Source organism: Rissa tridactyla, chromosome 2, assembly GCF_028500815.1.
Source record: "Rissa tridactyla isolate bRisTri1 chromosome 2, bRisTri1.patW.cur.20221130, whole genome shotgun sequence".
Taxonomy (NCBI): Eukaryota; Metazoa; Chordata; class Aves; order Charadriiformes; family Laridae; genus Rissa; species Rissa tridactyla.
The window spans coordinates 105,389,890-105,534,068 of record NC_071467.1 but is presented as its reverse complement, the minus strand read 5'-3'; the positions used below and the strand labels follow the sequence as shown (position 1 = coordinate 105,534,068).

The 144,179-nt window shown below is 40.2% G+C and overlaps 2 protein-coding genes and 1 long non-coding RNA gene across 3 annotated transcripts; 1 reads left to right on the top strand and 2 right to left on the bottom strand.

Annotated features, from left to right (window-relative positions):
- Positions 1 to 29,573: 29,573 nt before the first annotated feature.
- On the bottom strand, positions 29,574 to 96,468 carry TPPP (tubulin polymerization promoting protein). The gene is made up of 4 exons (XM_054191885.1): positions 96,355 to 96,468; positions 84,278 to 84,592; positions 52,170 to 52,323; positions 29,574 to 38,127 (listed from the first exon to the last, which is right to left on the bottom strand). Exons 2-4 carry the CDS (start codon positions 84,586 to 84,588, stop codon positions 37,933 to 37,935), a joined length of 660 nt encoding a protein of 219 aa, XP_054047860.1. The 5' UTR covers positions 84,589 to 84,592; positions 96,355 to 96,468; the 3' UTR covers positions 29,574 to 37,932.
- On the top strand, positions 52,395 to 64,786 carry LOC128905598 (uncharacterized). Its single transcript, XR_008464910.1, has 3 exons — positions 52,395 to 52,693; positions 64,434 to 64,536; positions 64,659 to 64,786. It is a non-coding gene; the product is annotated as an uncharacterized LOC128905598 (long non-coding RNA).
- Positions 96,469 to 131,894: 35,426 nt separating the features above from the next.
- On the bottom strand, positions 131,895 to 136,600 carry LOC128905093 (palmitoyltransferase ZDHHC1-like). Its single transcript, XM_054190576.1, is given in 4 exon segments — positions 131,895 to 131,995; positions 131,998 to 132,073; positions 135,938 to 136,117; positions 136,589 to 136,600. Coding segments are annotated over 4 exon segments (369 nt in total).
- Positions 136,601 to 144,179: the final 7,579 nt, after the last annotated feature.

The window sequence follows — 144,179 nt, the reverse complement described above, 5'->3', positions numbered from 1 at the left end:
ATGTAACGCTTCTAAGTTGAATACTATTTTACTTCAGAAGTTGAATCTAAATGTATCAATTAAGGGACCTGTAGGGAAATTAGAAAAGACTACAGACACACTGTTTTAACATTATCACCTGTAAATCAATGAGATTATCCTCAGACATTGGAAAAATACACTCAGAAGGTAAATTTATACACTGAAATGTTGCAGTACCTCAAATGTACACTATCCCAAGGAAAGCAAGTACTTGATTTACTACCTCTATGATACTCATAAATGGGTTGCTTTTTGTTTATGAGTGGAAAGTCTTCAGTTGTCAATCTTGCATATAAGAATCTGATTTTTTTTTTTTTTTTTAGAACACCGTTTCCATTTTCTGATCAGGTTTAACCAGGACCTTGGCTTTGTCTGAGGAAAAAACAAGTGTCCTGATGTGGCACTGAAAGAATATGAACTTAAAGAAAAGAACACCATCTGCTGAGTAACCATCACTCCTTGCTAGAACATTTAAGGATATTTGGAGATTTCCTCACAACTTCATTATTCTGATAAACACCAGAAACACCACAAAGTCAAATACAATGGTATGAAATTATTTCATGTCATTTCATTTGCAAAACAAAAGACATTGAACACAGCATGCCCCTTAGTGTTCAGATTACAGATTTAATGATAGTTTATCTATACTTGTTATGAGTGACAATTCAAATGACATTACCGTAAAAAGCAGATCAGTTACTACTTTCCCCCCTTTTTGTTCAGTAAGTATGAAAAAAGTGGAGTGCAGTTTCTTATGTTTTCAAACAAAGTTGAAAATTAGCATGTTCACAAGTAATTATTTTAGGGCAGAACTATTACATGATAAATATTAACAGGTAACATCAAGGAAAAGTTAATTGCTATACAAAAGTTAATAATGTAATAGCTCCAAGAGTTGAGTTATGCAATATTACATGAACAAGTTTTAAAATAAATTCTGTTTCTTGTATATACGTATATGCATAGCAGTGTACCACATCTATGCATAACTACTTTGCTTATCAGCACTTTCTATAAAGAATAAATAGTAGATAAAAAAAATCAAATTGAGGTATTTGAAAATCAGTTTCTATACTGACTTTCCCTGACTGTACCAAAATATCAAAATACTGCAACTGAACTTTGATTTTGAAAGTATACTAGAGAAGATGCTCTAAAAATATAAGTTGACATTTTTCTTTATTTATTTTAATAACTAATTCTGTGAACATGATCTTCAGTTCTCTCAGCAAAAAGATCAGAGTAAAGGCTTCTTTCTTTACACGTGGCATAAAGGACTGGCATTTCTAAATTTCTCTCTCCAGTGAACTCTTCTGTGTATTTTGTGAGGATAATCATATACTACAACTTAGCATGTATCTTACCTGCATGCTCGACTGAAAATATATTAATAAATATGGAGGATTTTGTCTCCATACAAAGCAGTCTCATATGCCTTAAAATCATTCTATACAACCAGTTGTAATCTGGGCACTGCAGAGCACGCTATTTTTTCCAGTAAGCATTCCACATAATGGAGGGATATATAGAATGCTGCCTGTTCCTTGCAGGAGTTCCATAAGAATACTCACAGCAAAATTTTAGCATGCACAAGGAATCTGTTCCAAAAGAAAAATGACAAAAGTCAGACCACAACATCCCTTGACAAGATTCGTAGCTGTCAGTATTCAGGGTCCCTTACCGGTATTCCGCAGCTTCACCTTTCGCAGCTTCACCTTTCACAGCTTCACCTTCACAGAGTATCTTGCAGCCACCTGCTATTTCAGGGACTTCCTTTTAGAGAAAACTGAACATATGCTGGAGAAGGAAATTCCAATGGAGGTCCTTTAGTGGATTGTGGACAATGAGGTCTGAAATTCTAAACCGATTCTTTGCCGTACTGACACAGGCAGCTGAAGACAGGTGTTAATCAGCTTCTTCCTTTCTGTAACATTTTGAAAATGAAAGAAAAAGTAGTCGTGATTCTTTGGAGTCCCAAACTCTCACCTGCGTTACAGCCACTTTGCTGTGTTGTATTAGAAAGAGCAGCCTTAGCAGCTAAAATTACAAGACGATCACTGGATCGTCCTAGCTTGAACAGTGCAGTCTGGAGCACTCTGTCTCACCATAAACTACTTTCTTTTCCTGCAGCACTGGACTAAAATGCATGAATATAAATGGACATGAATTAGAGATGACAGCACTGTAACTTCCCTGAATGTAGACAGTGTTATCATGGGGCAACTGCTCCCACCATACCTAAATGATTCAAAACCCTGAAGATTATCTTTTCTGCGGGTTGAGAAATGTATCATGTACCTGATGGAATTAGTTCCTAATCTGAGTTTCTGCTAAAAAATTATCATAATATCATTGACCTAGAAACTAAAAGTGTGTTGCAGCCAAAATCAACAGTAATACACTTGATTTGCATGCGCTATATTTGTTTTTCTAAAAAGTCTTAAGTAAAATACATATTTCTCTTCTAGTGCACATATATTTTAGACTCAATCATTCTTAGATTTATTTCATAACAACATACATGTGAAGAAGCATATCAGAGTCCATTAAAACATCCTTTTAAAAACCATGTTTTTAATTACTAATCGATAAAGAAACATACCCAAATCACAAAAAAAATAATTATGTCATACCCTGCTGTTTGCTGAGGATGCGTTCCTGAAAAGTACAATGGTTAACAGTTTGTCATTTTTCCCACTAGTTTGAATGTAAGGGGGATGTGTACATTTCTTAATTTTCTATACAATGTAAATACACAGGGACAGTGCATGACATGGAGGATGGACCACTAGGAGCATCAACTGGAGAAGATGCTGAATTTCAGCAGCTGGCTTTTTGGAACAGGCTGGTATTTGAAAAGAACTCACCCGCTTCATCTACAAAACTGAACACTTGTAAAACATTTAGTTCTTGCTGATTAATTAAAGCCAATCAAGTCAATAAAAGGTCAAGGACAGAAAAACATGGTAATGATGACAGTCGCTGGAGCATGGTATTAAATGATTGATGATGGAACTCTAAAATGATAACCAAAAAAACTATAGATAGCAAAGCTGTATATTTGTATTTCATTTTACTGTGACAATAATTTAAATAAATTTCATCTAGATAGCTGCTGGACACAAGAAAAGTTCTAATTGCTTACATTTCTGTAAAATTATAATGAAAATCAATGTATTTTCATTAATTCTTAGAGAAAAACTCTGCTGTTAACGGGAAATCTCTTTGCTGCAGAACAAAACCGGATTAATTCAAATGAGATACAGTAAACTTCATCTGGTGATTCTAATTCTCAGGAAATTGAGATTTTAACAGTGATCAGAACAAATTCATCAGTATCTTCAAGAGTCACACGCTGAATTTTGAAAAGTAAAAAAATGGAAAAACGGAAAAATATGTTATTTCAACAACCAGTTTAGGATCAATTTTCAATTCAGTTTCAAAGATGATTTCTGGTGCTGTAATAACAATAATTTTATTTTCTCGTTAGCCTGTAATGAAGCGTAACATCCTTAACACTAAAAGGCACACTTCTCAATCTCTGAACTGGCATGTCATTCAACACATTCAGCTCATCAGGTTAATTTTGCTGGCTGCTGTGCATCAGCAAACCACTTGCCACGTTCCAAACAAAAAATCCTCAGGAAAGCTTGTATCTCAGAATGGTATTTGAAGAAACAAGTCAGAACAGCCTACATGAAGCTCATTTTTGTATGGCAAACAGTTGGTTACTTCCCTTTTATTACATTATGCTTTAGAGAAGTTCAGGAACCAAGCACACCACGCTCATTATCACTCCAAAGAGGTCCATTATTATTATGCGTAGGCAAGAAACAGCAGATTACACAGATCTGTCACATGTAGATGTTTCCACTGGGTTTGTTTCTACACAGGCATTGTAACGGCATATAAAATCCAGTGTAGAGCACACTTCACCATGAAACACGCACAATGAGTCATGGAGAGAAAAGGAGTTGTTCACTGGCTACTCAAGTACAAGAGAGAACACCAGAACTAACAAAAAGATACTTGCTCATTTTGATTAGACAGTCATGTCGTGGAAACAGAGGAAAAGCAAGTTTTCAATTCAGGAGAAGATTAAATCTTGAACTCTAGGAGTATTTTAAAGAAAAAACTGAGTATAAGGGTTAACATGTTGCACTCAGAATCCGGACATCCCTTGACTAAGGTGCCACACGTTAATGTAGGGAAAACTGGACGTCAGGCAAGTGCAAAGACAGAAACCCGTGACAGTTCATGGATGAAAGAGAAAGAAAGAGACTCTTTCCATTTTAATCTTAGGCTTTGGCTTAGCTGGATGAAATACAGAGGTCTAATTCCTCATTCTCCTCCCACACAGTCACACACACATTTATGTACTACCTGTTGTCAGCACCGGGGCTCATCTGACTTCTTGGAGAGCCGATTCAGTTTACTACACTTGCAGAAATATGATACATTTCTGAGAAGATAGATTATTCTAAAATGCGTAAATTGATATCATGCCAAATATGCAACAACTGACTCAAACAATGTTTCACACAGACTACAAATGATCTTTCAATGTCATAAGAAAGTATATTTGAAATACCAAATAAGCACCTAATAGCTCGCTTACCCAGCCGAGATCCAAGAGCCACTAGGATCCAGAAAGAAATGAGATGGGGTACGTGAACATCGTATCAACTGAGAGCAAGTATGTTTAATTTGTGTTTAATATTACCTCTGTTACTTCTGTTTCATGCCTCTGGCAATTTAACCTTGTCTTGGAATGCTTCAAACCCCGTAACTGAAGTGCTGAGGGGAAAATGCCTTCATTTATTTCCCCAGACTGCACAAAAGTAAGGCCGACAGCACAGATGGCAGAGTTTAAACTTCCTTGCCTTTGTGGTCAACAATTCTGCTATAGATGTCTTTGACTTGATTTTGGACTTTACTTCCCAGTTATCCTTGTTCTGCCCAATAATAAGCTTTTGCTCAATATGACTAAACTTTACTTTCAGTTATCTTGATCCCGCCTTTAAAAAAAAAACAAACAAACATTCTGCTTTTAAAAATTAAATTTAGATATTTGATATTTAGAGTTATGGACTGTTTCTTTGGCTGAACTGGACTGTTTTTTTTTTTTTTTCTCTAAATTCCTTAACAGTCTAGCCCCAAGTTTTTGTTTCTTGATGCAGTGCTGGAAGTAAGAATTTTAACCCAGACTTATTCTACTCTTTTTTCTTACCACTGGGTTTTTACCTCCTTTGAGGAAAGAGAGATGCCTTTTTTTATATGTCAATTTATCAGAATGGGAGGGGTTTACTTACATCTATCACTATATCCCATTACAGTATCTTATCTGCAAATAGTTATGATTAAAATACTTCCTCTTACGCATAAACCTTTTGACACGAATTAAGTAGGAAAGATAAATTATAATAACCTATTGTTGTTCACAATAATTTTAATGCCATAACATTTCAGGGACTGATACAATCAGAAACTTGCTACAGAATTTGTCCACATTAGAATTATCCAATATTGAATTTTGTATTCTATGAAAAATATAAAAGTAAATAAGAATTATTCAATATACCCTATTCTCAGACCTATCCAAATGACATTATGGGTTCTTCTTCCTTATCTTCTATACATTAATAATTATTTACTACACTGGTAAAGCTAGGAGTCACCCATGAAACTATAACATTAAAGTTGTGTTTTGTCCCAGAACATCACTCAGTAGGGACCCTAGTGAGGAGCTGTGAGACAAAAAAAAGACATTTTGCATCATGACATAGTAAATGTGGCAGAACCGCACTGATCCACACACCACACCATCTATTCGTTTGCAAAATAATGTACTGAGAATGCAGTCCTTGTCCCAGGCGACTGAATCCAGGACAAAGATTTATGTGGCTACAGTACTGAAATGATCTCGTCATCTACCTTTGCACAGCCACAGTGGTCTAGAAAAAAAAATGTCCTCAGACTGAACTCACACAAGACAAACTCAGGAGACTGAGATCTAAAGGCTTACCACCGGTGAACAGCTGTCTTGCTCCTGCTGTACATTCAGCAGTACTTAGGTCACCCTAGCTCTAGACAGCCTTGTGCTACATTAGTAAGTTGAATCAATCACAGAAAGGTCCAGCAAACAATAAAGCTGGTACAAAGGAGTGCGTGGAAATGTGTAGATGGAAGCAGAACAAGGAGGAAGGAAACCCCTTTCCAGAAGTTACTGTTACTAGGTTGTCTTTTAACTTCTCCATAACAGATTGATCTGAATTTTAAAAAACAATATTTTTTTTCTCCATACTTATTCTGAAAATACATTAATGAAGCAGTCACTGACATTTATAGAAACAAGTAAACAATAAATGCAATTCCTTCCCCTCTGGTGTCTTTGGTTCTATGCCAATCAAGAATTTTATCAATTAAATATTTTTTTCTGGCCTTTGGATGATTTATTAGGAGCTCATTTTAGACAGGCAAATCAGTCACCAGCTGGTGACTGATCAGTCACCAACAGGATGACCATGAGGCAGCAATGTGCCCTTGTGGCCAAGAAGGCCAATGGCAACCTGGGATGCATGAAGTTCATAATTCAGTCTTGCTTCTGTTTTAACTTTATACTCATCTAAAGTAAAATATTATTCTTTTGTAAAGTATGTAAAGGTAGGCTTTGTTCACCAAATACCTTTATAAGGACAACAGATATCCAGTCAGGTCGGTTTCTCTTCTCACACTTCTCCTCACCTTCTAAAGAAACAGCACCCTCCCCAAGCCATTTTATATGAAGATCTAAACCTTATACAGTAGGAAAATTGAGCATGTTGGTTCTGTCTTTTAATATAGACTAATAGTTGTCAGAGATTTTGTTTATATGTTTTGCAGGAGGAGATTTAACTCAGTGTGTCCATCAGAACATGGACAATATTAGCATCCATTTTACCTAGAAGATGCTACTGACTCATGCCGTGTGGCAAAAACTTTCAGTTTCTAGCTTCCTGGTTTATTGAAGCCGTGTACAAGTGTTAACTTGGTTTGTTTTCTGTCTATTAAGATGGTATTCAGCATCTATGTTCTTTAGAAAACTCAGTCTCTACTACAACCACATTTCCTATCTATCAGAGGTGTTTAGACTTCATAGCTTACTGCACTCCAAGGTCTGGACCTGCATTTGAATTAACATGTAAAAAAAATCTGATTATTGCATTTTCATACTGCTCATGCTTCCAAGCCTTCGACAAGGCTGTTAAGGGCATTGTAATAGAATCATAGAATAGTTAGAGTTGGAAGGGACCTTAAAGATCATCTAGTTCCAGCCCCTCTGCCATGAGAAGGGACACCTCCTACTTAACCAGGCTGCTCAAAGCCCCGTCCAACCTGGTCCTGAACACTTCCAAGGATGGGCCATCCACAGCTTCTCTGGACAGCCTGTTCCAGTGTCTCACCACCCTCACAGTAAAGAATTTCCTCCTAATACCTAATCTGAATCTCCCCTCTTTTGGTTTAAAACCATTACCCCTCATCCTATCACTACATGTCCTTGGAAAAAGTCCCTCCCCATCTTTCCTGTACGCCCCGTCTAGGTGCTGGAAGACCACTATACTGTCTCCCTGTAGCCTTCTCTTCTCCAGGCTGAACAGCCCCAACTCTCTCAGCCTGTCTTCATAGCAGAGGTGTTCCAGCCCTCTGATCATCTTTGTGGCCCTCCTCTGGACTCACTCCGACAGGTCCATGTCCTTCTGGTGTTGGGGGCTCCAGACATGGATGCAGCACTCCAGGTGGGTCTCACAGGAGCGGAGTAGAGGGGTAGAATCACCTCCCTTGACCTGCTGGCCACACTTCTTTTGATGCAACCCAGGATGCAGTTGGCTTTCTGGGCTGCGAGCGCACATTGCTGGCTCACGTTAAGCTTCTCCTCCACCAACTCCCTCAAGTCCTTCTCCTCAGGGCTGCTCTCAATCCATTCTCCACCCAACCTGTATTTGTGTCTGGGGTTGCTGTGACCCAGATGCAGGACCTTGCACTTGGCCTTGCTGAACTGCATGAGGTTTGCATGGGCCCACCTCTCAGGACTGTCAGGGTCCCTCTGGATGTCATCCCTTTCCTCCAGCGTGTCAACTGCACCACACAGCTTGGTGTCATCATCAAACTTGCTGAGGGTGCACTCAATCCCACTGTCCATGTTGCCAACAGGGATGTTAAACAGCACTGGTCCCAGTACTGACCCCTGAGGAACACCACTCGTCACTGGTTTCCATGTGGACATTGAGCCATTGACTGCAACTCTTGAGTGCTACCATCCAGGCAATTCCTTATCCACTGAATTGTCCATCATTCAAATCCATGTCTCTCCAATTTTGAGAAAAGGATGTCGTGCGGGACAGTGTGAAATGCTTTGCACAAGTCCAGGTAGATGACATCAGTTGCTCTTCCCTTATTCACTAGTTCTGTAATGCTGTTGTAGGTCACCAAAATTTGTCAGGTGTGATTTGCCCTTAGTTTCCAGCCAGCAGGAACTTCACCAGACTGCCACAGCTTCTCAAATATGATGGATAGAGGCTTGGCAACTTCATCCGCTGGTTCCCTCAGGACCTGCAGATGAAACTCATCAGGTCCCATGGACTTGAGCACCTTCAGATTCCTTAGATGGTCTTGAAACTGGTCTTCTCCTACAGTGGGCGGTTCCTCATTCTCCTTATCCCTGCCTTTTCCTTCTGTGACTTGGGCAGTGTGACTAGAGCTCTTGCTAGTGAAGAATGAGGCAAAAAAATCATTGCGTACCTCAGCTTTGTCCATATCCCAGGTGACCAGGTCTCCCATTTCCTTCCAGAGAGGGCTGACATTTTCCCTAGTCTTTCTTTTATCACTGACATACCTATAGAAGATTTTCTTGTTGCCCTTTATGCCCCCAGACAGATTTAATCTTATCAGGGCTTTAGCTTTCCTAACCTGATCCCTGGCTGCTCAGACAATTTCTCTATATTCCTCCCAGGCTACCTGTCCTTGCTTCCATCCTTTTTAGGCTTCCTTTTTGAGTTTTGAGTTTCTTCTGGAGTTCCTTGTTCATCCATGCAGGCCATGCATTGTCCAAATGCCTCTCCAACACTGACAGGCTCTGAGCATCGACCACCTCTCTAGGAAGCCTGTTCCAGGGTGTGGCCACCCTGTCAGTAAAGAAATGTTGCCTCATGTCAAGTCCGAACCTCCCCTGATGGATGCAGCTTTGAGCCATTCCCATGCGTCCGGGCACTGGATCCCAGGGAAAAGAGATTGGCACCTCCCTCTCCACCTCACCTCCGCAGGAAGCCGAGAGCAATGAGGTCACCCCTCAGCCTTCTTCTCTCCAAACTAGACAAACCCAGAGTCCTCAGTTGCTATTCCATTTATAACATGACTTCAAAGTCACATCTTTACAGGGATGCCTTTCAAGCAAAATCACTAGCATGGTGTGTATAAAGGAGTATGTCAGTCAGCGTTGTGGCTTGTTAGCGTACTGTAGCAGAAATGTAAATAATGAAAGCTGAAGAAAGCAATCGACAAACTCCCTTAATCTAATTATTTCAAGTACTTGCTACCACTTCTAAGTAAAATGAGATTGTTCAAAAAAACCCATCAATGGGTGACCTTGAAGTTGCAAGGATGTATACTTTCAAGGTTAGATTATAAATGTGTTCAGCTTTGGTATAAATCCCGTTCTTGTTTTGGGGAGACTACACTGGCTTCTCTAAAACATCAGATTCCATTAATTCTGTCAGTTTGGACTGTATTTTGGAAATACAAAATTAGTTCAGAATAAAGTTGTTTTGAAACATGGGTCGAGGTAAAACCCAGGGAATACAAAACAATACTATATTTTGCGCTTAAGCTTTTATATTACTGTCCTATGAGGATATGACTTTATTAAATTCACGGGTGTGTACACACTTCATTTACAGATTTATTGTACCTACAAATGTTTTGATAAGATAGATTATTTCCTTTTTCTTTGCATTTGTCCCTTTGAAATGTCTTGATCTTGTGCTTATGGCTTATCTTGTGCTCACAGTAACACAAGGGAAGACAACCAGATTCTGTTTTCCTCTGGGAAGCTGTGCTGTTTTTTCTTTTCTGTGGAGCTACAAAACAAATTGCTATATTATTTCTTTGTGAATTTTGATCTTCCACCCATATTGTAGTTTATTGCTTTCTCATTGATATCAAAGGCCACAGAAAGTGAAGATAGCTACTTCTGTTAGTAGTTACTAGTACAACTAGTACTACTGACTCACTAAACACTATAGCAAATGTATATTTTTAAGTGGATGTTAACTGTGAGGCCTTCCTATGTTTTCTGTGACTTTCCTAGAGTTACTTCTGTACTATTTTTTGCATGTGAAGGCTGTTTGTTCAATTTTTCCTTCCTACCAAATTTCAAGAGCTCCACAGCAGACAGTTTGCATATTTACCTTTGTATGAATAAAATCACATTATTTCAGGTGTAAGACTAAGTTAAAGTATAATCATGCTCAAATGAAGCATTCAGAAGCTTTCCGATTTCCATATGAAGCCCCAATGCTACTGACATTAGTCATCACTTTTGGCCACTGATTCTATTGCCAAAAATTCTGATTGTACAGTGCCAGCCTAAATTTCCTGCATGCCTAACTCTCGCCAAAGTTCGATATTTGTCACATCCCCTTTGTATTCCTCAGTAACATAAAAGTATCATTAACATAAAGTCAGCAAGTTTGTTCCTGTTGCTTCCTTTATAGCTCTAACACGTGCTATCAATGGGAGATGAATTGCAGCAACTGCTGTAATATAATGGATTTTTTTGAAATGACAGTCAAGAAGTAACCTTTTCCTGACATCTGAATTTAAAAAATAAAAAAAAAAAAATCCCTTTTTCTCTGTCGAATGGTTTGTTTTACAAGATTTATCAAGATTTTGTCTACAGTTGCTACGTTAGTATGGATTTCATGTCCTATATGGTGGTCTTGAGTGTACTTTTTTTTTTTCTATTAACATTTTTTACTTACCTCAGTATTGACACATGACGTTAGATTGGTAAACTGTCTTTTAATTCAATAATCTCGAACATTTAGTGGTAATGCTCTAACAACCTGGCTTAAACACTTGTGAAAATCCTAACATAATCAATTCCTTTTTGGTAACTTTAGATGATTGTCCAGTGAGTGATAGTGAATGAGGTGCATCTTGCATTTTACTACAGATCATTCATTTAAATTAAGTCTTCCTCAGCAACAGAATGAAATAGATGAAAATAAATGTACAAAAGCACCAAAAGAGTGATATTGAAATGCAGTCTCATAAGTTAGAGCTTCATTCAAAAAAGTGAATAGTATAATTAGGTGAGGTCAGAAAAATCACAGTGAAGTCTGGAAACGCTTAGAAAATCTGCAAGACTTTACTCACCAATTGAATTTTTCTCAAGTATTTTGCAAAGAGAATTACATGTAACTATAGCACTACTGCCTCGGTGTGGTGAACTGGTTTACACACAGCTTCATGCGTCAGTGGCTGGAATGTTTCTGGTACATCACGTGTCTCATTTAAAAATAGCTGTCTGGTAGTACGCTCAGCAGCATAGATATGACCACAGATATATCTAATAAGTCTTGTCGGTTTCTTGTGCATTAATTTACTTTTGGTGGCACCTTTTCTGTTGGCATCATGTGTCTCCATGTGGTCTCTTGATATTTATTTACCATTTGTGAACTTATTAAAACATTAATTTTCAACACCAGCCCCCTACGTTCATGCTAGCTTGTTTCTAAACCTGGAATTGGTTTGTAAGCATTTTGGGAAACGAATACCACTGGTTAGCATAGGGGAGAAAGGATTTCTGATGTATTCAGAATGGTTTTGATGTTTTGAAATACCTGGTTTGAGTGTAGTTCAGTTGCATTTAAATTTCCATTGTGTTGGCTCTTCGTATTTACGTAACTGTATACTGTGCCTTCAGGCACCCCTCTGGCAATAAAAACAATTTTATATTATGTTTTGAATGTCGGCTTTGGTGCTATCATTTTGTTATATCAAGATACAGGACTAGACTATAGCAATTACAATTTTTATAACTATATGTATGCTCACATAAAAACAAGCTTAATGCAATTGTTAACTTGCCTGGTGTTTTTCAGTTTAGCAGTGTTTCATTGTCTCCTTCTTACCTAACATGTTGTTGCAGCTTTCAGAGCTGTTCTCAGGTGGACTATCCTGCCATTAATAGCCTAAATTAGTAGACTTATTTTAGCCATCTGATTTTAATTGTGGAGGTGGCTAACTTATCAGGTTTTTAGTCTTACATTTTTAAAGTTGTCTCACAATGAATTGTAAATAAAATAAAGGCTTTGTGTTTCCTTTCTACCAGTCCGGTGACTGTCTGAAAGACTTTCATCAGGCTCCATTTTTTAAAGCTACGGGGAGCATATAGAAAGTTTAGTAACATAACCCTTCCAAAAAGAAGTTCTGTTGTCTAGTTTCTGTTCAGCTGAAATTACTCTTCAGCATGTGTTCTATGTAGAACTCGCTCACGTAGAGAATCCATAGAGACCCTAATATGTCTGCTCTTCTTGCTCCTCTTAAGATCTTGTTTTTCTGGACAGGCAGTCAGAAAACTGTGGAAGAAGGAAAAATCATTTAAGATTACTGTCATTTAGTGTGCATTTACTTCAATTCCTCAGCATGTTCAAACTTAGGTATCTAAAGCAGACCTAAGTCTGTTTAGGGCTTTCACCTTCATTTGTAACTGCTTTTTCACTTGCTCATGTGATTCTATAGATATCTTTAAAAAGGTGAGTTAACGAAGCAAGTTATTCTGAATAAATGTATTCTGGGTAAACTTACATTACTTTTCCTATTCCCATCCCAAAGCAACAAAATAATTTCTAGATAACAAGTAATTGGTATTTACAACTGGATAGGAAAGAACAGACTGCACTTGGTTGGCTGACATCATTAAGTTATACGATCACAGAATCACAGAATGGTTTCGGTTGGAAGGGACCTCAGAAAGGGACCTCAAAGATCATCTAGTTCCAACCCCCCCCTGCCACAGGCAGGGACACCTCCCACTTGACCAGGTTGCTTCAAGCCCCATCCAACCTGGCCTTCAGTACTTCAAGCGATGGGGCCTCAACAGCTTCTCTGGGCAGCCTGTTCCAGTGTCTCACCACCCTCATAGTGAAAAATTTCCTCCTAATATCTAATCTAAATCAAGCCTCTTCCAGTTTGAAGCCATTATCCCTCATCCTATCACTACATGCCCTTGTAAAAAGTCCCTCTCCAGCTTTCTTGTAGGCCCTCATCAGATACTAGAAGGCTGCCGTAATGTCTCCCTGGAGCCTTCTCTTCTCCAGGCTGAACAGCCCCAACTCTCTCAGCCTGTCCTCATAGCAGAGGTGTTCCAGCCCTCTGATCATCTTCGTGGCCCTCCTCTGGACCTGCTCCAACAGGTCCATGTCCATCTCAGCAAAGACAAATGCAAAGTCCTGTACCTTGGGTAGAATAACCCCCTGCAACAAGTACTGAACCTGGCTGGTGAGGTACCAGCTCTGCAGATGTCCTAGCTTGGGGCAGAGCAGAGCCAACCTTCTGTTCAGTAAGAGAGACTCTACCTCTTACTTCTTGTTGTGGCAACCAGGGTCAGCTGACTTGGCTGTTTACCCTGTGGAGGGGTTGCGCCTGTGGGGAGGAGCGGACAGGTCAGGTGACCCAAACTGACCAATCGGGTATTCCATCCCATCTGCCACGCTCAGTATAAAAGCTGAGGGACCAAAGTGTCACCTGTTTCTCAATGGCTGGTTTCTTCAGTGACTCCTTTTCTGCAATGAGTGAGGTTTGAGGAAGACCCTGTCTGCTTTTGATCCCAATCAGTGTGTTCTGGAATCTAGTTCCTGTTTGTCACTGAGTCCAGACTGGAACTTCCCCGGTGCCTGCTGGTGACAACTCCCTGGGAGCTTGATACAGTTTTGTATACATTGTATCTGTTTCATTATTTCCTTTTTTTATTTTATTATTAATATTTCATGAAAGTAGTTTAGTTTTTTTAAACTCATAAATCTCTTTATCTCGGTTCCTCTCCTTGCAGCGAGAGGTGGGGAGAGCATCTGTTGTCTCGTCATGGGTCAACCCAGCCCAAACTGCGACAGCAGAAAATTTGGGCTCTTGTTGGATGATGAGCTGAATATGAGTGCAATACTTGTTTGGCTTCATTAACAAGAGCAGATTGAGGGAGGCAATTATTCCCCTCTACTCAGCAGTTACGAGACAACATCTGGAACGCTGTGTTCCGCTTTGGGATTCCCCAGTAAAAGGCAGGTTGTACAACTGGAAAGAGTCCAGAAGAGGGCCTCTACTTTGGTATGGGTCTGGAACATATGACATACAAGGAATAGGCTGAGGCATCTGAGTTTGTTTACCCTGGAGAAGAGTTGGGGGGAGGGAGAGGAGGGGAATCTAATTGCTGTATTCCACTACTTAACGGGGACATACAGAGAAGCTGAAGCCAGACTTTTCACAAATATATGCAGTAAAAGGGCAAGAGGCAGCTAGCGTTTCCGTGGCAATAAAAGACAGTTCCAGCTTGGTGTAAGGGAAGGATTTTTTCCACTGGTCAAGCACCCAGGGAGGACTTTCAAAATATGACTGAACAGAACACTGTGCAGCTTTGTCTGACGTTGAAGTTAGAGCTTGCTTGAGCAGAAGTTTGGAGAGTGGAGAACATGCAGAGGTCCCTTATAGCCTGAGTTATTTTATGATTATAATTAAGGTACAAGCTAGTTACATAAAACTTAGTATTCTAATATTGATTTTTCCTCTCAAAATGGTGTTGGAAAATTTTTGAATACGTTATTGCCTTTCATTTAAACCCTCTTCTAAAGTTGTAATGGGGATTAGTGGAGTCACATGCAGAACTGTGGTGAAAAATGACACAGACAATAAGTAGGAGAGGACAATTATTGACCTCCCCATTTTATAAAATGGGAGTTGGAACACGGGGAGGTAAATAGACCAAGAACACACAAAGAAATTTCTGACAGACCTCTAATTAAAACTAAATTGTTCCTGACATAAATGCAAGAATATCCTACTGCAATCCAGTGAACAAAGCTTGTGTGGTACACCCTTTGCTAGAAGCTTGGAAAAATCCTGTGAAGTAACCAAAACCATAAAGGCCCTGCAGCAAAAGTATGTATATAGATATTTTAATATTTTCCTCTAAACTTCTATTAGAATCTGAAGGATAGCCATAATGCAAACTTAGGCCTAGCCTTACATGTCAGACAGGAAACTGCTTTTCCTTTGAATTTTTTCCCTTGAATTTTTGTTTTGATACAAATTGGGTTTGGACCCAGTAGAAGTACAGGAATTTGCTGGTATTTCAGGTTCCAAGGATGCCACCGCTTTCTCATTGCTGCTGCAACTGCCTTCCCCCTTGTTGGTTACAGCAGGGTTCTTCTGTGCTTTAAGAGAGCAGTGTTCCGGCTGCTGCGTTCTAGCGAGAGACCCTTGCAGAGAAAAGGGGGAATGAGCTCTAGTGACGTGGTCATCAGGTTGCCAGCAAAAATCTTGTTGATCTGACGGAGATCAGCAGTCTTTCATGTTAATTCTGCCTTGTGTAACCTGATCTTTGCACTCGGGAAGGTGAAATATAATTAGCTGTGGTATAAATATTTTGTGAAATCTCCAGGAAGAAACCCAAAAGCTTGGTAAATAAAGTTGTGGATAAGGAGAAGATAGTGTCAGTTCTCTGGCTTTTGCGAGACTCAGATTCATGCAGATCTTAAAGTCCTGTATAGGGGTTAACATGTCAGTTAAGTTTGGGATTTGTATAGTTTTACTTTCAAGTGATGAAGGCAGCTGCTGATTATACAGTTGAGACATAATTTTAAGACATGCGTGTTTGGTTCTTGTCAATTTATTTTTATGTTTTTTAATTTTAAAATGGTATTTCCTTGGTATCTTTAAGTTGATGGCATAAACGTTAAAGAACAAGAAGTCTGAGACTCGACCCACCTCTCAAGTATGGAAGCAACATGGTAATAAATAAGTAAGCTTCTATTGCCATTAACTGTTTGGTACCCGTAGCTGTTGTGTTACCACAGATTTCATGAAAAACACCTGCACGTGTATAGGTATAGGCTTATAGAAATGGTTATAGATGAAATGACCTTAAATGTCTGAATTTCTTTCTGGGATGTTCACCTTTGTTCTGTTGTCAGCCTGGCATTTGCTCAAAAGTGGGAGCATTTCAGGTTACAACTGAGGTACATTGTGCTATTGTTGGAATAATCTTGCCTTGGGTTATTCATTTTGCTTTGTCCACACCTTTTTTATCTCTTTCCTTATTGCCTTGGTTTTATTTTTGGTGTCTGGGCATAAAGGTTATCCCACTGCTAATGGTAGCTACAATGGTATTGACAAATCTGGGCTCTGCTGAATTGATGACGTCTCTCCTGGCTTTTGTAAGTTTAGCTTGTAACTTAAGGCATAATTGAACTGAACAGCCTGACACTAACTGCTTTGCCAAAACTAAACCCCAAAATAGACACTTCTTTCAAATGCTTCTTTCGAGGTGAACCTTTCTTTTACTTGTCAAACCCGTATAGGATTTTTTTGGTATTGCTTGAAAGTCAGCAGCTTCATATTATTTGGGATCAAAGTGTTTCTACCACAAGTTCTTTCTGTAACATTTTAGATAGCAGGACTGACATTTCCATTGTTAATAAATGAAGTAGAATTGCATGGAAAAGGAGACTAGTGCAGGAAGTGCTTCACAGTTGGCATAACACGGTCTTCTTATATATCTGCTTTACCAGCTAACTGTGAGTTCAAGATGATGAAGTCCTGAATTTTTAGCAGTTCTCATGATTTTTTCCCAATAGAGTCGTCATATCTCTGTAAGGAGAGAGATCGAGGTTTCATTGCAAGAGGTGACGGACCTGAAGACTGTGCTGCTCTCTGTGCTTTTTTGGGTAGAGATAGAGTAAGTTTGTATACTGGCTTTGGAGAGCAAAAAGCAAAAGTCTGAGAGAAAAAAGTCTTTGAAAGCAAAAGTCTGAGAGAAGAGATTGCAAGAGCACTTAAAGGTTCTTATTAGTCTGTGATAAATATCAAAGATAGAGCGAAAATATCTGTGGTCTTGAGGAAACTTTCTTATAGAATTTATTTCCTAACATTTTGTATCACTTCATCAGCAAAAGGGTAGCCTGCTGAACACGTGTCCTGATAGTTACGGTATCTAAGATGGAGTACTGCAAAAATGCTGGCGTCTTCAGAATTTTATAATTTTCCTTTGAAAAAAAAAAAAAAAGGGGGAGAGGGGATGAGAGAAGAATCATTAGCAAGCATGTTTTTAACAAGCATGTTTTGAAATACAGTTTGCTAGATATACCTAGATACCTTTGTAATAGGAAGTTCAGGTAATGCTAGGAAAAGATCAATTCTCATAACGCTTCCTATGCAAGTGTAAATACTAGGATCTTGATTCCTTAAAGAATGTAAGTGTTTAGCTTCAGGCGAGTAAAATGATATACCTTATAAAAATAAAGATGGCATAAGCATTTGTGTTATATTTAATCACCTATATTTGGAACTTGTTTGAAATTTTGCATTAAATCCCTATGCCTAGAGTATGACATTTCAGTGTAGTGGAAATTGCTGAAGATGATATTCGGGTTTTGTGGGCAACCATGGGTTTGGTGCACTTACGCTTTGAATCAACAGAAAGCAGTAGTGCTTTAGTGCAGCAGTGCTAACACTACATCCTATAAGAAAATAGTGCAGCATACTGTGCCATCAATCTATGGACAAAGCAAAAATACAGTGTAGCATAAAATCAGAAAAATATCAATCTTTTATCACCTAGTTTTCTTATAATACCAAACAGTAAGTGTGGAGCACCTGGTCAGTGGCTCAATTTTGAAAAGCTGTATTTCAATTCTGTTCAAAAAAGCACCACATTGTATTTTGTCGTGCTTGGAAAATGAGGATTGTCTAGGGGATCCATTAGCACTCTTTTCTCTTGCATGTTCTAGTGTATATCCATATATTAAATTATCTGTAGTTATTTGATAGCAAACCTAAATTTCTTTTATTTCTTTGCTACAGTATAAATATTTGTCTAATGATTCACCAGCTAAACATGCCAACAGTACACAAGGACCTGAAAAAGAACTAGCAAAGTTACATTTTCAGAAAGTAACACTAAGGATTTGTCTAAAAAAGGCCCAAATCTAAACCTTCAAGATGAAGTTTATGATAAAATTATAGTCTGGGCTAACTTTACAACCCATCCAGGTATCAATTTTAGCACTTAAATTCTTTTTCTTGCTTTGTTCAAGGTATTGATTACCATGGTGCAAATTATTACTATATCTTCTCTATAAGAAGTATGTGTCTATGGCTGTTTGTGGTTGCTTTCTACTTGTTAAGATTGCTAAATCTCTTCTACCCCACAATCCTCAGAGACATAATGGACACATATCTTGGGGTAGAAATGACACAGAACCGATGCGCAAGTCCCTGTGCTTCCTTCCTCCTGTGTGATAGGAGAAATGGATGTGACCTTTGGATTTCAGCTCAATGTCATACATTAGATGTTTGGAAGTTCATGCTCTCCCTGTTCTTCTCTAGGAACAACATATAGTGTAGGCTTTAGGAGGAAAATCTTTGTCTATTTTGCAGATTCTTTTTTCCTACAGATGTAGTCAGTGAATGTGCATATAAGTGAACTTGCATTGCCAAAGTGAGGTGAAATTTGCTTGTACCCTGGACTTTTCACTGAAGTTTGCCATCAATAATTTTAACCTTAGATTACGGGGTTTCTTTTAGTTCTTTGTGATGACTGTTTTAAAAATTGAAAACAATTTCTAGGTGGGAGTCAAGTCTCCAGACTGTTGCCTGTCTCCTCTATGCCTTGTGCACCACCTAGTGGGTTCTTTTAATTTCCCTCCAAAGATCCATCCTTTTACAGGTCCATGAAATGCAGTATTTGCTTGTTTCCACAAAGATAACTCACACACCAGTTACTTCATCTAGTAACAAAATATGTCTTAATTCATACCTTTCTGTTTAACTTCCAGTTGTGTTTAGCAACATGATAAAGAGTTCTTAGTTTAACATATGGAATCAATAATTATTAGTGGCAATCTAGTTTAACTTTAGCCTTCACCAATTTAGAGTGCTTTCAAAAGTCCTAAGTCCAGTTTGCATGAAACCATGTGAAAAGAACCCACTAGGACTTGGCAGTGAAGGTGTTTTTCTTAGTTTCAACTAAGTCATGATGGCGGCAATGTGCTGGACCCCTGAGGCCTTCCCTTTCTCCCGAAGCCATAGTGCTGGCAGTGTCCTCCTTCTCCCCCCAACTTTATATGCTGAGCATGACATCACATGGCATGGAATATCCCTTTGGTATGTTGGGGTCAGCTGTCCTGGCTGTGTCTCCGCACTCCCAGCCTACTCGCTGGCAGGGTGGTGTGAGGAGAAGAAAAGGCCTTGATTGCTTAGCAACAACCAAATACACCAGTGTCCTGTCAACACCACTCCCATCCATCCCATCCATTATTAATGTATTAGAAACCATACCTCTGTCTTCCCTTGTTCCTTAATTAGTGAGCTGTAAAAGCAAGTCTTCTGGACTTCATAAACCGCTGGTAGTCAATTCCGTAAGTGAAAATAAGTCAGCATATAGACATGCTGACAAGAAGACCTTCTCTGCTGGGTAAGAAATAAAGAATTTGTATTATTAAAAGTAGTATTTTTTATCATTTTATAATTAATTGCTTCTATTTAATATACTTATTTGCATAAATAATATATAATTCAGGTAAGATTTTATTTATACCTATTATTTCTATATTGTTAATTAAAAATGAAATATTTAAATATTATAAATTAAATACGATTTTGAACAAACGTTTTTATAAAGTGAAAGTAGTTGGAAATACCACTTAGTATTTAATGAATGAAAATACATGCGATTCCCTGTAATGGCTGCTGCAGCTCACTGGGTTTACATCACTGCCGCAAAACATGAAACAACGAAGCAGCGGTCTTTAAGAGTGCGTGCCTGTGTGGGTTTTATACAAAATCATTCACACAGCTGCAGATGAAGAAGAAAATGATCACATTTACTTACATGGTATAGTTCTGTGATTCAGTGGGGATGCTGAACTCTGTTGGAAACACTCACTAACTTTAATTATTTTGCTTAATTTGTTTCTAAATATCCTCAGACCGCTTTAAAAATAGCAGCTGGATCAATTTCTGGAAGAGAATATCAGTTTGAAGTCTTTTAAATATGAAAGTGAGCACAGATATTTATAGCTTAACAGCGAGTTTTAAAGATCCTTCCTCAGTAGTATTATCTGAAGCAAATCTCAAACATGTTATGGTAGGTGTAATTCATATAGGGTGGCCCGACTGTGATGCTTTTATTCCCATCGTAACTGTAGACAGCAGTCAAAATGTATTTAACTGTTGACCGTGACCTCTCACCCAAGTAAGCATATTTAAATACGCTAGCTTTTACCTGATGCTTGCTTATTTAGTGAAGTTTTGTACATAACTAATTCAGATTTGCTCAGCACCGATGAGGGTATTAGAATGAGAAAACACAAATCCGCTGACTGTAAATTTAGGAATAAATTGTGTGGAGAAGTAAGCTGTGTATCATACTGTGCTTTTTTAAGCCTGGCGATCTAGGTAACTGAGTAAAACAAGCAATAAGTTTAGTTTACCTGACTGCATCTATCCACTTCCCTATTTGTCTTGTGTCATTGTATCATGAAAATGGGGAAAGCCTGGAATGCCTGCATAAATAGTACATTTTGCTATGATAGTTTCATCCCTGTCTGTATTCTGGAGTCAAGCTAGGATCACAGTAAATCCATACCAGCTGCTGAGGCATTATTCTATAATGGTAATGGCTAATACATCTCATCAGACATTGGAAACAAGAGATGCACTTGCTAATGAGTGTGTACAAGGGGAACTCTTGTGTAAACTCAAAGCGCCTGTTTAGTATCCAGTCAATCTGCTTTCATTCTTCTATTTTTCTCAGAAAAATCTGATTTCTCCTTCTCTTGTGGATATAAAAATAAAAAATTGTGAACAAATGTTGTTATAAAGTAAATTAAAGGACTTGGGAATACCACTTAATATTTAATTAAACATTGTTTGCTAACTCAATTATAACCTTGTGACATGAAAAATGCCTTAAGCAATTGTGTATGCTACTGCTAATGTCATTATAAACATCAGTGATGGGAATCACGCTCATTTTTTAATCTCCTAATTTTGGATATAGAAAAAATTTGAATTTGCTATCTTGTATAAGTATTTTCCAACAAAGGTAGTAACTGTTGTACTTTGGATACTTTTACTCTAGTTGGCTTTTGTATTAAAGAATAGGATACATGCCTTTGGTTTTTCCTATGAAATAGTGTTTAGATTGTTTTCACACAGCGGAAGGCTTCAGTGCAGTCCACCTAATAAAAATGTCTGAATGGAAATTCTAATGACACTTTTTCCTTCAGGAAGACTCCTTTTTTGGATTGTGGCTAATGGTTTTCAATGTTTGGAAAAACCAGTAGTGGAATATCAAGCGTTCTTCAAAAATCTAACTACTTTTTACCTCAGAAAAGACTGAGCTTTTGGGGAAGAAGTTGAAGAAATATAAACTTATCTTATATTCTAGCCTCCCCCTTGGACAAGACTTTGACTTTTTTGGAAAACAAAGTTGTGCAATAAATTATCATCCTCACATCTAGATGCAAGTGTGATGTGACACAGTTCTCTGTGTGTGTGATATATGGTCTGTGTATTGTTCTAGTCAAGCCTGTGCCTCCAAATCAGAAGACAGTTTATGAAACTGATTGGTTAAAAGAAATTATACAGATTCCAGTCTATAGGGCCTTGAAGTGTTTTACAAACTAAGCTAAGTACTTCTCAGATGCATCACTTCAGTAAATGGCAACTGCCCATTCTAGCAACAGAGCTGCGATAAGAAAATAGCTTTAAAATAGAAAAATGGAATTTGATTGACAATTAGTATTGCCAGGAGAAGACTGAAGATAAGAGTACGTTTAACTATATTGAAATTTAAGTTAAATACTCTATAGTTGTATAGTTGGTGGACATGTATGAAGTATTTGGTTATGATCAAGAAAAATGTTACAGAATCTTTTGGCATGAAATTCCAAGAATTTCTCTATGATTCATCCAGAAAATGGATGTTTGAATATCGTAGGAAATGATCTAGTTCTTTCAGAACTGCGAAATCACCAACAGATAACAAATGAAAATATTAGCTTGAAGGAATGGCTTCAACGCTGTGATAAACTTGAGGAGCCTTTAAAAACATGGCAGTCACAGGTACACTTTAAGTTTTAAGCATAAATGAAACAGACAAATAAGAAGCATACTTTTTCTTCTCAGCAGCCATGTTTGACTGTTTGAAAAATTTAAGTTTGTCCGGTGTTGTGACACAGCGGTGACTTACTTTCTCTTCCAGTTCTATTCAGTACTACGAAGCTGTGTGTCGCTCTGCATCTCTCCGTGTGTATTCACGTTGCTGACAAGACCCCTGCAGTGTTAGAATGACTTGGGGACAAAAGGCATACTTGTTTACTCTGGCTAAAGATGTGCCTAATGTTGTGAAAACCAATTTGTTCTATCTCTCAGTAGGTAGGTAAGTGGTAGAATGATTAGAGACAGCCAGGGCGGTCGTATGAAAAGTTGGAAATATTGAGGTGAGAGAGTGGGACAGAGAGGCTTTGGGGAGGAAGAGGACAGATTTTTAGCAAAGCTTTAGCAAAGCTGTTGGTTTTAAAAGGGACAAGAATGCACACTCAGCATTCAGAAAGATGTGCTATCAGTGTTGTTACCAACATTTTTCTCTGCTTTTTTCTGCAAATAAGTGACAAGGAAGCATGGGTGGGATTCTGGGGAAGAATAGCTCGCCCCAGAAGCTGGCACTGGAGCCTGGGGCAGGCATTTAGGCACGGCAGCTGTCAGAAGCGGGCAGCGGACTGTATTTTGGGACTGTGGCTGGAGACCCAGAGACGCACCAGCTCTTGGCATCTTTACAGAGGTTCTAAAAAGGATATCCAACAGGTGATTCATCCGTCAGATCTTTCAAAGTGTCGGCTTTGAAACAGAAGGTTTGCTTCCTCCATAACTTTCTTACATCCCTGCTACACCTTTGTTCACTGAGTTGATTACGGGGCTTTTCTTGGCTAGTTGGAATCTTACTCAACATCTGTCTCTGCAGATGTTCTGCTGTTGGTTTGTGCATGGTGAAACCGTCCTCTGCTCTGGTAGGATGAGGAGAGGGGACACGGGGGCAGAAACTTCCTGCTCTGCTTCATGGCCTCTCCTTAGGCCAGAAGGTGGGAATAAAGTAAGCTGTAACAACCAGAGGAGACCACAGCCTTGTTTACTGCAGCATTGTTTCTAGATTTAAACCTGTGTAAAGACAGTATTTTAAGGCCAAGTATAATCCCTGTAGTTCTGGGATAGATCGAATCTAAAGAAACAGGATTTTTCCATGGAAGGTAGGTACTTTCTAAACTCATGTGAAGTGATTCTTGGAGGGTTTTTCCCAATAGAGGCTTCTGTCAAGGAGATTGTAGATCAAGTGTTTTGCAAAACAAATCAGCACAAATTCTTACTGTGTTTCGTATTTCAGCTGGAAATAGGTTCTCCTTTTGTATCCGCCTGTTGACGATCAACAGGCCAACTAGAATTGGGCTGTGTGCTGCAGCAGTATAGCTAATCAGGTGCTGCGTATGCCTGTCAACAACATGAGATTGATGTCCTCATTGAGATGTGAATGATCCAGACCTATGCATTTATTTTGAAAGCAGTGGTTAGAGGGGACAGTGTTGTACTGCTCAGTAGAAACACATCCTGCAGTAGAGGATTTGCATAAACCTCTCCCCCTCCCCCATATTTTCGTTTAGCAGTAGCAGATAAGGACATGGGGGCTGCCGCTGGGTCCTGCGGCAGGGAGGGAGGCCAGGCCAGGCCGAGCAGGTGGGCTGCCAAGCAAAGTGCGCGGAGGAGGTGTCTGATGCTGCTGACTGACTTGTTGACGTTGTGAAGGAGTATGGATGTACTCCAAAATACTCAAATAAGTATAAAGTCAGTTTTTTCTCAGATTTTAAAAGAAAGCTGGTTCAATCAGAGCAAAATCTTTTCAGTACTCCGATTACCTACATAAAAAGTAGAGATAACCTGGTAGCGTGCGTAGGCAAAGCTTCCACTGACATTTTGTAACAGCTCTCACAGGACTGTGCAGCTCATTTGATAAAGTAAATACCATTCTCCCATGTGCCAGCACATCTGTCCTTGTGATTTAAAAAAAAACCAAACCCCTTAACTCTCTAATTGTTTGTACATTTCCATTCTCACTGGTGCATCCAGCAGTAGTTACAAATTATCCAATTCTTGTGTTGCAGGAGTTCTGTCTTTTCAGAAAAACTAGTTTGTTTTGTATGTTAGACAAGCTCTTAAGCCTCTTACGCTTTCTAGCCTTTCAGCAACTTTATGCTGATTCAAACCAGTAACAGACACTTTTTGTGACAAGTTTGTAAGTTCTTATTGAAACATCTCACTTTATTCCATCAAAAGGTTAACTTCAGGCACCTACAGATGGTCTTTCTCTGTTAAGTTCATAGTCCTCAGACTGCTTCTTCTCTAACTTCACTGTGAGTGTCTTTTTCTGCTCCCCTTTTCTCTGAAGTTTCCACTACTTGGCGTATTTTTGTTTTGGTTCTTGTCCTCCTACCCCTTATTTACTCCATTCAAACTAATCACAACTTTCTATAAGTACATCACATTTACCAATCCAGGAGTAAAGCACAATAGGAATATAGCATTTAGCTTTTGGCATCTGCCTTAGTCTCACCAGGAGTGAAAATGTGATGATTGAATGAATGGTCCGCTGCAGTCAATAAATATCACAGCTTTACATTGGAATAGCTTTGGATGAGGCTTTAGCAAAGCTCTACAGAACGCATCTAGCCTTCTCTCTCATTGATGGTAGTTACACAGAATCTGCTTTAAGTCAGGTCAATACTTACCTCTCAGCTTCTGGGATAAAAAAACCCCAAACACCCAAAACCTAAGCCAGTTAACCGATACAAGCATTAGGCCTCTTTCAACACTTCAGTAACTTGGCTTCTCCAAATGCCACAGGAATCTGCCCCTCAAAACTGTGGTTCTAGGACAGGGACCTTGCACAAAGCCAAGCAGTTCTTCTGCATCTGTGCAGTACTCGATACTGCAAAATACTGCTTATTATCTGACAACACAAACATTGCTTCCTATCTTGCCTCTTAAAGGCTGTTAGTCCCTGCTCATACCCTGCTCTAGCCACTTGTGAAACCAGAAGGAACTCCAGGCTTATCTTCACTGTAAAGGCTTGTAGTCAGCATCTCCTGCAGGAGTAATGACAATTTGTTCAACTTCTAATGGCAAGGCTGGTATACGATGAGCTTTGATAGGTACCTACCAAGATCTGTGATGCTCATCTAGCATTTAGAAGGGTGTAGCATTCTCGTAACTACTCTGCAGATCTGAGGCTAATTCACTACAAAGAGGTAGTGAAGCTATGTAGGGAAAAAATCAGGAGGGCCAAAGCCCAGCTAGAACTAAACCTGGCTTCTGTTGTCAAGGACAACAAAAAAAGTTTCTATAAATATATTAGCAATAAGAAGAGGACTAATCTCTGTCCTCTAGTAGATGGGGCCGGCAACATAGTGACCAAGGATGAGGAAAAGGCTGAGGTACTTAATGCCGTCTTTGCCTCAGTCTTCAGCAGTAGGACCAGTTGTTCCCTGAGCACCCAGACCCCTGAACTAGAAGACAGGGATGGGGAGCAGAATGAAGCCCCCGTAATCCAAAGGGAAACGGTGAGGGACCTGCTTCAGCACCTGGAGGTGCACAGATCTATGGGGCCGGATGGGATCCACCCAAGGGTATTGAAAGAGCTGGCGGAGGTGCTCGCCAGGCCACTTGGTATCATTTATGAGCAGTCCTGGACAACCGGGGAGGTCCCAGCTGACTGGAGGTTAGCAAATGTGACACCCATCCACAAGAAGGGCCAGAAGGGGGATCCAGGGAACTACAGGCCAGTCAGTCTGACCTCGGTGCCTGGGAAGGTCATGGAACAGATCCTCCTCAGTGCCATTACACGGCACATGCAGGAGAACCGGGTGATCAGGCCCAGTCAGCATGGGTTCGTGAAGGGCAGGTCATGCCTATCAAACCTAATATCCTTCTATGATAAGGTGACCCACTTAGTGGCTGAGGGAAAAGCTGTGGATGTTATCTACTTGGATTTTTGCAAAGCTTTCGACACTGTTTCCCACAGCATTCTCCTGGAGAAACTGGCTGCTCATGGCCTGGACAGGTGTACTCTTTGCTGGGTAAAAAACTGGCTGGATAGCCGTGCCCAGAGAGTGGTGGTGAATGGAGTTAAGTCTAGTTGGTGTCCGGTCACAAGTGGTGTCCCCCAGGGCTCAGTGCTAGGGCTGGTTCTCTTTAATATCTTTATCAATGATCTGGATGAAGGGATTGAATGCACCCTCAGTAAGTTCGCAGATGACACTAAACTGGGCGGGCGTGTTGATCTGCTTGAGGGTAGGTTGGCTCTGCAGAGGGATCTGGACAGGCTGGACCAATGGTATGAGGTTCAACAAGGCCAAGTGCCGGATCCTGCACTTGGGTCATAACAACCCCATGCAGCGCTACAGGATTGGGGCAGAGTGGCTGGAAAGCTGCCCGGCAGAAATGGACCTGGGGGTGCTGGTCGACAGCCGGCTGAATATGAGCCAGCAGTGTGCCCAGGTGGGCAAGAAGGCCAACAGCATCCTGGCCTGTGTCAGGAATAGTGTGGTGAGCCGGACTAGGGAAGTGATCGTCCCCCTGTACTCGGCACTGGTGAGGCCCCACCTCAAGTACTGCGTTCAGTTTTGGGCCCCTCGCTACAAGAGGGACATTGAGGTGTTGGAGCGTGTCCAGAGAAGGGCTACAAAGCTGGTGAGGGGTCTGGAGGACAAACCTTATGAAGAACGACTGAGGGAGCTGGGGTTGTTTAGCCTGGAGAAGAGGAGGCTGAGGGGAGACCTTATCACCCTCTACAACTACCTGAAAGGAGGTTGTAGAGAGATGGGGGCTGACCTCTTCTCCCTGGTGACAAGTGATAGGACGAGAGGGAACGGGTTCAAGTTACGTCAGGGAAGGTTTAGATTGGATATTAGGAAACATTTTTTCACTGAAAGGGTTATTAAACATTGGAATAGGCTGCCCAGGGAGGTGGTGGATTCACCATCCCTGGAGGTGTTTAAAAAAAGGGTAGATGGGGCACTTAGGGACATGGTTTAGAAGTGGCTTTTGTCAGGGTAGGTTAAAGGTTGGACTTGATGATCTTAAAGGTCCCTTCCAACCTCAGCAATTCTATGATTCTATGATTCTGTGTTCAAAGTTCAAGTTCCTTTGCTGTTTCTTCAATATTCCCTCTGTAGGGAGGAGCAAGACAAATAGCAAAAGATTCTGCAGGCAGCCATGTCACTAATCCATATGGCCTAACAATCTCCGCTGTGCCAGAAAAGAGACTGCACAGTTTAGTATGTTCAGTACTTAATACTTCTCTAATTCTACTGCTGCACATGAAATCCAACAGAGGGGATATTAACCTGCATTACAAAGATTCTTGGCAATGACTTGGGATATCTCCCTGAACTTCTTTGTACAATTCATTATGCAAGTAGTGGAAAAACAACCTTTATGTCTCATCTAATTTCTAAGGTAAATAAAAATAAAATCAATGTAAAATTCTCTGTGAAACCTGCTCCTAAAATAAGGAGCTGTGCCCATCTATGTACTTTAAGTGACGCATGGGTGGTTGTGTAATCTTTTGAATTCACAGCTTTGGAAATAAAGTGATGTAGACCTGGAATGAACTTCTGGTTGGAATATGAACCAGAGCAGCAATTTTCAATGAGCCTGGGCTAGTTTACATTATTAATAAGCAGTGGCAGTGAGTTAAATAGGAACTGAAAAAAGGCTAACTAGATGACCAGGGTTTATGAGTCCCCTGAAGATTAGATTTGGCAGAGGTAGCTTTTTTTTTGGAATTTCCCTCCACCCCACCTTTCTCCATGCAGTCCTTGGTGTGGTAGAACACCTGGTAGAACAGGGAGAGATCAGCATTTGGTATATGGACATGACGGCAGGAGACCTGACGCTGATGTGAGTGGTCAGTTCTGAAAGCTTGGAACAGAAAGCCGGCAAGGGTTAGGTGGCACTCTGTCAGTCCCATCTCAATAGGACTACCTCTACGAGTACAATCCGCGTGTAGTTATTGCAACAGTAGCTACACATAGAGAAAAGCTAGCTCAAATAATTATATTCATGGAATAAACAGAACACATTCTGGCAGATGTTTTTTTTATTTTTTATTTTATGCATAAGTGCAGTGTAGGGTTGAGTGGGCATTTCTAAGACTCTACAGGAAAACAATAAAAAATCCTCAACTCTTGAAAATACAGATCTTAGTGTCTTCTATTCTCATAGGGCAGAAGGGTACTATCTCCCCTTCCTTAAGGGCTTTTTGAATGGAAAAAAATGTTGATTTTTCCTTTAGTAATCCCTAAAGGTCTTGCTTCATTAGGTTTTTTTACAGTTTCGGTAACCATACATGCTCAGAGATAAAGGGAGCGTTATCTGGCAGTCACACTACAAACAGTATATGGTCCCTATGCAGGAAGAAAAGTTATCTTGGGATACAACTGTAGTAGATTTCACTTAAAAGGCATTTCTAAAGAAGGTTGTCCAGTGTGTGAACACAGAGACCACCATGTCCAGTTCGAGAGCATCTGGAGAAGACACAGTGTCGCTGTAAACTGTTTAGTTATGTTTCCTTGTAGCTGCTAATCCAGTACCTCTACATTTCTAGAGCAGCACTGTGCCCGGGTTATTGTCACATTATTCATTATGTTATTATGACGTTAGTTGGATTAAATAACTTCAGTCTTCTGTTTCTTGAATAATCGTGGTATTATTGCTACTGGAAACTGAAGAATATTGTTATTTATAAATAAAAGGTCCATATTTGCTTTTGAATGTAACGTCCTTCGAACAGTGTTCGGTGTAGCAAATGACTTTCCTTGCAAGTATAAAACATTTTCAACACCACTCAGAAAAGGTGAGAGAAGTAACGTAGGCTTTTGAGACTGAGGACCTATCCACGTTAAGTAGCTAGTTAGGAAGAAATCGTTTCATCCCTGACAGATCTCATTTGGTGGATCACACTAGAGTTCGCAAAATGTTAATTGTCAGGTTTAATTATTATTAAAACTAGGAAAATAAATGGTAAAGAAGAAATATATTCTGCCCAGAACCAGAGAGCTTGTTGTTTAGAGAGTATTTTGACATAATTTATACGTTCACTAGTAATTTGCTTAACATCTAAATGGTAAAATAACGGTTGGTAACAAAGTTTATCAGCAAATACCATTTACTTCAAGAAATCCAGGAACTGATGTAGTAACACATTTATTGATCACTTTACCAACTAAAGATACAATTTTATACAGTCAGTCAATAGCAGAAACGTACTTTATGAGAAGCTATCCTTTAAAAAATGGTGTTTACAATATGGATTTCACTACAACTTTTCAAGCCAAGCTTTTACAGTGCTAATCAAACAACTGCTGTACTTGAACTTTTTCCCTAAAACATCAACAATAATGTTGTAGACAAAGTAGCTTTTCCATTGTTACTGTGGGTTTAGAATTTAACAAGACAACTTTAAAAGGTTTAAAACATCCATAACATTGTCATTACTTTAACATTCACACTGATAAAGTGATACATTTAATACTTTCTAGCATTAATAAACAGTGTAAAAATATATTGCATATATATATATATATATATAAATTTGTTTCCTTTTCCTGAAAAAACCTAGTACAAACTAGTAGTATATGATCCCCCCTTCAAGTTTCTTTACTTATTTTAAAGATTGAATAGTAGTAGTTTTAAATTAACAGAAATAAAGATATGGAAATAGAGAATCACTGTTGTGCTCCCCCATAACCTCTTCACACGGTTACTAAGCATATTAACCCCTTAGTAATGGTGATTTCATTTTTGCGAACATCAGTTAGAATTTTGGCACTGACTGCAGTGGGGATAAGATTTTGCCAAGTGTGCTTTGCACTAGATGGTGCCTGTCCCCCTTCATCAAGTGGTTAAAAATCTTTGCTTAGGATATGTTTATCTATTATAGCTAAGATTAAGAAACGCTATGCTCAAGTTGTTCATTTGCAATAATGAAAAAAAATGTTCAGTGTTAAATTAGTGAGGAAAAAAAGTAAACTTGTAAGGTTAAATGATCATGTAAAATTTTTACCATGTTGAAAATTTCACAGTGAACACAGTAGGCTAGTACAGCTGAACGTTAAAGTTTGCAATGCCCGCAATTATAAATATTGCAGGTAATTATTAGCACACAGCAGCTTCCTGGTTTTCTGGACCAAGACGAAAGACAAATGAAAATAAGAACAAGAAACAGTAAGATTCACTGAAAGTTTTTATCATGCTGTACAGTGCTCCAAGGAAGACTATGTCAAGACCTATCTCCATGTCATAACTATTTAATGATTAAATTTTTATTAGTGCTCTAGGTAACCAAAGACAAAATAGTTTTGCCTCTACACTTTCCGATCAGGTCCTGACAGCGTGCACATCCAGATTTGTGCGAATAAAGAATCAAAGCATCTAAACCAAATTAGAAATGGATGTCGGAACAGCATGGACAGATAAACAAGCTAGCAAAGGAATAAAGCATAATGTGGATAAATAAATGGTTCATGACTGAAGAAAATCAACCTCAAACATTCAAAAATTATACTTCTGTATAAATATATATTTCTCCCGTAATATTTAAATATGCGAAACTCAAAACCTTGCTAAGAATAAACTTCAATATACTTATCCAATATTGACCATTTCTCTGCTTTACAGAATGTAAAGACAAATTACTTTGTATTATAAGCATTATACAAAACATTTTCCCTGCTGCAATAGTTTGCCAAAGCGGATATATTCTGAACCCAGCACAAAGATAAACACAAACACACTTTTGTTGCATCCTGTAACTTGTTTTGTCTATGGCCTTGCCCTTTCGTATACTACAGTGCTAATAAAAGCAGTTTTCCAACAGGATTTTATATGGGACATCAGAGTTTGTAGGGTAACTGACCTCATACAAAGCCTTTGTAAAGAGCTAGTATGTATTTAGCATGACTATTACAGACATACAGCATTTCCGTTGCGGTACTATAACCCTATTTAACAGAGCCCAGGCTGCATTATTTCACATTATTTGATTACTTTGTTTAAAAATAGCATTTGAGCAAATGCAAGCATACAGAAACTCATCTGATGTAAACTGGAGCTTAAAATAATCACCACTGTGGGGATACAGATGGCCATCTTTTTTCTAATTTTGTTGGCCGTCTATAATATAGCTCCTGATTAAAATGTAAAGATAGATGAAGTATGAATGTATTTTTAGGGCTATATTTTTAATGAATCTGAATGTAACTTTATTCACGTTTGTGATCTGTTCTGAAAAATGTGCAAATAATAGAAAAATCTTTAATAAGGTAGCTGAAGGTAAGGGCAAATTATTATGAGCATTATCTTTAAGACCTTTACAAATGTTTAAAACAAAACTTGCTTTGTACAGTTCCATAAGCTTTTCAGTAACTCACAAAAAGAGATGCTATATAACTGTATTTGAAAATTAATTTATTGGCTGTTTACCTGCAATGGAATATGGTAGGTGCTTAACATTTTTCCAAATCACATTAGCCAGTTGGGCATTTCAATGTCAATTTCCAAATGTAAGGTATTAAAAAAAAAAAAAAGGTCTCTTCTATAGTCTTGCCACTCATATATATATATCTGCTCCAAAGTAGTGGGCGTATATGCCCCAAGGTAATATACTGAAAAACATGAAAAAGTACCAAATATATTACAGTTATTTCTCCCTGCAAAAACAAATTACTTGGACAATTAAGATGCGGGGGTTCTATCTGCAATATTCTTTAGCTTCCTGAAGCACCATTCTTAGGTGGAACATCTTTCAAAGCATTGTGTTTGATTTTAATGAGCCAGCATGAATGCAATTAAAGGTCTCTCACTGGTTTTATGATTCTGAAGATTTAAAACAAACATCCCAGTCCACCATTTTCAGCTTATACTAGGTAAGCCAAATGGGCACTTGGGTGCACAAAATGCGTAACTGAATGTCTAAATGCTATTTTATGGGCAAATACTCCCAATACAGGACGTACACATGTATCAAGTTGAGGCACTCCAGACTGTGAGAATTTCACACAAGTTTGTCATTGTGCTGCAGGTATTTAATTTTATAAAGGTCTATGCACGACTCAAGTCCATGGGAACTGTACGACAGTCCTATTTCCTGTTCCCACCTCAATATATCATGACTTTGTACTTACTAACTGATGACGAAAACTGCATGTATACATAGTGAGTGTCAACTTGCTTCACAAAGTTGGGGCAAAGGAAAATGCAGAAATATAGAAAATTATGCCCATGCAGGGCATAATTTTAAATGGTCTCTTGAGAGCACTCAGAGGAAATCTTGCTTTCACCTTGACCCTCTCTCTGCTACTTCCTCGCTACAGAGAAACTCTTCTTGTCACACCAAGTCTACGTTAGAATCACTGAAGAGTGATTTCCCCCAGAAACAGGAAAAGGATAGTTGTGTAAAAACATAAAAGCCTCCTTAGATCTTTACCCTCATGCTATGGAGGGAGAATGGCAGTGTCACCAACTGGCCAAGCTGAACAGCATTGGCTGCAGGACTAGAGTTTGTCCCTAATAAGATTGAAGGTTTGGATTAACATTTATATGGTTTAATTACTTAGCTGGATCCAAAGAGTATGTATATGCACACACAAACCTGTACAAGTCTTGTGTATTACATTACTTATTACCAACTAATAGCCAAGAACATAATATTCACACTACAAACAATGTACACAAAGGTGTAGCTATTCTGGCACACACGCAAGGCTAACAGTCAGGAGGACACACACTAGTGCAACACATTACATTTGCTCTATCATGAAGGTAAAAGGTTTGTTTCTTGGCCAGTGCAAACAGAGAATTCTCATCATGGATGACAGGCACATGCCTCCAGAATACATGCATCACTGAACGGCAGGGTTATGTTTTGAATATCATACATGCAGGCACAAATAATTAAAATTTATTTTATAACTATGACAAGCCTTAAGGAAAAAACCTATCAATTACAAGTTTAAACTCTTGGTTTTGGAAAAAGGTACACAAGGATTTTCTCTACAGATGGCTGGGATACCTATCACTTGCAAGCCAAACCCAGAGCAGTCATTTGCCTTTTAATTCTGGCTATTTCCAGCTACCATAAAAAATATTAATTGAGCCAACCAAGGGAAAATATGGGAGACCGAAATGCTACTTCATGAGCAAAGTTTTCTATAATGCAAAAAGTTGTCAGAAGAATTTTTAATTTAGGGAAGGTCAGTAAAATACATGGAAAATATTGTACTTCAATCCAAAATATCTTTGAAGGACAATCTCTATGCTGATGAAGAACACAAGTTGTGACATGTGAGTAGTTCTGAAATCTCCCTTTCCCTTCCCTGAAGTGAAAAAGAGATAAGAAATATTGTAGGTTTAAAAAAAGGAGAAAGTGGCTAGATCTTGGCCATTTCCTTTGGGATTCCAAATATTTGATTACAATTACTGACAACTGTTCACATAGGACTGTTGAAAGAATGTATGTTTTTTAATGTCTGCTTCTCAGTAACACTATTGTGATAGCTTTGATAGCCGCAAAAAGCAGGACAATAATTTTTTGTTTCTGATATTTCCATATTGATAAGATTGTTGCAAAATTCTCAACAAGTAACTGAAGCACAGGGAGTGACTAGAGGGAATTAGTAAGCAATCAATAATAAGAAAACCCATTTGACTTCTGGGTATTTTATTTAAAAACTAGGTTACCTTTAGAAAATTAGTTGTAAAGACTACTCTTTTGCCTCAGTGAGGATTTTTATTTCTTGTCCTCAATCTTGCAAAGCCTTTGATGGTCAGGTTAAGCCTCAGTGGAGATACAGGTAAGACTGTGTACTGCCATAGTATTTAAGGATTTAATTGTAAATGAACAGTGTAATTTGCGTTTGTTCTTTAAGGTTTTTATTGCTAAAAGCTACCTAAACTTTCTGATCACATTTCTTTTGGTAGCATGTTCAGTAGTCATGAAAGCAAAGATAATTAGGAACAACAGGTTATTATAGAAGACATCACACAGGAAGAGTGCTGCATGGTATAAGATGCTGAAAATTAGACGGGAAAGTTAGATGGAATGAGTTGAGATGCCCCAAAAAAGGAGATGAGTGTAAACCCTATTAGGTACCCATGTACTTACTTCAGACGTGACATTTAGTTATAGTCAGGAGTATGGTACACAGGAAAAGCATATGTTCTACAACACTTCAAGAGCTGAAAATGGGTCACATCCTGCACCTCCTGAGCTACCTCTTCCCCTCATCTCTGAGGTATCAGCTGTACGTGCTGTCCTGAGAGTTGAGGGAATGACAGATGAATGAGAAAATGTACTTTGCCTCATTCCTAAGCAGGCCTGGAACTTATGGCTAACATTCAAGCTAGTATTTAGGCTTTTGACTTCCTACATATATTAGTGGAAAAGTAAGAGCTTAAGGAGGTGTCTGAACCCCTAATACAAAGCTGGATGTGGTGGTTTTATTCCTCTTATAGCTCTTATCTTCCACATTAAGTGCAGTAAAAGGGAAAAATCTTTCCAAAGTACTATCTTTCCAGCTACAACTTCCCTTTGTCACTGTGATATCAGAGTGACTTCTTTTCATGCATCTGTTTGATTGAATTTTAAAACTATCCAACTGTAGAAATGAAGAATAAACAAAGTGTGTTCCTCAAAATAAAATACTGCTATCTGAAGCATCTCCTCAGGTCCTGATCCAAAGCTTACCACGCAACCGAAAGTATTTAAAAAAACTTTCCATCAGGTCCATATAAAGTGGTTTGGTTCGTGATAAGGATTTTATAATGTACAAGTAATGCAAAGTAAACTCTGTCAGAATCCCAGCTATTTCCATCAGCCTCTTCTAAGCAAAGAGAGTAGCTCAATTTCTAGCCAGCGTCAGCTTGGATCTGTCACATTCTCCATTCCTTTGCATGCCTTCTATCTTATGAGCATGCTGGTCTCTCTCACACTGTAAACTAACAACTTAAAACCTAGTTATACCTTAAAATCTTCCTAACCAATCACTCCTCCTGTGTAGCAACAGCCTGGCATTACTGACAGTATTTGGGTACTTCAGAAAACCTGGCACTTACGCACCTCAGGTTAAGTACCACCTGATGTGCCAGACAAGGCAGCCAGCTAGTGACAAACAGCCACATCAATAGTGTGCTGAAAGGGTTCTGCAGTTGACTGGACTTCATCCTTCATTCCGGCTGATCCAGACCTTTTCAGTTACCAGTGAGTTATGAGTCAAGTCTTAAAGTCAATGGGAAGAAGAGGGACGCTGGTTTTGTCTGTAACTTAGCTGAAGGACTTACCAAGGGTTAGAGGCTTAACCTTTTTATTCATAAAAACCAGGACTATCTTGGAGCTTTCTTCAGGTGCACAGGTACCAGTGATGTAGAATAAGGTTCTCTACATTTAGTTCACTACTATGCTGGAATAATTTAGCCATTGTTGGTATCATAGTATGCTCTTTTCTGCCTCAGAGTGCGACAGGTCACCAGTGCAACACAGGAGTGGGTAATCCTTCATTCCATGGAAATTTTTCTTCAAGAACAATGGGTAACTCTTGGAAAGGCTTTACAAAGCTGGATGCTTCTCATCCTGAGCATTCTTACATACATCAAAAATCTTCCCAGGTAACCAGAGCCAACCATTTAAGTCTTTACAAGAACACGTGCTGAGTTTTGGCAAAATTCCCTCCCTCTTCAAAACAAAAGACAAAATAAATTATAAACAAAGAAAAAAACCTCTGAGTCCACAAGGAAGTCCTTGCCTTTGTTTGCTATTGTTGTTTGGGTTTCAGGCTGATGTATGGGCTCAAAGGGTCATTGGTGGCAAAGTTACAAGAAAGGCTTGTATTCAATGTTAGAAAGAGAAAACATCAACAGTTTAAGGGCTGAAAACTAGTGCTCTGTTACCGGACATTGGACTAATACAGACTGTTGACCTGCATGGCACATGACGGCACACACTGCTCATTAAATTTTGTGTACTCTGAGGGGGGTGCTGATATGGGTTGGGTGAGAGCAATACATTTATTAACCTTTATTCAGAGTTGAACGTGAAAATCAGTGCATGAGCTCTTTTTGAAAGCAAGCAAAGCAAAACTGCTAGGGGCTGGTTTTGAATCCTGAAAATCTTATTTTTCAAAATTTTAGAGAAGCAGAGTAATACATTAGGTTACTTCTTCAGTTCTTGCGGAAAATTGGACCAGCCTTTTCTCTGCCTTTTAACCAATATAAAAAAAGGGTTATTTTTATTCCTATTAAGCTGTTTTGGCACTCTGGGTCCCAGGCAGGTCACACTCAGCTGCCTGTACCTTAAGCCTGTGGAATTGGTTCTCCTTCTACAGCAAGGAAAGCCATGCCCAACAATACTATTGCTCCCAAGTTGGGCAGCAAAAGCGAACAGAGAATCAAATCCCTTGGCTTCAACCAAATCTAACATAAAATGTAGCCCAGCTATAATAGTATATTTTTGTGGGCAAATTGCACCTAATTACATGGATATTAATTGTAAATGTCCTTATTCCGAGGGGTCATAAACTTTCCTGACATATGTTATAGCTTAAAAAGAATATGTGCCAATGTACGTGCATAATAACATTCACTTCATAGCAATCTGATTGGCAGTGTTTAGTCGTAACATTTTAAAGCATTATTAGCTTAATGCCCCCTTCATTTCAAATGTGAGGCAGTGCAAACTTGAAAACAGACTGCAAAAAGCTTTAATAGACTTAGTAATGACTTGTTCCTCACCTCTCAGGTTAGTACAATAGCTCCATCCAAATCTAGCCAGTAAGAACCATGCTACAGTACACACAGTAACAAGCACAAAGTTTAGACAGGAGGAAAGTAAGGGCTGGTATTTTCCACCTCTTTCTGTTGGCGTAAAATAGTTTAGAACCTATATTGTCCTAGAAATAGCTTTTTTTCAGTTTTTCATGAGTGGTGCGTGACATTTACAGGCTAGCACCTTGTATATTACAACCACTTACTCCCCAATAGTATATTGTTGACTGTTTTGAGTGCCAGATCCTGTATAAGACATTTTAAAAAAGCCCCAAAATAGTAGTCCAATCAGGCTGTGTAAATAATGGGATATTCTTCAGAAAGACTGCTATGAAAGACCCTCTTTTAAAGAGGTTCTCTTCAACATCCTCAGGGCAACTGGACATTTAGGAATGTTTGAGACCTTTTGCTTGAATTGACAAAGTGTAGTATAACTGCTCTTGACTTTGTTGGTTTGGGTTTTTTTTGTCGAAAGCTCAACAAAATGATGTAATTTTTGTACCAATATATTTATTTTTGCCAATATACGCATGAGGAATGTAACGAAGTGGTGTTGTGCTGCAGGTAGCTCAGCAGATGTTGAAATCAGTTCCAGTTCCTGAAAACAACTTCTTGACAACATAGTCTTAGCGTTCACAATGACCAAAACCTGTGGGATTCATCTACATCATTCTGACAAAATATACTCTCTTTCCCCCTCTCTTTCTCCCTCTATGTTGTAAACTCTCAGCCTTACTTGCTTCCTTGTACTTTATGATCGTATGTGCCTGCATGCTTATAGCCAGATACATATCCTGAAGCATCCACCAGATCTTCTCGGCCAGCTTTGCCTTTTCCTTTCCCACTGGGATCAAACCTCTCTTTGTGAGAACCCGTGAATTTTGATGTATCTGTAAGGCGTGATACAGTTGGAGATGAAATGGCTTTCTATTGGAAGAGAGAAAAACAAAAAAAACACATCAGAAATAAATTACTCTTAATACAGATATTTGTACTTGCTGTCAACATCTAAATCTTTACTAATGATGGAGACTATGTAAATATCTACTCCCAGCAAAATGACGCAAAAAATGTTTGTTTCCTGCCATTACATACAATGACAACAATCATAGCCAAGAAGAAAATCGTGCAAGTTATGTCAAAAACTTCTGGAACAGTCTTTCAATATGAGGATACTTCTGAGTAATAATCAAGTTCTAAGCACCAAAGATATGAAGAAGTCATAGGGAACAGCCATGTTCAAAATCCATTACATCAAAATCCATGCATAAAAGTCTGGTTCCACCAATACAGAAAAAACAAACCAATACAGATAGAATTAACTGCTTCAAGAGACAAATTTATTCTAAACTCTAGGATTCATGACAAAAGTAACAAACTAGAAGGACTGAAAGTTATTTTCAGTGTTGGCAAATTAGCAGTCTATGAAATGGGATTGAGCAAAGACTTTCCTCTACATTGCTTCCACTGAGTCGTATCAGGCTATTTAACAATCAAAGTTTTGCTGTCAATGAGACTAAGAAAATTTGCCTACACTAACAGAAAGAAAAAGAGATTTCGCAGAACAATACAGGCACATGCTAACCTGTGTGCTTGGACTGGGAGCAGTCCCTTTGATCCTTAAGTTTACATTTTAAAACCAGAAGAGAAAGGGCACTAAAGGTGAAGGGAAAACATAAAAGATTTTTGCGGAGTAGTGGAAATGGAGCTAAGATAAACAAAGACTGATAAAATTTGTGTATCCTTCTTGTGTGCACTACCCTGTTAGGGTGCATTTTAGAGACAAAAGTGACATGGGCTTTACTGCAGTGAAGTAAATGCTCTGGGAAACTTAGATTTCATCAAAAACCTCATTCTCCCTCTACCCATCCTCAGCCCAAATAAATGCTCATTAATGAGAACTAACAAACAGGCTCTTCCATAGGATGACATATGTCGAGTATCTTTTAATGCTGAACATTAAAAGATCAGAGACTTGTAAAAGATGCTCGAATCTGTACCAATAGGAACAGGATACTTGGATTCAGTTAGACTGGGAATGAATGCTAATAACGTGTACAGCATGGAAGCCACACATCCTCCACACCATTTAAATAAAAACTGTTTTGAGGGAATTTGTCCGCATACATAACTACTTAATGAGAATCTCAGGTTGCAAACTTACTGCTTTTCTCCCTCCAAACATACCCGATACGTGAGACGCACAATACCGCACTGCTCTACAGTGTTACTTTCACATAAGACCCTGAGGGGAAAGATGGTGTGGAGGTGTGAGTTCTGTCACTATCTGAAAGAAAATGACAACTGGAGCATTCATTTCTCAACACAGTATTGCTGAATGACATCTAGGGACTTTTGCCTTGCAGTCTCAGAGTATTAATTGCAGAAGTGCTTATTTTTCTACATTGAAAAACGGAAATTAAGACATCGCTTAGGAAGAAGTATTGCTTCTTAATACATACAGTTTTCTTGTCCACATTGGCCTGCTAGCACCTTATAACCAGGAAACCTGCATTCACAGTAGAGCTAATTAAAAAAAACACACCCTGTGATCAGTAATTGTATTAGCAGCCCAGCTAGACAAAATGAAAATGCAATAGAAATGTATAAGCTGAGACATCAAAAGCAGCAAAGAAAAAACTCCTGGCCTGGTGTCCATTTGAGAATTTATTCTTTCTGTTCCTCAGGGTGTTTGTGTACAACCTGTTCGATTTACTGAATAACGCAACAGAACCAAAGGACTGTCTGCTCACCGGAAATTACTCTGACAACTCAGGGAAAACACAGAAACACACTTCTGTAAGATTGTACAACCTGCTAGCTTCACCCTGGGCAGAGGCACTAGGAATTCTGTGCTATTTTAAGCCTTATACTTGCGAACCACTGTTTTGTTTGGTAAGTGAAGGGAAACACGGGGGCTTGTACCTTGAACAAAAATCCTGGCACAAACCATCAGGAATAAGCTTTTATATGGTGCAGTGTTTCCTGTTATGCAGTGTTCACAAGTAAGGACCCAGCCACTACTTGAAGACAAACTGACGGACTGCTTGACTGAATAAAGTCTTCCACCAACCACCGTTTTGAACCGTGAAGCATCTAGATTAGGGGGCAGTACCTGTGTCTCGCCTAACTCGTATAAATACTTGGGGTCCCCATTTCATTTTAAACCCCTCACAGGTCATAACAGCTGCAGAAGCATACTAATTAAAGACTGACTGTAGGATAGAATACATGTGGGCAAGTTTCTTATGCACGTTTAAGTTATTACTAGATCATTCTCCCTCCAAAAGAACATATGATGCTTCTTACTAAAGTCATTTTCTTAACTATTAACACACTTCTTGTGTGCTCTTAACAAACTTACTAAAAAAATGAAGAAAAATCTAAGAAAAATCTGTGACTCTCCCCATGTAAGCCAGCAAGGAAAAAAGTTAGGGCACGATTCTTGCCAAAGGATCTTTCATCGTTCCTAACACCAGAAGAAGTTGTCGTAGAAGATGCAAGACAGTTTATCATATAATCAAAGGACTAAACTTTGCTCTATGTTTACTTATATAACACTATTGCTAAACGCCACAGGATGGTACCAGTGATAAACGTGTTTGTACTGTAAATATGGCAACACTCTAAATGCAAGACAGGGGCAATATTCAGTATAAAGTTAATCCAACTTAACATGTATTTACTTTCCTTGTATCTAATCACCACTGCTTTACAGAAAATCAGTGTTCTCTAAATGTGCATACACTCCACATTCTCACATGAAGTCTCAGAAACTTGAGGAACGTGTTGTTTACATCAAGACAGTATGCACTCTGATAAGACCACAACACAGATGACTTACCAGAAAAAAAATCAGGTGCATCCTAACAAGATGGTAGAAACAAGGTTGCAGTGTGATACATGAACCTTTCGTTTTCCTGTTAGTCTACTGGGAAAACAGCGACACATTTCACAGAATCACAGAATCGAAGTTGGAAGGGATCTTAAAGATCATCTAGTTCCAACCCCCTGCCACGGGCAGGGACACATCCCACATTTCAAACCAACAAAGAAAACAGAGGATGAGCAACATCTTGGCCTACAATTCATGGAGGCTGAAGTAAGATCCTGAAGCAAAGGACCAGTCTGTAATTACTATTGTCTCTTAAAGGTCATGAAACATCTATCCAAAACCTAGTTTGTCATTGTCAATCATGAAGAACCCAGGAGACATACTGATATCTCAGCAGTGAGCATCCCTTGTCCTCTGTGTCCCACACACACAGGGGACGCAACGTGTGTGCCAAAACGTGACTGATTTGGCGCATGCATCTTTGTGCTTGACTGTGAGAGTGTGAGTGAATGAAAACTATTAGAAAATAGGTATATATGAATGAGAACCAGCTTAGTAGAGACTTTGCAAATAAATTTTACTTTCACCTTCTGTAGGATTTTGCACTGAGTGGAGTTTTTGGGTTTTGTTTGTTTGTTTTCCCCCATTAATTTCCCTTGATACTTCTCTATTTGGAACTTACCAGTCATCTGTCTAGAGATTTCCCATCCCCTACTTCCAGCTGGTGTCTCTTTCATAACGCTGTTACGTCCTCTGGTGAAGATTTGTACTAGGACTAACATGAAAACTTTCTTTTATAACTCATTCTTCATCTGCTAGAGCCAAGTGTGTTCCAAGTGCAATGGCAATATAGCAAATGGTTGAAATACAAAAAATAGCTCTATGTTTTAGCACCCTTTTCACATTTCTCAAAAAAAAAATAAATATCACACTTATTTAGTAAATGACTTGGGACAGTGATTCAGACCTTTGGTTTTCCTATCTATTAATTGAAAGTTGATATGTGTATGTTCAGGGAGAAAGAAACATCAACATTCAAAGTAAAGGTAAGTTAACACCAGAGATTAAAAAAACAGTCTTTTTGTCCTGAAAAACAGTTCAGCCCAACCTAAAGCCCCAGCACAATGAACATCACAAATCCAGAGCAAGAACAACAGTGATCCAACATCCTGTGCTCTTTCAACCCAGGATGGATAAGAAAGCTTCCTGCATCGCAGGAGTCACAGTATGTAAAATGACCATAAAGGCAGTAGCTGCAAGGCAAACATTCTTTCTCCGAAGTTTTTTTAACTGAACAAGAACTGCAGTCTTATCCTAAGTTGCATGTGAAGTCACTGGTGCACCCCTTCCGACATGTGACAGAACATTACAATTGAAAGATGGCAACCCCTGTTAGTTTCCTGCTGGCACAATTTCTATGAAATGGGAGGCTCAACAGTACAAAATTCAAGCAATTTTAATTCCTTGTATATTATGCTCTCACTCCCTGAACTGATTCATCCACATAAAAGACCAGAGATAATGAGATGCCTGATAATGTTTGGTTATGCAGAACACCCCATTTCTCCTTTTATGTTTCTTATGACAAATGCATATCCATTAAAAAGAAAATACTACTTCCTCTTTAAGGTCACGTGAACATTACATAGAAGGGCTGGGGCAATTTAAGCATCCTGCTAAGATGCCTTCTTTTAAAAAAGCCTTTGTAAATACAGACTAGAATACACAAGGACTTCACATTTGTCTTGGACTCCTCCTCAACCAGAAGCCGCTAGTGGTACTATATATCATAGAATCATATAAAGGTTGAGGTTGGAAGAGACCTCTGGAGGTCAACTGCTCCAAACACCCACTCCTTCATCTACAGCCAGTTCCCCAGGATCATGTCCAGATGGTTTCTGAATATCTCCAAGGATGGAGCCACAACAACCTGCCTAGGCAACCATGACAGTGTTTGGTCACCCTCACAGTGAAAAAGTGTTTCCTGATGTTCAGAGGAAACCTCACACGTTTCATTTTGTGCCCGCTGCCTTTTGTCCTATCACTGGGCACCACTGAAAAGAGCCTGGCTCCATCTTCTTTCATCCTCCCTTCCGGTATGAGATTCCCCCTTGAGCCTTCTCTTCTCCAGAATAAACAGTCCCAGCTCTCTCAGCCTTTCTGCATAGGAGAGATGCTACAGTCCCTTAATCATCTTCATGGCTCTTCACTGGACTCTGTCCAGTAGCTCTGTATCAGTCTTCTACTGGGGAGCCCAGAGGTGAGCGCAGCACTCCAGATGTGACCTCACCAGTGCTGAGCAGAGGGGAAGGAGCACCTCCCTTGGTCCGCTTGGCAATACCTTGCCTAACGTGGCCCAGGATACCAGCAGCCTTCCATGTGGCAAGGGCATGTTGCATGCTCATGTTCAACTTGGTGTCCACCAGGATCCCCAGGTCCTTTTCTGACAAACTCCCTTCCAGCTGGGTGGCCCCCAACATAAACAGGTGCACGGGGCTGTTCCTAGCCAGGTGCAGGACTTTGCACTTCTCCTTTGCTGAACTTCCTGAGGTTCCTGTCAGCCCATTTCTCCAGTCTATGAAGGTCCCTCTGGATGGCAGCATCTGGATGATGTACCAGCCATTCCTCCCAACTTTGTGTCATGAGCAAAGTTGCTGACAGGACACTCTGCCCCACCGTGCAGATCACTAATGAAGATGTTAAACAGGACTAGACCAAGTACGCCCCCTCCGAGGTACACCACTAGTTACTGGTCTCCAACCAAGCATGTCCCTTCCGAGGTACACTGCTAGTTACTGGCCTCCAAATAGACTTTGTACCATGAATCACCACTCTCAGAGCCAGGCCATTCAGCCAGTTTTCCATCCACCTCGCTGAATTGAAACTCCACACCACTGTCTGCTCATCCAGCCCCTACAGCAACAGCTTGAGGGGCTACGAGACTCTTATGAAAGACCATGTCAAAGGCCTGACTGAAGACCAGGTAGACACTATCCACTGCTCTTCCCCCATCTACCAGGCCAGTCACTTCATCGTATAAGTTTATCAAGTTGGTCAAGCATGACTTCGCCTTGGTGAAGCCACGATGACTACTACTGATAACTTTCGTGTGTCTGGAAATGATTTCCAGGATTAGCTGTTCCATCACTTTCAGCGTCCTAAGGTGACAAGTTTATTCCTAAAAGATTCCTTTATGTGCTGAAGCCTTATTTTTAGTGAACTGCCTTTATGAACCAAATGTGCACCCAACTTGTTTACATCAAAATGCTGTTTCTGGTTATGAACAACAAAACCAATTATGGAGACTAAATTGCAATTGAGCAAAGGGCAAGAATAATTAACAGGGTAGTTGGGAGCTCATCCTTCCGTGCAACCCAGCTGTTCATTACTAATTGCATGTAAGCAGTGGGAGGCAAATAAAAAAAAGGGAGGGCTGGGGGAGCTGACCATCCCTCATCAGTGAGGGAAAATGTAGGAAGAAATATAGTGAACAGCACAAAGGGCTAGATGAGGACAATTTTCATCTTGGCAAGTCAACACTCTCCCTTCTTTTTCACAATGAATCACAGACAAATGATTCTGTCTTGTCATATAGCAATTCTGCTTGAATTGTTACTACCTACATTAAGTTATATAATTTCTCTAGTTCCATTTTTCTAAAGGCAATAAACTACTGGGGTTCAACCTCCTCGTTTCCTTTCTGTGAGCCCACAGAAGCCTCCATTTTCCTTCTCTTACTTGCATATACAGTTAAGCACATAGTTTGCATATCACAGAAGATACACATAACATTTTTGTTTTTTTAAAAAAAACTTTCTCTTTCAGAGAAAAGTTTTACTTAGCACAACAGAATCAAATATAATCCATGTATAAACTCATTTTGGAACACCAAAGGTACTTTCCAAAAATATCAAGACTTCTGCTCTCCAAGACTGACCATTCTTCCCTTCACTCACTTATTTCCATTAACGCACGCCAGCAGCTATAATTTCAGCGTCTTTGCCTCTATCAAAAGAAGAGATCACTGACAAAGACCTGTTCAAGCTTGTATTTTTGCTGATATTTTGCTGGACCATCGTGCTCCCCCTAATGATAAAAAAAATCTTTTAAGAATGGCTGTTGCTCCTTCACTGTCAGTTTCCAACCAAAGATGTGGTTACATGACCTCCAAGTTCAAGGGAACATCTCAGATGAGGCAGGAAAGGTATGTATGCCTCCCGCCTCTTTCAACTGAAACTCCTCTCACACCAAAACCTCACTGAGAAGACCAGAACAGGCCACAGTCTCAGAAGCAGTTAGGGGAAATAAAAAGAATTTTTATTTAGAACAGTAGATTTGCTAATTTAAAGCAATCGTGCATTTTTTGTTAGCAATTCAGTATTTTTCCCCACTTTGCACAGAAGCTTCTCCAGTCAAGTCCTGAACCCTCCAAACACGGAGGGCTCCACAGCGTCTTTGGGCAACTTGTTGCAGAGTTTGATCACACCCAGGGTAAAAAAAAAAACGTAACAAAAAAATCCAACATCTCATTCAAATTACAAATTACCCATGTTCCAACTTCTATCTGTCTGAAACAGCCCTCGTACCACAGACAGGAAAATGAAAGCTGTAGAGTCTTTTTAAACCCTGACACCCTTAACAACAGTGCCACATGCCTTCCTGCTCCTTTCTTATAAAAATACCTCTGCAAACTCGGGCAGATTTTGCCCTCTGTTTCAAGATAAATCAAAGAGCAGTTTGCAGAGCAACTGAAACATTCCATTTCATCAGTTTTGAGAATAAGTTTCAGAAATGTACTATCAATCTTTAGGGATCCTACAGTAAAAAGGAAATGCGAGCACAGAAATCTAGCTAGTACATTCTGTCAACACTACTGCAGAAGAATATAGCAGTTTGCTGAAGAAAAATACATCCACTGAAAGCTACGCTGTTGCACTGGCTTAGCCTGTTTGCAGCAGAGAAACTGCACCGATGCAGTTCGGTCAGCATAAATTTTATTAACTCAACAGGACTTCTATCGGAACTTTGGCATCAAAGGCTTAGAAGCATGCTATGAAGCTTGTGCCATAACCCTGAAAATAGGGCAACAGTGTAAGACTAAAAGATTACCCACGCTTTCAGGACGCTTCCTTCCAGAACAAAGCTGAGGCAAAGGAGGAGGAAGACAATTCAATGCTGCTAGGGCTGTGTTCTTCATTTTCTGCCAGCACTCATTACCATCCTCTTCACAAAGCGCTCAGGTTAAAACACCAAGCCAACGCCAGGAAAGCTGGCGCATTCGCCTGGCACGATGCGAGAGGCTGGACAACGCGGTGAGTGCAGCAGCACACAGCTGTGGCTGCACCGCTTCCACTTCTGCAGCGAGCACAGCCTGCGGCAAGCTCCCCTTAGCTGGGCGCCACGCGGCTTTGCACAGGACGTGGCACCATTCCCAAGAAGGATCTCCAGAGCCAATTAGCGGGAAGTCAACGCAGCAAGAAAAGCTGCTGGACTTCAGGAGTATCAGACATTCAAAACAGACGTGAAGCGCAGAGGTTTTCACCACGCACTCCTCTCTCCACTGAAACAGCTTGCCTGAAGATGTTGTCCGCTGCTTGCCATCACTGAGAAAGACTCACGTTTGATTTAAAGCTGTTCTACAGCTTAAGCAGAAACTTCCTGGCTTGACACAAAACACTGCAGTAAGGTTTTCTGGGTTGTTTTTGCCTGAATTACCAATGTCCAGATAGTGCAGAAACATTCCCTTCCTGCCTTAGGTACTGTGTCTTTTTAGTAACCGGTGGATCAAAGGAAGTCTTGGAGGCAAACACCACCTGACAAAATGGCAGGCTGCAAGCATTTCCCAACTCACACGCTACATCATTAAATCAACGATATTAACACTCTGATGGGAGCGCTGCAAAAATTGGTGCCGGCCGTTCAGGACACAACGCTGCTCTTCAAAATAAGCAGCAGCCCAGTAACAGTACTTGTGCGTAGCAAAGCAGCGGGGCGCTGGGAGCGCCTGCACTGCCGAAAATGCTGGCGACTGGCAGCAGGTGAGGTGTCAATATTACTCCTTACCAGAACGGTGCACGTTTTAGCCGTGCTCTTCCTGGCTACACTCTGTCAACTGCAATCATCCTTCTGAGTTCCTCACTGAAACTGGGTGGCTTTCTGTATTTGCTCCTTCAACCATAAAATTTCAGTATCTAATAGCATTTCTTCCTAGCAAAGGCTGCCACAGAGATCTGTTTATGTAATTAACATGTTCAGGGAGCCTTCAGAATCAGCACCAACATTAGCAATCTTATCAAGGTTTTCAAAATTATGTATTACCTGGTAACACCCAGACCCTTTGTAAAGGGCGAGAACCTAAAACTGTCTATGAAATGTGAAAAAAAAAAATTCTAAAGGAAAGTTTTTCAACTTTCAAGCGATCAAGTTTCAAAGAACAATTTGGAATTCATTTGTATACCCACTGCTTATGACACCTAGTACAGCAATGTTGCCAGGGCTTGTTGACACCCATTATGGAACAGGGAAGCATAACTGCATGTGAGATATTCTGGATGGCAAAAGCTGTGATCCCCTGGTGGTCAGGGATGCCTCCTGTGACTGTTCACTCAAGTCTTGCTCCTATTTTGGCTAACATGCAGCCCATGCCAACCGCGGCCTGATCTACGCTGGGTGTGGCACCATTATGTCAAAGCAAGGGCAAGACATCCGAGGAACACAATGGACAGGAGGAGATAAAGATCATTATGCAGCCATTATCACCTGCAGCTTGCGGTCTCCTGCAGCTAGAATCCCTGCATACTGATTGTCTGGTAGTCTCTTCATAATCCGCTAATTCATGGAAATTGTATAGGCCAAGCCCCCAAACTGAGAGGTATAAATAGATCAGTTTATGCGAAAGATTTTTAATCTGATCCAAGAGCAGAAAGACTTCAAGGCTTTCAGGCTTCCTGGTGTGATATAGGGGACACTTTCACCGTAACAGAAGAGAAAAGGAGGAGCACCCTCACTGTAGACTAGAGTACCGTGACACCCCCTCCATCGTTATTATTCTTCCGAGCATTCAGTGAATGATTCATGTACCTTTTAAAGTCAGAGTCCAGATTACGATTATTTTATTGCACGATGATTATTAAGAATTTGACCTGATCTGCAGAGGGTCCAGGTGACTGAAAAATATAGGTAACTGCAATTTCCGGTAATAGGAAAGCTATCCTAATTGATAGGAATTCAGTGTAACAGTAAGCTACACTAATTGCTAAAATCTTTCTATAATAATAAAGCTCTAATTATAACTACAAACCTGTGGCTTGTTCTCATTCTACCAAGGATCCTTAAAAGAACCTGCATGTCCCCATAGCATCAAGGTAGTGTTGGTGACATTATCAATGACTTTTTCCCTTTTGTGTGGACATTAAGTTCAGGTTTAGCTGATTCTGATGGGTCTTGTTGATCCTCACCAGCACCCAGAGTACGATATCTATTCTAAAATTGGAGATCTGTAGGTGGAACACATCTGTGACTTCTTGTTGCTAGAAGTCACAAGCTCCCAGCCTTCTCCATCTTCATAGTCTCCATCCACTTGGTCTCCAGCCGTTGCCCCTTCCTCACCTTGTGTATCTTGTGTTTTCCACAAATATCATGTCAGTCTCCTCTTCATCTTCCCCCTTAATCTGGAATCTCAGGGCCTTGAGCACAGCACATGTCCCACAGGAAAGGCCACCACTGCCCAGACCTCCAGGGAGAGACAGGAGCACTCTGCAGCATAGGACCTGGATAGAGGGCTCCTCCCTCTGGAGCCAAGGACTCTGATGTGCTAATGGTAGTCCTGTGGACTACTACTACTACTACGTCTTAATAGATGTCCATGTGCTGGACAGTATGTCTTCCAGCATGTTGAGACCACCACTGTACAGTCTTCAAGCAGACTCACATAGTCTTGAGTGGAATTTCTGGGTCTCTCCTCCCAAGTAACAGGCGACAGGACAAGAGGAAACAGCCTCAAGTTGCACCAGGGGAGGTTTAGACTGGGTATTAGGAAACATTTTTACACTGAAAGGGTTATTAAGCATCGGAACAGGATGCCCAGAGAAGCGGTTGAGGCACCATCCCTGGAGGTATTTAAAAGACGGGTAGACATAGGGCTTCGACATACGGCTAATGATGGCTTTTGTCAAGTTAGGTTGATGGTTGGAGTAGATGACCTGAAAGGTCCCTTCCAACCCAGGCAATTCCATGATTCTGCTATGCCTCATTTGCTGCGCTCTGTGGGCCGCACTCTGGCTTCCTTGCTCTTTCCCTCACAGGTCCCTTTTTGTGAGAATACAATCCTGTCCCACATCACCATCACCCTGAGCACCCATCATCCAGTTGTTAAAGTGTTGTTGCTGCTGTGCTGCCCCGCCACCCACACCACCCTCACAGCAAATTTGACTGGACTGGGCCCTGAGCCACCTGATCTAGCTTTGAAGTTAACCCTCCTGTGGGCAGAAGATTGAATGAGATCATCCCATTGGGAATTTCATTCCCAATTGAAATTATTCTACAGGGGCAGGTCAGGGACTCTCTTGAATATACACTGAGGTTGAACTGGTTTCATTTTAAGAGCCAGCAACGATCAAAACAAGTATCTGTTCCACAGGAGATGTAGAAATGCATTCAACATAAGCTACAGCACACAGCTTTTGGCACAAAAGAAAGAACCTCAGTCTTGCTCTTTTATAGGAGTGAGGGCAACTAAAAGGCCCTAGACTTCATTTACGTGTCTGATTGTAAACTGTCAAAGATATATGGTATGCACTGTATATTCTATTGCCGAATCACTACCAAGCGAGCTAATAAAGCTATGGCCTAATTAACCCCTATCACTTGCCTGTTGGTTTTCTTCCTGTGTGACCAAGCCAACCACACACCTTCCATTGCAGTTTAGAAAGCGGCCCAAAATTTCACTCAGTTTCACTGTCTGTCTGCTGAGCTTTCTCAAGCACAAGCAGGGATTTTCGTAATTCTACAACATTCTGAAGGAGAAGAAAAAATAAACAGAAAAAGAAAAAAAAATCTTCTATCACAACATACACCAAAATCCTTATTGTCTGATGTGAAAGTGAACTTCCCAGCCATCCTGTTGAAGCAGTGGTTTCCCCACGCTGCCATTCAGTACAGACATATTTGCCGTGCTGCCCACCCCCTCCAAACAGAGGGCACAAACCATGAGAAGTTAAGACACAAAAATCTCCTCCTGAAGTATATTTATCCACATGCCTCACTCAATCATGCTTTCAACTCCCTCCCTAATACGTTTAGACTAATGTGCCCACAGTCACACTAAAGTTTTCTGTCTGAAACCTGAAACAAATCTACGTGACCCACGGCAAAGCTGTACAGAGCAGGGCACACACTACATGGCATGACTGAGTTACGCTACAACAGTTTAAGAAAAGCTTCATACAACTCTGTCTAACCACACAGCAAGCAGTCCAACATAAAATTTCCAGAACATGGGCTTCCCAAAGTAAACAAAGCATTACAATGCTTGTATATAGATTTCAGACCTGCGTTCCCAGGTTGCTGGGTGGGAGAGTGGCTGTGTGTTTATTTATTTTAATACCTTTAATATCCAAGTGCCTGGGTCATTTTACCACCTGGGAACTAAATTTGCATGACACAACAAACGTAAAATTTGGGGGTTTTCCCCCCACACACACTCCCAGCCTGTAATGTCCCTCCCTCCCTTTAAACTCTGCTTCCCGTTCCTTACTTTGCCAGCAAGCGGGAGAGAATATTGTGATATCCCCGCTCTCCCGTTATTTCTTCACTTCTTCTGCAACCCTCCCCAGGACCGCAGATACAACAGCAGTACAGGCAAGCCTCACACTGCTGGCTCATGCTCCCCCTCCATTCCTGTCCCCCTGCTGCTGGCACATTCATACAGCTCTGCAGCACCTCCGTGACACTGCCCTGCATCTGCAAAGCTCTCTCGTCACCCTGTCGTCCACGGGGAAAGAGGCTGTCCCCTTATTAGCAGCCGCTGATCATTTTAATATCTGACTGCTGAAGTATTGAAAAAAGAATCAGGAGTGAGGCCTAGAAGAACATGCATAATTCCAAGGGAGAATCCCTGGATAGATGAACAGGTTATTCCAACTCACTAAAATGAGCGGAGGACGAAATAAAAGTTCATTATTTTAAGTCTGTATCAAAACTACCACTTGTTTCAAATGAGAGTACAAGAGTAATAAAATAAAATCTTGTAAAAATCTGATAAATTGTACAACTCAAAAGAGATCTCTCCACTTGACATTTCCACTGTTCATTTGTGCAGAACCATTTTCCAGAAAGATTATTTACAATTAGATTTTCATTCACAGCTCTACAGCCAAAATTCAGGAGGATCACGAATTTTAATCACATGAACTAAATTGACTGAATTTTCCTACTCAAGTTGATGGTAAACGCTCCAGTATCTCCGATACTCCAAGGTAAAAGCTTGCCTAAAAACTTGAACATTTAAAAGGACAGACAAACTTATGTAACACTAGGCTTTATAAGTTCCTTTATCATATTTAAAGCTTAACGCCAATATTTAAAAAAGAAAAAAAAAAAAAAAGAAAAAGAAAGAACATTATAGTTCTGACAGACTTGGAACAAACAAAAACCAAAGTCCAGATCACATGATAATTATTCCCAGATTCACGTGGTGTATTAAATGTATTTTAAGACGTCTTTGCTTTAGGTTTTTTGGTATTTCACACAGCGCCCAATAACTGTTTAATGAGGTTCTAAATTGATTCCCCTTCTACTCTCTTTGATTCGGATACACCACTCTTCATGAATGCCTCTACGTTCTAACCACACGCGGGAGCTCTTCCTGGATGTTCCTGACCACGCTGCTAGCTGGTACTGCAATTCCTAGCAGAAGCAATGACAGTGCCCCACAAGAACACACAGCAGTCAACTGCTGCCTCTCATCTGTCACAGGATCTTTGCTCCCACTCCGCTCAGCACAGTCGTCGCCTCCAGGCCCACAGAGGCATGCTTTTTGGATTTGGGGATTGTAAAGGGAAGCAGGTGAATATAACAAGACTGCAGCAGAACAAAGGACGGCTAGAGCAGTCCATCCATTAGATCAGTAACATACCGTTACTCCAGATATAATCGGGGCTTTTCCTTCAATTAGTTTATATATTTCTTGAACTGCTTCCTCATCACTCTTGTCTTTAAATCGCTTCTTGGAGAGTTCTTGAAGAGCTTCCTTAAACTGCTCAAAAGTGATAGTTCTGGAAGACTTTCCCCTGTTGAAACACACAAGAATTGGAAGAAATTACAAAAGAGTACAACAGGCATTCCAAGAATAGCAGGACGGTTTCAGTTTACCACAATGAACAACAGAAAACTGCAAGAACAGGAAGAGCCATGCAGCCCATCTATGGTGACAAATAAAATATATCCCAGGAACTTCACTTTCTTTTTTTTGTGTACATTGGTAAGATAGCACTTTAGAAACTTCCCTGGATGAATGTTCAGAAATTCAGAAATAAAGAGGAAACAAAGGGACCTGGCCTGCTGTCAGAACGCCTGCAGCTCATCAAATCAAATATAGTCTCTTTTGGTGATCACATGTAAAGCTTGCACGCACAAAAGACAAGAACTGAAGCATTTTAGGTGAGTTTTGCTTTCTAATATTTTTTATTCCTCTTTGAATAACTGGTTATGACATATTATTCATAGGTCACTATTCATATACTCACAAGTGAATTAAGAGTGATACTTTGTGTAACGCAAACTATTGAAAAGCATTTAAAAACTTGAAATTCCTCCTCTATTAAAGACTGACAAATGTTCAAGTGATGAATGTGAATTCAATACCTGTTTTCCTGCTTCATAAAACATTCACAAGTTCATGGAAAACACAATATAGTAGTCTGATGAACTCATAAACCCGCCAGAAATTCAGAGCTGAAGACTTGCTGTTGTTTTCACTAAGAGGAAGTTCATATTTCCACACTGGTAAGTTACTTGCTTAGGCTTACTTTAAGTAGAGACGACCTTGCTATCGCAGTGTACAGTGCAATATCTGACAAGTAGAGTGGAAAATTCATGCTTTACAAACATCTACTTATACAGTCACTCCTGCAGATCTTTTACAGGCCAAAGAGTTCAACTGATAAAACTCTCAGAAAGAAACACAGCATTCACTACAGAGCTGTGTTTAACCAAAAGGCGATTCATGCAAGTCTGTTTTCTAGCATTTTAAAACATTCGGTTTAGGCAGGAGATAATGTAGTGGAGTACGCGCTGTTCCTCTCTTTTCCCTAATATGAAACTATTTTTAGCGTTCCTCATTTTAAAATTCAGTAGCGTTCCTCATTTTAGAATTCCTCATTTTAAAAATGGTACGAGGCCACAGCATTAAAACACAAATAAAATTTTTCTCTGCTATGAATTCTACCACACAAAAAAGCACACCTTTTGCTGCATTAATAAATTACAGATTCCCTGATCTTTAGAACAAGAATTTACACACCACAGTTTAGCCATACGTTTTAAGCTAAAACATAACAGATCAAATAGAAATATTTTCAAAAAGATGTTATAATTCTGACGGTGATGTAACCTTAAATAGTACCATCTTTAATAGAAGACGATATTTTCAATTGCTTACAACATTATGAAACCCTCAAAGTCAAAGAAATATTTGAGAGTCCATGTTGCTGGGAAACATGCTACTACATGAGTTTTGCTTCCACTTAAGCCACTTCTTTTAATACTTCTTTTAGAGAGCACTTCAAGCAAATCAGAAAAGAAACAAAGCAAAAAACCCAACAAAAACCACACCACACAACCCAGACCAGTCCTTTCAACAGTGACAGCTGTTTATACAGGAATAAATGATCGATGCAAGGATAGAGAAAGGGTACACTGGCAATCGAAATCTCAGGCTAGAAAAACTATGCATAGAAATCTAATTTTAATTCAAATGCCACAAAGAGCCACTGCAAAGAGCAATTAATCTATCTCTCTATCATTGATTTGTCTTTGATATTCTCTCAGACACCTTCAGAGGTCAAATCCCCCTCAGTTGGAGGGTGCCTGCACTAATGAAAGGGAGAAGTGAGATTTCTCAGTTTTAGATACCAACAGTTAGGAATTGACTGCTACTTAAATTAAACACAAAATGAAATTTTACTCCAGGCTTTTAAAACAAGGAGAAACTCGTTATTCACAACAAAATTCAACTCTAATGCAACCCTTTAACATACCACTCATTACTAGTATCCTTTATTTTCTGTATTTATCCTTTATTTCCTTTAATCCCTACATCCTTCACACTCCCTATTTTAGCCAGAAATAAACTTTACATGTTTTTTGACCAGACTTTGCTGTTTGCAACTACTCGTCTGCTTTAGATGAAGCATATGCTTGAGTACCTCATGGAATTAGCTAGTAAAAGAACATCATGACAGTGGAAATGAAGACTATAATCCAGTATTTCATTAATCAGAAAGACACATTGAATAAACTGCAATTCACTACTTGGAATTTGTCCAGGATTCTCATTAATAGGATTAACAGCTCTCTTCTGACAAAACATGCCCGAGAACTTTTAACTACCTCAAGAGGTCAGGACTTCATTTTGGTTTGCCTCTCATTTAGAAAAACATGGCATTGGCAATCAGTGCACAGCTTCAGCATAACACCATACGAGAAGGCCTGTGTTTATTACAGATTCACAGCCAAGTCTAACATACAGACCTTTCAAATGCAATCTTCTGTAGCACATACATTACCTGGAAGTCTCCAATCAGGACTGCCACAGTTTAGCCAGGATCATCACAACGGGAATGACCACTTTCAGCAAAAGCTGTTGAAGTTCATGTTGACTTCTTTTATTTTTATTAACACATGCAAATTTTTGGTTCTGCACTTATCAAATAGGAGAGGAAGACTTTTCTTTTTTTGGTATTAAAAGGAAAAATACATAAATAAGAGTGCCGAGAGGAACAAGACATGGTCAAGTCAATGGTAGCCATTCCTACCTTTCACATTTGGTCTTTTCCCTGTCTCACTAACATGGGGAAAGGAAATGAGGTTTTTTTCCCCTCCAATTTAAGGTGTCACCAGTAATTGGATACGTACATGAGCAATGTAGTATTGCTGCTGGACCCAAAAGAAAAAGGAATGTGCATTATGACAGATATTCTTTACCAGCAAAAAAATATTAAATTGGAGTGACACTAAAAATGGGACTGGGAGTAAAGGAATTTTTGGAACTATATCCCAAGTAAAAGTTTCCTAAATAAAACAGCTTTCATTTTGAAATTCGTTATCTTTTCTACACTCCAAAAACATACTCTCTCCCTCTCACATCTATTACAGTATTATCAAATCAATTTGAAAAGCATCATAATTGACTGAAAAATTCTACAGTTGCAAGGTACGCCAAGTCTGGTGGAAAACCCTAAGAACATAACTCTTGATTAACTCACAATATGTGGCACTTTTGGTACGCTATGTACCATAGCATCTAAATTACCAAGTAGCAATGCTACAAGCCCTCCTGTCTCTAGACGCAGGTCTCAAAGAACTCTGAGCAGCTGCTGTCATCGTTACTCAGCAGAACAGCATGCTCCTACCCTCTCTTCTATCTGTACAGTCATGGGTTGAATGCAGAGGAGAAAACAAACTGAGCAGGTAGAAATGACAGAGGCAAAGTCTCTCAACAAACCTACGTAGCTCTTGACTTACAAAACTCTGAAGCCACAGGACCAGCCTGCTCCAGGTCCACAAAAATGCCCTGTGAAAAAGGACTTGGGGGTACTAGTGGATGAAAAATTGGACATGAGCCAACAATGTGCGCTCGCAGCCCAAAAAGCCAACTGCACCCTCCTGGGCTGCAGCAGCAGAAGTGTGTCTAGCAGGTCGAGAGAGGTGACTCTGCGAGACCTCACCTGGAGTCCAGCTCTGGGGCCCTTGGCACAACAAGGATGTGGACCTGTTGGAGCCAAGTCCAGAGGAGGGCCACGAAGATGATCAGAGGGCTGGAGCACCTCTGCTATGAAGACAGGCTGAGAGAGTTGGGGGTTGTTCAGCTTGGAGAAGAAAAGGCTCCAGGGAGAACTTATAGCAGCCTTCCAGTACTTAAAGGGGGCTTAAAAGAAAGATGGGGACAAACTTTTTAACAGGACCTGTAGCAATAGGACAAGGGGTAATGGTTGTAAACTAAAAGAGTGTAGATTTAGACTAGATATAAGGAAGAAATTTTTTTATGATGAGGGTGGTGAGACACTGGAACAGGTTGCCCAGAGAGGCAGGAGATGCTCCATCCCTGGAAACATTCCAGGTCAGGTTGGACGGGGGTCTCAGCAACCTGATCTAGTTGAAGATGTCCCTGCTCTTTGCCGGGGGGGAGTGGGGGGAGGCGGCGGGCAGGTTTGACCAGATGACCTTTAAAGGTCCCTTCCAACCCAAACCATTCTATGATTCTATGAAAAATGATAATACTATGATCACTGCATGACACACAAGGCACTCTTACCCTCAGTTTATTTCCACCATTTTTAGTGCTCTGTTCACATTCAGGAAGCTGCTTCCTGACACCAGCTTTCCAGAGGTCATGAAGTTGAACTGAAAAAAAACAACTAACAAACCACAAACAAACCAGTTTGTTTCTATTAAGCAATTGCTACAAAGAATCAGCTTCTTTGTGTATATTTGTAACTTGTTTTTAGAAGCTCATTATAAATATCTCGTTTCCATGGGAGTAGCAAAACAAATAGATTAACTTTCATTTTCCAAGTGTTACAAGTTCAAACAATTTGCCTACAATTAAGTATGCCAAGGGTGAGCTCTCAGCTATTAACACTCTTCTCTTAGGTTTAGCACTCTGTAGAGTTAATAGACACATAGAAAAACGACAAAATACTGTACATTAAAAAAGGGGAAAAAAAGATTAACGGAATAGAAGGAATGTGTGAATACCTACGGAAATATGATATAATCAGACACTAGAAATGCAAATTAAAATTATCGACCAGAAAATGAGACAAAATGGGAAATAGTAACGATAGAGGGAAGGTAGGGAAAAAAGGGCTTTTACGAAAACAGATGTCGTAAGTTTGGCCACATTCATGAAAAGAACAAAATATATATGAGAGACATTAATAATGTAAAATTTTTTAATCCCTGTACTTTATTATGGCACAAATAAACCTTTATATTTAGGAAGGACACATTCTTTCATGCTATTCTATTTTAAGCTCTGCTTCTTACAAAAAAACTTCTCCAATGTCCTTCAGTGGAGGAAACAGTGTATTTATGGTACACTCATGAAAGTTGCTTGTATCTATGCCCACAGACTGAACATAGTCAGAAGAAGTTTAGGAAGCTTCTCATCACTTCCCCTTCCTTGATGGGTCTCTTCACATGTAACTACTACAAACAGGGAGATTCCGAACTAAAGCTTGAATTCCTCCGTTTGCTCTTGGGAGCCTAAATTCATACACGTAAAAGCATCGGTTCTGAGCCTGGGTATCAGCGTAGTGAACATCAAGTGTAAAAGCCTAAACATTGGCTCAAAGTAGATTTCAAGAGCAAGTGTTGCAGTTTTCATTTGTAAATATTACTACTAAGTGTCCCGTGTTCATAAGATTAGAACAATACAGTGTGAAAACGTAATGTTGCAAATTAATACTTCTATGTTATTTGGATTTCAATACTCTTTGGATTAACAGTTGTCTACAATTTTAGCTGAAAAGACCCCACATATCCAATACACAAAATTCTTGACCGATATTAGAAATCTTTAACTTCATAGTACCATTATAGTTCAGCATTAATACAGCCAAGTCTTCAATTTAATAGCGCTCTGTCTTAATCTCTTGAGCTACTGAAAGTAATCCCATACCTCCATCCCAAAACGTCACTTTAACTTTCAATTTGCTTAGACTGAAGAGGGTAAAGAAGATGTAAAAATACTCAGAGAAGCTTCTATTCTTGCTAGACTGCCAGAGAGGATTACAGCAGGTTACACTAACCAGGGCTGCTTTGCTGTGGAAGTTGTCATCTACCCACAAAGGTCTAAGGAGCAAAGAAAGTCTGACAAGGGCCTGAAGACAGTATAACTAGAGGTGGGAGCCCAACAAATGTTTTTGCATAAACAAGGACTTTTGTCTGTAAGGTTTATTTAGCTTAAATTCACCATGGACTTGGGTGTCTCAGTCAACCAAGCGGTCAAGTAAAACTCAACAAGTTTAATCTCTTGTAAATCAGAACAAACAGGATTTTGGCCACTCCCTATATTTACTCCCTTCCCAAGGCAGTCTCATTCATTCAGAAGGCAGAATGAAGGATTGCACTGGCAACAGAATGCCCGAGTGGCTTACTTGTCACAGTTTCTGACTTTCTGGCACAATAGGTTTAATCAGGCAATTTCTGATTTGCCACGACTACTCCCACATCCACGTAGGTAACTGCTAACTAAGTAATAATAAACACTTCTCAATTATCAGAATCAATAATTTAAATTATTCAATTTAATCATATAAAGGTGCGATGATAACATTTAGATCAGAACATAAAACAGATTTTTAATCCCAAATCCTAACAAAGGCATATTTCCTAATGACATTCAGACCAGACTTTGAACTTTAAGCCATTTCTACTTTACCCGAACAAACAAACAAAAAAAGGGAAATGAGAAAGTGTTTCTTCTAAAAGATGTTTGATTTTTTCTTTTTTTTTTTTTTTTTTTTTTTTTAAGTTAGGAGAAATAATAGGTGGATCTTGCTCAACTTGTCCAGAATTTTTTACTTTTTTTTCAAGAGCAGTCTGCAATACTAAAAACTCAGTACAGCTGAAACTCCCTGATTTTCATACAAATAGATTTTTCTAATTTACCATTTTACAGCAGCAACTTTATGATTATTGCTGTGGTATTTCCCAAAGCATTCACTCCTGTTTGCTTAGCAGACCTGACATTTATTTTTTTTTTCTTGCTACTTGTGATAACACACCAACCTTTTTGATGTAGTCTGTAAACATAATGCACATTAATATCAATGGTTAGTAGTATTTGTACTGTATGCGTTGACAGTAAAAAGGTACCACAGACAAACTCCCTGAAGCAAAAAAAGATTTGTACTGGTCTCTGCAAAATACATCACTCATCTAAAAGATGTATTCGTTTTTCCAAGAATGTCACCAGCAAAAAGTCCAAAGCTAATCTGTTTAACCAAGAAGCAGATTATGCTATAGGGCTGGTAGTTTATTGTTTTCCTTTTGTAGTTTACGATGTTCACTTTCTGCTCTCTTTGGGCTATAAGGCTCATCATTTTTACTGACTATCAGCCCCACAATTCGCAGCCAAAAAACCCCAACCCAAACCAAAGATAGGTCCCTAGGCAGGCTAACCAGGCTGCTAGAACAGTACAATCTAATGGAGTATTTAACACACCCTGTGAAGATCTGTTTCTCGCTACATATCAGTCAAGAACAAAAATTACAAAATTTAGATATACAATGCAAAAAATTTACAAATGAAAAAGAGAACACAGTTTCTTGGATAAAACTGAACAGTGTGTATGACTAACCCAGGCTTGTGTAAAAACTTGACAAATATAGCTGAATGGAGAAGGAGGGGGGCAAGAAGGAAAGATACTGTAATACAATTCTATCAGGTTCTTTGAGCTGCACTACCTAATAGATCTAAAGAAAGGCAGTTGTAAAAGAGACAAATAAGAAAACAAAACTTGAGGTATCATCTTGCATCAGAGACTTCTGCCCAATTAATGGGTAAAACTGTGAGACTGAAATTAGACATCTGGATGTTGATGCAAGCAAGTGCAAATTGGCAAATTGTTAGGAAAGAAGATACCCTTCCAGAAAATATCCTCAGAAAAATGTTCCTAGGAAGAAGATAGAACAGAGATCTTCAGCTAAGGCAGTGGTCAATTCTGGAATGCAGGCATCTTTGAGTGCATGGCTATTTACCAGAAGTGGATTCTCTTGAGGAAAAGATTAGGACTGACAAAGAACACGTCCAGGTGACCTTCACAACTACTGTATAGATATAACTTCTAGCATCTTGGCAGATATAAGGAGTTTAACTGAATGACTTCGTATACCCCACAATCAAAAGGTGATCCCATCATCAGTCTTCTTCTCATCGTTCCAGTAGAGCAAAGCAACAAGACAGGCACAATGCAAAGTACAGTGCAAAATGCCCTCTCTATATCACAGCAATAGTCATGAACTGCAGAAACCTCTCTGGAGGCAGGGAGTGGACAGCAAGGGCAGAAGAACACACATCATTCGCTCAGGAAATGAACCTGGAAGCGCCACGTGCTTTTTGTCTCATCACTGAACAAGAGTAAAACAGAGCGCATCTAGTTCGTTCTAAGTATCTGAAACTGTGACAGCTTGTGAACTGCCATGAAGCTGCATCTGAAGCAAGAGGACGTCCGCAGCTCACTAAACCAGCAGTTGATACCTTTATCAGGCTTCATTTTAACCTAAACATTTAGGCTTCTCTCATGAAAACTCTCTTCTTCTATATTTGAAGTTAACCTTTTCCTCCTGTTAGCTTTATTTTTGTTGCACTTCCTTCCCATGCGCTATACTCACAGTGAAAATTTGTTTTCATTAAAATAAAATCTGAAGTTTAAAAAAAAAGGGGGGGGGACCCAAAAGCTATAAGCCTATCAGATAAACCAGTATTAGGAAGGGAATGAAGGGGGGAACTAGAGAAAGAAAATGACTTGGCAAAAACATGCAGTAGGTAAAAGCTTCCAAAGGAAAGCAAATCCCAGAGTTAAAGGGGTTAAAGAGATTAACAGGACTTAAGGAGGATGAGGAAAAGAAAAAGTCCAAGCAGAAAATAGGTCTGAGGGTTATATAGGGTTTAGAGGAATAGATCAAATGAGCTTAAAAGAATAGCAGAATCCACTTGTTTGGGGTTTGTTTGTTGGGTTTTTTTCAGTTTAAGGGAACAAAAATAATATTGTATCTGGACATTTAAGAATAAAGATCCATGTAGTGGTTAGCTACTGATAAAAAGCTGCAAAGGAAGTATCTGCAAAACTATAGAGGTTTCACGCTGAGGTGGTAACTTTACTTGTGCACTTGATCAACAGCAGCTAAAGCTTATTTTCCTGTAGCAATTCAAAGTATGCTTTAGAAAGCATGTACGGATTTAGGCTACTTCAAAACGAGCAGCCACAGCAAGCAAACCTTTGGCAGTAGCTTGAGTGAAACAGATGTAGAGCTTGGGTAAGCGTTTCAAACTTTGAAGTTTGTCTTTCACAAAGACTATATTGCACTGGTGGCTGAGTATGCAGAAGAACATATTGCCTCTGCATGTTGAATTGACAACACGTGGAGGAACTTCTCTTTAACAGCGACTGATTTCACAACAACCCCTCAAACGTTGCAAATCACAGAACTCTCAGTAGCATGTGGGGATCCCAGGTGCTTATGGGGATCTTAAGTAGCTGCTTGTGTTTTGGAGTTATCTAAGTTACTTGAGAATTTTTATTGAAAAATGGCATCAGTATATTCTGATATTCTGATATTCTGGAGCGAGTCCAGCGAAGGGCAACCAAGATGATTGTGGGACTGGAGCACCTCCCTTATGAGGAAAGGCTGAAAGAGCTGGGACTCTTTAGCCTGGAGAAGAGAAGGTTGAGGGGGGACCTGATTAATGTTTACAAGTACCTAAAGGGTGGGTTTAAGGAGGACGGAGCCAGGCTCTTTTCAATGGTTCCCAGCGACAGGACAAGGGGCAATGGGCACAAGCTAGAACATAGGAAGTTCCGTTCAAATACACGGAAAAACTTCTTTACAGTGAGGGTGACAGAGCACTGGAACAGGCTGCCCAGGCAGGTGGTGGAGTCCCCTTCTCTGGAGATTTTCAAGACCCGCCTGGATGCAGCCCTGAGGGATGTGCTTTAGGCAATCCTGCTCTAGCAGGGGAGTTGGACTAGATGATCTCTAGAGGTCCCTTCCAACTCTGAAGATTCCGTGATTCCGTGATTCCGTGATTCAGCAATTATTACTTTTGAGGTTTTTCTGACTCCAGTGAGATAGCAATTAAGTCCATGAATTGATATTGAGCAGTAGTATTGCTGAAACAAATGTCTGTTCTGCTTCCTGCCCCTGCCACAGGCACCAATGGCTCAGTGCTGAAATAAATCTAAAAAAAAGAAATACTAGAACACCAAAAAATACCCCAGGTATCTTTCAACTGGATCAGCTTTCCAGTTTGATTTACTGTGGTGGTGCAACATCTGACCTAATGAAGAAACATTGCTAATTTTCATTCTACTTTTTACGGCTTTTTCCACTAGTAATGCAAAAATAAAATCACTATTTTTTTCCTAGTTTGTAACAATCAAGTTATTTTCAAGAAAAAACAGAGTGAAAGGAATAGCTCGTTCCTGTATCTTCCTTCTCTGTTCCCTTCTTGTACCTCAGGGTCCTCCCTCCCTCATCCATGGCTCCTGGCCATATAGTCCTGCACATTCCCTTGCCTTCTCTCTGGCACTCATCAGACAATTCTGTGAGTCAGTTCAATTCATTAACCTAGCAGAGAAGACAGTCCTCTTTTTCCTGGTAGAGTTGTTTTCTGGCAAATTGACATGTTGCATGAGCTCACAGAGGAATCCAGAGAACACAAGAGTTTGTGCAAGGTAAAAAGTACGCGCAACTTCTGACTGGAAGCATGGAGAGTGGAAAACAGGGGAAAAGTATCGTCAGCTTCCTCTCTTTCAGGGTCTGAGCTGCCAACACCCCCAAGTCCTTCTCCTCGGGGCAGCTTTCAATCCATTCTCTGCCCAGCCTGCATTTGTGCTTGGGATTGCTGTGACCCAGGTGCAGGACCTTGCACCTGGCCTGGTTGAACTTCATGAGGTTTGCATGGGCACACCTCTCAAGCCTGTCAAGGTCCCTCTGGATGGTATCTCTCCCCTCCGGTGTGTTGACTGTGCCACACAGCTTGGTGTTGTCGGCGAACTTGCTGGGGGTGCACTCAATCCCACGGTCCGTCTTGCCAACAAAGATGTTAAACAGCATGGTCACAATAGTGACCCCTGAGAAATGCCACTCGTCATTGGTTTACACACTTGGACATCAGGCTGACGACCGCAACTCTTTGAGTGTGACCATCCAGCCAGTTCCTTATCCACTGAATTGTCCATCCATCAAATCCATGTCTCTCCAATTTAGAGACAAGGATGGAGTGTAGGACAGCGTCAAGTGCTTTGACAGGTAGATGACTGGACTTGTGTAGTTTGATTCACTGTCCCCAGCAGTGTGAAAATATTTGTTCACAAAGGAGACCAGTCTACATACAATGAAATAGTGTCCAACACAAACACTGTTGAAAGGGAGCTAGAATACTGTCACAAGCTGTAACCACAGGCAAGTCCAATGCTGCACGGCCAAAGGTCCTTTAAGCAAAAGCGAATGCGTTTGATCCCAAGTAGTTAATCTTCAGAAGCTATACAAAATGGTTCATAAGCATGAAAAAAAAAAAAAAAGATTCTCAAGGGCAGCTTTCAGATTATTAGCTATTTTTCAAGACTTCTGTTATATTATTAACCTGAATTTGTATAAATAAATGACAATCAGAGATAGGAAGAGAGGCGTAACCCAATGAACTTTCATGTTAGCACCAAGTCCCCACAGGCTTTTGATAGCCAGTAAGCTTCCTTACTGCTTTCTCTCCACATGCAGTAACTGTTTTGATGGTTTTGACATTCAGGGAGGACAAGTTACCTCTTTCGATGAGATCAGTCAACCAAGAAAAGGATGTGGACGTGGCATGGGATAGAGGAAAGAAAAATGAAATCCTCACAATAGAAATCAGTTATACTAGATAGTGCTATTTTTATTAATGAGATTCAGAACAAAAAATGCTCAATGCTCAGTATCTCACTAACAACTAGATTTTGTATGATTATATGATATGACATCTTGATTCAGACAAAATTCAAACAGAACTACAAGAGCTCAAAGAATAAGGGCATTATTAAATAGGACTTGACATAGTATGATCTTAACTCATTAAGCCTCAAGATATTAGAGCTTAAATTATGCTTTCATTAAGAACTGAATTGGGTGTTGAAAGTGAACCACTGCACAAGGAGCAGAATAAGAATTGAATTAAACTCATTAGGTAACAATAGTAAAGGATCCAACCTTCTTTCTAGCAACACATCATCCAGAAGTTTTTTCTCCTCTCAGTTTTTCCTTAAAATTGCACGGAAGAAAATCCAAGCAACTTTGATGTGCTGCTAGCTTTCCTAGAATTTCTTTCTTGCTTTCCTCTTGGGATTTTGTGATGTTCCAGCACAAAGCCTAGCTCCATATCTAATGTCTAATATTATTCAAGTTTTTTAATTTGCAGGCAGGATCTTTACAGCTACGAAAATGGCCATTTCACCTACGCTGGGCCAATCCACATCAGAGCGTCATGAAAAGAACAACGCAAGATGGTGGCAAGGCGAAGGGTGTGTATTGCAGGGACATGGTTTTAAATCACAATGAAGCTCAAATAAAACCACAAGTGCAATTTGAACATTTTATTGCTTGTTCTGATAGTGAAAGATGTCTGTTTCTCACTCTATTTCAGTGAGGTCTCTGACAAAACGCCCATCCTAATTCAGAAGTTACACTGTTCAGTAGAAAGAAAAAAAAGTCACCAACTGAAGAAAAGAAAAATGAAGGGAAAGGGATAGAAAAAGCAACCTTTAATTCACATAGAACATATTCACTCATGGGCCGAGGCCAATGGTATGAGGTTCAACAAGGCCAAGTGCTGGGTCCTGCACTTGGGTCACAATGACCCCATGCAGCGCTACAGGATTGGGGCAGAGTGGCTCAAAAGCAGCCCAGCAGAAAAGGACCTGGGGGTGTTGGTCGACAGCCGGCTGAATATGAGCCACCAGTGTGCCCAGGTGGCCAAGAAGGCCAACAGCATCCTAGCCTGTATCAGGAATAATGTGGTGAGCCGGACTAGGGAAGTGATCATCCCCATGTACTCGGCACTGGTGAGGCCACAACTCAAATACTGTGTTCAGTTTTGCGCCCCTCACTACAGGAAAGACATTGAGATGCTGGAGCGTGTCCAGAGAAGGGCAACAAAGCTGGTGAGGGGTCTGGAGAACAAGTTTTATGAGGAGCAGCTGAGGCAACTGGGTTCATTTAGCCTGGAGAAAAGGAAGCTGAGGGGAGACCTTATCACTCTCTACAACTACCTGAAAGGAGGTTGCAGCAAGATGCGGGTTGGTCTCTTCTCTCAAGTAACAAGTGATAGGACAAGAAGAAACAGTGCTACGTTAACATTTGGACTCAATGATCTTAAAGCTCCCTTCCAACCTAAACGATTCTATGATTCTAAGAGAACTGTACTATTTAAAAAAGAAGAAAAAAAAGAAAAACAAAAAAAAACCCAGGAAATCTATACTTGTTTGTTGTGCAAAATAGTCCTCCTAATCTTTGCCTACAATTTAAAAAAGCACATACACAAAAAAAATTTGCATATACTTGAGATGTATACAATTGACATTTCAACACTTTAAATCATATTCTTGCTTTGTGTACAGCATTGTTGAATCAGCTACAAACCTGCAGAAACATCATTACTTCAACCTGGAACAAAGCCAGTTAGTTCACTCAAAAACTGAATGCACACAAAAATTTGGGGAAAAAGTATTTTCCTATCATTCAGAAAAAAACAGGGGGGGAAAAAAAGAAAACAGGAGGTGGGAAACAAACAGGAAATCTATGAGTCCAAGCTAATTCTTGCTGATATGAAAAATTAGGAAGTAAGCTGAACTTAAACAAGTATTATAAGAATTTTTTTTAAAAATGTCCAGTCTTGCATTTTTTAAACCTCCTTCACATCACAAAACAAACTAAAGGCCAAAGATAATCCAGCTACCAAATCCAAGTTTTCAGATATATCTCTAAATCTGCATTTGTTCTCATTTGGTAGACATCATGCTTTCTAGTTCAGATTATATACAAGTAATCTAGAACGCTGTGCATGTAAATGAAGGTTTTTAAGCAACAAAGAGTTTTAATTGGTGGGCACGGTATTTTTGAAAAGCACATATGCAGAACTGTAACCTGCTCAGAAATCATGTTGAAAATTAATTCTCTAAAGTGAGGTGTTCAAAAGAATGTCAGAAGACAAACTCTATGTCAAGAGCACAGTATTGCTCGGTTCACCTTTCGCAATAGCTTTGATATGGTTTTACCACAGTGAATGAATAGGGGAACACCAAACACATTGAATTCTTCTCATAGACATAATAAAATGCTTTCAAGTTAACCTGAAACTGAAGCATAGTGAAAAACATCCCAAAAAAATCAAATAGGCCAACATTTTTCAGACAGCTGATCCTGCAATCAGGTGAGAAGAAACCAAAAAACCCAGCAAATCAAAAACATAAATAACTATAAACTGAGGCTGTTTCCGTTCAGACCAAAGAATACATGTAAGACAACTGTCATGTCAACAGGATCCTTATTTGAGCACATATTTCATTTTTTGTATGGATCCAAAGAAGCTCATTTGGCACTGAGTGGTCGGACATCATATATATCCTGCGTTCTTGGAAAAAGCTCTGTTGCAACATTACCATAAAGCAACAATGCACCTATCTATTTATTACCTATCTATTACAGTAGTTACTTCTCTCTGCTCACTCAAGCATCAATGTCATTTCCAGAAAAATCTTACTGTTCTTTGGCAGAACAGGCACTGAAACAACCTCCATGAGAACGTATAGAGCGATGAGCAGTTTCTAACTACTGGACTTTTCACATTGAAGCTGAAAAGGCTCATGTTCTGATAACACTTATAGCTGGTCTCAAAACATTATTGCTCATGTGTGCCATAGAGATATACACAAATGCAGAAGTAAATACTGCTTTTCTGTTTTCCGTGCCTTCTAATCAAGTACCGGTTCTGGACTGTTTCCCTCCTTATTAATTTCTCCAGTAGGAAATTTCTCTTTCTTACAGAAAGAAAATTGGGGCTAGGCGTAGCTGTCAATGCAGATGGGAAGTCTTCAAGCTAAATTATACAGCAGCAAAAGCTGTATAACACTTGCATATAAGAAAGGCGGCACCACATTTCTTCTACAGATCCACAAGTCTAAAGACAATTCCATATATATGCTATATATATGGAATTCCATATATATATATTCCAATGCACAAAATATTCTTTGATAAGTTCCTCTGCTATGCTTCTATCATTTCTCCTTAACCATATCTTGTGGAGATAGGTATCTTTGCACCACTTAGGGAAAAATAGCTAACGCATCTGCCTACTTACTTATTTTGTATATCTCAAGAGCCATCTCTATGCAGTTACCATCCCAACACAAAGTTGCAGTAATTGACAAAGCAACCATCAATCTGAATTAAGATTCCCCTACTAAACATAACAAGGAACATCTGCAGGAAGTGCAAAGTACCTTGCAAGTTATAAGTGTAGGCCCTTGTGTGGCCTAAACAATTCAACGTAGGCAAAGCAGAGACTGAATAGAAAAAAAAAAAAAAAAAAGAGAGCGTTTGCAAACCAGAGCTCTATGAATTTCCTGATAAAAATCCTAAAAATCCCAAGATAACTCTACCACAGAAAGTCTGCCAAACAAAAAGTTACGATAAAGCTACATCCAGCTTCAGAAATAAGCCATTCTGATTCTGAGGCAGTACTCCTTGGGGTGAGAGAGATCGGTCCTCTCTGAGTTCAGAGAGGGAAACATTTTTCTTTACCAATGGAAGTCTCAGTTGCACCACAGAATCTGCAGAACAGTCCATGCCAACATCTTGGCACTTTGTAAAAGCTATAAACAGACAGTGACCAAATTATCTATGGGAATCTATGTCCTCCCCTGGATTAAAGGTTTGTTTATCAGTCTTCACATTGCTGACTCATGTGCACCCGAAACCAATCCAAAAGAAACGCAGAAAATTCTGAGAGTTAACACCAATACAGATACTCTCTCATTTACATCGTGCTTCTCCCAATTCAAAGCGCTAGCTCTATTTGAAAGATCCAAAAGCTTACAATAAATGGAGGCTTACCCACATGGTTTTCTATCTTGCAGACATCATCACCACAAACCAAAATGACAAGGAACAATTAGGAAGCCTCCAAGATGTTGGAATGAATTGTGAAGGCAGAGAGGAGACCATGAAAGAACAAGCATACATTCTTTTAGAAATCTGTGACTTATTTAGATCAACAGCTACTGAAGGAAGGTATCAAACCAGTGCTGCGGAAGATTCCAACAATTTTGAAAATGTTTAACATAACTTCAGTGACTGAACTAAGGAAGCAGCTAGAGTTACTGAACTATTAGGGGAAATTTCTGCCAAATTTAGCCTCTCTCTTACATCTCCTGCAAAAATCTATCAGGGCAGAGGACCTCCCTGCATGCCAGGATGAAATTAAGCTCTCCTTAGACGCATCCAGTCAAACAACGTTGCTGTGATCAGATACCACCAAATAGTTAATAGTGTTTAATAAGCTCAAAATACCTTAGAAGCTTTTCCTTCCAAAAAACACCCCTCACAATGCAACCAGCTATACCCAACACCAGAAACCTTCTTGAAAGGGAATAAGAACTCCCTTTCAATGCATCTCTTTTTTTGTTTTCTGTCAGGTCACAACTCCCCAGCCTTTGAATACAAACTGCTAAATACGTGCTGCCCGCTTGACTTTTGCTTTGTACAAAGGGCACCTTCTGCTTCATTTCCAAACAGGAATCGTTGCATAATTACATTAGCAATACCTAGCAGCTCTTAGTTACTTATATTCAGGAAATAAGGCTTCACATAGCAATTCAGGAAAAACAATTCAGAAGCTGACATTTTCTTCAAAGCCACTGATTTTACAAGCTAAAGCAAGAAAGTCAAGTACTGTTTCAAACTGTCATTTGCTGACAATATGGTATTTTGGTGCAAGGAGGATTTTCAATGTAGTAATATCCATTCCCGCAATGTTTGGTACAGGAGAGTAAGTTTTCTAAATTGTGGCCAGTTAACGGTGCAATTCGTATTGGAATTCTGTGCTCTTATTCCGGTGCATGTCAGGAGACTGGCTTCCCCCACCAGATTCTTATATATCTGTTTATTTGTAATTTAATATCTTCTGAAAGAGGACTGCTGATGATTTTCCATGGGAGCTAATCCAGCACCTGGTCTCACGCTCCACCAGCACTGCCTGTATCATAAGCAAGTCAGGTATATCCTCATTGCCTAGAAAGCAAAACTGCAAACTGACTCTTGCAGGAAAACAGGATGACATAAAAACAATATATTAAGACAATGCCATGTACATACATAGTGTTAAACTCTATGTGCCGGACAGCATATACCAGCCGGTGCAGGCCTATTGTGGACCCCCCCCTCCCCCCATAACAAGCAACAGACAAACACCTTTGCAGGGTTATGTGCTGGTAATTTTTATCACAGAGCCTCTATATTAGGTATGTTTATACAAGTAGTTAATTTAAAACTAGCTTAAGTACTTGATGCCTTTATTTACAATTGAGTTAACTTGTCACAGTAAGGACAGCAAAACCAAAAGGAGCTCAGCAGTAACTGGTCCAGGCCAACACTCTGCTTCAATTACTGAAAGTCTGATAGGGTAGAATATAACCAAAGTAAGCTTTATGCATTTGCTAAACATCTTATTCTACACAGGTCAACAAAGCCCCGTTGAGACCACAGCTACAAAAACTAGTGTCTTTGTGCCTTTCTACCCTGCAGCAGAGGTAGGGTGTCCACCCCTTTAGAGGTATCAGAAGTCAAATCCTCTCACTCTTCAAAGCTCCAAAAAGCCTCACAGATTTTCAGTGGAGCTCAATGAAGATGACAAGCAGAAATGTTGGCCATAATTCTTCTGAGTACAGGCAAAACGGGCACACTTTGTGTGCTTTATTTTCTTAAGCATCAGCATACAACAATTAACTCAATAATGCTGTTGAGAGGTTAGTCAATACTGTAACTCCTTTAAAAATCACTATGTATGTACGTTAGAGAAGCTGTGCTGTTCAGCAAATGACTTCTTCCAAGATTAAGAGATTACACTTGCAGCAAGCACGTAGAGGAATCCAATCAACACTTGGCATAAATTATTTGGATAACTGTCTCCAGAAAGTACATCTTGCTATCTTCTCTGTCTCAAGGCTTTGACAAATGGAGTTGAAACACTTCCAAAAAGGGCAAATGCCGTGGTAGATAACATGAAGTCCCTGTCCCCAACATTAAAGACATCCAGTTCTCTATGGGTAGCCCTTAGTCTGATAGCTCTTATGTACCTTTACCTCAGGTGACAGACACTTCACTGTCCACCTGGACTATGCCTTTCACAGATTAGTACCTTAAAGACGTAGAACTAGAATGACTGGGTAACACAGTGTAGCAATTAAGAGGGGAATAAAAGGAACAATCTCCCAAGTATTCATGCATTCATTGATTGGTCACAGAACACAGGACTAAATCAGAAAATTATTAAAATCAGACAAACTGTTCAAAACCGCCCATGTTGATTGAAGCCGCAGTCAGATAGATTTGCAGGTCAAACTCAAAACCAGGCTGTTAAATCGGCAACCAGAGTTCATCTTATCAGTACAGCAGGAGGAAAACCAAACAGCTTCTTTAATTGATTGCTTGGTATCCTTTCTGTAGCTTTCATTTCATTTGGCTAGTGGAGACCCAAGCTGTCACATACTGTTGTCTTGACAAAAAAGATCAAGCTAGTTCTGTGCATTTTAGTTCAACAGCTTTCCCAGCTATGCCACCCACAATGAAAAGCTCTCCCACTACTCTCATCTGAGGTGAAGCAATGCAAGAAAAGCAGCCTGCCTGGAAGAGGAACTACAGTTCCAGCTTTTCTGTAAAAGTAAGGAAACAATTTCTATTTATTTTTACTATAAAAGCTTAGAAAACCAATCATGCTATTTGTGCTACCTTAATAAAGGATGAGCTGCTGGAGCACATGGCAAATGTATCGGTCCTCTCAAGGAATTACTAAACTGAATACTCTTCACTGTTCATTTTAAACTAATACCAGGATTTACTGGGAGCAAAAAACATTTAATCAGATTATAGTCATTACTCTCAGATTTGCATTCACACCGCTCATTATCTTTAATTACTAGAATTTAAAATGTCTAAACTCAAATCATAGACAGTTCACCACCATTTTCATCCAACACCTATTTTCAATACAATGCTTGAAAAGTATCAAAATTCTTTCTTTTTGGATATACACAAGAATATCACCTAATAGAGTGGCTATCAGCTACCACATGGGGTATACATTTTCTTTCATCATAGCTACCTTTCAGTACCTTCTCCTATCGTTTTCTTATGTTTGAAACTTATCTCTCATCTTACAAAGTACTTCAGATAAAAAATGTAAGACCCTATAAATGACAAGTTACTCCCTGTTTCTTCCTTCGTCTATCTACAGACTTTTTTTAGAATACTCATTCCTTTTGCTAAAACAAAAAACAAAACAAAACCCACCAAAAATACCAACTTAAAACCTTCTCCCTAGACACCCTCTTACAGAGCTGTAAACGCTAATCAACACATACTGCTCGCAAACCTGCAAAACCTTCCATTGATATCAAGCCAAATGAGAATAGCATGACACACGCTATTTTACCTGCAAGAGCACGCTGATCTCCACTTGGATTTAAAGTGCCCCAGGCATCTGTTTCCACACAGCATCCACCACAGGAAGAAAATGGAAATGTTTCAAATTGAGATACAGGAAGACTGAGCATGAGGAGTACCAAAAGAGGGCTCATTATGTTCCCCTAGAGCCACAGAGTAGCTTGGCGTGCAGCAGTAGTAGCTGCTATACAGGGGGAAGTGACTGGACAAGACGGTAAACAGCGCAGTCACCATTTTCCATCTATCCCATACCCCAGAGCCGCGTTCTTGCGGAAGTGAACACACACCTTTTTGTGAAATACAGGCCGCACATGATGATGAGCAAGAGCTGCCTGCCCTCTCCTCTCTGATCCTCTCCTCAGTAGCCTCTTGTATTACTCCCACACTCCTCCGGGTGAGATAAAACTCTCCATTCCCAGCACTACCAGTTTCGTTCAGAAGCTTAACCAACACCACCCCACGCTGAACAACAAAACACCTCAAATACCATGAGGCAGATAAATCCAGGGTTAATTGGCACTAAACTGGGAATTATAATGAGTGTATCTGCAGATCTTGTACAACTGAGTTAGATTCCAAACAATAAGCACAGACCTATCTTGTTTTTTCATACTGATTTTTCAGTTGTGGTGTAATGAACTACGATCACATTACAATATCACTGTATATCGGTTGTTAGCTGAAAGAAAAACAACTTATCTTTGTATGCACTTTTATGATGATATACAAGCTATCAGTTGCATCTTTTACACAGTATAAAAAATACAGCCACTGACAGCACAACAACTGCTCCACTCATTAGCTTACTTTCTTTTTTTAAACAATATTTGCAACTGAAGGGCACAGAATGAAGACCCAAGACATCTGGGCAATGAATTCATGTGTCATGAGAGTCACAGCCTGGTGCCAAAGATCATCACTGTTCTGCAGCTGCTGGTGCCCATGATCACAAATGGCACTAAGTGGTACAACGCTCTGCTGTATGAGCGGAGACAAAGAGATGCATTAACACCTTCATGCCAGATGACAGTGGCTTATCCTTTTCCTTAAGGGTCTTATACTTTCACGTCTGCTTCAAGGAGCGCGCCAGAAAGCTTTTTGCATTTCAAAGCATCTTATAAAGCTTGTGCCATAACCCTGAAAATAGGGCAACAGTGTAAGACTAAAAGATTACCCACGCTTTCAGGACGCTTCCTTCCAGAACAAAGCTGAGGCAAAGGAGGAGGAAGACAATTCAATGCTGCTAGGGCTGTGTTCTTCATTTTCTGCCAGCACTCATTACCATCCTCTTCACAAAGCGCTCAGGTTAAAACACCAAGCCAACGCCAGGAAAGCTGGCGCATTCGCCTGGCACGATGCGAGAGGCTGGACAACGCGGTGAGTGCAGCAGCACACAGCTGTGGCTGCACCGCTTCCACTTCTGCAGCGAGCACAGCCTGCGGCAAGCTCCCCTTAGCTGGGCGCCACGCGGCTTTGCACAGGACGTGGCACCATTCCCAAGAAGGATCTCCAGAGCCAATTAGCGGGAAGTCAACGCAGCAAGAAAAGCTGCTGGACTTCAGGAGTATCAGACATTCAAAACAGACGTGAAGCGCAGAGGTTTTCACCACGCACTCCTCTCTCCACTGAAACAGCTTGCCTGAAGATGTTGTCCGCTGCTTGCCATCACTGAGAAAGACTCACGTTTGATTTAAAGCTGTTCTACAGCTTAAGCAGAAACTTCCTGGCTTGACACAAAACACTGCAGTAAGGTTTTCTGGGTTGTTTTTGCCTGAATTACCAATGTCCAGATAGTGCAGAAACATTCCCTTCCTGCCTTAGGTACTGTGTCTTTTTAGTAACCGGTGGATCAAAGGAAGTCTTGGAGGCAAACACCACCTGACAAAATGGCAGGCTGCAAGCATTTCCCAACTCACACGCTACATCATTAAATCAACGATATTAACACTCTGATGGGAGCGCTGCAAAAATTGGTGCCGGCCGTTCAGGACACAACGCTGCTCTTCAAAATAAGCAGCAGCCCAGTAACAGTACTTGTGCGTAGCAAAGCAGCGGGGCGCTGGGAGCGCCTGCACTGCCGAAAATGCTGGCGACTGGCAGCAGGTGAGGTGTCAATATTACTCCTTACCAGAACGGTGCACGTTTTAGCCGTGCTCTTCCTGGCTACACTCTGTCAACTGCAATCATCCTTCTGAGTTCCTCACTGAAACTGGGTGGCTTTCTGTATTTGCTCCTTCAACCATAAAATTTCAGTATCTAATAGCATTTCTTCCTAGCAAAGGCTGCCACAGAGATCTGTTTATGTAATTAACATGTTCAGGGAGCCTTCAGAATCAGCACCAACATTAGCAATCTCATCAAGGTTTTCAAAATTATGTATTACCTGGTAACACCCAGACCCTTTGTAAAGAATGAGAACCTAAAACTGACTACAAAATTGGGAAAAAACTTCTCAAAGGGCAAGTATTTCCCTTTTTGGTGATTATACCAGGATTCCATATCAAAATGCTTGGGTTTTTTGTTTGGTTGGTTTTTGGGGTTTTGGGTTTTGTTTGTTTGTTTTAAATTCATGGGAATGCATGCATATGCATTAAAAAAAAATAATGCAGAAAGTCATGAACGGAGATCAAGTTTCAAAGAAAAATTTGGATTTCATTTGTGTTTCCACACACAAACGGAAGTGATAAGGAACTGCACTTCAATAAAGCCAGAAAATAGTCAGTAACACCATTCTAATTAATCAGGGTGATAACTTTCAAAGAACTGGTTCCCAGTAACACCACTTGGGTGTTTTAACACTGCAAGTTCTAACTCTATATATAACACCTAAAAATTCTCACCAACTAGTAGTCTGGCTAGAGCATGAGCAAAATACATTAAGAAGGTGCATGTAACATCACTTCCAGGAACAATTTCAAATTAATAAGTTAAACCTGCCTGGCCCAGATCTAACTCCATCAGGATGAGACCATGCAGTGCCCAACCTGAAGGGGCAGATCAGGTGATACACACTTAGCATTTACAAACGACCCTTTCTTTTCCTCCTCTGTAATATTAGCCCCAAACTCCAGCTCCCAAGCATTTCAAGACTCCAAGCAACTCCAAATCAGGGGATCTAGTAGCCTGATTAACACAGCCTTCCACAAAGTTGAAAACAATGTGCCAACACTTCTCCAAGGAATAGTTTTACGTTGGTGGGGAGGATGAAACAGAATAGGAAAGATAGTACATACTCACGTTTTTTTTTAAGCTGGGGTGTTGGTGAATCCTTCTTCAACTTAATGTTAGTTACAACTGGTCTTTAACGAGATTTGCTCCGATTCAGTTGTAAAATAGTCCTCTTAAACTTCTAAATAATGGGAAGAACACAAGAAATGGGGTCTCCCAAGTCAGCCCATTGTGTTTTGGGTTTGTTTTTTTTTTAAGTTGCAGGAAGATGAAAAACTACATCGAATGCACTATGCTTCCATTTACCAGCATCACATCCTAAGCAGACCACATTTTAATTCTTTTAGTAGCTTTATACACATAGACAGATTAAAAATAGCTTAATTACAACTTTTATGGTATATTAGTCTTCTTTACGAGACGGATGATTTCTAGCGCATGTCCCTATTTTAGGAGTCAAACAACACATACACATACTCACGTGCTTTATTCCTATAAAATTTCCCCTCTAACTTCAGAATGGGAAGTTAATTCCTATTGTTTACACAGGAACATAAAGAAACTTTTTTTTTTCCCTGCCACAGTCATCATATACCGTAACCAGCCCCTGACCGTCTTGGTGGCCCCACACTGGGCTTGTTCCAGTGTATCAATCTTTCTTGCACAAGGGAGCCCCAGACTGGGCACAGCACTCCATATACAGTCTCACAAGCACCAAACAGAAGGGAAGGGTCACTTCCCTGTACCCGCTGGCCACACGTTTACTCATGTAGCCCAGGATGCAGCTGCCCTTGCTTGCTGCCAAAAGTCACTCACTGCAAGGACTGCTGACTCACGTTCGACTTATTGTCCATCACCATCTCCAGAGCTGCTTCCTAGACTATCAGCCTGCTATCCAGCCCATACCTCACCAATTTAGCGATGATGCAACCGGGGCCAAGGCCTCGCCATAATCAAGGTATAGTACACATCTTTGCCCACAGTGTTAGTCATTTCATCATAGAAAGCAATGAGGTTGATCAGGTATGACTTGGCAAATCCATGCTGTCTGCTCCAAATCAACTTGTCCTTTGTGTGCTAAGAAAGGCCTTCCAAGACAATTTGCTTCACAACCTCCACAGGGACTGAGGTTACGCTGACTGGCCTGTAGTCACCTGCATCCTCCTTCTGGCGGATGTGTGCACTGTTTGCCTTTTTCCAGTCACTGGGAACCTCCTCCAGCTGCCAGGGCCTTTTGAAGGTGCTAGGCAGCAGCTTTGCAATGACATTGCCCAGCTCCTTCAGCGCCCTTGGATGCATCCCACCTGGTCCCATCAACTTGTCTAATTGGCTCAAGTGATTCTTAACTCTGTCTTCCTTTACTGTGGGTACTGCTTCATGCCCACAGGCTCAGGGACCTGGGAATCCTGAGGGCAAGCCCTACCAGTTGTAAAGGGAATCCAAAAAAGGCATTGAGTATCTCTTCCTTCTTCATGTCCCTTGTCACTAGCTCCCCTGCCACACCGAGCAGTCAGCTCACACTTTTGCTACCAGCGTACTTACAGAAACCTCTCGTGTCGTCCTTCACCTCCCTTGCTAGTCTCAAGTCCCGCCGAACTTTGGCTCTCCTCACTCTGTTCCTTCATGCATGGGCTATATTCCTCCCGCATAGCCTCTCTCTACTTCCTTTTTGTGTTTGAGCTCAGTCAGAAGCTCCACGTTCACCCATGCTGGCCTGTTGCCATGCTTGCCCAACTTCCTGCGCATGGGAATGGACCCTTGTTGTGCTCTGAGGACTCCGTCTGCAAGATCAACCAGCTCTCCTGGGCCCCCCTGCCCTCCAGGGCATTTTCCTGCAGGAAACCGAACAGGCCAAGATCTGCCCTTCTGAAGTCCAGGTCTGTAATTCTGTTATTCACCTGGCCCACTCCTCTCAGGATCCTAAACTTTACAGTCACCCGCTTGCTGCAGACAGTGCTGCCTCATCCTTTTACATCTTAATTATAAACTTCAATCCATGGAAAACAAAAGACAAAGTCTACGCTGATGTTTAACAGTCTAGAAAATACTTGTTTGTTAATCAATAAAATGTTACTTATGTGTTACCTACTTAAGTAACAGTTACTTATATAACTAACACAGATTTCACACAGCCGCTTTTATAAATGAAAAACAGGGAATTTTAAATGATGGTGCAGTATGATGAAATTAGGCTGACTTAAAAAAGGCAAAAAGGGCAAAAAACCCTCCAAAACCCCAGGAAGCAAGATCTCCTATCAGACCCCTACTTCTACTCTAAACCAGTAGAAGTCCCCATAGTCCACAAGCGGCATAGGCCACAAAGTGTAGCAAATACCAAGCAAGCTGCTATATAGTACCATGTATGATATCATGCGGCATTCCGCATCAGCTGGGAAATGAATCACCCACCACTGTTATCTGTAAGTTTTCACGTGATGTCTAATCACACAAAAAGGTGTTTTTAAAAGCATAATCAGCATCCATCATTAGGGGTACAGAACTTACCCATTTTGCATGCACAAAACAAGCCCGCGTAACAGCAAGTGAATCTAAATCCATCTTTCTTCTCATAAGTGATCACTGTTTCACTTTTAGAATTTATGCCTCTTGGCAGAAGGGGGAGAAGAGCTGATTTTTTTTTTTTTTTTAAATGAAAAGCTTTTCAAGGATAAAGTGCAAAAGACAACATTACATTTGGCATCTTGGACAAGAAAGGACTGGATCTTAATTTCAATTAAAATAAAATATAGATGATGTGGTAAAGAACACTTTCTGTTGTAACTTACCTACATTTCTACATATAACTGCACTTCTTCACAATTTGCCTGGAAGAGTTAGATTTATTAGCATAGATTATGCTCTGCATACTATTTTATATCCACTTAAAACTTATTTCCTGATACAGACATATTAAAGTACACAAGTTAACTGTTATGCCTATTTCATGCATGAAGTAGGATTACATAAATCAGATTCTATGTCACTTTTAAAAGAATCTCTCCAGTAAGGAAGTAAAACACAACTTACAGCTACTATGTGCTTAATTTATATATAAAGACCACTTCATATCTACTTACGTATTTTAAAAATTTAAGAGGGGCTTCAGTAAGATCTCTGTTAAATACAAATTACTTCAGCGAAACCTCAGGGAGAGAGAGTTATTTTGAATGAGTGCGGGCGTCAAAGTAATACTCCTTTCAACTATATTAAGAAAGCAAGATGCATCGTAATTGTTCAATACAAAGAAAAGGCAACAATTCTATTACAGTTGACAAAGGGGGAAAGCATGTACTCATTCTTGCCAAGAGTTATCTTGCCAGCTAATTAGAGCAAACATTATCTATTTTAATTCTTCCACAGTCCCGCAGTGGTGGTGAACTACTGCTGAATTAAGACCCAGATGGTCCCAGGTACAAGCACTCCTGTAGGGACTTGACTGATCCAGACTGTGGGAACTCAGCGAAACAGCTGACTGGGCAAGATGTACTAAGGATAGAGTATGGGTGGGACTGCTCAAAAGTAAGGGCACAATAAAGTGTGTTGTGAAGATTCTCCATGGGAACAAAACCTTCCTTTCTCAAAAAGATGGAGGAGAGTTTTCTGGCCTTTAGAACACATGGCTTCCTCAGCAACAAGAAAACATGTTAAAGCAACATAAGAAACTATTAATGGAATGTGAGAGGACAATTATGCTTTCACTTGATCTTTTACCAAAAATATTTTAGAGGGAGGGGAGTAAGGTATATTTACAAAGCTTCTGTAGATTAACTAGCCTTCAATAACAATCCAGTATAGAACCACAAAAATTTGTTTAAAATTTAACACATAGTAACATCAAAACAAACAAATGTTTCCATGGAGACAACTACCTAAATAAATGCTCACAATGGATCCAAGGTGTGACGTCACTCAGGCCTGCCTGCAACCATAGTAACATGCCAGTGTAAACAGAAATATTTTTATTTTTCTACCTAATAATGTCATAGAATTAGCAGTTTTATGGCAGTACTTAAACCATATTCTTGCAGTGCTGAGTGGGAACACTTCTAAAATAAGAGCAGCGGTATTTATATCAGGGCTATTACTATTACCATATTAACTACATACAACAAGTGAAGTAATGTGTATGGCATACCTAACATATCAAATTTGCCAGAGCAGTTGTTGACCCCAATAAACAAAGAAATTTAAGTTCCTAAGGCAACATGCCAGAATGCTGGTCAGAGATCAGTAACATCTATTCTTCTTGGGTACTGTGCTTTCCTTGATACAAAAACCCTGAAGTTCTTAGACTGTTGTGTCTCACTGTCTTGCTGGATTAAGAAGAAGAATGTAGCCACATGTTGCTTTTGATACCAAATGCAGAACTTCTGTGCCCTTCTCCTGTGTCACCAATGAGCTTGCTTTCTCCAAGGCAACAAGATTCACTAAACCCATATTTGCACTCTGCAAGCACAACAAAAGACACACAGCCTACAGACTTCTGCAACTCTGGAAGAGTAACATAAAAGAAATAGTCGGTTAACGAGGATAAATTCCAAGAAGGAAGACAATTGCTTCGGTTACTAAAAAGACACACATGGAATTTCCATTTTCATGAAAACCATCCATTTTCAGATGCTGTTGTATGTCTGCAAGTTGTATGTCTCTAAATTCAGTAGACCCAGATTGCATTATCCCTCTTACTTTGCAAAATATAAAAGAAAGATGTCTATATAATGTTCAGACAGTATGTGAAAAAGGAGTGCTTGAAATGATCTAATATTACTAAGATATTTATACTAAACCCTACATTTTAGCAGAAGCCTGACCTACAGGGAAATTGAAGTTATTATCATTACAAAAATGGTGAAATACTATTTTTGGTCCTGTTAGTAAAATTTCACATACAGTAATTTATTAAAACTTTCCTTCTCATAGAATATGATTGTTACTTATCCTTGCCTTCAAGTATGGCAGTGAATTTAGGGACCTGTTAAAAAAAAATTACTTCCTAAAAAAAGAAGGCTTAAAATATTTAAAACAATGATATGAGCAGGTTTTTCATAAAAGGGGTTGCTTCATTTTTGCCAAGAGACAAAGCCATCCTGATACCAATTAGCAAAAGAGATTTTTACATTAACTTTAAGCTATCTTTGAAATGAAAGTTTACCCTGCAATCATAGCGTTACAGTTGTATGCAGTCCAATGAACATATGAAGAAGAGTCCAACATCTCAAGTTTTGACTGTGAAACCGTAAAATACAGTAAGGAAAGCTCACTACGTAATTGCATTTACAGTTATATACACTTTTGTTGGTTTTGCTGCATTTTTAAAAGATTTCATCCCATAAGATATTGTAAAACCCTGTAATTCATTCTTCACAGTTTCTTTTGCTTTAGCAGGTGCAACATGCATAGAAAGATAACAGTATCATATGAGATGTCTTTATTGTATGTTCTTATAACCTAAAAATAAAAAAAATAAAAATACTTTTTTACTTATTATAGAAATGGCAGCTTATCTCAACTACAATCCAAATACTTGTCATAAATGTAGGTGGTTTTCCTCGGATCTCTAGGGATGCAACTTTTAAATATTCACATGCATGGCTACTCCCACAAGTAGGCCTTGGCTTTTCATTTCAAGTAATTCTATTACAAAATTCATTGCTGATTAATTTCTTGTGTTTTCTGAACTGACAATAGAAAGTTTTTAAAATAGAAATGGAAAAAAAAGACAGAAAAAGACATCTCTTAAATCAATTTTTAACACACAACTTATATTACAATCCACCACATTGGAAGGATTTGTAAGACCCTTAAGGACCTACAAATTACTATTAAACAAAAATACTTGGAGGGGAGGGTGGGTAGGGGGTGGGGGAGGGCGGAGATCACCCAGTTTACATCTTTACAAACAATGCAATTCTAGCAATTCTTATTTCACGTCTCCTATTGTGCATTCTTTGCATTAGACCGTTCCTCCTTCTCATCCTAAATTACATACAAATGTTGTCCTTACATGAAGGCCTTCAGCAGACCTTTTACACAAGATAAATAGACAGATTACACTTCAGTCTGACCTGCCATCCTCATGCAGAAGGAAAACAGCTTTCTGCACTTATTTTCTTATTTGTAACAAAGGTTTACCAGAATTTTCTCAACCTTCATAACAACATAAACTTAACCTTAATTGACCTAATCTCTGAAAGACAGACATATAGTCCCAGTTTTGAAAAAGTACCACGGATATTCAAAACTTTCAGAAGTTTTGTTCACCTGATTTGGCGAAGGTGGGGAAGGGGGTGTTGAGTCTACAAAAATGTTCATTATTTCTCAGGACTGAACTGATAAAATCTCTTCTGCAGCAGAGGAAGTTACTGATCAGTGAATAAAACACTATCTTTCAGTAGCTCTTAGGTAAACCTATCTGTTACGAATTTCCCTGTTACTTTACCCTGACTATCAGCAATGTGTATAGTTCCTACCTATTTTGGCAGTATCTGTAGCAGAACAATAAATGAAGCCTGGGAGAGCTAGCAAGATGACAAACATGGGCTTTATACACAGACATAGTAATTCATAAATCCAAAGAACAATTCTACTAGATTAATTATTTTCTAGTGTTTGAATAACATCTGACGTTGTCATAAACTGTAAGTATAGCTGGCTAGAAAACAAACCCTGCTAAACACAGTGGTTTCCCAGTAATAAACCCAACAGAAAACCTGTTTAGAAGTTCTGTCACAATGCTAGATGGCAATTGCAGTTGGGTATGACAAAGATATCTTCTTATATTTGGGTGTGTTCCCTGGACAGACTACAACTGCCAAGATCCACCAGCTTACCATAAGAATCCCAGGCCAAAGTCCATCTTGGGAGACACAGTCTAGCTGAAGAACTTAGGAACAACAGTGAAGTACAGAACCTTCTGACACCCATAAGCATAACGCTTATTGAGGCATGGAAGCAGTACTCTGCACTTTCTGGGGAGCCGGAAATTCTTTTATAGTGTTTAATGTTTTTCATTCAACACAGATGGGGAAACACTTGGGCTGTCAAAAAACCCTAGTGCTCTGCTGGGAAAAATGCTTGTAAAATGGAAACGAGCACGAGTTTGTTTTGCAAGTATGCCTGTTTTGATGCATCACCAAATCTATCATTATCCTTTAGCTTAGGGTTAAACGTGAAGCAAAAAGAGAAAGCAAGGAGACGTAATTGTCTAAACATGCTCAAGAAACCCTGTATACTCAGCCCATGCATAAGCCTCCTAAGTTACAGCACATTACTAACACCTGAGTAACTACAGCCATTAAATCTTCCCTTGTTAAAAAACACTATAATAAATGTAATCTAGACTAAAAAGAATTGCTGACATCTTGCTCTCAAGAACAAAAATGTAAAAAAACCTCCACCCAACACTTAAGAAAATGTGAAGTATACCTACTGAAAGCATGCACATGAAAAAACAGACCTCCTCAGTAAAGACAGCAAATCTCAGCTATCGTAAATTTCCCCATCTGCCATTTAAGCAATATTAATTTTAAAAAAAAAGTTTAAAAGAGAAGAATATACAAAATACATGTTATACGTATGTATACAGGTGAGGAACGAGCAAGTAATTAATACGCAATTAAGATAAAAAAGCTTTTGCATTCGAGGCAGTTACCTTCTAAACTATTAAATGCTAGACATAAGAGCGTTCTTCTTCCAAGAGGAATGACAACGCTTAGCAGCAGTCACAGGAGAAACTGCTGACCAGGCACCTCCCACGGAGGCAGGGACAAGAACCCCCAAGCTGAGCTGAGACTGAACATGTGCTGACGTTCCCCCTGAGCCTCAGGTCCCTGCCACCTCATACTCACTCCTGCAGAACAGGATCGGATTCCTTCTAGCCCAGCAGGCACCAAAACTCACACTTCTTTATATCGGCTACTGTTGCACAACTGTTTATGGCCTATCATGGGGCTGTCCTGTCACTAACTTGCTGATGTGAGAAAGTGGCGCTAAGATTTATTATTTCATGTGATGATAGGTACAAGAGGAATTTTTAAGTTGATGAAAGCCAAAGAAAATTTGAAAATGAAGGCAGCATTGTCTATCATAGATCAAGAAAGAAACAAACAGCCCTACAGCCTAAACGTCTGTTTCAAATAAGCTAGTTCACTGACAGTATACCGAACTCTGGAAACACAACTTCCAAAAAATTCATGCAGGGCCTAAAAGAAAAAGTAGACTAATACAAGAACAAGAGGGTTGGAGTGTGCATATTTCAACTGCCTAGATAAGATCCCTGAAGAGAAAAGAAACAAATACAGAAAGAAATAAGTAATGTAATTCTATCGGTGCACGTTAGACTAGACAACCTTTCAAGATCAAGGGCCTTTTCTTCTCTGCCCTTCTGTGCTTTGATGCACTCTGAAGGGTCAGTGCTTGTAGCAAGTTTTCCCAACTATCCTCGTAAGCAACATAGTTTGCATGTCCACCCCAGCATTACACCACAGTGGTTGAGAGCACAAGCCAAACAAATATTCCTACAAGCTGCAAGTACAATTAAGGGACCTTCCTTAAAGCATGTTCCTCAACACAATGAAGTGTGAGACAATTTAAACTGTTACTGTGATTATAAAAAGCAGAAAAGACAAGACTATCACTTCAGACACCAGGGGGAGGGGGAAGTGAAAATAATCCAATTCTACACATAAAGTGGGAACAAAAAAATTATTTGGGGCTTCATACAGAATATGCTGGAACAGCTGAATGCCTTCCCTTGGATTTGATGAGTTTCTGGATCAAGCCTGCTTAGGTTTTCAAATTAGGGAGAAATTTCACTAAAGTTCCAATCTGCTCACAAGAATACGACAGGACTAATGAGATAATCCTAACCAATTAATGAAAGCCATGGGTCTGCATCACAAATTCACAATCAGTGTGGTGTGGCCCTACACTTTAAACTTGAGTAGGTGTTGTGCCGGACATCAAGACTGTTGTTAGAACATATCCCACCTTAGCCTTTGTCCTCTGAGGCTGAGTTTTGGCAAGATGCAAAACTACATCCTGACTTCAGTCAGATATCCTTCAGGAAACATTCGCATCATTTACTGCAGTCAAAAACCAATATGTTTCTTGGAACAGCCTGCATTTGCCCTGATCACATCATACCTCTTTGTACGGCGTAACACCTGTGATGCTGAAGTCAGTTTAAGATAGCAGGACAGAAGCTGAAAGCTGTATCTTCAGACAAAGGAACAGTTTCATAAAGGAACAAGAAAGATCAATTGTGACAAAGACATACAGTGCCTCACAACATCTGTAAGCAACAGAAGATAAATTTAGATGATATCTATGAAACACATTGAGGAGACAAGGAACTGATGGCAGAAAGGAACTTACTTGATTTTACTGAAGACAATGTCAACATCTGTAACTGTCACGTTCTTCCCATCTATCACATGACAGTCCTTACATAGCTTTGACCAGTTCTTCCCATGCATTTCTTTTCCTGTGGCTCTTGTATCACCATGGATGGCAAATTTTCTAAAGGCCTCTTCCAGAGCACTTATTTCTCCTGCCATAGCTCCCTCATGGGAGCTGTTTGAATCATAGGATAACCGTTTTGCTGCTCGGTCCTTTGCTGGATCTGAAGGAGACTTTGGAGGAGTCTTATTCACAGGTTTGGTTGACTTCGCTTTATTGTCAGCCATTGTGCTACAAAGAAGAGAAGGGTAAACTCATTACATTAATTCGCACTAGTTTACTTTCTGTTAAGCTACATGTCACAACATATGAAGAACAAGTGGTCTGTAAAGCTGGCAAGAACTCAGTGCCCTCCACCACCAAACAACAGTCTATAAATAGAACTATGTAACTCTCTGCCCATCTAGAAAAAAATTATAGCACATAAAAAAAAGGGCATGGAAAGAACATTCCAAAACAGGGTACAAACCTAATTTCACCATCATTACATCAGCCAACAAGAGAACACTCATTGTTTCTTTTTTTTTTTTGAAAATTACAATCACCACAGTCACTCTACTGATTTGAATACAAGTATGCTCTTTACACTGTAGGCATCTCTACCTACTTTTATTTCTGAAGGAAAAATAAGCAGCCCTTCATTTTCTGCACTGTGGCTCTTAAATTATTTTTTATTGCAAAACGAAATATTTTGAAAGTGCAGCAAAAATATTGCTGTTAATAACCCTTATATTATATAATGTAAGGGCTAACAAGTAAGGAAGCCTCAGAAATGCTTAGAAAAGTTTGTTAACAAAACCATTCATTTCTCAAGTTCATGCCCAAAGAACTGTAGCTGTGGAATTCATTTGAAATGAACACATCCATGATGCAGGAGCACTGAGAAGGGACATCATTACTACAGATAACAACTTTCAAATTACCACAGTAACTTTCAGATTATCATAGCTCATGGAGGATAGGTTTGCCTTTTTTAAAAGAAACCTTAAACTGAGCAACAGAACACTAAAATTATTTTCAGGTGCCTTCATAAAGAAGAAACCCCTAACATGCCAGAAGCACGCCACAGAAGCCTTTGCCTTCCGCCCATCCGCTCTCAGCATCGCAGAAATAAAAATCCTAGGGACAGGGTGCACTGTTGGCCTGTTCCAACAGCCACACGCAGACTGTTGCCCAGACTCACATCTGTGGTGCTGCTACAAATTTTAACCCATAAAGAGGTGCTTCAGGTATCAGAATTTTGGCTAATACTGGATAAGGGCAAACACTTACCTCGCCCATTCTTCTGAAGTCACAGCTGTACATGGTATGTGACTAACATGTGCAAAGATTGGTATGTTTTTCTAGTTAAGGTTTTATTTCTGCAGCAGATAGAAAGTTCTTTTGGCTATATACTGTACTTCAACACAAACTCCTCCAATGGAAACAATTCTAAAATTCTCCCTCTTCTGATATTGCTTAACATCTGTCACTTAACAACCAAGGCATACCCCTTTCCTGCAGCTGCAACAGAACTAACCATAACTACCTGCTAAGCAGCAGTTACTGTTAAGCTTCATGATCAGAAACAACCTTTTAATAACCAAAAGCAGCCATATAAGACATTGAGAAAGCGGTATAAGCAGACGCTAGAGTTCAGAAGGCTTTGTGAAAGAACAGAAATGTCCGCAAAAAAACGCAGTTCCAGAAGTCCACAGAATATTTAGACAAATAGGTGTTGTGTTATGAACCGCTGTAGTCTGTGTCATGTAATACTCCTTTAGTATCATGAAACAACAGGTCTTGTCCCTTCTCTCACTCTACAATAGGTAAATAATACAGCACGTTATACAGACAGAGATATCTATACAGACAGAGATTAAGCTAGGGATCAATCTGACTGAGGTCATGACTAACTCATGCTAAAATAGACTGAAAATGCAGATCTGTGTTCTTAGCACATGCCTAACCCGTTAGAAAAAGTTTTCTCATAGCATCAAACTTCCTTTCAGCCAGAGACTACAACACATACTCATCTGCAGACAGACAGCTGGGAGAACTCCCCTAGATAGAGTCACATATTAATCTGTATTCTTTCAAAAACGAGGGGACAAGCAGCTATTGTTCCTGTGAATGCCAGCTGCCAATGCTGTGTAGCTGCACGAATACCAGGTACCTATAAATAAGCCCAAAGTCTCAATACTGGCCAACTGTCAGCTCTTCTGAAAGTTTTATATTAAATTTACACTCTTTCACTTATCCACATCCGCTCCAGGCGTCAGCATATTGCAGGAATTCTGGTATGGCCTTGATTTAGATTTGGGGGAATTCCTGTTAGAAGTAGACCACCTCCCGGCACCAACAAGGAAGACCCGAAGACTTCCTAAAACACAGAGTATTTTTGCCAACAATTTCACCTTCACGCAACTCTACAGAATACGGGTATATCCTACCTGGTAAGGATTCACTGCGGCACCTTGCCTGCCTGGTCCCTGAGAACTAACGTGTGGCTAATCTGCTGAGGAAGTGCAGGCAGGTTAGTATTTGTAACAGGAGTTAGCATCGCTGCCGTGTCACAGACAGGGAAACCAAAGCAAAGGGATGAAGAAGCATGACTCTTCCGCTGCCAGAGTTCAGAACTTAATGAGGACTCTGGGACCCATACTCTGCACTGCTTTAATTATTAGGCCATGTAAAGCGAGTACATGATTGCATGGAGTGCTCTGAAGTGCTACGAAGTTCTCTGATTCTGTGGAGGAAATACATAGTCTCACTAGCTGCAAATGTATTAACCCAGTTTACGATCTCCATACCTAAAAATGCTTTAAAAAAAAAAAAAAATCAACAGGAAACTATCAAAAGTGTGAATGCCTAGCTTTTTGGGCTATACCATATACTTTCTCATCTACTTCATCTAGCTTGCCTCTAGCATGCTAGGGAATATTCTGTCCCAATATAAGTTGAATTGCTTTCATTTGCAGCAAGTATTACAAAACCAGTTTTTAATGGAAGTCTTCTTGCAGCATTTACTGTCACAGACATGAATAAGAACGTATTTGTCTAAGACAGCATAAAAGACTACAACACTACAGTAGATACTTATTACAGCCTCAGATACAATCCAGTTAATAGAAAAGGCAGCTTATTGTCAAACCATTTGTTTTTTAGAATATTTACTAACCAAGAATTGGCTAAAATGAGGTGAAAAGTCCTGTGAACTAAGGATAACTTTCAGTTCAAACTTTCTAACGGCAGAAGACATTCAAGCATCAAGCAGACCTCTGTTGAGAAGACTGCTGAGATTGATGAATTTGGAGAAAAGATTAAATAGCACAATGGCACAGCTGCAATGCAATAATGGCATTCCTAACATCTACTCCCTTCCTGTAATGCTTGCCTATGCATATGCCAACCTTATTTCTCACGTGCAACACCGAGTTGCATTGCAACTTGCAACATAACTCCACAAGATCCCAAAGTTAGGTTTACACTGCGCATCAGGGTCATCCTCTAGCTAAAATCCAAAGTCCACAGTGTAAATTCCTCATCTTGAGCCCAAAGGCAGTAACTTGGATAAAATAGCCCTAAAATGGAATCTCTGCTCAAGTTTTCAATCTTAGCCCTGACCCCTCCATAAGTTCTTAACCCCTTCTACCATATGCCCCAGACAACTAAGCAACAAAAATCTACAAATTCTGTCCTTGATTTAGTCCTTTTCTGCAGTTCCTTTTGCTGTTGTTTTTATGCAAAGTCCAAGGTTCTGCTTTGTTTACAGTCATACCGTAGAGTTTTGGCCACAAGGTAGAGTGGAGAAGGTACCCTAACTGTATTCTAAATATTCACCAAGACGTAAGTTAATTCCCGAGACAGTATTTCTGCAACCTCCTTGCCTGTCAGCAATTCTCTTTCACGTTTTGTCTCCCTGATTTGTCAAGTGAGAAGGGCAAGTAGGTAATCCACAGCACAAACTCTAGACTCATAAGCAAAGATACTGTTTTACTATCTGCAAAATGTTACTAGCAGGTTAAAAAAAAAAAAAACAAAAACAAAAAAAAAGAAAAAGAAAAAAAAATCTTACAAGCACTCTATTCCATTTTTGCCAGTACTTAAGCTAAGTATGCAGGCTTTCCAACACTTTTGCTTCTTTTAATGGGCATTCAGACCAAAAAATTCCCTAGCTCATGGGCAAATTTCATCTAGCTGATCTTCCTTGCATCCTCACATTCTAAAGGGGAGAAAATAAAACAGATTAACCTCAAAAGCATCTATACATCTATTTAGTTGGCCAAGAAAAACAGGATTCTACATGCAGTCAGATAGCATCTCTCATGCATGTGATCGCATCAGACATTTGAATGAATGCTCAAGAAAACGGTAGCTAGGAATCTACTGATTTTATTGAAAACTAGAAATAGAGTAGGGGGAAAGGAGAGAGACGGTAGACCCCTTGCAATGCAGTTAACATAGCCAGCAAGCTGAGGTAAGTCTGGTACTGCAAAAAGATTTGAAGAACCATATGTTTTTAACATTAACAATTTCACTTCTGTTTTAACCTCAGAATAAGCTTCCTATTTCTGCACTGTTCTCTTATAAATGCATCAGCCTCAAACTCTCCACACCTACATTCTCAGCTCCTCAGACCAGCCGAACTACCAAATAGAGGTATTTCTTAGATGGTCTTAAACCTGAAAGATAGAAAACAGGCATACTAGAAAGAATTCTGACCACAGGCACACACCCTAGTAGTTTTATGTTAATTGTAACCTGGCTTCATCTTCCATTCTCCTGATAATCCTTCCTGCACATCAAGTGTTGGTAAGCATGCAAGTGCTTAATGTGTAATTTTTATCAGAATCTGTTTCTGCACTGTTGGTAAAACTTATCTACTGCACCACAAACAGTTGCCATCCAAAATTTCTAAAGATCTCCCAGCCAACCCAAGCAAAAAAGAAAGCAAGTTTTCAATGAGCATGAGAGGTGCTATTTTTATGAGTGAATTGGATTCATTATGAAGCTGTTCAAGGCATTTGAATTTGTCTGACTGCATCTGTTTTATTTTAGTACTTGATCTATCTTCCTCATGTTTTAAAAACATTACAGAATTGCAGTTAAAGGGAATTCTCATTTATTTTCTGTCTGTAATTATTTATGCCAAATAAAAATAGCAGAGACAAAGTACAGCAGATGGAATCTTTTTCCCACATTCGTGCATAAACACTCAAGCTGAGAGAAGGGATAAACAGCTGGAGAAATGCAACATCCTCCTAATAAAATGCAATGCTTTAGACAATGCTCTTGAAGCTTTCCTTAAGCTTCCTTCACAGCTATCAGTAGGAGCAAGAGTTAAAGCATTTCTCTTCTGAGTTCTGCTCTGGGCATATTTCTCCACATGTGATGCTCAAGTGAATGAGAGTCATCCATTTTCCCTAGCGTGTAACAGAAGGAAAATGAGCAAAGAACACTGCAGACCAAGCAAAGCTAACACAACTCTATCTACATTTAAACCCATCTTTACTTAAAGAAAATTAAATCCTTTCATAAGGCTTTTTGAGAAACTGAACCTCGAGGTCTCTTAAAAATATACACATACCTGGCACTATTGACAAGGGCACGGCTGGCTAGATCACACCGCTACGTTAAGATCTTTAGTAGGACACACACAGAGTAACAAAAAAGGTGGTTACTCAAGGTGCGCGGTGTTCCTCCTTAGCGAAACAGTATTTCAGACCGTGACAGGCCATCAAAGGAGCAACCTTAGAAAACACACTATCAAGCACAGAGATCGTTTTGACTGCTGACAAATGTCTTACTATTCTATTTCTAAAAGCTATTGCTATCCCCCCGCAAAGTGACTGCTACAACATCACTTACATACAAAACTGAGTTTAGTTCTTCGTAATTTACACTCCTTCGCTCCAAAGAACCACTTCATAAAATATCACCTCTTTATATATGCATAAATGAAACACCTATACACAGACACACACACCTTTATCAGCAATAGTTCTATTAGAAGGTTTTTCTCTTAAAAGACACGCGTTCACCTGACAACACTTAAAACTACACAAAAACTCTTTACCTAACTAAATAACTCTTAACTAGCTCTACAATATACTGTAATACCACTGTGTAACTTACACAAGGTTTCAACTATGAAGGCAGAAGCACAAATACAGGTATCCACCACTCATTTATACACTGGTGAATTCTTATTGTGCATTTTTTTCCATTATGCGACTATCACTTTTGAGGATTCCACTTACTAAGTATTCATCCTGAGCTCAGCTGGGCTGCTGTCTAGCTTTGGTAGATGAAGAAATAATCTGGACACAAATATTCTGCAGTTCCACACAAGGATACAAACCAGCGTCTAGAACGGCCTTCACAGAAGGAAGCGGATACAACAGTTTTGAAAAGGAAGAAAAAGATATTCACGAGGATTAAAGCACAACAGAAGAGGAGCCTCAACTGTTCAGATGAGGTATTTTATCAAGGTGGATCAAAAAAAGACTTGGGAAACACAGATCCAAAAGAGACGGGAAGACAACAGCTGCTCTTCACAGTAGTTAGTCATATAATTAATTTAAAGCTCCAAAGAACATGCTGAGCATATCATCATTTTAGGATTAGTTGAGTACAGGTTCCCAACTTGTAACATTACAATTGCAGAGTTTGCTTAGCTTAATTTCCTCATACACTATACATTGTCCCCTCCTACCTTCCCCATCCAGAGCAGACTACCAATCTGAACTTCCATAGAACCCTTTCAAAATATTTCTGCAAAAGCCGTGAGTAATCAAGATCCACTCCATGAAGGAGATCATAAATTGCATAGCAAGGAAATTACTTCAAACACCAGTAAGACGGGGGCTTTGTGTACCACCTATAGTTAAAAACCAACTGATGCTATTGACAAGGATAGAATTAGATCCAAGAAAAACTGAGCTAACAGAGACTTACAGGCCTTGAAAACACTGTAAGATTTAATAGTCACAAAACATCACCTCTGATCGAAGAACTGGAGATTGTATTAGAGCTACAAAATCATGAGACATGATGATTTACCACGAGAGACTTAAAGAATTCCACCAATGTAATTTGTCAGGCGACTGAAGTCACTTTGGTGAGGTATCCAACTATCTTCGTAGAGAAAGTGCATCACATACTAAATGGCTCTTTACTATCAAAGAAACCCAACAGCTGAAAATTCAGGCTACACCAATTCAAGTTAGAAATAAGACTTCCTTAGGGAGAAATAATCAACCATTGGATATACTAAAGGTAAACTGCAAGAATAGCTGCAAATACTTCACATCCTGATGTCTGCACATTACACTCCATTTAATACAGAAGATACACTTGGTCAAGCATCTCTGAAAGACAGACTGTGATCAACTGTATGTTATTGGTCTCAGATAACTAACTGAAAATAACTAATGCACGAAGTCAATTAGGTAGTCTAAAGATTGCTTATGTTCTTGAAGTCTGCTGTTTCAGTTTTGTCTGAATACAAAAAAATAAACTAACTTTTAAGTACAGATTTTCTTCAACTACCTACAGCTTGGTACAATATTGGAGGGCAATACTTGCCTTGCTAAATCACCAGTAAGTTCTTTCACATCTATAAGCTGTTCGAGTACTGGTCCTTCTGACAGTGAAATCAGATGAGACAGGCAGATGCAGATTTGTTTTTAATTTAAAAATGAGCAGAGTCACCAACAACTAAAGAGTACTTTTGCGAGCAAGGCCTCAGCATTTGAATTTCCATTGCAAAAATTTGCTTAGCACTGAACACCATTCCTCAACGGTGCATTTAAGAACTTGTTTGAACTGGGAATGCATCCCTCAGAGATTCAAGCAAAAACTGTTACGTCCTTGATTTTTTTTTTTTTTTAAAGTTTCTCTGTCCTCATTTTGCCAAATGCTCCAATATTTGAACCCTATCACACAAGTATATTCTTAAGATTAGTCAAACTGGGCAAGAATTAACTTCGTAAGATTATTTAAGACAGTTGTACTGCAGATCCATTTCTTCCTTTTCATTCTTCTTCACTACTCATCTTCCACGTAACGCTCCAAAGCTTTGGTCTGTATACTCTCAGTTTTCTACCCAGGACAAGGGAAGTTCTTATCACACACTCAGGACACTATGAGGCAGGGGAAAGATGAGGAAGAAAAGAACAGGAAGAGGGAATCTCAAGACAACAGGCAAGACTAAGAAAGAACCCAGGTTTCTTGCCATCTGCCAAGTCCTAACACAGTTAAGATTCCCTCTTAGCAGGAGCAAACTGAATTGCCCACCTGCTCCACATAATAACTAACAATAGATTAAAAACTTCCCATCTGTTTTGATGGACATACCACTGCGAGCCACAAAAACTGACCAACACAAAATCAGTCTGTTCTGCTCCATCAGCACTTGAGATAAACACCCAGTCAGAAAAAGCGTCCTGAAACCTGAACAGGCTATGTGTACTTGTCCTGTACTACATGTACGGGCCCTATGTACTAAAAGGCCATATTTATATCAGGGTATTTTACCAATAACATCCTCTCAATCTACAGTTACTTTCACTACTATTTCAAAGTATTCCAATAGCCAGACTACACTGCAATGGGAAATTCTTGCAGTGCTTCTATGTATGGGCAATTTAGGATGGGCAGGATTGATGCATTCACTAAGAAATTTCTTTCTGCTGAAGGCGTATTTGTTACTATGTCTTTTTTATGGATTTGGGCACATGAGGGAGACGAGAAGAGCTAGCTAGAACTGCTTATTGAAAGCACTGGGGGAAAGGCAGAGCAATGTGATTTTTCCTGTATAATGTTTTGATTTTGAAATGAAAACGCCATTTCGAAATTCTAAGAAGTGACCCTAAATTTAAAGAATAGTAAAAACCAAGTAGCCTTAAGATAAAAATTTTCATATTGGGTCGATGTAGGTTTTTATTTTATTTTATTTCAACTTTCAGCATTTCCTCAAGTTAAACACATTTAAAAGTGCCCCCAAATCAAGACATTATTCACATGTCCCAAGAATGCCCTTTGATACCAGAACTTCCCTCACAGAACTGTGCAAGTCTGACATTAAGGTCTACAATTCCATTTGCCCTAACATATGAGAAAGAGAAAATACATAGCTGGATAATGCACACACATGTATCAATGTATCCTTCCTAACAACACCCACATTCCCTTTTTCGTACCAGTGTCATGTTCTGTATTTTGGATCATAATATTTTGTTCCATGGTCATATTGCACCTAACACGTTAGTCAAGGTCCCTGATCACAGCTGCCAGACACTATGGCAATACAAACAGTAAGCAAAATATTTCTTTTCGACTAACTGGCAGAGGCACCTAAAAGCACTTATGCCCATAGCAGTCATGCCAGTATAGCAGAGAAACACTAGGGATGAAAATTACATACCTGCATTTAATTTCAATTACTACACCCAGCACAAAAATGGTTTTTGGATGGAGAAAAAAACCCCTGTGTTTATTGCTTGCTGAAAAGAGTTCATTTAATTTATGCAAGAGCAACAAGCAATATGCATGTAAATAGAAAGGACATGACATCATGGAATGACTACACCACAGGAAAAACTGTTCTTGTTTTAAGTTGTTCTTCATACAGTGACATAGGCTTGTGAATACAGTCACATTCTCACACTGAAGGCTTACGTAATCAAAGTATGCAAAGCAAGGAAAATATCCGGTATTATTTTAATTTGCATCTTAGCTTATCATCTGAGAGCAAGGTATTAAGTTTAAACACTGTATGGCTTATTCTCTAAAACATTCTGAGATACATTAAGTACAATTAATTGCCTCTAACAATAATCAGAATACACTCATCTTAACATAAATTGACATAACTGCCTGCCTGCATCCCTCCTTCCTCCTTAAATGATATGTCCTTTTTTTTTCTTTCCTTTTTCAAATTAAGCTCAAAGAAGCTCAAGAAGTAAAAATAACTTCTGTCATATAGCTGCCTACAGAAAATAATTTGAATGAATATATCTACTATAAAAATTAAATAAAAAGACATTATTTTTCACCACTGTCAATCCACAGTTTAAACTTGGCACAGAAAACACTACTTGCTGTATGTATATTTCCATTTATAAAGGCCTTTTCTTACATTTACAAGGGCCAAGTGCAAGCACCACAGGAGACTCCTATGTGAATTTTATCTGCAATTTGATCCTTGCATGGCATGCTGTCTAAGCATTACACTGTACTATGATTTAATACTGGACATATACTTCGGCAGTTACAAATGATGGACTATTTAAAGGCATACGACTGTGATCCAGAGAGGTACAAAAGCAGTCAAAATAGCACTTTATTCTGGTTTTGGGAGGGGTGAGTTTGAGTTAGGAGAGGGCCTGTAAAAAACCTAATTTGAAAAAGAAGTGGCTCATCACTAAAGGATTAAAAAAAATGGCCATCGACATTTAAAAAAATAGATTGTATACATTTCATAAACAGTCATGCTATTTTAAGCCTGAGACCATGAAAGTGTATAGCTGTCTCTCCACTTTCGCTGCAAGTTTTCAGAGCACTATAGAAAAAACAACCCCAAACCTGTTTCGTTAATGTTTCATTATCACGCTAACGCTTCTAAAGCATGCTATTTAATGACACCAGTTGAGAAAACAGTATGAAGGCTCAGGAGAAGTCAGTGAAAACAGTTTCCTATCGTATGTTTCATTTCAGGCTGGGGGTTGGGTTTGCCCCTCCTTTTCTTTTCAAATAAACATAAGCAGTTATGCAATCCTCCGTAAAATCTGAAAGAATTTCTCCTCCCACCCCCCCGCCAAACCTGCTCATGTAGACCCTACAAAACACGAACAGGGAAATGGCTCGTCAGCAGCATCTACTGCGAGGTTCAAAGCTGCCAGCGTTTAGGACACACGCTTTTCACCTGGGCGTTCGGCACCTTGTAGCATCTTCCCCGTGGAAGAATTTCGCCCAGGAACGCGAGATTTTACCCAGGACTGAAGAAACGCTTGCAACCGCTGCTGATTTGGGGAGGGGGGGGTGGAAGGGTGCGGGTACGCGTCTTCGTTTTCAAACTAGCCAGCCGGGTGGCAGATTAATTCACATGATTTCGCCTCGTCCTGTTTTCCACCCTAGACTACCGTACTTGTCTCTATACCTCCGCGTGTCACACCGCAGCATCTAAAAAGCCTCCCAAACCTGATGCCGGTTTCCACGGAGGAGCGGTTCTCAGAGACAAAGCCCCTTCGGCTAACACTTGGGCATTTAAACAAAAAAAAGGCAAATCGGCTTTACCCATCGACCCCCATTAAAAGGGGGACCACTTGCTCTGCGCAACAACACGACGCAGCAGCTGAGGCTTCGCCGCCGGCTCCAGATAATGGCCAACAGCGCAGCATTTGATGCGTGCGCAAGGTGGATCTTTCCCCCAGCTCCTCCGGGCGACGCCCGCAGGCAGAGCCGGGCTTGCCAGCCGCCGGCGTCGCCCACCCAGTGCCGCCGGCAGACAGCCCCCCCCGCCCCGGCCCCGCCGCGATGGCGGTGGGAGATGCGGCTGCCGGAGCCCATCCCGACGGGCTGGCGAAGGAGAGCAGCGCTGCACCCAGCGCCGCTCCCCCGCCCCTGGCTCTGTCGGGAGGGACGCAGCAGCGGGAGAGGGGACAGCGAGGGGTTAATCCTGCGGAGGAACGCTCCGCTGCGGCACCCGCCGCCGCCTCGCCCGCAGCCCCCCGCGGACGTTACATAACGGGGCAGGGCAGGGCGCCGCGCGCCCCTCCGCTGGGGGCGGGCCGCCGGTGGCACCGCGGTAGCGGGGGCATCCAGCCTGGGGCAGCTCCGCCGACGCGCCCGCCCCCTCCCCTCGCGTCTTCGTTAACCGAACACGAATTAGGTAGCCAGCGCCCTAATTTGTTAGGTTTGGGGGGTGGGGGGGAAAGACACGCACACCACCACCCAGCCCCAAAACAGAGGGGCCTGTCTCGCCCGCCCCGCAAGAGGTGCCAACTCACCGCCGGCTCTCGAGGGGCGGCAGAGTCCCGCCAGCCCAACCTGACACTCGCCCGGCTCCGGCGCTATCGGCAGCCCGTGTCAAGCCGGCGCGGCGGCTCCAGCAGGCACCGCCCTCGCTGCCCGGGCATTGGCGAGCGCCCGGCGCCGCCTGCCCGCCCCTCCGCTGCTCGCCCCCATAGGTCGGGCGGGCTGTCCGGCGGCGGCCGCTCCCGCCCCCCGCGGAGCCTGAGGTAATGAATTAGCGTAGGGGCAGCCGCTGCTTTTGCTGCCTTAAATGGCTGGTTAAGGCTGGCGGCGCCTCCGCCCGCTCCTCCCTGCTCGCTGCCCGGTGCGCGGCAGCAGGTGGGCAGGGGCAGGTGGAGGGGCGGCCGGGAGGCGGTGGCTGCCTCACCGCTCCCCTCGCCGGGGGCGACGCGACGCGGGGTGGGCCGGGCCGGTAAGTCCCAGCAGCTTCCGCCATCTCGAACATAGTATTCCCCCTTCCCGAGGGAGAACCGGGGACCGAGGGGCACCTCTGCGTCCTGAGCCCGGCGGGTTTGGATCCGGATTGCTGCTCGGCTATGCTTTAAGCTGTGGCTGGTGACGTAAAGTAAATAAAAATCACGTAAAAGACAGGGCTGTGCAATGCAGTAGGCGTTCCGTAAAACCTCACGTTCCCTCAGCTTGCTGCCTGCCTAGGAGCAGGCCTAGGGTTGGCACAGCAGAGAGGTGCAGACACAAACCCAGTCTGCAGCGATCCCATCCAAAGCCTTAGAGCACTGAGACAGTTCAGGAGTCAGCAGAAATGTAATGATTTAACTGTCGTGTAGCCTCATTCATGAATTTATAACCAGATTCTGATGACCTGGCAGAGACTGGTGGACCGTAACTTGATAGCTGCTGTGCTGAAATCAAGTTGAAACAATCTACCTGCGGAGGTTAGGGAAAATAGCAAAATGATCCAGTTAATGTGCAGTGGAGTCTCAGTTTTTCAAATGCAGGATAGACACATAGCTAACTTTTAAAAGTAGTCATATACCTCTACTTGCCTTAAGATGCACAATAAAAGTGTATAAAATATTATAAAACTAGTTTATAAACTCTTACTTCAGTATTATTGAAATGACCCAGAATGTCATTTAAGGCCCCCTTGTATTAGCATTGAGTTTGGCTGCACTACTGATTAAGGTTTTGTGATAGATTATGTCAAATGCATTTGTGATATTTCGTGGAAGCACAAACCAAAATCATGTTGTATTTTTTTCCCAGGTTTTCTCTTTCACCATGTGGATACAGAAAACCTACCGTCTATGAAGCCTGGGCCGGCTTAAGGCCCAAGAAGAGTCCTTACCATAGAGCTGAGAAACAGATTAAGACAGGTACATCTTTAAATCAGAGCCTAGTTTTGAAGGCAAAGAGGAATGCAATATACATTAACATGAAATAAGGTATGGTAGATAGCCCAGTGGAGACTGTTCTCCTAACGTTTAATATGGGGCTCATCCTATATATTATTTTCAATTATTTCCCCCATCCCACACAGCTCAGAATATAATTTTCTGTTACTCTAACAGAATTTTGTGTCATAAACCATGCCATCAATCTTAGAAAGTGTACAGAGTAAGAATTGCCCAATTTTGATTTTGTGACAGAATTCAGACAAATTTCACAATTTATTTGTGCTTCATTAAAAAAAAAAATAGAAAGAAGCAAACTTCATAGAATCATAGACTGGTTTGGTTAGGAAGGGACCTTTAAAGGTCATGGAGTAGTGAGACTAAACACGTATTCCCAATAGGCACATACATACAAACACATTTCTGCAACACACACATAACATACACACATGTACAACTACACAGATCTGTACAGATGGAAACACTTAGCACTCACACAAACACTAACAGCACTAATGGCCTCATCTTGTTCCCCTTTGGCTCATCAGGATGAAGGTGCATTAGTACAAAATATATACATATACATTATGTGGATTCCTCTGGTAGGTGAGCTTAGATACTCAAGCTACCCCTGGATCCCTGATCCCCCCCACTGCTGTACCCTGGACATATGAGCCCCCAAGACCTGCAATCCCACTCCAGCTGTTGGTACAGACCTCATTCACAGATACACACACTATGGATCTGCTGGTACCTGGATCCCCGATCTCCCCTGATGCTGTACCCTAGAGGCATGAGCCCCCAAGGCCTGCAACCCAACTCCAATTGCTGGTACAGACCTCGTCACTCGCAAACACATGCACTATGGACCTCTCAGGAGCTAGGCTTAGACACACAGTCCATCCAGTAACTGGCTGTGGATACCAGGTTTCCCCAGTTGCTGACACCTGGGCACGCTAGTCTCCAGACCCCCCAGTCCCACTCCACCAGTACAGATTTCCTTGCACACAGTAGCACATAAACATGCACACTGTGGATCCCTCCAGTAACTGGGCACACACTAGCCAATAGCTTAGACATAGAGTCCATGCAGCCTGGATCCCTGTTCTCCCCAGTTACTTCTTGCACAGGAACACACACACACGTGGTGTCTCAGTTGACCTTCAGATCTTACGGCTTCTCCATCAGTTGGCATAAATCTCCTGATCCCTTTGGAAGCCAGCTTCTCCAATTGCCTCAATCCTAGAGACACACCTTGTTCCAAAGCCTCTTAACCTCCTTTCCACCTAGTATGGCTTGATATTTGTACTCTCGCTTGGACCAATTGCTTGCACCGCAGACACGTATGACCCCTGATCCGCAGTGCAGTTGTTAGCGATTGTTTTTACACTGCTGATATGCAGGCCCTATAATCCATGGTCTGACTCCAGTTGCTGACATGTCGACCTCCACATGGAACAGAGAGTCCCCTATGCAGGAAAACAGAAATGGAATTTAAGAAGGTGGCAGGACAGCTGGTGATGACCAGCTGGTGATGACCAGGGCGCGGACAGACAAGCATACTGACTAGCAACCTGTTTACACGTGTGACCCCTTTTGTCCTCTTAGCCCTCTATTTACCCATACTTGTTCCTCTCCAAGCCACCATGATCCCTCCCTTTCTCTGCCTTTGGTTTGTCCCCTAAACGTGCCATAAGAAGTCTTGTGCAATCCCAAGATTCCCTGAATGTCAGGTGGGGTTCGAACTTGATATTAGGAAACATTTCTTTACCGAGAGGGTGGTCAAACCCTGGAATAGGCTTCCTAGAGTGGTGGTCAGTGCCCCAGGCCTGTCAGTGTTTAAGAGACTTTTGGTCAGCCCTGTAGTGGTCAGGCAGTTGGACTAGATGATTGTTGTAGGTCCCTTCCAACTATTCTATTCTATTCTATTCTATTCTATTCTATTCTATTCTATTCTATTCTATTCTATTCTATTCTATTCTATTCTATTCTATTCTATTCTATTATTCTAGTCTATTCCATTCCATTCCATTCCATTCCATTCCCCTGCATTTCCAGAGCCTTTCCAGACTCATCTGGTGGGTTCCAGACCTGGATGATGGGTGTCAGTTCTCTTTTGTGACAGTCCTGATGGGCAATGGGCAGGGGATCTGTTTGAGTTCCCCATAAGTATGGAGGTTCCCCTGCTTGTCATTGTTGTTCTGTGCTACATTTAGTGTATGGAGATGGGATTTATTTGATGTTTATCAAATAACCCAAGAACACTTAATTTCTGGTGGCACTTTGAAGACTCCCTTCCAAACTAATTTTTATGAAAATGTAGTACAAAATCACAAAAGCCCATTTTAGGGTTATCTATATTTGGTTTATGTGGCAAATTTCTGGGGAGGCTACAGCGGTAGCTTTTGTGAGAAGCTGCCAGAAGCTGCCCCCCATGTTGGACAGAGCCAGTTCCAGTTGGCTCCAAGACAGACCCACCACCGCCCAAGATTAGTCTGGTAGTAGCGTGCTGTGATAGCATTTTTAAGGAGGGATAAAAAATGGTGCACAACAGCAGCAGCTGGAGGAGAGGAGGGAGAATAAATGAGAGACACTACTATTCAGACACCAAGGTCAGTGAAGAAAGAGGGGGAGCAGGTACTCCAGGTGCCAGAGCAGAGATTCCCCTGTGGCCTGTGTGGACGACCATGGTGATGCAAATTGACCCCTGCAGCCCATGGAGATCCATGGTGGAGGAGATATCCACCCCGCAGCCTGTGGGCGACCCCACACTGGAGCAGGTGGATGCACCCTGAAGGAGGCTGAGACCCCGTGAAGTACCTGTGCTGGAGCAGGCTCCTGGCAGGACCTGCAGCCCTGTGGAGAGGAGCCCGTGCTGGAGCAGGTTTTCTGTCGGGATCCCACTGGGGGACCCATGCTGTCTGTTCCTGAAGGACTGCACCCTGTGGAATGGAACCACAGTGGAGCAGTTTGTGAAGAACTGCAGCCCGTGGGAAGGACCCACACTGGAGAAGTTTGTGAAGGACTGTCTCCCATGGGAGGGACTCCATGCTGGAGCAGGGGAAGAGTGTGAGGAGGAAGGAGTGGCAGAGACAAAGCGTTACGAACTGACTGCAACCCCCATTCCCCGTTCCCCCGCAGCGCTTCGAGGACTGATGTTGAGAAGTTGTGAGTGAAGTTGAGCCTGGGAAGAAGGAAGGGGTGGAGGGAAGGTGTTTTTAGGTTCGTTCTTATTTCTCACTACCCAACTCTGTTTAATTGGTAATAAATTCATTTCCCCTAGTCGAGCCTGTTTTGCCCATGACGGTAATTGCTGAGTGATCTCCCTGTCCTTATCTTGACACATGAACCTTTCGTTCTACCTCTTGTCGAGGAAGCGGAGTGATAGAGCAGCTTGATGGGCATCTTGCAGCTAGCTAAGGTCAACCCACCGTATTACTACACTACCTTAATAAAGTAATGTAACTTTGGATTCATTTTAATCCTGTGTGCAAATCAAAACCTTCTGTATTTTAAAGTGGGGGATGGGGCAGTTCTTCTTTGTTTGCATGTATTTTCATTTTTGACTCAAGAATGCTGTCTTCAAGTGTTATGTGTGCCTTGGACATTTATTCAAAAAAATAATGTGAATGCCAACATGCATCTATGTTGTATATTTCTACAGCACTTGGTACACTTGCTTTACATGATACTACTACACTGTTACAATGAATTCCCTAGAGCTCCCAGAAGCCTCCTTTCATCCCCACACAAAGAATTATTTTTCTCAGTACAGAAAATAATCTATTCAATTTTACGCTGATAAGACACTAGTGCTCTGCCACAGAACAGGGCCTCACAACAAATCCTGAGAGTAGTCCAACCCTTGATTAGCTTGATCTCCTGTGGAAGTCCATTCCCTCCCAAGAAAAGAAGACCCTGGACCGTGACCTTGAGGTCTCACTGTCTTATCCTAAGATTAGCTTCATTTCCCCAAGAGGTTAGTACAGCTGTGTTTGTACGCTGTAGCTGTGGCTGAAAGATACCATCTTTTCTTCTAAGCACTGTGTAAGTTCGCATACGACCTGACCTGATTTGTCAGTGTGACCCAGCAGTTTAAATTCTCTTTTGGTCTTCTAAATAAACATTTGAAAATATGATTGATCAAGTGTCATTGTCTCTGACATACTCTTGTCAGACACCTCCAAGCCACTGCAGCAGGAGTATGTTTCCTTAGAATCCAGGAACGGAGCAGAGTGCAGGCACTAGCTGTACCCTACGTCCTGCAGGGTCTTTCAGAATGCAAAATTCCTACAGGCCAGTTTAAGGATGAACTTTCTTGCCTCTGGGCTGATGGCAACAAAGATTACGAAAACTGGCCCTACAGTTTCCATTTTCAGAGCTTCACAATAAGAAAACCACAGCCAGACTTCACATTGAATTCCAAAATATTACTGATTTTAATTAACACTACAAGAAGTACACAGACTTGTTCAAAATGAAACTGTATGTATTCCCCTACTTCATGCTCCCATCAGCTAGCATGCTGGTTTCTTCTTTCGCTTCAAGGCAAAGTCATCTGGGAAGGACTTAGATCTGCTTCCTGTAGTTGACACAGCTGATTTTCAAGTTGCTCTACTTACTGCCCATCCCTGTTATCTCTATGATGTTTATCCTCATATGAATTTTATTCACAAGTTTTGCAATTTTAAATATTTTTTTGCTTTTTCCTTCTTTCTTCCCTAGTTCTCTACAAGGCCGACAATTCTTTACTGCTTAGGCAGCTCCTTTGCTAACATATTAAGCCAGATCCACCAGGGTTGGAAAACTCTGTGGCCAACATTATTTCCCGGACCGAGAGAAATGAGATGCAACACTGACAAAATGATAGATTACATAAGCTCTGGGTGTTCAGTGAACCAGCAGTTACACCGTATCTTGAGCCAGAACTATTAAACAGTAAATAAAAAGATTTTTCAAGTCAGCAGGCCTGCGTAGGAAAATGTATCACCAAGAGCGCCTTATTATCATTAAAGGTCACTTTAGTTTGCTTGGAATTTTCAAGCAGTAATCAGAATATTTGTGTGAATCAAAGAGTATTAAACTTCCATCAAAATAATCACTTTAAAATGCCAAGTCATCACTCCACTTAGAAAAACAGGGTTTTTTTTATGTTGTTGTTGCTTTTTTTTAACCACTTCTTAGAATAGTTACAGAAACTAAAAATCAATCAAGCCTACGCCAGCCTTTCATCTGGTGAAAATCATGTACAATTTTCCAAGTTATACAAATAGTCAGAAATATATTGCCACAACATTACACATAGTCAATTTATATACAGCTATGTGTGTAGTCTCAGTCTTTTACAGGAGGGCTAGCTACCTGCCAGGCCCCCACCAGCAGTACAAATGCATTTTTTATATATAAAATTGCAGGGAATATTTAATTGTATAAACAATGTGGCAGAATTTCAAGCATAAAAGGCCATTCTCATTTCACAGGAAGTTTGATTTAGGACATTCTGTATTTTGCAATGCGCTGTCCTGTAACTTTGTGTACAAACTAATCCAATTATGTTTATGGAATCAGTGCTGCTCATCAATTTTACTGACTTATAAATTAATAATAAAATCATGCCAATATAGAAGCCATAGTTCAGATGTGCACTTGTATTCATGAAATAACTTCATCACGCTAACAGTACAGGGCACAGTCCTGTAAATGTCTGACCATGATAGAATTCCTTATTTATTTTTATTTGCCAAAGCTGCCAACAAAAATCATTCATGAAAAGGTGAGCTTCAGTCAAAGCACGTAGAGCTCCAGAAGCTGTAAAGTTAAAACCAGCCTCTCTCACTCACTCTTCTCCGTTGCACACAGACCCCTTTGGCGAGTACCTTATCACATGCTCTTTCTTTCAGATGGAATGCTATCCTAACCCATATTCTCTTGCCCAATCTCCTACCAAAAAGTGAAAAGGAACAAAGCAGGACAATGCAGAGCAGCTCCAGAAAAGGATAAGCCTCTGCAGCAGATCCAATAATTTGGATCAATTTTAAGAAACCTGGATTCCAGTAGTGTATTTTGTACAGGCGTTGCGTGGAGCAGTTAGCAACACGCTCAGTCTCGCTCTGCATCTGTTTTGCAGACATAAATTGGAGTTAATCCATTTTACAGTAAGGATATCTGAGAGACATAAAGATATTGTAGCACAAAGACATTACTTTAAAGGAAAAAAAAAGCCTTTATTATGGAAGCACTCAGTGATGCGAAGGTTGTGACAAGAGACAGTTCTTTAAAAAAAGCTTTTTAAGGCAGTCCTTCATTCAGTGAGTATTTTAGCTCTATGTGAATGACTTTGTAGTTGAAGATGGCACATTGAAAAGCCCACAGCACCTACACACTTCTAAATATCTATATTCTATATCATTTCATACAATGGACAACAACTACAGTAGTTGCTGCAGCCTTATTCATTTTCTGATTTCTTTTTCCCTCAGTTAACTGTTGAAAAACATTTTCTTGTCCCTTTTTGGTAGTTTATTCAACTCCTCACATGTAGTCCCAACTTCACTCTATCTTTGTTAGCTCAGCATTTATCCAGAGCCCTAAAATACTCTCAGGAGGAAATATAAATCACAAATTTTCTTTTGGACAGGAGGGGAAATGGCCAGGAAGTGAATTGCAGAACTGCAGAGCATCAGTGAAGTCTAACACCAAAGATTCAGCGTTGCTGTTAAGACGGTAAACAGAACCTGATGGCATTTGTATGGAAATGGCCACACCAAGCTATTTCCTTAGTGCAAGAATTTTTCAGCGCTGTTCTGCCTCTGGTGACCTACACTCTCAAATGCTTCAGGGAGAGGTGGAGAAGTCAAAATGAAAGATAGAAATGTTACCAAGACTGCCCACAGAACAGAAGCAGTCCTTCAGGTACTCGCAGCAATTTGCCACTAGAATCTGAGGAGCTGGGTACTTTTTTGTTCAGTTTAGCTTAATTTACTTTGTGGCAGGTTATGAATGTTATGAAACATTTCTTAAGCTCGCCCGTTTGTTCGTCTCAAATGTCACTGACTGCCCCTGGCACTAAATTCCACAACTATTTTCTTTGTGTAAAAGTAAGAATTCTTTTACTGTGACATTTTATAACAGAATGCTGTTAACAAGTGTTCATTGATTAGGAAATGAAGTGATAAGAGATGTAGATTTGTGTTAAAACTAGGTGATTGTTATCTAAGCAGCTACCACATGTCCTCTTTTTTCTTGGCTAGAGACAATAATATAAGCCTATCCATCAGTCTTAGCTGTGATACTTTCTTTTTCTAGTGGCTTTATGACAAAGAGAGCTTTGTCAGAGCTCATCCCGTCAGTGTGAATATACACTGGTACCGTATGTGGACTTTACTGTAATCCACCCTAGAATCAACACGTGAAGTTTTAGCCCCACTAAAACTAAGAGTTTTTTTACCATTAACATAAAAGGAGTTAGCATTTCATTTTCAACTCCCTTACTTTCTCACATACTTTTTACTAAATAAAGCCAGAGAAAAATCTGTTTAAAAACAAAATCAAATAAGACAAAACTGAATCTGTTCTGTACTGCTTAGGGAGCATGTGGTTCAACATGACAAGAAGCAAAGGGCCAAATGCAATAAAAGTTCTCATATTCTGTGTGGTTATTTGATTTAGGTCTAGTGTCACGTTTTGCCACTTAGTGCTTATTCCTTAGAAGAATTTGAACAGCTGAGTCCCACTCTTAATTTAAACCTGCATCTATTACAAACAAAAGCCACGCAACTACAAAATACAAAGCAAACAGTCAACTAGAGTAAAATCAGGGTATTTTCTGGTCAACAATGAGCGCTAATACGTGAATCCTTTTTGCTGCCCAATGGAGGTGAATACTGTTCTTTTCACACACCAAAAGGCACAGACGTGCTCTCTGTGAACTTTTGCTGAAGCCGATCAAGATATCCTTGTCTCAAGGTGTTTAGATTAGCCTTCCATTTTTATTACCACTGTAACGAGATGTCTGAGTGCAGTATTTGTCCCTGTGTCAAGCATTTAATTTCATAGTGTCATGTGTCAAAGTGCTGCTACAGGTAGGTCACTTTGTGTCAGACTATGAGTGGAAGTACCTGGGATGTGGAAACATGCTCTGCTGCTTCAGCTCTAGAAATGGGAAATTCCTGCAGCGAGCAAGAGCAGATAGGTGTAAGGAGGAAAAGAATTCAGGTATTACACTGAGGTTTAATCAGGCATGAATTGCTAGAGGACGTTGAAAGCCTCAAAACTGGAGGTTCGCTATGTACTTGCTCTTTCTGTCCCTTTTTTGTTTTGGTTTGGTTTTTTTGTTGTTGCACATGGAGCTGCCATGCAAGTCATGTCTGACAAACAACAACGCTACGCTGTTTTGCATGACCAGACCCCGGCATGGGATCAGGCTTTTGCTGCAATAGTCTCTGATCACATTTAAATGCTCATGGTTAAATGATCACTGAAACCATGTCAGTTGAGTTACCCAGAGCGAACAGTACATAGTTGGTCAGCTTTATGCTTTTATGTTGGATATATATTCTGTTTATGAGAAGAACAGTAATTAGTGCTCTGATTGCATCACAGAGATGCAGAGGCTGGGGGGGAAAAAAAACCAAAACAAACAGAAAAAAACCCCAACCAACTCCCCCAGACACTAGTACTAAATTATCAATCAAAAAAAAAAAGTTTCAACATTGGAAATTTATTTTATATGCTCCCACATTCTTTTATTACAGCAGCAGAACTTCTAATGTGAGCCAGAAAAATGAATTTGTCTCATAAAGCAGAGAGATGTGAGAATAACTGGAATCAGAGGAACAACTCCTTTAGGTTTCTAAGGAAACCAAAGACCTTAAGGCAGTTGACTGAAATGTACTCAAAGATGTGATTTAGCAGCTACCATCTCAACTGAGCTACAGAGCTCAGTTTCAAAAGCTCTGTCTTTGTCCCCTGTAAGCCAATGATTCATAAATAATTGGAATAAGTCAGCAATAAAGCCCCTAAATTTTGCACTGGTATTGTTTATATATTGAACTACACCCAGAAGCATCAACAAAAATTCAGGTTAACCAATCACTGTCTCAGAACGCTTTCAACAATTATTCATGTTCAGAATAGTTTTTTGTGTAGTGAACAAGAGCACTGTGTTTCATGACCACCAGTCTGATGATCCACTCTTGTGCTTCTTCTGATGGCAGCGGGGAAAGATGGGGTGCCAATGAAAAGAGAGGAAGGAGAACTGAAAAGTCTCCATATGCTGGCAATTAGTACAAGAGGATGCCAAACCATCAGAGAGGCTAGTTCATCCCCTGTAACCCATTAACATGTTCCAGTATTAAGTTTCAAGCTTTGGCAAGTCTTCTGAAACAGATGTCTTGTCTTATCAGTGGGCAAATGCCTTCTAGCATGAACAAAATGTATTACTCTAGGATCTGGAAACTTCCCTTACTTCCCCGTTTCCCCAAACAGCAAAGTACTGATGAGTGTGGTATTCAAAATGAAAAAAAACTATAAAACAGGTAACATGGGCAAGTGATCCTCTTTCCTTTAAACTGTGGAAGAGCCAAACTCTTTTGCTAGGTTCACCCTATGAAGGATTTTTAATAGTGGCTGAAACGTGTGTTGTGCAAGATTTCAGTCCAAATTCTTTTGAAGTTACAGCCACTGAAAACTTAATCTTGCTATGAAAAGCGCTGTGCAGTTTGTGGTTGCTGCCTATTACTCCTAAGGCATGTGTAACTTCTTCACAATCATAAAATGGAATGAGAAATAGACCCCATATCTTCTGGGCACAGTGCCATAAGAGGAAAGGTAAGAATGTGGTCAAAATAAGATTTTCTAATTAGCAATACAAGATTAGCTAATTCTCCCCTTTTGATTTCCTTAGCTGTCAACACATGTGCAGTACATTACATTTTTCTTCATATCACATAAATGCAGGCCCTTCCATTGGATATTTACAGTGAACGTAGGACAAGTTGGAGGGTGGTCTGCCTCTAAGTGTTTGCATCTCAATTCACTCCTGCGAGGCAAAGACCCTACACAGGAAGTTAAAAACCTTTACCCAGCAAAGCCTAGCACGGAATGCTAGCACTGAATAGCACACAACAAAGCCTAACATCAAATAGCACATAACTTTTTCCAAACAAAGAATACCAAGCAAATAAGGAAATAAAAAAAAAAAAAAAAAAGTGAAGAAATGAAGAAATGTTAAATTGCACTATTCGAGAAATAATCTTACATTACATTCTGTTTGTAGCAGACAAAAAGGAGACATATCCTGACAATCCTGGAAATAAGCTAAGGAAGTGGCTGTTTCGCATGTGTCTAGAACAGACCTGTTGGTGCAGTTGTCTTTAATGTGACTTGTTCTTCCTTGTGTAAGCCACTATAAGCGAGATCCTCAAAAGCTTTTTGGTCATTTTGCCACAGAGAATTTCATACGCATATCCTATATGTCTCTGGCCACCCAGATAACCATTACAGAATAAAAACAATCACTGATACAAAATGGCCAAAGGCTACAGAAAAATTCTCAGATTTAGATCAGCCAGGTCTGAGCATACAGAACAGCAATACTTTGTACACTGTCCAGGAAATTCAGTTGCTTGGAAGAAACCCTGAACTATTGCATTTTCCCCCTTTCTAGTTTTGTGTGGCTATCCTTCAAATTCTTCAACAGAGTGGTACAAATTAAAAGTGGTACAAAGTTTTGAGTTTTGACATTCTTTATCTAGTTCTTTTGATTGGTTGTTACAGCCTTTGTTAAAATAGTCCAGCTTTCCAGAGGACTAAATGCTAAAACTGTAGAATGTTAGGTTAAGGAAAGCTTTAAAATAAAAGTAATTTTATTTAAATTATAATTGATTTTAAAGAGTTAAAATTAAAATCTATTCTGCTTGCATTTTTTTCAATAAATACCAAACAACAAGGCAATTATAAATACTGGCAGCAAAACCCACCGCATCTAGAACACAATGCAGAATATCAAAACCTGTACCTAGAAGATGGACTTTAAAATCTGAAACAAACTCATGCATAAATGGTAAGGTGGATGAATGTGTTTGGATATGTTGTTTAAAGGCTCTGGACAGAAAATCTGTGCTCAGTTTTGATACGTATTACATTTCATTCAAGAATATCACTGACAGCAAACTAATAGATCATAAGTATTGTCAAATAGTTCCAACCACTAAGTAATTGTTTGGATACATGCCTTTTCACTTGTATCCTCTCAGTATTACATTACATTACATCACATAACTTGTTCTTCTCCTCAGATTATATAGTATTCACACACAAAAGCCAAAATGTTTTATACACGTTTGCAGGAACATAGTTAACAAAAGCTATGCCATTCAAAGAAGACAGATTAAACTTCTCCACCTATATTCTCTACACACACACGTAAAATTGTTAACATATAAAAGGAATGGAAAACCTTTTTTCAGGTGCATGCACATTTCAGGTGTTATTAAAGACTAAAAGAAAGGCAACCATTTGCAATAAGCTTTCCTATGGTGAAGAATGCGTTTTCCATGACATGGGTCCTTACCATCTCTACACGTAACTTTATTAAGCAACAGAAAACATGCACTGGAATACAGCCATAAGGATAATATTTGAAATAAAATCTCCCCAAGTATAGCTTTCATTACCATGAAGGCTACTTAAAACATATACCTTATCAGAATGTTCAAAAGATATAAAATAGGATATCGAAATATTGCACAAGATCAAATGGAGCAGATAACAGGCACAAGAGTGATAAGAATTCCCACTAATTACCAAATGGAATTCTTAAGAATATAAAAATCCAATATTCCATTTCATATACCCAAGCTCATTAAAACAGATAGGAAAATGAAAAAAGTTTAAAATAAATTCGATCTGATCCTTTGCTCTCTTCCATACTAACAAACATTTTGAAAATGAAAAAAAGACTTCTAAGCAGTGGTAAAATAAATTCAGTTTCACCACTGGCTCACTTCGCAATCAATACTAGCCTGCTCATTTCAATTCTTTGCATCTTTAAATGGTAACTTTCTCAGAGGTCAATTGAGAAGTCTACTAAAAAATTGTTACCAATAATACAAATTAAATTTCCCTTGAGAAACATTGTAGGCTGTATTCAGATCAGTCATAAAATAACTTAGGCTGGAAGGGACTTCCTGGGGTCATTCCAGACTTACGGCAAACGCAGGGCAAGGCTCAGCGCTCAGGGTTTTATTCAGTCAAGTTCTCCGCTATCTCCAAAGACAGACCTCCCTGTACAAACTGTTGCAGGGCTTAGTTACTCTCACTCTAACGATGCAGTGACTAACTAATTTCTCTGGGAAACCATTCAGTTTGGAAGATTGTCTCTACAGGACCTGGAACGCAAAATTGCACGTTCCTAGAACTTAAACAAACCTAACCACAAACACGGGAAGTCAAAACATTCTTAAAGCTTTGTTATTCAGACTGGGAGTCCACAAGATAGGTTACTGAAATTAAAAACGACCCTTATAAAGTGAAATATAATTACAACTAGTAGTTTGTCAAACAATGACAAACTTTAAAGGAAGGTCAGGATGAAATTTCACTTATGGGGAACCCTAAATAGCGATCAAAAACCAGCAGTGATGCCTACACCATTCCCTGCTGGCCAGGAATACATGCCTGGAAATTCTAGTGAGCAAGACTGTATGGGAAATCCCAGGCAATTCTTGCATGGTATCACCTACAGCGCCTTCACAGTTCTGTTTGAACAAGGAACCGAAATGTCTTACTTGAGCCATTTCAAATGTACTTCTCTTTTAAATGCATAAAAACCCCCATGATAGCAATAAGGAAGAACTGCATTTACACGAGGGCAGAGCCTGCCTGGTGTGTATGACCAAATTCACTCTCTCATCTCATGTACTAATGAATTTCATTCCTACTGTAGCCAGTCAGACTCCCCACCACCTCCCACCAGTTCCCTCCTTTGGATCAAATAGGAATACAGTACGGTACAAAACAATGCCATAGCTTCCAGTTGAACTTCAGAGAGAAATCAAAGCGGCAATCAGCACACCAAGGCCATGGAGTATCGGAAATCATGGCCTGAAATAAGAATGGAAAATGTCACGGACATTAGCACTTCTCCAAGAGCTTTTTAGCTTCCTGTGAGAACACAGAATGGCTGAGCTCTGTTCTTTAAAACACTGCTTCCCAATGCAATATTATCTGCCTTTAGAAAAATCTATGATACTTTCTCATAGGAGGTTATATTTAGTGAGTCAAACAAAAGGTTAAAATATACAGCCAAAGCTTAGCAATAAAATTGAAAGCTCTTTTACTGAAGAATCAGCAAAATGCAAAGCACCACCTGGGCATTTCTCATAGGAGCTTGATTTCCACCACTGTTTCACTTTTAAAATCACAAGGAATCCATTTATGAGTATTATGTTAATAGCTGTTGCATGATTTGCAGAGGAATTAAATAATTTCTAGCACAGTTTCTCAGTTGCTTGTTCACGCAAAAATTATTCACAAGACTAAGCTTATAAATAAAGCAAAATGGAGTATTAGGTGAGAACAGACAGGGTTACAGGGCCTGTCCTAGAACCGGTGCCAAAGGGCACTTCAAATTGGAAGTGGAACACTCTCTTGAAATGTTTTTGTACTAAGTGGAAAGAAAAAGCCATGGTCCCACTCATACTGGGTGTCCAGGCCAGAGCCCCTCAGCAGCCTGACAGGCAGGCAAATCCTTTCTCTCAAAGGAATGCTGTAGTCATTCCTTCATTTTTTTCCTTTGACTCAACTTAGAAGTGATTCGAAAGCACATGATGTCATACTGTAAAGCTGCTGTTCCAACAAACTGTTTGGCTGCCAGTCTGTGACAGCCTGAGTCCTTCCCAAATGCAACAAAGCAGAGAGTACAGCCTACTTCATGACGCCCTCAGCATACTAATGATCAGTAATAAATTATACATACAAATACATGTTTATTACTTCCCCACAAAACTCATTTTAAGCTAAAATATGGGAAAAAAACCCCAAACCCACAATGACAACACTGACTGCAAAATTAAGGCAACACGTTTCTGCCACAAATTGATTTGAAGAGGTTTGACAGATATCACCTAAGTTTTTCTGTCATTTCTAAGAAAAAGAGTGCGTGGAGAGGCACAGATTCATGACACTCCTGTCAAAGGCAGTGTGAGCACAGATTCTAAGTAAGAAGGGGAGCTGGGGAAGGGAAGAAGTGTCTCATGCGGAAAAAAAGGAGTGTGCTTTTGCGCAAATGTATTTCTTCAGTTAATCCCACTTCAGGGCTTCAGAAGCTTGTACATGATTTATACAGTTCCTTATAGAGCATCCCTTTATCAGTGGACACTAATAATGAAGTACTTCTTACAGAAGTCTGCGTGCTCTTCTCAACTAGTCCTAGATGGATGGCCATGAACGTGTCTGCAAAATCCTTCAAAAAAAAAGGTGGCAGGTGGGGGGTAGGAGAAAAGAAAGTGAATTTCCATTTTTAAGGACTGCGAGATTTTCACTTCAAGAAAACAGCAAAATTAATTCGATACGCTCACTTTTCATGCTGGTACAAATTCTCACCTTGTTTAGTTGGATAAATGTTGGTGTCAAATAAGTCCCAGTTCTTCCTCTTTAAAATACAGATAGCTAAAGCTTTGGACATCGTTTCAAGAAAAATGTCTTGCTTTTTTACATGCTATTTTAGAGTTGTGAATTTGTTCCAAGATGTTCAGGCCCTGTTTTATCATTCTCTTTCTAGAAGTTAGGAAAAATATCAGGACAAGCTTCCCCTAGGAGGAGTTGTGTAGCCCTGGAAGAGGTTGCCAGAGAGGTTTGATATCTCCAGCCCTGGAAGTTTTCAAGACTCAGGTAGGCAAAGCTCCAGCTTACCAAGGTGGTCATACTAGCTAATCTCCAGAGATCCAGTATTTCTGTGACCCTTTGTAAGCAGAAAAATGTTACAAACAACAATGAAACTAGGAAGAAAATTACAGTAAAGGCATGGGAATAGAAAATCCAACTGAAAAAACAGGGAATTTCACAGAACTCTCATGGCACACATGAGCCTCCAGGAACAGATATGGATTCTCTCACATCTAGGCTTTAGTTAGTTTGACAAACAAATTCCTGATAAGACTAAGAACTGGTAAAGTCAGCTATTTTTAGCCACATCTGTACAGACAAGAGCTCTTTTGGAATTGATCTTGGTAACTTTAACACCTCTGTTACCGCATGACCTGACACAGGGCTTCTCGTAAGGAATTGCACCATTTTAAGGCTAAGGATTTTAAGGGAACTATAGAAACTTAAATCCTCAGTACCTTTCTTGCAGAACTGCTTCGTTTCTGATGGTGATTCTTTGAATCTCTACTTTATCAGAAGAATATTTTTAGAGAGTCATGAATATTGTAACATTAGGAATGGTTAGAGCATCTTTCTGGTAGAATGGTCAGGTTTGTGTTTCTTGATACTCTTCGATAAATTCCTGTCAAAGCAAACAATGATTCTCCTAGACTAATATTCTGCTTTCTTAGCACTAGTGATGTGCATTTTAAATTTATCTTCATATTGCGATATGGTTAAAATTCACATACAGCTAAATGAATGTTTGAAGCTCATTTCTGGGCATTTTATGTTTATCTAAAACAGGAGACTGACAAGTTACTGATGACAGTGTAAGTTGGACCTTGTACTTGTCCATTAAACAGCTTTCCTTTCAAGTCCCTACTGAAATGGGACCATGCTGTTTGGTCATTCATATGTAGGTCACATTATGACGCTAGCTTATAATTCTTGTCATTCTTTTTTTCAAATAGTTTAGTTGCCTAAGCAAATGGAATAGATACATGAAAAAGGATTCCATGGTGCTCTCTAACTGAAATGTGTTCAGTACAACAGATTCACAACTACAAACTTTATTAACAGTTTCATACTAGCCGCCTTCTATAACAAGCATACGGAGCAGCTTAGCAACATTAACTCAAATGAAGGAAGTCACTTCCTGAAAGTAGAGCAGGTGACCAGCTGCAACTTAATTTTTCATTCCTGTCCTCATGCTTGGACATAAGCAGAAAAAGAGAAAGCACAGCAAAGGAGGCATCACAACCAAATGATTCTTAACAGCCATTTCTAGAACACTTACTACTCATGAGAACACAAGAATAAACCTGAGATTGCTCTATCACAAACCAGGAATCTGGGGCCGATATACCTCCCAGAACAGTGGGGCCATGGCGAGGTAACTGAAAGGTGTTGGTCAAAATCTCCTTTTTAAGATAGGATCATTCAAAGGCGGCCAATTTATTGATGAAAATTCTTTATTTTAATGCTAATGCATTAATGCTATGAAAAATTGAGAAACAGGCTAAACCATTTTTTATCAAAATATCTAGCTAATATTAAAAAGGCCTTTTGCATGTATATTTCTCAGCTTTCTAAAAGCCACAGTCTTGATTTCAAGTCAAGCCACCGTCAAGATTTCAAGTACTGTGCAGGTCACTACACTGAGTGATTATAACAAGCCAGTGGATTTACAGCCCGGAATAACAGCAGTTTGATTTCTTTGGGAGTTTAAAGCCCTGTGAGTTGTTCTGGTCCTGACTGCTGGTAGAAAAAGAAAGAACAGTATGTCAAATGCAACTAAGCAGCCACAAAGGTCTATTCCAACCTAAACGATTCTATGGTTATCTATAGCTTAGAATATAGCCAACTGCTAGACTAATAACGTCAGGAGAGTGTTGATTTAGATCACGAACAAACAGCCATTGAAGGCATGGGATCATAATTACTAAGTAGAGAAAAATAAAAGCCCCAAAGAGTATTTTGCTAACTTGTGAACGCTAATAAATTTTTGTCATCTTCTCCAACCTCTGCTTTCTTTTCCTCCAGTCACAGGTGTTAGTGTGTTGCCTTCTTCCTTTTAGTTGTTGCTTTGTTTTAGTCTTATTTCAAGTACAGAGCATAGGGATTTTTCAAGAAAAAACTCTTGCTTGCTTTCTTTGTGCAGCTCCTAGGACGTATTTTGACACTGGCTAATCAGTACCAAAGAGATGTTTGAGTTAACTGGGAAGGGGCAGTCTTCTACAGTCTACAAGCACAGATGAGGGCAGCGAGGTGTATTAACTGCTTGTCCAGTGACTACCTGGTTAAATGGCTGTTTCTTTTAATGCAATAAGCAAGCAGCCAGCCTTATTCTAAAGAGTAAAATTTTCCCTTTCCTGCAAAGACGTTGTGCTTACAGCAGCAAGCTATCACATTGAAGGACACATTTCCCTTAATTAGAGCCAATAAAATGAATGCAAGCAAGGCAGGTTTTCATGTCCACCCCTCCAATGAGTCATTCACAGGTTTAACAGTTCATTAATGAAATCCAACATCCTGATGGTTACATGGGTTGCATGAGATTTTTTTTCTCCTAGCATTAATTTTCTGAGCCAGTTCTAATCAGATAAGTGATGAGGGTATAGTCTTTAACCTCGTTGCCAAGAAAAGCAAAGATATGCAAATCGTAACCACGGGACAAGGTTATACTCTGTGATTTCAAGCGCCCTAGCAACTGGGATCTACAAACAGCAGCTGAAAAACACATTCTCCTTATTATTTCACAAAATTATTGTTTTTACACTGAGACTACTGCATTCATTTATAAGGATTTTTTTTCTTCCTTCCACGATGTAAACAAGTCTCATTACAAAGCTCAAAAGACAAATATTTCAAATAAAGATGAACAATTTGGACTTGGAGAGCTGCCTTGTAACGATGCACCAAAACACAAGGCCTTATCTCTGTTGGATAAGGAATGATGTCAACAGTAGCTATGTTAACAAAGAGGTCAATAATGACTACCAAACATAACCCAAACAATTGAGTAAGTCAAGGGTAAGCCATCAGCGGTTGGTGCAGAAGAGAGGCTAATGCTTTTACAAGGCGTTTAAAAAAATTAAAAATTCCTCACTGTTTTGTATTGGGAACACATAAGGCAGAAACAGTTATCTGGACTCTTTTTTTTCAATCGTCATAGAGAAATAATCATTCCCTTTACATACATTCCACCGCAATCCACATCCAGACACTGCTAACCCCAACCACTCAGCAGAAAAGATGGTCAGACTGGAGTACTGCATCCAGCTCTGGAGCCCCAATGTAAGAAGGACATGGACCTTTTTGGAATGAGTTCAGAGGAGGCCTGCGAAGATCAGATCAGAGGGCTGGAGCAGCTTTGCTATGCAGACAGGCTGAGAGAGTTGGGGGTTGTTCAGCCTGGAGAAGAGAGGGCTCCAGGGAGACCTTATAGCAGCCTTCCAGTATCTGAAGGGGGCCTGCAGAAAGGATGGGGAGGGACTTTTTACAAGGGCATGTAGTGATAGGATGAGGCGTAGTGGCTTAAAACTGGAAAAGGGGAAGTTTAGATTAGATATTAGGAATAAATTCTTTACTATGAGGGTGGCGAGACACTGGAACAGGTTACCCAGAGAAGCTGTTGAGGCTCCATCCCTGGAGGTGTTCAAGGCCAGGCTGGATGGGGCTTTGAGCAGCCTGGTCTAGTGGGAGGTGTCCCTGCCCATGGCAGGGGGGTTGGAACTAGATGATCTTTGAAGTCCCTTCCAAACTAAACCATTGTAAGATTATATGATTCTATCCATTTATTGATGTATAGGGCAACACCATGAATAGCCACACTCCAGTCATGGAACTCATCCCACCAAGTTTCAGTAACAGCAACTAGGTCATAGTTTTCTAGCAGCATGGTGGCTTCAAGCTCCTCCTGTTTGTTGCCTGTGCTGTGTGCATTGGTGTAGAGGCACTTCAGCTGGGCGGTCGGCCATGTCATCTTCTTAGAAGAACACCCCTTAGTTCCTTTGAGGTAATTGACTGGCATTTTCCTCTTGGCTCCTATTACCTCAAGACACCCTGGCTCTTCTCCATAACACTTCAGGTGTGCTGCAGTGTAGCCAGCATGTTTCAGGGCAACAGGCTGAGGGCCCTCGCTAGTACCTTGTCCCTCTAACCTTGGCGTGTCATCCCATGGCTTGTCACAGGCAAGCCTGATGTTATCCCCCTTGAAGTCTAGTTTAAAGGTCTGTTAGTCAGCCCCGCTAGCTCATGAGCAAAGACCCTCTTCCCTCTTTGAGAAAGGTGAATCCCATCTAACACCAGCAAGCCTGGTGCAGTGTAGGCCATCCCATTATCAAAAAAATCCAAAATTCTGCTGGTGACACCAGCCATGGAGCCACGTATTGAGGGACTGGGCCCACCTGTTTCTTCCAAGGTCGCTGCCCGAAACTGGAAGGAAAGAGGAAAAAATAACCTGTGCTCCAGATCCCCTTTTCAGCCATCCAAAGACTCTGAAGTCTCTTTTGATCGTACTTGGACTACACATTGTGGCTTCATCACCACCCACATTGAAAAGCAGTAATTGGTAGTAGTCTGATGTCCATACCAGGCTAGGAAGTTTCCTAGTGATGTCCTTAACCAGGCCCCCATGGAGGCAGCAGACTTCCCTAAGAGGAGCCTCTGGCCAGCATATTGGACCCTCTGTTCCCTTCAGAAGGGAGTCGCCTACAACTATAACCTGTCTTTTCTTCCGAACGGTGGTGGTCATGATACAGGGCGCCTTTCTGACCTTGGCAGCACCTCTGCTGAAGATGGATCATCATCCACATCATCCATTGACTGGCCTTTAACATCCAGAGCCTCGTATCTGTTGTACAGAGGCACCTGGCTATGCAGGGTGGGCAAGGAAGGGGTTTGTCTGCCATTTCAAGCATGGTCTTGCCTCCATTCGCTCCTGTCATTTAAGTTACAAATTTAGTGCTATAAGATCATTTCATGCAAACAGTTGGACAGTCAAAGGAGGACAGTGACCACTAACAACTCATTAGGGAAATTAACACCGCAAACTCAACTGTCCCTTTGGTGATGGTCTGGCTGCAGGCAACAGCCTTTAATGTGGGGGACCGAGGTGCAAATCCATTCCCTCATTCCCACAGCAGTTATTTCCCACGTTAAAGATGCTGGAATGGATCACACGTAGTTCCCTATTAAAAACAAGCAAACAAGCAAACAAAAACATCTACCTCTAGTCCCATCAACTTCTTATCAGCATGGAAAGAACGTCTCCCTTCATATCCATATTAAGGCAATGAAAAGCCACTTGATCACTCTCTTTGTTTTACATGAGGTTTTAATGAAGCTCACATGAGACTGAAATGGCTCTTCTGGTACTTAAAGTCAGGCAGAGAAACAGTATGTATCCTCGTAACACAGAAAATTGATTGCCTTGGTTCCATCGCCATACATATGTGGAGTAGAAAAAGTAGCAGGAAAAAAGGCAGATTGAACACCAAGATGCTCTCAAAGGTGCCTGATGCCTCCATAAGAATTTCGTATTTGCAAGTTTTCAGTACTTTAAAAACCATTCTTCTGAAGTTTACATTTACTCTGATTAAACTCTTCATTTATGGTCAAGACTGTGATCTAAAGAACAGCAAAGTTTATGGTTCTTGTTCATCAGCAGATCAGGAAGTAACAGCCAGTCTTAAGGTATAGGAAAGTGGACTAGTTGCTCCTTAGCCAGACAGGCCTTCCTACTATTCAAATTATTAATTAATTAAATTAATTAATTTAAAAGTGCATTTGTACTTGCTCAAAGCTCTTACTTATTAGGCATATCAGTGCTCAAAGTTTACTCTCATTTTAGTGTGGGCTAAAATACATTCATTTTAGGTGTGTGTGCACAAATACACACCCACAGTATACCACAATACCCTCCAGCCAGAAATGGAGAAGGACAAGACAGTTTTTATCTTTTGCAGCAACACAGATTGCAGAAACAAGTTTGGCCGCTTCTTTACATAGGCGTCGGTAATCTGCTGGGGGAGCAGTGTTCCCCTCTCCCCAAGCCACATGGAATTTCTGGGTGAACAAAACAATACTGAACCAGAGTGAAGGCTGTAAGAGGAAGCTATAACTACCTTTCCTCACAGAATTTTGTTAGCACTCCAGAAAATACCTATAAAAGCACTGACTGCAGTTTCAAATTTAAAAGAACATATCCTGAATAAAAGAGCATTTACAAAATGTTATGTTTGCGGTTTCTAGAATTAATAATTTTTCCCACATGAAGATTTTAATCTTGAATCAAAGATCTGGAGAGTAGCCTGTTGATAATTGTCTCCTGCCTTTTTAACGTGAGCGACTGCTTTAAATATGTCAAAACCATTTCCTCACTTACTTTCTCTGTTGTAAAACTGAAAGTAGTTTCAGTGGGTTAAAAGATTTGTATACTTTCCCCCAAATACACTTACCTGCTCCCTCACCCTTAGACAAGAAGCTGAAGCATTCTAGGCACTAGAACAAGGAAAGGTTGCTAATTTACTAAGACACAAATGCTGAATGATAACGATCCAGGACGACATGTCCAGTCTGTAGGAGGCTTTTGTTCTCATTTTTGGATTGCTTCCATGGCAGGAAGTTGCTTCAGTTGTTGCTTTAGTTTTCTCAGAATCACGATAGCAACGGGAAAAAAAAAACAACTTAGAGCAATTAAGGTTTCTGGTCTCATTAAAAATATTCATTGCTTTATTGTTTTGTGCAATGACCACAAAGTTATTACGAGATCATGCACATGTTTCCTACTAAGGTAATTTCAAAATACTGAATCAGTTTAAGGAAAGAAAATACAGATTGCTTGTTTCTCTATGCTGTGTAAGTTTTTCCTGTAGTACATAGTTTAAAGCTGAAAAAAAAAAAAAGCTAAGCTTCATAATTTTTGTCAAGCGTTGAAAATAATTATTTTCTTCCTCAAACCTGCTGTAAGTCTTATTTACAAAAGCAGAGTGCTAGATTGTAGAAATGATAAAAGTCATCACTTCAAAAAAATTCTACCATTACTATGAGGAAAAACAATATTTTTCCCATTTCTGGCTTCAGACAAATTCCAGGTTGTCTCCAAGTTAAAATTTGGAAAATCTGAGAATTTGAGGGGATGATTTGATTTTAAGAGTGAAATTTCATTCATTCTATTTAAAGGAAAAGGGAGTACTAGAACAATTCCTAGAATCTGAACTTTGCTTTAAATTTACATTTCTATTTAAACACCAACAGCAGACCTCCATGCTATCTAAATCAAAGCTAAGTATTTTTGGTTTAAGTCAAATAGCATAGCAAGGTTGATCTGCACTTATGGTTGACCTCAGATCCTGCGTTTCCCTTTCCAGAGAAAACTTAAAATAAAAACTCCCATGGTTTTAAGAGTTTTTAAAACTTCCTCTTTCCCTTTAATTTTGAAATTTCAAAATTTCTCCTTCATTTACGGATTAGTGAAACACTGAATTAACATAGTAAAAATAATCCTATGCTAACCTATTACCAGCTATATCTCTTTTTTTTAAAAAAATGCTATTTATAAATACACATTTATGTGCTATTTTAGCCACTCATTTATATGAAATTCTTAGCTTCCATCTTGACTTTTGCTACTGAGTTTGATTGTTAAGTTTTAGTGTTTTGCTATACTGCAGCTGAGGATTTTCCTGAGAATCTGTCTTTATCAGCCCCAGCTATAACTAGAAGTTCAGCATGGAAGCCTTGAAGAGCCTTCTATGCTCCTGTACCTCAAAATCAAGAAAATTAAAATGTGCTGATGATCTCCATCAGTTCTATGAGCACTCAGGAGCTCTAAAACTCTGATTTCTAGAAGGAAATGGAAATTGACAAGGCATTTTTTTGGTAGTATTATTCTTTAATGACACAAAAATCTAGAACTGACGACAGGAAATTCTTACAACACAGAGAAGATTTTAACAAGCAGATTGAAAAAGGTCATTTTGATATCAATAAGTTAAACATGGAAAACAAATTCTTATCATTAAAAAAATTCATGTCTTTACAGTTTCATGATTTGTTTTCTTCATGTCCTCAACTGAATATTTTACTACAAAAAGTTCTTGTTAGTTCTGATTTAGTTTAGAAATGTAACAAAACATGCCGAATATGTTATTTTATATCTTCCCCTTCATGCTCTCTCTCCACCCCCACCCACCCCCCGCCCCAGCGTTCATGTTAACATGGTCTAAACTGAAGCTTTTTCTTCATGTTCATAGATCAGGAATCGAACCAATTCAATTAATTTGATTCTGTTTGCCATCAAACAGAAGTTGATGTCAACTCATAGAATCTAATAATCAGCCAGTGAAACTCTCCATTTTGGGGAAGTATTAGCAATGCTTAGTCAGTTTCAAATGTCCCCATTTCCCACGTCTAAAATACATTTTCTTGCATATTTTCAAATAGAATATTTTTCCTAATTTGGAACATACAAAACCATTCGAATTCAGACTTCATTAAGAAGTTTTAAAAGTAAACAAAAATCAGCTAAAAATTTAAAAGAAACTAATAAAGACAGTAAATTGCTCAGAACAGATCAAAAACAAAACCAAAAGAGATCTGGCAGAAGAACAGCAAAATGACATGGGAAAGGAGGCCAATGTATGACAGCCTGCAGCTGCAACTTTCAAGATATATATCTGTAGGTTGAAGAATCTTATTTCACTTGAATCTTAATGAAAATTAACTTATCTGTCTTCAAGTCCTAACATTTTATACAATGGATGACTCTTCCTCCTTACTACTTAGTTACTCTGATCTTGAACCACTGTAACCGACCAACAAACACCCACAATGGAAGAAGGCTCAGAGGAGATGACCAAATGTATAATTATCTGAGGGAAAATATAAAGAATGACCACCAATTATTGTAAAAAAATCTGAACTTATCTCAACATAAGGTGGACTGGAGGGTAATCCTTCTTGTAGATACATGAGTGTACCAATGGGTCATTGGGTTGTATAAACAGTCTTCCTTGAGAAGACTAGTGGAAAGTAACGTTTTCCTGAGGTAGTCAGAACAGCATGGGGGAAGGGGAGTATCAAAACTAAGAAACCAATAAAACATGTTTTTAATCTCTGCTTATTTTCTCTTACCTTGTCAGTAGGCACTACTGAGAAGAATCTGCCTCCCTCTTCTTAACTCCCTCCTATCAAGTATTTCTACACGTTGATGAGATTGCTCCTGAGCCTCCTGTTCGCCAGCTCTCTCAGCCTCTCCTTGTATGAGAGATGCTCCAATGCTCTCATCATCGTTGTCAGCCTGCGCTAGAATTGCTCCGGTAAGTCCATATCTCACTCGTACTGGGGAGCCCAGAACTGGACACAGCACTCCAGATGTGTCTCACCAGTACTGATGAGAGACGAAGGATCACCTCCTTCGACCTGCTGGCAAAGCTATTTGAATGCAGCCCAGAACACAGATGGCTGCCTTAAATGTGATGGTGCATTGTTGGGTCCTGAACAACTTTTAGTCCACCAAGGATGCCAGTGTCTTTCTCTGCAGAGCTGCTTTCCAGCCAGTAGTCTCCCAGCATGCATTGGTGCATGGTGTCATTCCTCACCAGGTGCAGGACTTTGCATTTCCCCTTGTTGAACTTTATGAGGCTCCTTTCTGCTCAGTTCTCCAGCCTGTGAGGTCCCTATGAATGGCAGCACATCCATCTGGTCCATCACTCACTCCTCACAGTATTGTATCATCTGCAACATTGCTGAGCTTCTCTCTCTGCCTCATAATCTGGATCATTAGTGAAGATGTTAAACAGGACTGGACCCAGTATCAACCCCTGGGGTACACTGGTAGCGACTTGCCTCCAGCTGGACTTTGTGCCACTGACCTCTGTGACTCTGTACGGGCCTGGCCCTTCAGCCATTTCTCAATCCACCTTGCTGTCCACTTATTTTGTCCGTACTTTGTGAGCTTGCCAACAAGGATGTTATGGGAGACAATGTCAAAAGACTTCCTAAAATGGAAGTAAATAACATCCACTTCTCTCCCCTCATCCACCAAGCTGGTCGCCTCATTGTAAAAGGCTATCAGGTTAGTTAAACATGATTTCCCCTTTGTAAATCCATATTGACTACTCTTGATCATCTTCTTGTCCTTAAGTAGTTTGGAAATGTTTTTCAGGAGGATTTTCTCCACTGCTTTCCCAGGGATTGAGGTGAGGCTGACCAGCCTGTAATGCCTTCTTGAAGAAAGGAATGGCATTTGCCTTCTTAGAGTCTTCAGGAACCTCTCCCGGTTGCAGTAATCTTTCAAACATTATCAAGAGTGTCCTCACAACAATACTGGCCAGCTCCCTCTGGTCTCATGGACCTGGGATTCCTGAAGGCTAGTCTTACCAGTTGAGGCAAAGAATGCAGTGGGTACCTCAGCCTTTTCTGTCATTTCTCACCAGGCCCCCTGCTACTTTCAGCACCAGGCCCAAATTTCCTCTAGTCTTTCTTTTGCTGTCCATGTACTTGTAGAACAGTTTCTTGTTGCTTTTCACACTCCTTTCCCAGATTCAGCCTCAAATAGATCCCTGCATGATCAGCCAGCATCCCTATGCTCCTCCTGGGTCACCTGCCCTGGCTTTCACCTCCTGTACGTTTCCTTTTATCTGAGTTTGGTCAGGAGATCCTTGCTCATCCATGCAGGCCTTCTGCTACCTTTACTTGATTTCATACTTGTCAGGGTGGGCCATTCTTGAGTTTGGAGGAGGTAATCCTTGAATATCAACCAGTTTTCTTGGACCCCGCCTTTTCTCTAGGGCCATATCCCATGGGATTCTTCCGAGGTGATCTCTGAAGAGGCCTGTTCTCCTGAAATCCACATCTGTTGTTCCTGCTATTTGCCCTGCTACCCCCTCTTACTGTCTTGAACTCCACCATCCCATCTTCACTGTGTCCAAAGCTCACAGGAACTAAGGAAGTGAGGAAGAACTGGTTGGGGGTATGCAAGCATCACATTAAAAGGACTGTAGTTTTGATATTTGTCTGTCAGAGTCCCAGAACTTTTGCTGATTTACTACCAGGGTCCCAGCAAAGGATTTTCACTGAGTCAGATTCACAAGTAATCGAAATTAGTCTAGCAAAAATAATAACAGTTCCAATATTTGTCTGTCAGAGTCCTAGCAAAAGTACTTTCACTGAATGAGATTCACAAATAATCAAAATTTGTCAGTTTATTGAGAGCAACAGAACAGATTCGAGATTGCCGTTGATAAATTCACTAACTCCAATAGCGCTAATTAACTAAGGTTAATATTGCTAGCAAAAATAATGATGATATAACAACTCAGGGTAACGTTCACCAGAGGGTGAAAGGTGCAGTGCCTATGCAGAAAGGAGTGCCTGTCTGGGGTGGAGGAACAGAAAGCAGCCCGTCGACTGGTCCGTCAGGTATCTAGTTTCTTCTCTCCCAATTTAATAGTCATTTTCTCCATCCTTTTATCCCCAAAATTATGAGGTTTCCCTCCCCTAGATGACGTGTAGTATGATTTGCGTGGAGAGACAAGTGCTATAGTCATATATGTTTAGCATGATCTCTAAAATCTTCAATAGCATATACAGGGATGTCAACTTTAATATGCATTTCACAGTTAATGAGGCAAACATCAATTATCTGGCATGGTAGCCTCTCAAGGAAACAAAGAACTACACAAAGTCTCTGTTATCTTGATTTTAATGTCTTTGCTGACGAAAAGCAGGGCTGTCCTGGCTCCCCAAGACCACTCCTGTTATATATATATATATCCTGTAATAGCCAGAGAAGCCTTCACTCCCCTGGGTTGCACAAGAGATAGCAAAGCCAGTCTTAATTGCTCTTTGAGCACAGAGACTTCACCTCATTATCTAAATTCCACAGGAAGTACCAGGTCCAGCAGAGCACCTTTCCTTGTTAGCCTCTCCACCACCTATGTCAGGAAGTTGCTGTCAATGCACTCCAGAAATCTAGATACCTTGTGCCCTGCTGTGTTGTTCCTCTAACTCACTATAAGTGATGAAAATAAACTGTAGCATCTCTCTGACAATTTGCGACGTTTTCATTCTCAGATCCAAAACTATTCCTTGTAATCACAAAAAATTATGAGATGCCCTTTGAACATACAAATGGATTTATTTATTTATTTGCTGTTTAGCTACCAGAAATACACCTTAGCAATAAATGTCATACACAAGGAGGTATTAAATAGGTGCATGTCTCCGGTAGTACTTGCTACTCCATCTCGTATTGCCTAATCCAAAGATAGAACTGTGGCAGCTCCTTCTTTTGAGACAGCAATAACGAACCTGTACTGAAAGTTAAATTCTGAAGAAAATAATGTTATGCACACAAAGGAATTATGTCCACACAGATATTCAAGCTTGGCAAAATCCTTAATGAAGTGAGTACAAATCCAGCGAAGTCAGAAATGCATGAGAATTTAACATGGCCTTTCAAAACTTCATTCTAAAACCAGTTTGGATATGTTATTTCCAGCCCTCCCTCCTCACAATGTCAGAATATTTTGAAGTTTCTTAAAAGTAAAGTTAAATAGCAAAGCTTTGGGGTTTGGGGTTTTTTTGTTGTTTTTTTTTTTTCATAAAAAGGGCAAAAATTCCTTGCACACAGTAAGATCTGCCTACCATCTCAGTGGAGGCAGAGGACAGTGATCCACGTGGCAGCAAAGACACGAGGGTTATTGATGTGTTAGATACCACAGAAGTACCTGAGAACAGTCACATAGGAATTAGGGCTTCTCCCCCTAAAAAGGTGGTGGGATCAATAGCCCAACTGAAGTGCATCTACACTAAGGCATGCAGCATAGGCAACAAACAGGAGGAACTGGAAACCATTGTGTATCTGGAAAACGATGATATAGTTGCAATCACGGAAACGTGGTGGGATGACTCACACAACTGGAGTGCTGCAATGAATGGTTATAAACTCTTCAGAAGTGATAAGGAAGGAAGGAGAGGTGATGGGGCAGCCCTGTATGTTAGGGAGTGTTTTGACTGTCCAGAGCTTGATGATGATGATGAAAGGGTTGAGTGTTTATGGGTAAGAATAAGGGGGAAGGCCAACAAGGCAGACCTCATGGTGGGAGTCTGTTACAGACCACCCAACCAGGATGAGGATACAGATGAAATATTCTATAAGCAGCTGGGAGAAGTCTCACAATTGCTAGCCCTTGCTCTTGTGACGCACTTCAACTTACCAGATATTTACTGGAAATAAAACACAGCAGAGAGAAAACAGTCTAGGAGGTTCCTGGAGTGTGTGTAAGATAACTTGCACAGCTGCTTAAGAGCTGCTGAGTGAGCCAACTAAATCTAACACTGCCAAGTCTACCACTAAATCATGTCCCTAAGTGCCACATCTACACATCTTTTAAATACCTCCAGGGATGGTCACTCAGGCCACTTCCCTGGGCAGCCTGTTCCAATGCTTGGTAACCCTTTCTGTGAAGACATTTTTCCTTATATCCAATCTGAACCACCCTTGGCACAACTTGAGGCCATTTCCTTTTGTCCTATCACCTGTTACTTGGGAGAAGAGACTGACACTCACCTTGCTACAACCTCCTTTCAGGTAGTTGTAGAGAGCAATAAGGTCTACCCTTGAGCCTCCCTTTCTCCAGGCTAAACAACCCCAGTTCCCTCAGCTGCTCCTCATAAGACTTGTTCTCTAGACCCCTCACCAGCTTTGTTGCCCTTCTCTGGACACACTCCAGAATCTCAATGTCTTTCCTGTAGTGAGGGGCCCAAAACTGAACACAGTATTTGAGATGGGGCCTCACTAAGTGCCAAGTACAGAGGTACAGTCACTTCCCTACTCCTGCTGGCCACACTATTCCTGATACAGGCCAGGATGCTGTTGGCCTTCTTGCCCACCTGGGCACGCTGCTGGCTCATATTCAGCCAGCTGTCAACCAACACCCCCAGGTCCTTTTCTGCCGGGCAGCTCTCCAGCCACTCTGCCCCAATCCTGTAGCGCTGCATGGGGTTGTTGTGACCCAAGTGCAGGACCCAGCACTTCGCCGTGTTGAACCTCATACCATTGGCCTCAGCTCATCGATCTAGCCATCGATTTGTAGGGTCAGCAAACATTAGACATGCCTACAAGATAAAAAGTTGTCATACTTAACAGAACACTGATAGAGTTTCTAAATCTTAGCATAAAGCATGAATTGAAATGTAGTTAAGAACCTTCACTAGCCTTTTTGACTTTCAGATGTTCAGAATACCAGCAGTGCCAACTAAGGACAGTAACATGAGGCTGCCTGACAATTTGCAAAGTAGTTGGACCTCCAGATATACCTAAATTAGACAGACAAGACTGAGTGATGTATAATTAAATACTACCAGGTGGAAAAAGGTCAGACACTCAGAAAATTTCCTTGTGTTTGCTAGTATTCCCATCCTTGTCTCCACTTTATAAATAGGTAGAGCAGTCAACATAATCAGTGCTAGAGCCTGACTACAGAAGTATCAACCCACTACTTGAGAGGAAGAAAAAAGTTTTCCTCCAAGCGTCGTATTAGTCGCAATTCTACCTCACTTACAATTCTACTATACTACTAGCCATAAGGGTGTTCTGCTGGCTTCCTGTCAGAATTATCCTAGCAACTCTTTACGAGAAAACTACAATCCATCATACCATTCAGAGAAAAAGATGATGCAGAATATCTGGCAGAACTGTATATTGCAAATGAGAGAAATTTCTCTGTTACCATAATAGTATGTTTTTTCACATCTGTTGCAGTTTTTACAGCTCCTGCTGGTTTTTTTGAACGCGATAGAGATTGCTTGAGTGCATTACAGTGCAAAGCTATTTTGTTAGTACAGATGCTGTTTAATTTTTAAGGGGGATTCACAGCAAATACTCCAAGAAAACACAACTCAAGCTTATCAAGATACTGATATCTACTTCTGGGTATAGGAGGTTATTTATTAGAAAAATAAAAAAAAATCATCCTGGGGTTTTTATTAGAAAATAAAATATGTTTCTCTGATCAATCTCTAAACCATATCAAGAAAGTATGCCTATATTTTTTCATCAATTAAAAAAGCATTAATGGAAACTATAGACATATATAGTTTCTTTAAAAAAATACAAAGAAAAGAAGCAAAAGAAGAACTTTAAAACGGAGAATTATTGCAACATATTTACATTATTCTTTTTCTGAAGTACATGGATGTATTACAAATACTGACATAAGATACACACACACACAGGGCTTCAGGTAATAGCAAGTCCATGGTGATCTGCTAACTCAGACTGCTAGAAAATTATGCCTACAGCATTGTAATTTGTTACAATTATCAACAAGCATTTCTGTGTTCATCACAGCCACAATGTTATAACTTCATAAATTCAGTTAATTCTTAAATCAAGTTACAAGAACACCCTAAATTACATCAGGAATAGTACTGAAAAGGGTCATAAGTCACTCTAAGCCAGTTTGCTCAGTAGTAAACTTCAACAATGTTCTAGCCCCTGTACACCAGAAAGGGCTAGGAGATGATTTGTTCTGAAGCCTTTCCTTAGCATTTCTGGCAGCAAAGTAGCATGTAAGAACAGAATGCTAGAAATAACCTGCTATGTTATCTCAGTTGCTAAGCTATTGCTTGAGTCAGTTAACAATTCAAAGGCCAGTATAAATATTTATATTTTATTGATATTGGCCAAGCCTTAAGACAAAGGAAACACCTTAAAACAGAAGACCTAAAGGTGCAAATAATTAGAAACAGAAGTTACACATTACTGGTTAAGAAAGCCTGTGCACACAGATTAGACTCTTAATTAATTCATTGTCACGATCTAGAGGATTTTAACTTTGTTTTAAAAGAAGCAATGAAATGTTAATCCTCCAAAAATTATGCAGTAATTTCATTCATGAGGAATGATATTAAAAGGTTTCTGTGTGTCTTATGGCAGAAGCAGTTTAACCCATATTGCATGAGTTCAATGGTACAGGTTTCACCTTGTAGTTTAACGACCAGAAGAAAAGAAAACAAACCCCTCAGAACTCTGGCTCCAGAGGTGGCAGAAAAAGGACAACAAAGTAGAAAAGAACAACAAAACAAAACCTCAAAAAATATTACAAGCTTCGGATTGTTCTCAAAGCACAAAAGAAGAACCTTTGTTAGTACTTCGTTTAGTATATAATGGTATTAAAATGTATTAATTGGAAGATCTCTCACTACTTCCAAAATATAGAAGCTGTTTGGAGCTGACAAACAGAGTGCAGTGTTTTTTGTCCAGAGGTTTCAAAATGCAACCCTATGTATACCCACTTATGGGTGTGGGTATTTAACTCCAGAGCCATTCGCATGGATTAACAAAAGTGACAAAGCAAACAGGTGACCTAGAAATGGAACTTTCTCTAACCAGCTTTCTCTAGCACTGTGCAGTGCCAACTCAGTCTGGCTAAACGTACAATATGCAACAAAAGACACACTACCCAATGGGCAGATGTCCAAACATGTCCAAGGAAATATACAAATCCACAAGATCTCCAAGACATTTGAGGAACTGCCATTTCACTTCCAAGTGTCAAAACGGAGGGATCTTGTAAACTGTAATGTTACGATTTTACAAACTCCAATTTTAGTTTCAGCTCTGCCTTTGCACAGCGTGGCAGAAAGGGGAGATGGTCAACTGCTCTTTTACCAGAACATTTACTTTTTTTCTCCTCTCTCTCCCTCCTACGCTTTTTGTAGCACTATGAATCGCTTTCCACAGCCTTACTGATCTACATGACTCATTGCTTGAATTTTTCAATGCATTAAATAATGGTCAACCTCCAGATTTTTAGTACTTTAGGCAACTGCTGCTCTCCTTAGATGGAGGCCAAGCAGTGAGGAAGAAAAGTCATCTGGTTGCTCACAAGAAAAATTAGTCAGACTTAATGTGAAGACCAAGGCCCGTCCTGCCCCATATCCCCATTGCAGACTCCTAATACGACGTCTTGTCCCCCTCTCTCTCTTAGCCAGTTTCAAATTCTTTTGACCAGCTTCCTCCTACTGTTGATAGTTTGGCAGTAGATGATAGGACAGAAAAGAGAATGCTGAATATCTGCTAGAAATTTTGCCTCGGTTTAAGTCAAATCATCTTCACCGTGATCAGTATTTTGTCCAGTGTTAGCAGAAAAAAGGTCAAGCAACATACAGAATATGAAAGATACCAATTTCAACTCTTTTGCAATTCATACAAATCTTGCCAGTGGACATTTGACAGAATATTATATTTTTTCCTTTATTAAATTAGCATTCTTAAGTTGTGTGAAAAAAAGACAAACTCAGATCAAGAAAATACCTGCATAATAGATATAATAGATATTTCAGCAGGCTTAATATTTTAAAGAATGAGCCCTGTACATATAAATTTTTAGATATGATATCATGCACACTAACAGAATAGAATATAGAATATTTTCCAATTTTTCTTTATATAAACCAAATATACACGAAATTACAAGCAGTTGGTTTTAGCTTTGTTCTATTCCATACATTCGACACTTAGCTTACCTAAACTTAGAAGTTCAAACTTCCTATTTCTTCTGCAACCATGCTAAAGATAAGATCTAAACACATTTCAAAAAATTATACTTCAAGATTTGCACACCTCCTGTTATTTTTCTTCTTATATCTCCCAGCAAATGAGATGGAACAAATATTTATATAGTGCATGAAAAATGCTCAACTAGTGAAGGAGGTTGTCTGATTACTGTATTTCATACTGTGGTAAGGAAACCTCGCCATCTTTCTCACCAGGGTACGTACAGAACTGGAGTAGGACAACTGTGAACTCCTGGAATGCAAACCCGGCATAGGTTGTGCTAGTCCATGTATTTTCACAAGGGGCTGAGTTTTGTTTAGCAGGATAAACAGGCAACCATGTTAGGTTAGAAATACCAAGCCTATTCTCATTTGCAGGACGAGAGGGATCAGGGAAAAGACAAGGTTTTGAATTCAGAACTTACCTGAAGAGAAGCAATTCTATCAGATCACTTGTCTTGTGCTTCCAAATCAATTAAGTAGTCCCTGATTTTCAGAACAATTAACCCCAAAACCGGACGATGAGTTAGTGAGTTATTTATTTTAAAACAAGTAGAAATCAAAGCAGTTGGTGCCTAACTTCAAGATATTTACAGGTAGACTAGAAACAAACTGGAAGCACAGTAAGAGCTGGAAAATCCTGCCATTTATGTGGAAGGGAAGTGAAAATTTCTAAGGTGATTTCTCTATCAACTACTGAAAAAAGGCTGATGGTATTGTTTGATTTGCAGTGGACGTGTTTAACCCTGACAAGAAGTGAGATATGATTCAGAAGACCACTGGAAAGAAAGACTGTAAAACACACACCAGTAAGTTCTGACTTCCGCACAGTTATTCAGTCACTTACAGTGGTCATCAAAGTTTGAAATACACTTATTACAAGTACTTGGCTTGCAAGTGCTTGGCTTTTGGCTGCCTGAAAAGGAATGAGGAAAAAAACCAACCCCACAGTTAAAATATTTTAATTGAATATACTAGGCAAACATCTCAGAGACTGAAAGGCTTGCTTACTGTGCATTATATTATCAATCAATCTCACAACAGTCTTAGAGTCCTGGACTGTTTCCCCTTCAGTTCCTCACCTACATTTCAATCAATATATATTGATCTGTTTCTCCTTACTGCCTGAGCAGCGAAGGGGAAGGCAAGCAGTAGGCACTCTCTTACTAAATCCTTATAACACTGACTAAATGAGGGAAGGAAGTTAGCAAAGATACGCGCGGTAACTGTAGGAAGGTGAAAAATATACCCAATGCAGGTAATATTTGGGAATTTGGCCTTAGTGTAATAAGCATGATAAAAACATGACTAAATTTGAGCAAGTTTCAAGGCAGACAGAAAAAGGTACATTCTTGATGTTGCAATGGCCTAATTCTACACGTAAGACACAGTGTGACAGACTTAAAAAAAGAGTTTGTAGGGATCCATAGCATCGATAGAAACAGTGCTTTAATCAGATTTTGTCTTTGAAACAGCAAAATGATTTTAAGAAAAGCATTTCTAAACTTTTAAAAGCAGAATACCTTGTCTCTGCTTATGAGATTATCAATTCTAGTAAACGGTTGCTCTGATAAAAGATATGGAATTTTAAATGTGTAATGACTGTGCATGTAGGAAATACCAGCAATTCTTTTTACTATGGCCAAGCTACCAAAAAACAATACCAGAAAAACCCATTCCCTCCCGCTAACCCCCAGAATTTTTTGTTTCCTTAATCTAATAATTTACACATCGGCTTTGCAGAGATAACAATGCTGATTCTGGATGACATGTTTATGCTTATTTCTATCAAAGACAGGTACAGATTTATTCAAGTTTTTCGTAGCACATTTTGCACTGCTGGGTAAATTGTAGCTGCAAGAAGGTGAGAAAGTAAGGTGATGAAGAAAAAGTAGACCAGTGACTTGTGTTAAAACCAGTTAAGAAGTCATCAAGTGTTCTAGCAACAAACTGTTACTCAAAGGAAAACAAACTGTGATCCAGTAGGTACCCCTTCTAATAATTTTGTATCATATGACTCAAAATGTTTGTTTTATTGGTAAGAGCGTCAGTATCATAAGATAAGAGGAAAAACATCAGCTAGCATAGCTTATCTTCCTCTTGTCCAAGTTAGAACTATGTTCATTTTGCACCTTCCCCTCTCAATTGTCAAGAGCATATTTCAAGTTTATGAAGGGAGAAAACATTTTTTTCAGATTTTTTTATGCTTACTGACTGAAAGCTAAATATTACTCTCCACGCTCCCTCAGATTTTAGGTAGCATGTGACATGCCACAGAATTTTGTGAATTAAAATTCTATTGAACAGTATTGGAAACTAATTAAACCCCCATTACAAACGTCTTTCTTTCACCTCTTTGAAGCCTCCTGCCTCAAACCAAATCAAAATGTGATAAGGTCCGTGTACCTTCCTCAGAACAGGAGATAAATCTGCTGTCTAAAAGGAATCTCAAGCTCCATCTTCTCCGCAACTCAGTAGAATTACATCCTAAGACAATCATTTACAATGAAACGTTCTCTAATATCCAGAAGTATATGAATTGCCTTCCTCAGAGTTGGATGTTACAGGGTGCTCTTTACAATTCTTATAAGTTGTTGGTAGTTGGTGCAGAGAAGGCAGAGGAAAAAAAGGCGCATTACTATTAAATTGTTAATGCAAAAGCCCAAGAAAAAAGTCACACACAAAAGCTGTCCAACTCTTGGTTCATAATTTGCCCCCATTGTTCACAAAGGTGTTCCCTCCCTGCCAGCTTATCTCACCTTCCTTCCCACTGTTTTCTTGGCTGTTTTGCTACAGTCATCTGAGGAACCTTTTTTCCACCGGTTGCAGCGTGACCACCACTTTCTGTGAAGAAGTTTGTTGCTTTCTTCTGGTGCTGAAGGACAGAAGGGCTAGGTTGGTTATTGCCAGAGCCCCCAGAATTTCAGTGCCAATCCAATCCCAGCTAGTTAGTTGCAGAGGTGTTCAGGACTAGTGCAAGTAGCTAGTAGAAATAAGTTGATTACTTTGTACTGGTTGGCCTGTCATTCCCTTCCCACCTCTAAAATTAACCTGCTACCCATCTGCCTAATAGAATTCAATGAAAAAGCCCCCACACCTGGACCATTGTCCAGAAAAAATGATCTGTCTATACTAGGTTTAAACTAGGGGACACCTCTTGCCCTGGTTAAAAACTGAAGTGTTTTACAGTCAGAAGAGATATCACATGTACAATGCTGAGAACAGTTGCCACACCGTGTTTTTGTTTTGTTACCATGACAGCAATTACCATATTTTGAAGAAAATGACTGCTCACTGACACAACAAAAGGACAATGGGAAGGTGTGTTTTCTTCACCAGTCCAGGAAGTCTCATTGTGTGCCCAAATGCAATTATTTCCTATGATGTTTAGGCAAAGTTATTCTTCATCAGAAACAGAACAGCAGCTAATCTGGTGAAAAACTCTAATTCTGAAAGGAACAATGTAGAGACACAGCATTTTTAGGACTTTGCCTCTTCAAATATCTGTTAAAAGAGGCAAAAATTTAAGAAGAAAAAAATTAAGAGTCTCAGTATTTCTTATATTTAAATCCTTCTGACAGCTAGAACTTAAAAGCACTTTGCCAAATAGGTGACAAATGTATGTTTTGGCCGCATTTTCTTTTATACTTTTATTAATGTTAGAATCAAAACCTCTTAGTACATTCTATATCTTTGGTACGTAACAACAATATTTTGAAAATGGCATAAAAATCAGGCCTCACAACCGCTAGTAGGATTCTTCTTGCTAGCTTAGATCTACCTTTTCTTCCAGAGAGAGAGTGAAATGGGAAAACACCTGAATGGACAACCTGATCTGCCATCTCATTCGAGAATTCCTGAGGAAGAAATGCAGCACGCTACTGGGTTTACAGGTCTCTGTCTTCCTTTCCTAGATCTCTCCTGCATTGTAAAAGCAACTTATACTAACACATATGTTTCACAGTCAAGTCATTCGCATCCATCTTAATTTGTAGATTTGTAGGACATTTTCAATACAAAACAGACATTAATATATAATGAATTTAGCTTCTTTCACTCGAACTTACATAAAGCATAGGTTATGTGATACATGGTATTGTGACTGTGGCTCCTCTCAACATAGAGACTAATCTCTGTTGTGGGACGTGACGCAGTTAAAGCACAGGTCCTCAACTGATGACACAGAGGATGCACACAGTTGAAAAAACAGGACTGCAGACACATCAGAGCTTCAGCAAGGCTGTTAATTACTCAGATATAAAGACATGGTATTAATCAGAATCCTGTTTTTTCTGGTGTATATGTTAAACTTTTCTTTCTTTTTCAAAAAAAAAAGAAAAGGGACACAATTAATAGGCTATTTTCTTAAACCCATTGTAAAAAAAGTTAAGCATAAGACCTACAGCTGTGCTGACTACTCAACCTCTGTTTCAATAAGAATTACAGTGCTGTCATAAGAGTGCTCCATTGACACTATAGCATTTCCTAGCAACAATCTATGTTTTGTACATAAAAAAGTGGATGAAATACTGCCTATCAGCGGTTTTTTTCTCATTATGTTATTAAACCTCCCTCTCTCATGTGAAAGGAAAAGAGTCTTATTTGGACATAATGCAGAACTTCAGACCGTGCTCTGTAATGTACTGAATTACCAAAAAACAAGCAATCAGATGACAAGGTGTTTCATGTTATCCAGTTTGACCCTTCTAAAAATAAAGTTAGTGTTAGTTCATAAATCCACTCCAGATTCACTGATTTTTAATCCTGCAATGGACAGAGTGCCCCATAAGCAAACAGAGAGCTGGGCATTCTGCTTTTCATAGGGCTACTTCTGAAGGGTTTTTCCCTGCAAAAATAGCATCCAGTCTATAAAGAATGTTTCATCAAGTCTTCTATTTCGAATAATAAATCCCTAGTAACAACGGCAGCATACCTGGATTGTCATACGTTACTCCTGCAAAGCAGCACTGAATGCACTCCAAGCACATAATGGCAGCCCAGAATAACCTGTTTATGGTATTACTGTAGGATACCCTGATGTCTATAAGCAGAGAGATCTGGAGCACGATATGCAGTCATGGAGATGTATGGAGTTTTGCTTTGTATATTTGTTTCCTTTATCAGATATATGGAGGAGGAACTTCACGCTGCCTTGGCTTCTTGCAGTTTCTTGGAGAGCAAGACAACCCCTCACCTGCAGTTAAGTGATGGGCCAAGAGTTGCTCAGAGCTCATTTCTTCCTGCACTGCTAGCTGGGCTGTAGAGTAGGTAATGAAAGTGTGCACGGTAAAGAACAATTTTTTAATTCAAGTAAAGATCTGCTTTCTTCCTCGCACGTTATTTTTTAAGTACCTGAAAGGCTTATGATCAACAAAACAAAAAGGAGGGGGAAAAAAAAGGCTGTTTTACTAATTTTACAGTTCTACTGTTACTTTTACTCTTTTACTGTTTACTGTAGGGTACTTCCTGTGATTAAGATTGATCCTTCAACTGCAATGCATTCATTCTCTCCCAGCTGCCAAACCATTGTGGCTCTTCTCCCTCTCCTGCCCCATGTCCCTTTTCTTCCAGCCACCACCTAGCTGAAGGATCATTCAGAATGTTATTAACTATAACATGCACACACAGAGATACGTACTCACGTGCCCTCCTGCAAGATGGGAATGAACATAAACCCAACTAATAAACCCAGTGCTACAACATTCAAGTGAGGGTTTAATCTCACCGGGAATAAATGTCATCCCGTTGGAGATGCCCTAGCCTTTACTTGTAGCATAATTAGTGAGGTGGGTGGAGATTTTTCCATCCCTCCCTTTATTTGGACAGTTTTCCATCTGTGTGGCAATAATGGTATATAGACTCCAAATGCTACTGCAGTCAGGTAGATAAAAAGCAGCAAAGCAACAAACTCAAAAAGGAACGGCACGGTAAGGACCGGCCATTCACTCTGGAATGTAGGGGTGGAGAAATCATATTTCTGCTGGTCAGCTGTTCAGGTCTTGTCTGTATTAATCTCTTGTCATAGCAATTCACCTGCCAGCAAGCAAAGAACTACACGCCTTTAAAAAATGCTCCTGTGCTTTTTTTTGCCTTTTTTTTTTTTTTGAGAAAAAGAGGCATGTTAGAAAGATATTTTTTTAATTTATTCTTAATATTTTCATGTAAATTCTGTCCCTATACTTAGTTATCTCAAAAAAGACAGTGGAGGAAAGTTGCTTCATGCTGAAAGATGTTTGCAAACATGTACAATATATTCTTAAACTTCCCTTTGCTGTCAATGAAGATGGCTGCGCTAAAGCATGGTATCGACAACAACAGTCAAAAAAATTTAAAATTTCACAATTATGTAGACACTCCTCCATTTTCACTGACATATTTCTATCCTGTGGAAAAACAGAACTAAACTGATTTCTCTTACTATTGCTCCCATCCTTACTTCAACACAACTTTTCATACAGCAGTTATTAGAGGAAAAATAAATTGCAAATCAGTCTCCGATGTTTCCTCAAAATCCATTGGTGCATTTAGAACAGATGCATTTCATTTTCTCAATTGTTATAGAAACTCTGTGTTGGTTTTAAAAAACATCCTGGGAAATTCAACTCTTCAGTTTCATTGAAATTCAACTATTTCAATGGCAACATCAGAAACATGAATTCAGACAGATGGCAACTCACATAAAGTTCGTTGATTTATGGTGCCACCTAGCTAGAAGATTTTATGCATGTCGTGTTACAGATTTAAATGTGTTGCCATGATCATACAGTCCTCTTCCAAATGAGCTAAACATGAAATGTCTACCAGATGAACTTCAAAAAACATCCCTTTGTAGTGTATCTGGGATTACAGTTAAACAGAGAGGTAAGTATACGTTAAACGAAATCATGGTACTAAGTAAAGTTTTTCAAATTCCTAAAGTTTATATGGCACTGTAAGATTACAGGCCATTACTGATTATTTCAAAGCTTTTCAGTGTATGTTAATATGAACTTACAACCTGCATAGACAAGAGTGAATGAGACATGGCTTAGGAATTTCTTTCCCTTCAAATAAGTAGCAACAGAACTGGCAAAATTGCTTCCTAAAGCTTTTCTTGAAATAAAACAGAATCACTTCTGAGTGGAGTTCCTCAGGGGTTGGGACTGGGACTGGGCCTGGTGCTATTTAACATCTTTGTTGGTGACATGGACAGTGGGGATGACTGCACCCTCAGCAAGTCTGCTGATGACACCAAGCTGTGTGGTGCAGTCAACATGCTGGACTGAAGAGATGCCATCCAGAGGGACGGGCTTGAGAAGTGGGCCCATGCAAACCTCATGAAATTCAACAAGGCCAGGCGCAAGGTCCTGCACCTGGGTTGGGGCAATCCCAAGCACAAATACAGGCTGGGCAGAGAATGGATTGAGAACAGCGCTGAGGAGAAGGACTTGGGGGCGTTCGTTGATGAGAAACTCAACATGAGCCGGCAACGTGTGCTCGCAGCCCAGAAAGCCAACCGCATCCTGGGGTGCATCAAAAGAAGTGTGGCCAGGAGGTGATATTGCTCCTCTACTCGGCTCTTGTGAGACGCCACCTGGAGTACTGTGTCCAGCTCTGGAACCCTCAACGAAACGACATGGACGTGTTGGAGAGAGTCCAGAGGAGGGCCACAAAGATGATCATAGGCCTGGAGCACCTCTCTCATGAAGACAGGCTGAAAGAGTTGGGGCTGTTCAGCCTGGAGAAGAGAAGGCTCCGGGGAGACCTTAGAGCAGCCTTCCAGTACCTGAAGGGGGCCTACAGGAAGGATGGGGAGGGACTCTTCATTGGGGATTGAAGTGATAGTACGAGGGGTGATGGTTTTAAACCGAAAGAGGGTAGATTTAGATTAGGTATTAGGAAGAAATTCTTTACTGTGTGGGTGGTGAGGCACTGGAACAGGTTTTCCAGAGAAGTTGTGGATGCCCTATTGCTTTAAGTGTTGAAGGCCAGGTTGGATGGGGCTTTGAGTAACCCAATCTAGCAGAAAGTGTCCCTGCCCACAGCAGGGTGGATGGAACTAGATGGCCTTTAAGGTCCCTTTCAACTCTAACCATTCTATGATTTGCAAAATGCAACAGCATACCACCGGCACAAGGACAGGCGTATACACAAACAGCCACAAGGAACAGGAGTGAGAGATTCTCTTTAAGCTTGAGAATCAGTAAAAATGCACTATTACAAACAAGTCGAACTGAAAGAAGTCGCTTCAAGCACATATTTTAAAACTCCAGGAAACTCTTTTCTTTTTTTTTTTTTTTTTTTTTTTTAACCAGAGGCTGCAAACTCAAGAGTCCAACCTTTCTATAAAATATAGGAGAATGAGATTTTTCAAAGAAAAATGAAAGCTTTTCTTGAGGCATTTAGTGTGCTCAGTCATGTGTATCGGCATGTTTAGCAAACAGGCTACAAGTCAATGTCTGCCATTTATGGAGAGAAACCACAGCATGCAAGCAAAAACATTTGTATTTGCTTCTGGGAAGAAGTTTTGTCTTAAAAGCATTTTTTCCCTGCAGAATGTAGGCAGTAGGCCTGTTAAAATTACTGTCTAGCCCCCTTAGGACTGCAGTTAGAGATTGCTGTGCGTGACTGGCATCGCTTAAGGGTCAGATAGGCTGAATAAATAAGCAAATCTTTCCCAGGCACAAGGTGCTTCCTGGTGTAGCAATGATGCGAAGAATATACAGCCTTTTATACATCTGGCCCACAGAGCCCATAAAGACCGATTTACAGAATTTCGGGAAGTTTGAACGCATTCTGTCTGAAACTCAAGATGAAGATATCAGATAAGACACTGTATGTTATTTCAGTTTTCAATAGTATACACAGAAGTTTAAGCAAAACCCCAAACAAACCAGCACATTCATCTAGAGGAATATTTTAAACGTTGTACTGTGGAATTTTATTCAAGAGCTAAAGTAGGCAATTCAACATAAGTGTTTCAATAAAGATTTCCCCACCAACTGTAACTATTACTTAGAGTGTATTACAGGAATCAATTTATATTTACTACACAATTTAAGTATGAGAAATCAGACCTACTGTACTAGAGGACAAAACCACATTAGTTTTAAAGACACCTTCCAATTAAAATTCCTTTAGGGAGGTACAGACCAAAAGAAGGCTGTGTGTCCATGTAATCACTTTCCAACAGTCAACACTGCCAAAGTGCAGCGGATCATCCAGGTTACTTCCAAGAACCCACAGATGAATCACAATGCATGAGCAGCAAAGCAGCCCAAACACATTACCATACACACATTTCTAACAACTCCCAAACGGAAGAGCTTGCTTCAGCATTGCTGCGACTGATGGGAAAATACAGGTGCAGCAGAGGTAGCGATTTAAGTTATTAACAACCAAAAACTTAAGCACAGAACTTTTGCACTTCATCTAGCACAGATTCCCTTTCCACAGCCGCAGCTCATCCTTGGAGTATGCTCAAAAGCTCGGGGAGAATACATTAGATATGAGAGCAGTTAGAAGAAATTGGAGCAATCTGAAAAAAACAAAACAGCTCATATTTTTACCAAGCATTCCTTCGACCACTTATCGCTTAATAAAATTCTGATACAAAAAAGGTATTAGAACAGAGAAATATGAGTGTAGAGAGTGAAACATAATAGTAATAGTCAAGTACAGTTATTGAAGTTTGAGTTATGATGTACCATCTCCATTCCCAAAAGGGAAAAAAAATTAATCAAGCAAACAAATCCTAAAAAGTACCCTTATTTCACATTTCAATGGCTAATCACTAAGGGAAGAAAGGGAACCGTATTCATGACAACTTCAAATCTCTCAACACAATTACATAGATCTTCCAAGATGTAGTCACACAGAGAGGAATTTCAGCGTTAACCTTCTAGCTCATACCAACAGAAAACAGAGTAGAAATGGGAGCAAAACTTCTCTTTATGAGACTTTAATTGTCCTGCTCAAACAACTGCTCCTAACATTAGCTTTTGTTTTTCCCACCTATCATGTGGATGGAGGAGCAAGACGGGAGATCTCCGTACCCTGATGCAGACACCAGCACACACGCAAAGAATGTGCAATGCTCCCCTACGTGGCCATTCTCTCTGCATAAGGATTCCTCAGCTGATATAACAGACATAGTGCAATGTCTACAAAGAAATAAAGGCATACATATTTGCAAACAAAGCTGGGCAGAATGTGCATCACTTTCCCAGGAGAATCCACGCTGGAAGAGTATGGCACCCCCTGCTTCCCAGGCAGACACAGTCATTTTGCTCTTACTGCTTATTTCAGCATTTATTCTTGCAGGACCTGCAAGCTCACTACTCAGACTGTAAGAAGGCCCAGCTCCTCCTGAAAATCTTGTGAGTGCAGAGGAGACAGAGGGCTCAGCAGAAGAGATGTAGGTGGGGCTGGCAAAGGCCTCTGCTGACCTGGTGCTGGGCAGATCTAGAGACCCCGTGAAGATTCCGGAGCCCCTGTGCTGAATGAGGAAAATGCCGTTGAGGAAAGATCCCAGGACTATGCTGCTCCCTGAATCATCCAAAGGATCGGATGGAGTTGAGACCACCTGCCAACATTAGATGCGTTGGGGGATTTGCCTGAAGGCACAAGTGTGCTTTACAGCAGGAGCAGAATTCCAAAGCAGTCACCACCCAGCTGCCCGGGGAAGATCAAACCCTCGGTTCCAGCTGAGCTGCAAATGGGTGTTTCAAAACGCAACTCTGTCCACACTCTCCATTTGCTCATGATTTTAAAAACAGATAAACATGAAAGTAAATAGGGAAACAGCTTGTGCTACAGACCTATGCATCACTGAGCTCAAGCCTGAATATGCCATGGAATGGTAGTCTCTCCTTTTCTGCGTTTGAGAACCCTGTGTTGCTGTACTTTGACTAATTAAACTTTTTGTATCATTCCAAGGTCTATATCAACTTCATTGTTGGTAATAATTGTTTTGTATTTCCTTATATTTTCCAACCAATATCTTTATTCATCATTTTATTCCGTATTAACTTTCTGAACAACCTCTATAAGGATCCTGGGACTAAAGAGATATGAACTGAAACTTTCATCCTCTGTTTAGGCTATAGATTCTTGCCCATTTCAGTGTCTTCAAATTAAAAGATCCCAAATCTTCACAAAATTCAAGCTACTGAGCTCTGTGGCACGGTAAGCCAACTGGTCCCTGTATCCCATTACCGAAACTGCATTCCTGCAAAACAGAACCTCTGTTACGGACAGTAAATTTCCCAGTTTCATTCCACATAGGTCATGGTTAAATGTGACAAATATGCTTTCAGTTCTCCCAGAAACAGAACTGTCTTGTGAAAGGTCTACCCTATCGTTTAACTGAAGCCAAATCAAGTCATGCTTCTTCAACCCAAAAATTTCCGAAAGAAGTCTCTTCTATTACTCTCATAATCAAGTATAAAATAGTTATGAAGAGAGCTGGCTCAGCAATTCTTCAGTGAAAAAAAAAGCTTTGTGGAAATTTCATCCAGAAACGTCTGGATTAGCTATTATTAACAAAATTTGTTCTCTAACCTTTCTGGAAAATTCAAGTCTTTAATAATAACGACACTTCCTAATAGTGTTAGAGGTATCCTCATCTATACCTGAAAACAGTTTAGCAGTCTAGATGAACGTTTAAATAACATTTCAGTAGAACCTGTCATCTTTCCCTGGACTCACCCAGGCAGACTATGAAAAACTATGCTTGACTGAAGTCATGCTATCAAAATGTTACCATACGGTATTATCTTCACCCTAAAGAGAAATCCCTAATCTTCTTTAATCTAAATGATGTTTTCTCAACAGCATTTACCAGTCAATATCCACATTACCAGTACAATTATTACTTAGATCAGAACTCTCCATCTAGTCTGTCCTACTCATAACTGGCATTCTTGCCTTCATAGTGCAATAAAACTAAACTGAAGATTGTATAGCTACTTTACTTTTGAGAGGTTTCTTATCATTTATCATAAAAAGCTCTTCCAGAAGGCTATAATCTCAGGCCCGTTCAGAAGGATGATCTCATGGTTATAGCAGATAAATTACAGACTCTTAGAAAAAGCTACATCGAAAGGGACCTCTGGGGTTCCAGCCTCCTGCTTCAGTCAAAGTTAGCTTCCAAGATAGCTCAGGGCCTTGTTCAGTTGAGTGCTGAAAACCTGTAAGCACAGAGATTCCATGACCTCTCTGGGCAACCTGTTCCTACGCTTGACTATTCGCACGGTGAAGAATGTTTCTCCTTATCAGATTTCTGTTGCAACTTGTGCCGGTTACTTCTTATCCTCTCACTATGCACTTCTGGAAGTACCCGGGTCTGTCTCATCCATAGAAATCCCTTAAGGGTTTTCTTTCAATAACATTCTTTCTAACTGCAATTATATTTAAACCCCACTGCCCCTCCCCCACATCTCTGCTTCCGTATAGAACTGAATTGCTTTGTGATGCAAGGCAAGTTGTTACGAACGCCCGACTCTCAATATATTCTCTGTACTTCTGTTTTCCAGAGTGCTTGATACGTATGGACAGTTTCCCCAGTCTGGGATTTAGGTACTCCACAGTTTCACAAGAAAGCGCACGTACAAAGAGGAGGAGCAACCGTACACAAACATCTATGCAAGTTCTTTGCCCAGTAGGAGAAAAGTTTATAGGATTTTTTGACCTCACCATGTCGTACGTCTTCACAGGTGGAAAGGAAAGGAATACAAGTGAAAATAAGGAAAAACTGGAGTACAAGTGAAAATAAGTTTTTGTAAAAGGGCAGTCTCACTGTCGAAGAGACAAGATGAACCTGTTTGGTGGCTTTCTCCTGAGAGAAGACCTTCCTGCCCTCACAGACACCATTTGTACTCACATTATTAAGGATTTTGCCAAGCTTGAATATCTGTGTGGACATGACTCCTTTGTATGCATAACATTATTTTCTTCAGAATTTAACTTTCAGTACAGGTTCCTTATTGCTGTCTCAAAAGAAGAAGCTGCCACAGTTCTATCTTTGGATTAGGCAATACGAGATGGAGTAGCAAGTACTACAGGAGACATGCACCTATTTAATACCTCCTTGTGTATGACATTTATTGCTAAGGTGTATTTCTGGTAGCTAAACAGCAAAAAAATAAATAAATCCATTTGTATGTTCAAAGGGCATCTCATCATTTTTTGTGATTACAGTGAATAGTTTTGGATCTGAGAATGAAAATGTTGCAAATTGTCAGAGAGATGCTACAGTTTATTTTCATCTCTTACAGTGATGCACAGCAGGGCACAAGCAATCTAGGAGATTTCTGGAGTGCATTGACAGCAACTTCCTGACATAGGTGGTGGAGAGGCTAACAAGGAAAGGTGCTCTGCTGGACCTGGTACTTCCATACCCCCAACCAGTTCTTCCTCACTTCCTTAGTTCCTGTAAGCTTTGGACACAGTGAAGATGGGATGGTGGAGTTCAAGACAGTAAGAGGGGGTAGCAGGGCAAATAGCAGGAACAATGGACGTGGATTTCAGGAGAACAGGCCTCTTCAGAGATCACCTCGGAAGAATCCCATGGGATATGGCCCTAGAGAAAAGGCGGGGTCCAAGAAAACTGGTTGATATTCAAGGATTACCTCCTCCAAACTCAAGAATGGCCCACCCTGACAAGTATGAAATCAAGTAAAGGTAGCAGAAGGCCTGCATGGATGAGCAAGGATCTCCTGACCAAACTCAGATAAAAGGAAATGTACAGGAGGTGAAAGCCGGGGCAGGTGACCCAGGAGGAGCATAGGGATGCTGGCTGATCATGCAGGGATGGCATTAGGAAAGCTGGTGCCCAATGATACAAAATTGAGGAGTGAGTGATAGACCAGATGGACGTGCTGCCATTCAGAGGGACCTCAACAGGCTGGAGAAGTGGGCAGAGAGGAACCTCATAAAGTTCGACAGGGGAAATCCGAAGTCCTGCAGCTGCACTGGGAGCCCACTGGCTGGAAAGCAGCTCTGCAGGGAAAGACATTGGCATCCTTGGT

Coding starts and splice junctions, on each gene's coding strand:
- TPPP (XM_054191885.1), bottom strand. CDS start 84,588: ATGGCTGACAATAAAGCGAAGTCAACCAAACCTGTGAATAAGACTCCT. Junction 52,324..84,277: donor ATTGTCTTCAGTAAAATCAA/GTAAGTTCCTTT, acceptor GTGTTTCAACAG/GGGAAAGTCTTCCAGAACTA. Junction 38,128..52,169: donor CGATTATATCTGGAGTAACG/GTATGTTACTGA, acceptor CTCTTCCAATAG/AAAGCCATTTCATCTCCAAC.